The sequence below is a fragment of the Leptidea sinapis genome, chromosome 29 (genome assembly GCF_905404315.1).
Source record: "Leptidea sinapis chromosome 29, ilLepSina1.1, whole genome shotgun sequence".
Taxonomy (NCBI): Eukaryota; Metazoa; Arthropoda; class Insecta; order Lepidoptera; family Pieridae; genus Leptidea; species Leptidea sinapis.
Window position 1 is genome coordinate 8,133,368 of NC_066293.1, and position 106,271 is coordinate 8,239,638.

The following is a 106,271-nucleotide window of genomic DNA, read 5'->3' on the forward strand; positions in this document are numbered from 1 at the left end:
CAATAAAACTAACAAAAAAGAAATAGTGTCACGCCGGGATATTAATAATAATAAAGTGGTCAAATAAGTATTTTATTTTTATTTTTCATGTATATAATAATAGGTAAATTTTATATACCACAATATAAATTAGAAATTGTTCACTAAAATGCTATGCCATACTACGTTTTCATTTAACTTCTTTATTACATTGTAATTCAGTTGTAGACCAGGATTAATTATTTTTTGAATCCAAAAAAAAAAAATAAAAGTAGGATGAAACCCATAGGAAAAAGAAGAGAATATAACTAAAAGGAAAGGAAAAATAAATTACGGGTGATCTGAGGTCGGGAAAGGGGGGTCATGTATATAAGTTATCTTAAAATAATAATAAATAGGCATCTTCGCATATAATTTAAAGAAGATTCTACAATTTTCTCAAAATATTGAAGAGGTCTAATTAAATATTAACTTATTTGGTAGTTAATTATAGAAGTATACTTCGATTTCCAATTTTTTTTTGCTATCGACATGAAACAACATGGAATCTTATGATTTTCGAGTAATAAGCAAAATATCGGATTCGAGTTTTTTTTGCTTCTATACATTTTCTGAGAAAAGCATTACAAATGTAATGTATATTTTACTTAAAAAAAAACTAGAGATTTCAACAAATAAAAAGCCCACCGACCAAAGCTGATATTTTGACGTCAGAATTTTTAGAAATAAAAATTATTATTAATTAAAAAATTACCTTTTTCGATATTTAAGTCAAAATAAGGCGAATGGAAAAAAATGAAAATAAATAGTACAAATCAAAAAAATTACAGTTTATTTATATAATATATCTATATTCATGGATATAAAAAAGAAACTTTCCACCAAATTTGGTGGTTTTTTTTTTTCTGTGAAACACAATCAAAAACTAAATACTTGGTGATTTCAATTTTTCACATAAATTGTGAAGTTGTTTGAAAGGAGTGTAAAGACAAAAGTTGTAGATCTTTTTATTACCTATCCTATTTAAATTTTTTCCATAGGACTTTTAGGTTCGCCGGAAATCGAGACAATCCGTTTCGTTCCCTTAAAAAATACCCTTAAAGTTCACAGCATTCACATAAGACCTAGGATTACTGTGTGAATATTGTTTCGTTAGATTTAAAGTGGACTGAAAGAGAGTTATTAAAAGCTTAAAATCTACTTTATATAATTTATTATATAAATATATTCTGTATCCTATGTACAAATATTTACAACTGCAATATAATATACTTAATTAAATTAGATGAAACATTACCGTTTCAAGTGACAAGAATTATTATTGTTTTAAGTACGTCTAATGGTTTTATTTTTTCTGGCAGCCTATTATTATTATACAAATTATGTAAACAAGAGAACTTATGAATTATTTGAATATCGAATGCTTCCCTAAGTATTCGCAAATAATTTTGTTTGTTTTTATACATCTGACATTATGGTATCAATCATATATTTATATTGTAAATTGTTACTATAAAAAGTGAAGATGAATCGTGGCACAGAATAAATAGTCTGAGCAATATAGCAGTAAAGGAAAAGACATAAAAATGCTTCTAATGGGGAAAATCATAGACATTTAAAGAGATTAGACCAACAAATTACATATTACTATGGAGTCCGCGTCAACGCGTGGGGTATACGGGCGCGGCGTCCATGACGCGATCAAAATAAACCAATCACAACGCTTCCCGCCAAAAACGGTATGACGCGTCATCGTTTCCCTGCACGGTATATATACACGACTAAGTTCAATGATGTGATAGTGTTGTAGCAGTTACTGCCCTGATTTAGTAGCATTATACACAATAAAATACGTTTTAATTTATATATTAATTAAGTAAACTCAGTCAATTGTACTTAGCTGTGATAGGTAATGTTATTGACGTTTACTTTTGGCATTTGTTCGTCTCGCTTGTGTGTCTGAATGCCGACTGAACGCGCATCAAACGTCATTTTGTTAGTAGAGGTCACTTGACCTCTGTGCGGTTCAGGGGGACAGCTTAGCGGTCAAGTTATTATTGGTCTATTTAGTTTTTCTTTAGGGTATATAAAAATAATGATAAATAAACTGTAGGGAAGCATTATTTCGATATTTGTTGAGAAAGAAATTATTTTGAAGTGGTTATGTCAAATATGAAAGAAAGACTTTATCACGCTAGTCGTACTCCACAATAGGTCAGGGTTCTGACTGACGAGGTTATACCAAGAGTCCTAGAATATGGGAACAAGTATGAAATCTATAATAAATAATAATCAATAGCGCCTCACAATGAAACTGGCGGTAAAGTACTTAACATCGCCCTCTGGTGGAAGATATAGGCTAATACTAAATATTATTTCCGCTGAGAATGGCTAATATTTTTGCCTTTACAGAATCATAGGTTACTTAAATTATTCATACCTGATTTGTCTTGCAAACCGGTCATATTTTAATAATATTGACACATCAATTAAAATCAGGGGTCTGATATTCGTAATGATGTCTAAACTCCAAAGAAACATCCAAGCCTTAAATATTGCTTATTTCTTTCATATTCACACGCACTTATCTAAACAAAATAAATGGTGGAAGAAAAACTTAAAATATCGTTTCATTTGAACATACTTTAAATAGTACAAGTATATCCTATTTATCTATTACTTATAGTATAATAAGCAACTAGACTCACAATCTCGCTCAAAAATTATCTGAAACAAAACTCTGCCTACGCGTCTATTACGCTGAGTTTTTGTTCAGATGTGTTTCGACCGCGCTTTGAATACAACGCCTCGGAATGACAAAGGGTTCATTACAACTATCCAAATAACAGCATATATAAAACTTAATAAGGATGTAGTGTTGTATTTCAGGTGTGTGCCCCTTTAAATTAACAAAATTTTGTAACTAACTTGACGTTTTTATTTACTTTGCTAAATAATTATATTTCAATTGCTAACACAAAATGTTCTTGCCTCGTGTTCGCGTCCGAGCTTCTAATGAGCGTATACAATAAACTTTGAACATTACTGCCACGAAATAAGGTGTTAATTTGAACGTCTTAATATTATCTATATACGTATATACAACGCCGCTCAAACATTTTTTATCGACCTTTTAATATGCGATTGGGAGTCTAGTTGTTTATAATAAGCCAATGATGACTAAACAAATAAACATTGATTTGGTGTTGACTTTTGACCACGAAACCAATGAGAAAATAGAATATGTCAAGTTCGACACTTCACTAGAGAAAACATCAGCTATATCTTCTAAAAACAATATCTCTATCTGTTTCTGTTACTTCTGGCTTTTTTTATATTATTATTTTACATTACTTCCAACACTGATAAAAACGGCGGAGTCAAATAAACCGCAAATAGAACCTTGGCATCCGGCAATAAAATGCGGGAAAAGTTAAAACAGTCCTTTACAGAAAATTGTTTTCCCCTTTGAAGATTTATACGTCTAGATAGAGTCTCTTGCTGTTAAAAGCAGGCCAGAAATAATACTTTAGTGTGCGTGACAAGGTAAGTCTTCCACTTCCCATCCAGTTTCTAAAATTTCGGTTAGTTCGACTATTATTTTCTACAAAATAGAAAGAAATAGTTGATACCAAAACATCGATGATATTTAGAGTTCATAAATCTGTACAAGGCCTCATCTAAATATGCTTATCATTAAACAATAAATTATCTGCCATTTAATATTTGGATATTCTCTACGCTTTGTTTCGACTTTCAGTCTGACATCTCAAAATGACAGCTGTCACTCTTGTTTCAAATAAATATCTGACGTTGATTCAATGTACAAATTCGTTAACATTACTACTGTGGTGATGAAACTGTTGAGTATTATCTACAATAACGCTCGTGTAAGCGGCTTCTTGTACAGAAGGGCTTGGCGTCATTTTGCCAAAATTCCCGCCAAAACTGCTGTCCATCGGTCGGCCATTTTGATTCTGCTGGCCGTAGAATGAAATTAAATTAGTGTAGTTAAACTGTTGGTTGACTTCGGAACTTTCTATTGAGCTACATGATGATGAACTAGCGGAGAAGGGACGTTGGTTTTGGGGATACGCGTAATTAGGTACCTCTGGTTCCGTATAGTTTTCGCCGTAGAATATCTCTTGGTAGCCATTTTGGAAGTCTTCTTGTGTTTCGTACGGGGGGATTATTGGGAGTGTGTAATCTGGGTACGCGTACCCCCCACCGGAGTCTGTATTGAAGTCTTCACTGACGATGTGGTTGAGTTTATCCGCGTGTCTTACGTGTGTCATTTGTGGCGATGTGTGCGCGTGTGGTGTCGGCGTCTCGTGGCTATTTAATTTCGGTGGTCCTTGGTCTACGTTTAGTATGAGGTGTTTTTCTTCGATGTCGCTGTAAAAGAAAGATACTATTAATTATCAGTGAGAAGCTGCTGTCTATATTTCGGCAAATATTTCTGCTACCATCTATTCAAGCGAACACTTTATTTGGTGTGATGGGCGCCGTAGCTAGGGACATGAGAACAATGAGACTTATGGGGCGTACTTAGACATTGCTCAGAGTTAAGTACCTCAAACTTAGCTGAGTGTGATAAAACGCGAACTTGACTTTTGCATTGGGCTGTATTATCTTAAGCTAAGCATAATTTCAACTGTCAAATGACTACAAAAAAGAAATCAAAGATTATTTCAAGCTACTACTCAGATGAGTTTTACATAAGTAAAGTCTAAGATCACGCGCTATAGATCTCAGCCTTAATGTTCGCCTCAAAGTGACGAGAGTTCACAAGTTTATGTTTTTCAAGAACGATGAGTGGCTTTGCATTTGGCTGGACGAGTCACTCACCATAACTTAGACTTCTAGCTTATCACCACTACTTATCATGAGAAAAATTTACATGAACCTGCATGATATAGCCATCAATTCAATTCAATCCATGAGGTATTGAGTTGTTTTAAGACATTTTCATTTCAAAATTCTTTATTCATAAATGATTAATACAACAGAAATGTACAGCGATTTTCCTTTGAACATTAAACATGAGAATACTAATGAAGGTTACATAACTTTGAGGCTAGGAAAAAGAAGGAACGCCTTTTAAAGTCTTCAAACATAACAACATAAATCTCGTTAAGACAATATATAGCTGCTACAGTAACTAAAATAATGCGAAGTTTTTTTAATTAAGATTTGGTAAAATATATTAAGGTCTGACTATAGCCACCACACAAGGTAGCTCATTCCACAGCTTTGTAGTACGTGGAAGAAAGTTCATTGAAAACCGCACTGTGGAGGACCGCCACACATATAGATGGTGGGGATGATATCCTAATTTGTGGCGTGTCGTGCGAAGATTTAATTCGGCGGTAAGAACAGGTCAAACAGCCCTTCGGTACACTTCCCTATATATAATCTACACTAATATTATAAAGAGGAAAGATTTGTTTGAAAGGATTGAATAGGCTCCGCAACTACTGAACCGATTTGAATAATTCTTTCACTGTTGGGAAGCTACATTATCCCCGAGTGTTATAGGCTATATAACATTTTCAAAAAATTAGGGATCTGTAGAGACTTTTAGTAGTAAAAGTCCAGTAATGTAACCCAAGGTGTAAAAATACATACGTGAACGACGTCGCGGGGTATCAGCTAGTACCTTATAAAATAAGAGGACCCGCTCGTCCTGCACGTGATTGGTTGATTTTTCTTGTTTACAAACAAAAGAAAGTGACTCATAATGTATGTATGTGTACGGTGGTCTGTACCTATTGTGGTTGCTGAGGAAATGGTTACTATCTGACCCGGAAAACATTGTTTTGCCATATAAATTATTTTTTTAAATTTAGATAAACCATTTCTTGGACATTGCAACATTACTTTATTTTTCTAAAATAAACATTACAGTACCTATATGGAATTGTAATTTTAAATAATTAAATTGGTTTTTTTGTCATTAACTGAAAATTACTTGTAAATTAGTGTACGTTTTAACACCTATTTGAATTATTTCAGTAACTGTGTTGATGTATTTTAATTTTATATCTAATGATCATATAAATTGAACAAATATGTATAAAAAATAAATGGTATATAATAAAAATATATTTTTTTTTTCTATTTAGGGGGAGGTGTAGTGTGTGTAAGACCTTTATACACCTATACACACACTCATATCTCCAACTAGTATATAAGTAGTTACATAGACTAATAAAGGGGCTTATTATCGCACTCAGACTATAATCATTTCAATACCCGAACTTCCAACATCGCAACATTCTTATTAGGTATGTTTTCGTAACTGATTTATTTGTGAATGTCTATATTTTTACTACTGTAATGTTTGTTCCAGATTATACCGTGTGTTTGTAAGACTGTGTTTTAAACGCCCACGACAATGGATAACCACGAGGATCCTGACCATGTGACCAGCCTTCATCCGTCATATAGATTGAGTCAAGTTGTGTTCACGTCACTGGTACGGTTACATACCTGAGTACATAGTTGACAGAGACGATGCAGTGAGGCCGCGAGGACCTTGAGTTGTGTACGATCGTCGCATAGCTCTGCATCCAGACCCAACCGCCCGTCTTGGTGAGGAACCTGTAGTAGCGTGACGTCACTTGGCCCTTCGTCAACACTGAAACAATATACGAGCAAATATAAATCTTCATTTTGTTTTAATGCCGAAGAATCAAGCCATAGGTATTATTGGTATTGGTAAAGGGCTCCTGTTTCCGCAATTAGACCGCTTAGTTGGGTCCATTTTGCGTGCAGTGCTGGCCAGTCATTCCAACCAGCCCAGCTCCTTCCAGAAGTTCAGAACACTTCTGGGGTGTTCGCAGACTTCCTGGAGCGACCTTGTATTTAGTAAGGTTTTTGCCCGTTGGTTGGCCACCCCAGTACATTCCAGCACCTAGGACTGTCCGTAACGCCGATTGTAAATAGGTGCTTGTTCAGTGATGTGTGACCAGTTAGGGTGCCGACCATAATTCGGATGTCGTGTCTGTTTAGGCTAATAAGTCGACGTGTCAGTTTGGGCGATAGTGCAGGAATCGCCTCTTTCGACTGTCTACAGCCTGAGACATTTGTCCATCGGGTGTTGTGTACGTTGTTGGTGAGAGAGCGTATCTATGACCGCATTTGGCTGAAGGACCATAGGTATTCTATTAATATTATTACTTCTAACGACCGACCTTTCCCAACAATTCAATTTGTTCAAAATGGCCATTGTTTTATTAAAAATTGCATCTTCCATTGAATAAACATCATTTTCAATGTAACTGTGTGGTAAATGTTTGAATCTGAATATATTGTGATTTGAATTGATTTAATTTCTTATCATCAAGATCTTTCCAAAGATATACATAGATATAATATGGGTTTGTAACTATTGTGAATGCTGAGGAATAAAATTTACAACACCATCTTTGTGCTTTATATATGCATATAGATATCTTATTATATTAGTCATTATTTTAAGCCTCCTGACCTTTCGTCTCCCCAATCCCCCCCCCCCCCACTCCCATAAAGTGCTATAGGGTAACATTGCAGCTGCTGTAGCCTTTATCCTATGTTAACTACGCAACTCATTTCGATGTTCCTACTCCAGTGTTGCCTCTTTTTAATATATTTTTTTATTATCAGTGGGAGGCTCCTTTGCACAGGATGCCGGCTGGATTGTGGGTACCACAAAAGTGCCTTTTTCTGCCATGAAGCAGTAATGTGTAAGCATTATTGTGTTTTGATCTGAAAGGCGCCGTAGCTAGTGAAATTATTGGGCAAATGAGCCTTAACGTCTTACGTCTCAAGGTGACGAGCGCAATATTGTAGTGCCGTTCAGAATTTTAGGCTTTTCCAAGAATCCTGATCGGCACTGTATTGTAATCGTTAGAGCGTATCAATTACCATCAGTTGAACGTCCTGCTCGTCTCGTCCCTTATGGCCATAAAATTAGGGTAAAACTTACATGTGTGATGGGAGTATCTCATGTGTAGAACATCAGTTCCGTGGATGTAGTGGTACAGGGTCTTCTCTATCAGGTCCTGGGGCTCATAGCCCGTCAGTGACGCCACTCTGTAACGAATAATTTTTATTGAACTGAACATTTATAGGCACTTTAAATATGCAAATATCGCAGGCAAATTTATATATGAACACAAATAAAACTGAAAACAAAGTTTTATGAACGATGCGAGACTCGAACCTGGAGCTCTCGCATTCCGTGCGAGCGCTCTTTCCAACTGAGCCAACCGTTCGAGTGACGTATCGTTATAAAATCTTGTATGCATGCTTTGTTCAACTCTCAGGTTGTGGCTCCATCTACAGGATCTACTTTATAGTTGATAACCTGCTTAACCCCAATATTTGCATATTAGGAAATTGACTTGAGATGTCGCTCTTGCAAATCTAAGAAATCTGTTATGTTGTAAAGTGATAAATTTTATGAAAGATGCGGGACTCGAACCCGCGACCTCTCGCGGTCCGTGCGAGCGATCTTTCCAACTGAGCCAACCGTTCGAGTGACATATCAACTTTGTTCAACTGAAGCCACAACCTGAGAGTTTTTGTTTTCAATTTTGTTTTCAAATTTTATTTGTGTAATTAATCCCAGAAGTGAGGGTTATCACTTTAAAACAACAAATTGTATATATGAACAATTATCATTAAAACAAAATAAGATAAACAAAATTTTATGAACGATGCGGGATTCGTTACCACGACCTCCGGCGTTCCGTGCCGGTGCTCTAACCTACTGAGCTAACCGTTCGAGTACCACCTCGCTATAAAATTCTGTTTGCTTTTTGTTCAACTCTCAGGTTGTGGCTTCATCTACAGGATTTTGATGTTTTTGTGTAGTTTTGTTGCATCACTTTACATATATTATTGTAGTTGAAATGATTTGTTAAACGATGAAGGTGTAAATGTTGATTTAAAAGATTAGCAATGAGGTTCTTGCCACTTCTTCTCATTAAAGTCAACTTTTTACGAAGTAGCGGTAAATGTAAAAGGAAAAGTAATCTTTTGACATTCATTAGTGTCATTTCCGTGACTTACATGAATAAAGTGATTTTGATTTGACTTGACAGGAAATTTATAATTGAATCAAAATTCGCATTTTAGTTACCTACTATTAGCCTAAATGAAGCAAGTACATTTACAATGCTTTATATCTTAGATCATTTATACTTACGTCTAGATTTACTGTGATAGTTATGAAAACGCCAAAAAAAATGCACGTTGATAATTAACCCCTATTTTAAACAATGCACGCACACTAACACAAAGTGACTTACAAATCGCGAGTGTAAGACGTAACTTGTCACACACAAAAGTAATAAGCCTGGCCTGTTTTCATCGGTTGTCTAGCAGCGAGAGGCGTTATCTGGACGTATAAATTATCCAATCTTTCTATGATTTAGGTACTTATTTGGCATCGGGCCACGACCTACGCAATTTAACTACCTCCTAAACGGCTGGAGCGATTTTGTTGATATTTTTGTGTGTTCCAGTGAATTTGAGATTGGTGTGTGTCTTCAGGTGGATTCGAGAATAGTTTAGGTTCACAATTACACTATCTCCTAAACAGCTGGACCGATTTTAATGATTTTTTTGTTTGTTTCAGTGAGATTGGTTTAGATTCTCAATTCCGTTCATATTATATAATTCTCCTGCCCATGTGTATGTTAGTGAACTATTCCTAACGGCTGGACCGATTTTTCAAATTTAAGACGTGTGTACAGGACAACGTCTGTCGGGTCCACTAGTATTAATATAAAACTATTTACGTTAAAGTGGTCTTACAAACGCTTTTAAGCGTCTCACATAAACACATTTCGCGTAATGGATACCCGACATAATTGCAACAAAAAGGTTTTTATAAAAACCAGCATCCCTCCACAGACAATAGACCTCTCCCTCTGTGACATTTGACAGTGGCTCCCTCTACAGTTAATTGCCGGAAGTGATCGGGTTTTTTGTGTCAACACTTTTTATGCTTCAAGTGTCAGGGGGCTGTTTTGCCGCTTAATTTGTATTGTTGTCTATGGTGCGTTAAAAAAGTTAAGCATATTGTTTGTACGCTGGTACAAGTATTAGTTTACTATACGAGTAAAAATTATGATGCATTTATGGATCCGAAATGAAAGCAATTAAAAAAAAGTTTGAGAAAATCATTATCAAAGTAATAAGCCTGTATTTAATTAGTATCTAAGTTGTAATTTTATTTTATAATATATTATCTATATAAATATATACTTTGCCTATATAAATATATAGGATGCCGGCTAGACTATGGGTACCACAACGACGCCTATTTCTGCCGTGAAGCAGTTATGTGTTAGCATTACTGTGTTTCGGTCTGAAGGGCGCCGAAACTAGTGAAATTACTGGGCAAATGAGACTTAACATCTTGTCTCAAGGTGACGAGCGCAGTTGTAGTGCCGCTCATAATTTTTAGGGTGTTTCAAGAATCCTGAGTGGCATTGCATTGTAATGGGCAGGGCGTATCCATTACCATCAGCTGAACGTCTCGTCACTTATTTTAATAAAAAAAATACTTAATGGATTTCCTCCTATATATTGACATATCCCAATATCTCTGGAACCATAAGGCGTAGAGGCTTGAAATTTGGTAGGAATATTACTTTCGCCGAGTAGAGGTCTAAAGGCTTTAAGAAATTCCGACCGCAAGAGTTTTTTTTTATTATGAACAGAACAACGTCTGTCGGGTCAGCTAGTATATTATATGGATTGAACATAAGAAAGAAGACAGAAGAATTCTAAAGGAATGAATTTTAAGAAAATAAATGCGTTTTTATGCCTTTATGCCAAGGAAGCTCATTCCACAGTCTTGTATACACTGGTGTACTCAGACCTGAGAAGAATGGGCGCAAGAAACTCAGCGGGTTTTTTTATATAAAAATCGTACAATAAACATTTAAAATTTAAGAGCCTGAGGGTGTTAAATTGTCGTATTTAATGTAAAAGTCATCTTGTATACGTCTACAGCAGCAATGTAAAACTTTTATTTTAAATCTATATATATAAAAATGAATTGCTGTTCGTTAGTCTCGCTAAAACTCGAGAACGGCTGGACCGATTTGGCTAATTTTGGTCTTGAATTATTTGTGGAAGTCCAGAGAAGGTTTAAAAGGTGAATAAATATGAAAGTGTTCGGAATTAAATAAAACCAACAATTTTGTTTTTCCTTTGATGTGTCCCCGATATTGGTTTTGTATGGACATATTTTCTATGAGAGAATTTATTAACGCACGGTTTGACAGTTCTGCTGTGAAACAATTTCATTAAAACAACAGGGAGCATATTTTACGAAATAATTTTTGATGTTATGATATATTATTGACAAATTCATAAAAAACATTATTTTATTTATTATATACCTACAGAACAAAGTCTGTCGGGTCAACTAGTTTATTATAAAGATTAGATATCAAATAAGAGATTTATTAGACCTATGTATTCACCAGAATACATCCGGAATGAGATGCTTATAATAAGCTGAGATGGTTTGGACATGTCGAGAGAATGAATGAAGAACGATTGACGAAGAAAGTGTATAAGGCCAGTGTGAATGAAAGTGTTGGAAGGGGTACGTTTCAAGATCAAATCTGGGACGTCTTGAAAAAAGGCCAGGTCAAGAGTACCCTAAACCGGAGAGTATGTATGAAAGGAATAATGAAAATGGGCGAAGCGAAACAAGTATGTAAGGATCGTAGCAAGTGGAAAGAAGTGGACTCTGCCTACCCCTACGGGAAAGAGGCGTGATTATATGTATGTATGTACATCCGGAATTAATTATTTATTTAACTTATTCTAGACCACACTCCTTAGATAGAAATTGTATACCTATCACTTACAAGCTCGCTACATGCATAAATAATTAAATCATTGACATTAAGTTTTAAAACAAACATTTTTTTATGTTCGTCATTGTCACATAGGCACGGGGCTTCTGTGAAATACCTAGGTATATTAACATATTTGGAAAATTTTTCAGCAAAATATAAATATGGCATTTTTTACTTATACCCAAATATACATGTATATATATAGGTCCTCTAACGGATTAGATTTTCATAAAAATTTTACTCTTCGTTTCGGTCGCATTTCTTCATAAGTACATTAGACCAAATAGGAGTGTATTTCATTCACTGACCTCCACTATTTACCTCTGGACTGGCGGCTGTCAAATTGAAATTCGCCATTTTGGCGCTGTTGGCCATATAGCGAGAGTCTGCGGTACTAATACTCATGATGACAACCTTCGATAGGAAACTATTTACAAAAAATAAATGTGTACTTTATTACGTTGATACCTGAAGTATAAATAACACGGAAAACGACGAAGTTAATTCAAAATGCAATAATACTTCAGGGTACTAAACGCTTCGCTCGCAGCCATTTGTATTATACGTCAAAATTAGTTCTCTGGACGCTCGCGAGTGGCGCTTCAATTAGGCATAAAAAATTTGCTGTCAAAGATATGGAACAGCCTGTAAAGTGGTATTTATACAGTTCAGTGGTTTCTTTTAATAAGAGACGCAACCGCTATAGGATCATGTGATGGGAAATGTTGAGACAACCGCCCATGGTCATCCGCAACAACAGGTGTCAAGAGATGAGTTGCCGGAGAAGAGTTTATCCATTCTGTTAGATTGCGATTTATTGCGTAGCCACTTTTTTTTTGAGGCTTTGATTTCCTTTCGGTTAGTTCGTCTGTCTACTGTGACATATTTCGCCTTTGTATATATATATATATATATATATATGTATGGATATATACATGTTTATTTATTTATAATCGCTTATAAAATGCTCACAGAATACCTTTATTGATTTATGGTGTATGTGGATGATGCAGCTACTGTACTCAATAACTTTTGTATTAATTTACATTTACTTTTTTGACTTACTCGCGTAAGACATTGACTATTTGACGTTTGAGTGTGTCTGTTGCATCATTTTACATTTTACATATTATATTGTAATTGAAATGATCTGTAAATCTTGATATAAAAGAGTGGCAATGAGTTTCTTGCTACTTCTTCTCATTAGCTCAACCCTTTACGAAGTAGCGGTAGATTCAATAAGAAAAACTTTTAATTTTTTTGATATTCATAAGTGTCATTTCCGTGACCTACGTGAATAAACTGATTTTGATTTGATTTGATTTATTTATTTCAAAATTCGCGCAGACATCGCTGCGAGAGATAGTCTACCGTATAATAAATATTATCCTCAAAAACGGGGAGATTTCAAGCGCGTGGCAATTATTTGCGTCGGCAATTTGCCGCTTTTTGTCCCCTTTGTGCTTGAGTGTTTTTGAGAACACAGAAGTCTGTTGAGACGGTGGCTAAATATCTGAACTTAAAATTATTACCAAACATATTAAGTGCATATAAAATACATTTTATATTTAACTCTTTAACTCAATAAGCTTGCGAGAAATTATTTAACTGAAACCTTTTTCCGTTGATAATTTATAGAAACTTCAAATATATGAATATTATCATATTATTTTATCATTAGCAACTGTCAACGAGTAATCGTAATTAAAAATTTAACTTTTAAATCTCTTTTGCCAATGAATAGTAAGAAAATCAATCTGTCATTTCAAAATTTGACAGCAACCTCTCACTCATGCTATCACGCAATTGTAGCCACAACTTTTTAATAAAATACTAATGCGTGAGTGATTTAGATAGTTATTTACAATATATCTACTTATATTGAAGTATTTTCGAAGCCTCTATGGTAAAAGTAATTTAAAAACAGATTCGAACTCATCGTTACATTTTTAAAATTCGCTATCGCTCACTTCAATCAATTGTTAAAAAAACAAAGTTAAAGTCGACTCCATTCATTTAATAGTGCTGAGGTTGCGGAAGCAATCTGCTCAAACACCACTTTGACACGTTTCGCCGGCAACAATACAAAAGTCACTCTAATCACTGGTAATAAGGTTAATTTTGTATAAGCAAGCGTTTTAGTTGTATTTAATATTTAATTTTTGAGTAAACGAATATGTAATTACTCATATTATATATTAAATGCGGTAATTATTCCTGTTTTGATATCGATGTCACTGGGATTTAAAAAAAAATAGAAAATAGCAATAATATGGTTCAGCTGTACGATTAAATGGATAGTTGGTTTCCTTCCGTCGGTGATACTGCGAAAACTTGTAAATTTTACTTGGTAGATATATTTTTGCAGTAATAATTTTTTTGGGACCAAATCTTAAAGTACTTACAAATATTATGAAGAATAATGTTTGTGAGGTTGTAGGGGGTAACCTGGGTGTTTTTTGAAAATTCTGTTACCGATAGTAAGCCACATTATTTCGAAGTGTAATAGGCTATAGATTAACCCAAAAAATTAAAAGAATTTTTCGTGGTATTCGGATTTGCAAAGTCGGAGAAAAACAATTTCGAATGAAAACGTTTCTTACAACACCTTAAACTTGAAAGATATATAAGACTTTAGAATACCAACTAATTTGTTTACACTTAATACGGACGAAGTAAGAGTAACAGCTAATTTTAGGTGTGATAACTTCTATAGTCGCGTTGGGCACATTTGTCAGGGGAAAATCTTATCACCGAAATGCTTAAAGCAGTATATCTGTAGCTATACAGCTGACGTATTGTGCAACATTAGTGCTGTGTATATTTTATAATTGAAAACGAATGTATTTAGTGACAAGATCAATGTTTACTACTGTGCATTGTTGAAATGATGTTTTTGTTTTTTTAATATATTGAAATTTCAAATTTTAACAGTTCTAAGTTTTCTCTTCTATCAGCAGTGTCTATATCTGACAATTTTTTTTAACCCTTCTGGTCATTAGGTGTGGCCAGTGTTGCTCTATGAATTCTCTAGAAACTGTGACATTCATAATGTTAACACGAGAAACAAACATAAACTTGTTATGCCTACTACTCGGTTGGGTCGAGTTAGTAAGTCTTTTGTTGGGCGATGTATATGCTTCTACAATATGATCCCAGAAAATGTACAAAACAAATGTGTTACGAAATTTAAAAGAATTGTTAAAAAACGTTTGTGAGGGAAAGGTTATTATAGCATAAACGATTTTCTTAATGACACCACGGACTGGGAATAAAGCGAACACCCTCAGGCTCTTTAATTATAAATGTTTATTGTACGATATCACATTGTTAATATTTTATATTAAAAAAAAAGCCCGCTGAGTTTCCTGCGCCCATTCTTCTCAGGTCTGAGCCAGTCTCTTTTGAATGGTGGTAGTTTTTGACGTTCAATAAGTGATTTTAAATCCTATTTTGAATAAAAATATTTGAATTTGAATCTCATGGTTTCCTAGTAACATAAGTGATGTAACTCCGATTGTGTTTCTCGTAGATAGCTTAAAATAGCTGAGCTACTTAAATAGACAACAAAATCATAATAGTAACACCTGAAGTCGTCAGCTGCGTGTAACTTGATCCAGTGTGGATAAACTTTCGCATAGTATGTGTGAGGTCTTTTGATTCGATGAGCAGTAAGTTTTCAATCAATCATTAGAACTATATCGTATCATTATTATAAAGTTACGATTTTTATCTACACTCATGCTTTAAATCCTCTATAAAAGATTCTGAAACAGTTAGCTTATTTACCAACATTAAAACACCCAATGTCGTAATAACAATTACATCATCCAAACGAGTGTTGTAATGTTGTACTGAATTTCATAACAACACTCCTTGGTTTTTTTTTTTCGATCCCTTCATGCACAAAGTGTTTCAACAAATTCACATTCTTATTGCTCGATGCGTGGTATCTGTATGAATTTCAAAAAAAGAACATTTTCGTTTACGCGCGTTCTGCACTACCAGAACATGGCGCGCCGTAAAAAAAAGTAGGTTATTCGAAACCCCGCCATTTTTCTTGAAAAAATGAGCGATTCAAGTTTTGACAGCACACCGCCGGATATTTTAAACGCTACAAAATAACATAATTTTCAAGTGAATTTTAATAATTGCACTATACAAAATGTAAATTAGTACTAAAATAAATAATTCTTTCATTAATACTTAGTTTATTTATATATAATTAGTAAGGGATGATATTAGGTTACTACTAGGGCTGGCTGTTTTAATGTTAGCAGTAAGCTAACTGTTTTAGAATCTTTTAGAGGATTCATAGTCTGGGTGTAGATAAAGTCTTGTATGCAACTGTTGATAATTAGGTATTAAAACACTCATGTGATATTATTATCACTATAAATCCACATTCGTGTTTCAATACCCCTTATTACACAACAGTTGCATAAATAACTATTACGCGTTAGGGCAAAATTATAAGAGTGAATTTATACGATGCGCGCGTACACTGTCACGCAATCTCGACACCCTGATGTTCAGCTACCAAGACTCTTGTAACACATGTCTACTGAACCACAACCAATGGATGAGATTTATATAAATATTAAAATATTATTTCCAATCACTCTTATCAAGGCCTGATGAGAAATTTAATGGTTGCTCAGAGGGCAATGGAGAGGGCTATGCTCGGAGTTTCCCTGCGAGAAGAAATCAGAGATGAGGAGATCCGTAGGAGATTCAAAGTCACCGAAATAGCCCAAACATCGAGCCGACATAGTTCGACGGAGTGATGGCCGGTGGGGCAGAAAAGTCCTCGAATGGCGACCACGTATCGGAAGACGCAGTGTTGGTAGGCCGTACAAGAAGGACCGACGATCTGGTCAAGATCGCCGGAATACGTAGGATGAGGGCATCCCAGGACCGATCGTAGTGGAAATCTTTGGAGGAGGCCTTTGTCCAGCAGTGGACATCTTCCGGGTGATGATGATTCATTTTTCAATTGATATCTTGTATGTCAAAATCAAAATCAAGCATTCACCTTACATTACATTCAAGCTTACTCCTCAAGTCAAGATATGACCGTTCGCGTAACGCTCTGGTATACAAAAAACCGTTCTGTATCGGCTTTTCAAGAAAATTTATAATTTTTATAACAAAATTCTAAAATTAAAAAAGAAATCGATAATAATCGTCATCAAAGTAGATACACAAACAGTAACCGGTTAAATTTTTTCGGTTTCCAAGCCTCCCGACCATCGATAGACCTCGCGGAACCGGTCCGAACAGGTGTTAAGCATTAATGGGTACCAGGGCGTCATAACTTACAGACATTACTTCCATTGTCCGCCTTCGACGAAGCCGGCAACTTTACGCGCACTTGATTGGCGTGAACCAATAAACTTTACTTGCAATGGCGACTTTACGAGCGAATATTTTTATTAAACAAGCCTCGATTTGGCTGGGAAGTATACGCAAGACATCATGTGTTTAAACTTGGGCTCAATCAATGGAATGATTGGAAGGAAACTGCTGTATTTCTTGGCATTACTCTTGATTTGAAATTGCAATGGGGCATATTGAAGGATTGGCGAATAGGCTTAGTTCTGCAGCATATGCGGTTAAAAAATTAGGCGGTTAACTGACATACATACGGCGCGACTAGTATACTTTAGTGTTATGGGGCAGTGCGGCCGATATTAATACCATATTTGTGTTGCAGAAGAGGGCTATTCGCGCGATTTATAACCTAGGCCCTAAAGAATCATTAAGAGAAAAATTTGAAGAAATAAACATTTTGACTGTTGCCTCTCAATATATTTTTTATAATGTTCTGTATGTTCATAAGCACATTGAGGAATTTTCTAGAAAATGTGACATTCATAATGTTAACACGTGGAACAAACATAAACTTGTTATGCCTACTTTTTTTGTTGGGCGATGTATATGCTTCTACAATATGATCCCACAAAATGTACCTACAAAACAAATATGTTACGAAATTTAAAAGATGTGTTAAAAAACATTTGTGTGGGAAAGGTTGCTATAGCATAAACGATTTTCTTAATGACACCACAGACTGGGAATAAAGCGAACATCCGCAGGCTCTTTAATTATAAATGTTTATTGTACGATATCACATGGTAATCCATATTTTTATATAAAAAAAGTCCGCTAAGTTTCTTGCGCCCATTCTTCTCAGGTCTGAGTCAGTTTTTAACGTTCAATAAGTGATTTTGAATAAAAATATTTGAATTTGAATTAAATTATAACAAAAACACAAAGTCAAAGTCAAATAAACTTTATTAAATTAAGCTTAAAGTGAGCGCTCTTGAATCGTCACTATAAATATTTCATTTAAATTACTGAATATTATAAAAGGCATTTATTTTCTTAAAACTGATTCCTTTAGAATTCTTTTTGATGTCACTTCTAATATACTAGATACTACTACCGCTTTGGAAACAAATGGCGCTCTGAGAGAGCAGAAGCGGCGCAAGAAACTCTCCCGGCATTTTTTTTTGCGCTCTTTTAAATAAAAATATACAATATTGTACAGTCATTTCTATCGCTGTAAAATAATCATAATCTGGCCCAGGCTGTCCGATCACTTAGATATTCAGCTGTGGCGTAATAGGATTTACGAAAGAGCCATTTATTTAAAAATCATTTACATTTATTTATAGACCAATGCCTGAACATATATAAGGCCAGAACCCCAACAAATTGTGAACTATCAAGCAATAATATGAATTTTCCAAGTATTCAAAGCTCTCATATTCGTTTTACTTGACAAGAGGCTTAATGGCTTCATTGTTTAATAAAACGGTTCTCAGGAATGCCATATAGAGAGTTATTGACCGATTTCGCGCGCGACATTGCGACTTAGAAAATAACTGGCAGTTTGAAACATAGTTTACTGAATAACTACCTTCTCTGGTTTATAGTTGAAGGTAGAACATAGCTCAATCCAAACAATTTCTTATTTATAAAAAAGAGGGACATCTCACGTCAATTTCCTAATATGCAATAATTGGGGTTGAGCAGGTTATCAACTGTAAAGTAGATACTGTAGATGGAGCCACAACCTGGGAGTTGAACAAGATATACGAAGACTTATGATTACTCGAACGGTTAGCTCAGTGGTAGGATCGCTCGGACGGAACCCGAGAGGTTCGAGTCCCGCATCGTTCATAAATTTTGGTGTCAATTTAATTTAAAAAAACTGAATATTTTCTCGAGTTCTCGATGAAAACGTTGTGGCCCTACCCCTACGGGACTCCAGTGCTAATTAATTGGAGACTATCATAAAAAACATTATACATTAACGTACTATGAACAATTAGACTCACAATAGCTTATTAAAAGGTCGTCACAAAATGTCCGAGCGGCGTTATAATATATACGTATACATTAACTTATACAGATAACATTAAAACATACATTAAAATTACCACCTTATTTCGTGATAGCAAAGTTCAAAGTCTGTCGTATACGCTCACAATACAACGTATACAAGTTCGGACGCGAACACGAGTCAAGAACATTTTGTTTTAGCTAAAATAATTAAAAACGCAAGACAGTTACACAATTTTGTTAATTTAATGGGGCACTTACTTGAAATACGACACTCCATCCTTTTCAAGGTTCGATATATGCTTGGACAGTTTTTCACTGAACACTTTGTCATTGCGTGGCATTGTATTCAAAGCGCGGTCGACACACAACCGAACGAAAACTCTGCCTAATAGACGATGTAACCTTTGAGCGTGATTGTGAGTCCAGTTGTTTATTGTTCGTTAAAGTTTCAAGGGAATGATTATTAACTATTCCAATACAAAAAAATTACACAATTGCCTCATTGTTCCATGTCTCGTAAACGATCCGCGGCCATTTAATACCGTCACGGAATTATCAGCGGCTGGTGGATTTGCTTTAAAATACTCGTGCCACGTGAGTAATAAAAAGCACAAGTTATAAAGGAGATTGATTGATCATACTCAAGACATGCTTGTGTCAGACATTAATAATATATTTAAGCAATTTGATATTGAAAGGTGATGATTAATTGTACAAATTAAATTTGTAACCAAATTTTATGAACGATGCGGTACTCGAACCCGCGACCTCTTGGGTTCCGTCCGAGCGCTCTTACTACTGAACTCGAACGGTTGGCTCATTTCGAATTATAAATTGAATCATAACCGATTATGAGTGGCATTTTGTATTCAATCTAATCCGGTTTCGAATAGGTAGGTGCAAGCATTTATATGATGAATATAGATGTTTGTTTCCGAGTCATGGATGTTTAAATGTATGTTTATATGAATATATGTATGTTTAAGTAAGTATATTGTATTATATATATCATTGTCTTGTAACCCATAACACAGGCTATATATGCTTAACTTGGGGCAAGATAATTTGTGTAAAATGTGTGTCAATATTATTATTATAATCATATTTAAGTGTGACAAGCTACGTCTTACACTCGCGATTTGTTCGTTCACTTTGTGTTATGGTGCGTGCATTGCTCAAAATAGAGGTTAACTGTCAACCTCAATTTATTTCGACGTTTTCACAGCCTATTTAGGCGTAGAAATAATCTTAGCAGAATAATAATATAAAAATAATTGTCGCCTTACAACTGTTTTTGATTAATTTTCGTTACGGTAGAGGTTATGTTTCGGCCATATTTATCTTAATAAGACCTTACCTTTAATTAAGTACATATTCGAAGTAACCAGAGGTAATATTTTATATAATTACAAAAAAACTCTATATATCTATACTCATCTATTTCTATCGTACTATTTTATTCTTCCGTCTCACTCAGACAAGAAAGGTTAATGCCCAAAATTTTCTCCAGAGTTAGTACCATTGTAAAACCAACCTTGCGTCCAAGAAGATAAGCCTCATATCCAAAGAAGCTCGGAACATGAACATGTTTGAATGTAGCTTTAACTCTGTCACTGCTGACGGGGGGAGAGAGTGACCGACCGCGACCAATCCAAGCGGGGCCGAACTCTCTCCAAACCGGCGCGCGCGCAGGTACCCGGAGCAGTGGATCACCTGTAAAAATAACCTTAAGTTAGGTGACTTAATTAAAGCTTTCTGCACACAGATTTTCTAGCTGAAAAATCAACATTTGAAAAATAAAATTTTTGCATGAAAATGATTTTGAAAAACAATAAGGGACGAGACGAACAGGACGTTATCTGATTGTAATTGATATGCTCTGCCCATTACAATGTAGTACCGCTCAGGATTCTTGAAAAACCCCAAAAATTCTGTATGGTACTACAACTGCGCTCGTCACCTTGAGACATAAGATGTTAAGTCTCATTTGCCAAGTAATTTCACTAGTTACGGCGCCCTTCTGACCGAAACTTAGTAATGCTTATACATTACTGCTTCACGGCAGAAATAGGCGCCGTTGTGGTACCCATAATCTATAATCGTTACTAAACTAAAAAACCAATGCTAAAAACAAATTAGAAAAGATAAAAATAATGAATTTACTACTTATCTATATTTAAGCTTTTTAATGACAAGGACACCTGTTTTTTATAAAATTTAAATTAAAAAAATATCAATATTATAATCTAATTTAAATATTTTATTATAGCTTACACATATGAACTCATTTTCAACTGAATGGGAGAGTTTTATCAGTAGCTATTTCTATAAAATTTAATGAATAACTTAGATGAATTAGTAAGAAATTTTCTACACAGCTTTTCCGGCTGAAATTTCAAAATTTGTATAAGTAATAATATAGATTATGACAATTTGTTATTTTTTTAAGTAATAACCCTCACTTCTAGGATTAATTACAAGAATTAAATTTAAAAACAAAATTTATGAACGATACGGGACTCAAACCCGCGACATTCACGTTCCGTGCGATTGTTATTCCACTGAGCCAACCATTCGAGTGACGTATCGTTGATAAAATATCTTGTATATGTCTTGTTTAACTCTCAGTTTGTGGCTTCATCTACAGGATCTACTTTACAGTTGATATCCTGCTCAACCCCAATACTTGCATATGAGGAGATTGACTTGAGATGTCGTCTTGCAAATCTAAATAATTTAAGAAAATTTATTGAAGTAGGCGTTTCTTTACGGAAATCCATAATTATACCAATGATTTAAGTTTTCTTTAGTGTTACTTCCGGCAATATTTTTTTTAAACAACTCGACACGTGTTTCGCCTCTACACGAGACAACACGTCCTGAGGATGCCTCGTGTAGAGGCGAAACACGTGTCAAGTTGTTTAAAAACAAATATTGGCGGAATTAACACTAAAGAAAAATTAAATCATTTGTATCTAAATAATTTGTTAATTTTTTAAGGTGATAATGCTCAGTTCTGGGATTTGATAGATACTGTAAATGAAGCCATAATTATTTACTACAACAGAAGCTACATACATTAGTTAATTAGTTTTTAATTACTAAGGAATCGCGTCTCGAATTTAACATGAAGTCACAGCCAGATGCTCTAAGCAAGATAATAATGATTTAAAAATATAAATTTTAGATTTTTACATCTGTAACCATAAACAAATGCTGCATAGAACATAACACACTGAATAACATTCACACAGAAAGAAATATTTTTACAAGAAAATAAATAATCCAACACAAAACACCTAATAATCCTCTCCATTCAGTATAATTGAACAGTACTCAAACCTAAGCATATGCAACATGCTTACAGCCCCAATAAATACAGCGTGGTTTATCCATCCCGGCGCGCATGCGAGGGGTTAGAACTTAAGTGGGTAGATTGATATTTGTTTAATTTAAGCTTGGATTTGCTGATAATTTTCACAATGGTAACAAAGTTTATGCATGGGACTCAATTGTTAGTTGAACTTGAACTCATAATTAAAAAAAAAAGAGTGGTTGTCCTTATGTATGCACGCAAGAAGTAATTCTTCTTTTGCATAATAAAATGGATATCCTTAAATATTCCTCGTGATACAATGATATATACGCTTGTAGAAAAAAGAATATTGTAATCAAGAAGGTATTAATTACAACCAATGAAAATATTATTATATCGCATAATTTAATTAAATAATATGTAATTAAATATCATTAATATTATTTTATACAGCTTATATAATATTAATTGAAATTTATTTAATTCCCGTTCATTGTTTGTAGTTCGGTAGACATATGTACATTCGGTAGGCTAACTGCTTGTAGCTCAAGCAGTTAGCGAAACTCTAAAAAAAAAAGGGATTCACTGGATTGTATGAAACGTGCAGTCATTGATAGATTGACAGATTACGACTATAATCTTTTAGAAAACGGAGATAACCAAAATACTCTACGTTTTAAGCAACTGTTCGCTAAAAAAAAATATTGAATTAGGCGTTACTTTGCGGAAATCCATAATTATACAAATTATTTAAGTTTTCTCTAGTGTTAATTCCGCCAATATTTGTTTCCAAGTCTCGTGCCAGATTTTGGCGAGACAACACGTCCTGAGGATGCCTCGTGTAGAGGCGAAACACGTGTCGAATTGTTTTAAAAACAAATATTGGCGGAATTAACACTAGAGAAAACTTAAATAATTTGTACAACTGTTCGCTTTCAAACTTAGCCGGATTTTACTTCGTCGCCAATCGCCAAACTGTAATAATTATAATTTACCATTTCAAACTTATGTTAAATGAGTGCACGTTTCATACTAAACTAAATTTAAAGTTCCACTTAGGCAGTCCTGGTTCTTATTACCTAGTATTTACATACTCTTTGGTTACAAGAGGCTTGGTAGCTGAAGTATGATACAATTGGTATAATTGACCAGTCAACGTCAGGGTGTCAAATGTGCGTGACGGTGTGTGTGGATAATTTTTCCCTAACGTACCAAAAGAAGAATAAATTCAAAAAAGATCGCTGGTGCAGTTGGTATAACCGTTGACTCTATCGATAGAGCCCCATATCAAATAAAAGTGTAACAGACTGCTTAAATTAATGTATTTTCTTCGATCATTGATAAGTGTGCAAAGTTTCAATTCAATCCAACATTTTAAGATAGGTGAAAATCATTATCTATATTATATATAGTTTCCGTTAAACGATACTAATCTAATTAAGGCGAAGAGTAAGCAGAAAACACGCAAACATGGTGTTTTTAGACAAGTTTTGTGGTGAAAGTATAGCATTTCGAGCTATGAACACTACTTAATCCTGTTACACATAGGCTTAAGTCTTATTTGTAGGTTGCTAATGCTTGCTGTTGGTTATAGTTAACACTGCCGAGCCTTTTTGAACTACCACTTTTCTTTGAAGTTAAACAAGTTTTTTGGCATGGCGTGACGCATTTTTTTTGGTATTTCCCTCAGAAAAGTTATAGCTTGTACTTTTTTGTGTAGGTTCATTTATTCAGATTAGTAGTGAATAACGAGGATTGTAAGCATATAAACTGTTTTCCACGCAAGAATTTTGAATATATTGGCTTTGTTACATAGATGGCGGGCCGGCAGCCGTGAACTCATATCGCTCAAGGTCGCTGACATTTAGTGCCGCCTTAAAAATTGGCAGTTGTAGAGGCTGCCGGTAGTCTTATAAGATATCACTTACTAATAAGATACAGCACTAATGTTGCACAATACGTCAGCTGTATGGCTACAGATATACTGCTATAAGCATTTCGGTGACGCGAACTCTCGAAATTTCACCAATTCAAAAAGTGTCGAACTGTATTTATTTATTTATATTTATATTTATATTTATATTTATTTTATTATTTATTTATATAGTGCGCCAGTCATGAGCATGTCGGTGACGGTAACCCATAAGATTTTCCCCTACTAAAATTCCCAACGCGACTAAAGGAGTTTTCCGATGTTAGACTACCTCGTACCTTATAACCTGAAGATGTCAATCCAGCATTTCGTTTGGCCAGAACGCATTTCATCCTGATGAAGAAGGCTCGTTCACACTCCACATCAACGCTGGTACTCCAGTTGCCTCCGACTGGATACCTGGTCGAACACAATCGTGTAGGTCTTGCATAAAATTATCATTATAAGTGTAGTGGTGGTCCTCCAAGTGCGGACAAAGCTTTCTTCCACGTACTACAAATCTGTGGAATGAGCTTCCTTGTGCGGTGTTTCCGGAACGATACGACATGGGTACCTTCAAAAAGAGCGCGTACACCTTCCTTAAAGGGCGGCAACGCTCTTGTGATTCCTCTGGTGTTGCAAAAGAATGTGGGCGGCGGTGATCACTTAACACCAGGTGAGCCGTACGCTCGTTTGACGTATAAATGATCTAAGTTCTTAACATTTTGTAAATACTGGTCGTATATAGACTTAGCAGGTGGCATATAGGAGCTGGGTGTAGTACTTTTATTATGTATTTTACTTTTAAAAGCAGACTTTTTTTTGCGTAGGTATGTTTTGTGCGGAAAGTTATTATTTTCCGCACAAGTAATTTTTTTGTTAATTGTTAGTTAGTTAGCTAAATTAAACTATATTGTAAGTTAGTTTAATTGAATTGGTATTTTTTTTATATTGTTTAATAATTTGCTCAAAATTACTACGTATGCTTAGCGTGCGGAAATTTATTCATTTCCGCACTAGTGGTGTTTGTTTAAATAAATTGGTGTTTTTTAACTTTTTGCTCAACAATTGTTCAAATTGTTTTTTTTACTTGTCTAATGAGTAAACTGTTTCCATTCGTGGTTATATTAAAATTTATTGTTTACTGCTTTATTAGAAAGTGATTACCCTTGATTACGTATTTATCATTTATTTCATAGTTGCTAAACATATAAATTTTCTTATTCTATCATTGACTGGCATAAACTTATTGCTTAACTACAAATGAAATAAAAGATACAAACCGATTTTAACCGGTAATAACCATAATTTGAAACCGGTTCAGAAAATACCAAAAAAAGCCGTTTGTTCTTTAAAACTTTTATAATAAATTTTGAATAAAAACAATACTTGTTAGATTTCGGTTAAAGATGGAAAAAACCGAATATTTACTTTAATTTATTTGCCTCGTGTGTTTTTTAAGACAAAAAAGATATTAAAATTTAAATTAAAATACGGCAGGTTATTTAATTAATTAAAAAAAGTATATATATTGCCAAATTAATTCAATAGTAGGCTGTATAGGTCTGGAGCCCAAGCCTAATAACAATGTCGTAAAATTAAAAAAAAAAGACGTGTGGCACTCGGGGACTGCCGCGTTAAAGCTATTGCATGCCATTTTTTATCAACTTATGCAATTATAATTATTTATTTATTTTATTTATGCAGTATTTTTTCTTTTATTAAATAAATGAGTAGTTAATATTGTTCAAAATATTTTTATTATCTTACAATACATGTAGTTTATTAAGAAATTTTTGTCACTGAAACTATAGGTTTATGGTAACTGAAATAAGAAACAAAAGTTTCAGACTTGATACCTTCTAAATATCTGGAAAATACCGCGTCAATGGTGGTCCCATATTTTGTTGTGGATTCTTGTGGATTCATTTTCAAATTCAATGTTTTCGAAAGAAAAATTGTCAACTGCTCTTTTTATCAGCGAAGTTGATGTTGAAATCGCTAGCCAAAATAAGTGGAAAGTTCAATCGCGATCGAAAAGCAGAGTTTATAACTCGTCCACAAAACCTTTTTATCCTCGACATTATCAAAAGTCTCGGATAAAAATGGTTCGTTTTGTGCACTCGTTGTAAAATCTACTATTGTATTAATAAGCTGGCTTACCCAAGGTTAGGGAATTGGTGTCCCAGATAGGAGTGTGGATGTTGAAGACTTAGGACTGCATTCATCTCCTCATGGTCTGCTTGATGGATGTATTCGTAAATGGAGTTGCCGGTCAATTCTACCTGAGGAGACCAGTTGCCAGTTAGATGGCTTCTCAATCCCTTTATTCCTTTGAGAATTATTTTTGAAGTCAATAACATCTCTAAGGATACCACAGATTAGGAATGGAGCGACCGCCCTCAGGCTTAAATTACTGGGCAAATGAGACTTAACATCTTGTGTCTCAAGGTGACGAGCGCAATTGTAGTGCCGCTCATAATATTTGGGTTTTTCAAGAATCCTGAGTGGCACTGCATTGTAATGGGCAAGGCATATCAATTTCCATTAGCTGAACGTCCTGCTCGTCTCGTCCCTTATTTTCATTAAAAAAGGCTATTAAATAATAAGTTTCATTGTAAGATATTACATTGTTACCATATTTTTTGAGAAAAATATATTTGTCTTTAAATATATAACATACAAATAAAATTTGAAAAACAAAATTTTATGAACGATGCGGGATTCGAACCCACGACCTCCAGCGTTCCGTGCCGGTGCTCTGACCAACTGAGCTAACCGTTCGAGTACCGCCTCGTTATAAAATTCTGTTTGCTTTGTTCTACTCTCAGGTTGTGGCTTCATCTACAGGATCTACTTTACAGTTGATTACCTGCTCAACCCCAATATTTGCATATTAGGAAATTGACTTGAGATGTCGCTCTTGTAAATCTAAACAATATGTTATGTTTTTGAATGAAAATGAATCCCGCTTCGTTCATAAAATTTCGTTTTTCAAATTTTATATGTGTATTAATCCTAGAAGTGAGGGTTATCACTTTAAAAACATAACGTATTGAATATATAACTATTTCTCAGGTACACTATTTCAAAGGGGTGGTAGGTTTGACGTTCAATAAGTGAGTTTAAATCCTATTTTGAATAAAAATATTTGAATTAGAATACTCAGAACTTAAAAGCTGTCAACGTATATCCAGACCCCTGGTGTTGCGGTGTCCATGGGCGGTTGCATCATCAGTTCCTATCACGTGAGACCCTTTCTTTACATAAAATTTGAGTATATTGGCAAATCCTGCTTCACAAATCACACCTGACTCAAACCAAGATGAACAGAAGCAGTTTCACTGATGTACATGATCTTCCCGTCTGGAGCCACAACGAAGATGAACCCGTCTAGCGTCTGGAGAAGATGTGAGCCCAGCTCCCGGATGGACAGCTCCCGGGGGGTTGGAGGTGGTGGTGCAGCTCCCCAAGCATCACCTAGTCCTGGAAATACACTGTGTTTAAAAAAAACCTCTACGATAATTAAATAAATAATAATAATACCACTAAAAATAAAATAGAAAATTAAAACTCCTTCTTACATAGTTTCAAAAATCTTGAGATCCAGTTTTGATTTATTTTTATGATAAAAAAATGAGGCGAGACGAGCAGGACGTTCAGTTGATGGTAATTGATACGCCCTGCCCAATACAATGCAGTGCCACTCAGGATTCCTGAAAAACCCCAAGAATTCTGCGCTCGTCACCTTGAGACATAAGATGCTAAGTCTCATTTGCCCAGTAATTTCACCAGCTACGGCGCCCTTCAGACCTAAACACAGTAATGCTTACATATTACTGCTTCACGGCAGAAATAGGCGCTGTTGTGCTACCCATAATCTAGCCGGCATCCTGTGCAAAGGACCCTCCTACTGGTAAATTTGTGCGTTAACTTGTGATTTACTAGTAAATATTCAATAATTAATGTTACCGACTTGTCAATTAAAATGGTTTTCTTTTATTTTACTATAGATTTTATTTCTTTCTTGCACGCTTTGTCCTTCTATGCGTTTAACAGACTAATGAAATGTAAGTAAGCGTAAAAGGATAGATTTGTCTACCTCTAGTAAGTTAAACTAAGGATAGATAGGTTATTGAAAACGGCCGTAAGACAACCGATAAAAATATGCCAGGAATATAAGTTTAGTGAGCGTGACAAGCTACGTCTCACACTCGCGATTTGTATGAAATGCTCAAAATAGTAAGTAGTAGTTTTTTGACGTTTTCACAGCTGTAGTCTATCTAGACGCATAAATTATATAATCAAACAATTCCAAAACTTTCAAAATGTGTACAGGATATTCATTTTTACTCTTTGGTTACATAATTATATTTGGAGTTGGTATTTTATGGTCTCGACTAACAACAATCCAGTAATTAATACAATTACAAAAGTGTTTAATTTCAACCCTATTTCATTGTTACATTCGACATAATTTGACAGGTACAAAATTTTATATTGAAATATTATCCTATTACGTATTTACATTATATCCTCTTTGTATTATCCAATAACGTGGGAACGCTAAAGACAATAAAAGTTTTTTTTTTGTAGGCGGAGTGTCAATGGCAATTGTTTCAGCCGCAAAGACGGACGCACGTGTCTAAAGCCGGTTTAGTTTTTTTTATATCGTAGGCACCTGTTGAGGCATTGTGAAATTAATCAATGATGCGTAATAGATAAGTCATTTGTCGTAGACGTGGGAATTGTTTTTTGTTTTTCATACTGATTAGCTTTTGTGGCGGTGTTGCATGCAATTTAAGCCGTAAGATTTTAAAAGTTCCCAACTTAGCGAAAAAATATTTATAATTGACTTCAGATCAATCAATATTGATAATTTATCAGGACTTTTAAAAGTGTAATTTAAGTCGTAAGAGGCAACTAAAGGCATTTACCAGTGGGATCATATGCAAAGGATGCCGGCTAGATTATGGGTACTACAACAGCGCCTATTTCTGCCGTGAAGCAGTAATGTGTGTCTGAATGTGACCAGCGCAACTGTAGTGCTGTTCAGAATCTTTGGATTTTCAAGAATCCTGAGTGATTGTAATGGGCAGGGCCTATCAATTACTATCAGCTGAACGTCCTGCTCATCTCGTCCCTTATTATCATTTAAAAAAAGTACAATATAGTAGTGGAAATTAAAACTATTAAGATGAATAGACTTCAATTAGAAAAAAGTTTTTTTTAAGGTACCCATTCAGTATCAGAAGCATCGCACAAAGATGCTCATTTCAGTTAGTTATATATTGGGTTTGAAAGATTGACTTATGACTTGTCTGTTCAAAATGCTTACCGTCAGGGAAAACTTGGCGCATCTTCAGATAGCTCGTGGTGAGGCGGATGACGGACGCTTTGTCGAGTTGAGAGGTGATGGCCGACGGTAGTGGAAGAAGTTTTGCCAGCTCCAGAAACTCCGCGTTCTCCTTCTCCCGCCTGGATCTTGCTGCGTTCTTGCTTTTCTCTTTCATGATAGCTGCGTTGAGTGAGAGAAGCCGCAAGTTGCCGGATTTGCGGCAAGCTGGCAAAGGTAAGAGAAATATTTAAATCACTGATTTAATACAATTTCTGTGATGTTATAACATAAAAGGATACAAATCTAATTTGTATCAAAGATGTGGGATGTGGGGTTTGAATCCGCATTTGTGGGGATTATGTTCCCTGGCTGATTTACTGACATAAAAGTATTACTTTTTTTTATGGAATAGGATAGGACAAACGAGCGTACGGAGTCACCTGTTGTTAAGTGATCACCGCCGCCCACAATCTCTTGCAACACCAGAGTAATCACAGGAGCATTGCCGGCCTTTAAGGAAGGTGTACGCGCTTTTTTTGAAGGTACCCATGTCGTATCGTCCCGGAAACACCGCACAAGGAAGCTCATTCCACAGCTTTGTAGTACGAGAGAGCTCCTTGAAAAACGCTCTGTGGAGGACCGCTACACATCCAGATGGTGTGGATGATATCCTAACTTGTGGCGTGTCGTGCGAAAGTGGAATTCCGCGGCAGGAATCAGGTTAATCAGCTCTTCAGAACACTCCCCGTGATAAATGCGGTAGAAGACACACAATGAAACGACGTCTCTACCCAACGCCAAGTTACTTGAGTTGGAATGAACACTACAAATACAGGAAAACATTTACAAAATATAACAGCATATAATAATAATATTGACACACTTTTACACAAATTATCTTGCCCCAAACTAGGCATACTATGGGTACAAGACAACGATATATTTAATACAATATAATTACTTAAACATACATAAATACATATAAACATCCATGACTCGGAAACTAACATAAATATTCATCACATAAATGAATGCACCTACCGGGATTCGAGAACCCGGGACCTCTAGCTTAGTAGTCAGGGTCACTAACCATTCGGCTATATTATAGGTCGCGTCGATATGAACAAAATTTAAGAAACTTATCTAAATATGAATATAATATAGATGCTATGATGAATCTAATTAAAACCAATATAAATCAGGAACGAAAAAAAAACTCAAGTAAGGCTTATTCTAGATCAACATAATAGGTTGTTATTGTATTTAAATAATATAAAACTATTTTTGATTATAAAATCCTGTAGTTCTGAAATATGCATCAGTGCCAGCGAGAACATACATATTAATATCTCGCCAAGACTCTTGAGCGCGCACCTATGCCTCTAGTAAAAAAATAACATTACCATAGACAACATGGCGGGAAAACAACAACATGAATAATGTAACAGTAATGCTGACAAATGAGACGTTACCGGGTGCGATATCTATCTTTATAGATATAAATATGTATCTATAATTTTTTCATTGATCAATTTGTGGGATGTTTTAGGATAAGTACCTACGTATACCAATATACTTGCCCTACAAAATTCTAGCCGGCTAGATTATGGGTGCCACAACGGCGCCTTTTTCTGCCGTGAAGCAGTAAAGTGTAAGCATTACTGTGTTTTGGTCTCAAGGGCGCCGTAGCTAGTGAAATTACTGGGCAAATGAGACTTGCAGTGTCTCAAGGCGACGAGCGCAGTTGTAGTGCCGCTAGAATTTTTGGGTTTTACTATAATCTTGAGCGGCGCTGCATTGTAATGGGCAGGGCGTATCAATTGCCATCAGCTGAACGTCCTGCTCATCCCGTTCCTTATTTTCATACAAAAAATTAGTAACTGCGATGCGATAATCACTAAAATAACAACGCGATAAACAAAATGGCGGACAAAACAACATGAATAATGTAACGGTAATTCTTACAAATGACAACATCGGATCAAAGAAATATTCATTATTCGCCCCAGCATTAGCTGAAACCCGCGACAATAACCACAAAATATGTCAGCCATTACAATTGGCTCGGTAATAAAGTAATCCATCGGGCGCCGTTTAATTTTAATTTCGTAGTTTCTCATAAAGCTGCAAATGGCCGTGCTTCAAGTAGAATAATAACTTTAGTGCGGAATACGAAACTAGTGCTATTAATACTCGTAGTACCATTACAAAAGGATATATTTTTACTCTATTAAGAGGTTAGTCGTTATTATAACTATAATTTCAATGAGATTCATTGTATTTTCTTAAGTAATTGACTTAAACAGAAAATCGGAAAAAATATTTTATATGCATCAGTGCCAAGGAGAACATACATATTAATATCTCGCCGAGACTCTTGAGCGCGCACCTGTGCCTCTCGTAAAAAAAATAACATAACCATAGACAACATGGCGGGAAAACAACAACATGAATAATGTAACAGTAATCCTGACATTTTTTTTTAAATTTTTAAATTAATTCAAGTTTAATTTTAATTTCGTAGTTTCTCATAAAGCTGCAATTGGCCGTGCTTGAAGTAGAATAATAACTTTAGTGCGGAATACGAAACTAGCGCTATTAATACTCGTACAAAAAGATATAATTATTTTTACACCATTAAGGACGCGTTTACGAATCCGACAAAAATAAGATATTTTTCGGTAGAGTTTGTAATGAAATGAAAGTAAATCTAACAAAACTAAAAATTGCCACAAATAGATTACTTCTTTATCTCCAATTAGCGGGAAAGTTTTGCTTTGAAATTTTGATATTTTATGTCGTAACAACGATTATCCGTTACCTCTTCACACAACGACGAAATTGGTCGATTGGACGAGGTTGGTCGTTATTATAAAGGTACTATAATTAGAATGAGATTTGTTGTATTTTCTTAAGTAATTAACTTAAACAGGAAATCGGAAAAAATATTTTAAGTTCCGTAGCTGAAAAGGAAAAAACGAAATCAATACAATCACTTTGTTGTCCGTCAGTTCATCTGTTTGTCTGTCAAGACCCTTTATCTCGGGAACGCACAGAGGTATCGAGTTCAAAATAAAACTATATATGTACTTAAATCTATAGTCTCTTGAACGTGTAAAAAAATCAAACTTCTAAGTTAACGTAAAAAGAAGATACAACCGCTTATGCCGCAAAACACGTATATATCTCGACAATCTCAAGGAATCAAAATTTATAAAGTAAAATGTATGGAACCCGCAGTTGGTGTGAGTCGCACTTGTCTAGTTTTTCCTTAATGCTATGTTCTTTGAAAGTGAAATAGAAAATCAACATAATGCACATTACGTGCACGGATTTTAGATTTGGCATGGTGTAAGTTGATACAGATATAAAAGATATTTATTTATTTAATAATAATAATAATAATATTTACACTTTTACACAAATTATCTTGCCCCAAACTAGGCAAATATATCTTTTACAGAGATATATTTAATACAATATTAAGTATATTAAAGATAAGATACATAAATACATATAAACATTTATGACTCGGAAACAAACATCCATATTCATCATATAAGTGATTCATACCGGGATTCGAACCCGGTACCTCCAGCTTAGTAGTTAGGGTCACTAACCATTCTGCTATATGGGTCGTCATTTATTTATCAAAGACACACCAACAAGCTATTCTAGACTATACCTACAATAATAAGATACAATATAAAAGGAACATTATAAACAGAATAGCTTTCTTACAGATATTTATAAAAAAACCAGCAGGGATACCAATTACCATGGAAACTCAATACCAAGTTCAAACCAATAAATTAATTTTTACGACTTTCGCACACTTGACAGTACTGGATTAATATTATAACAAAGCTCCCCTTACGGATTTTTAAGAAACTAATTGTTTTTGCCCAAATTCGTAATCAATGATATGATTTGACGTAAATGTTACATTGGACCCTATTTTGACTGTTTATTTTGGTTTTTGCATTGGGTTTCGAGTAAATTTAAAACGATAGTGTTGGAGATCCAAAGGGCTTGAGCTATTTAAAGTTATTGTGACTTTAAAAGATAAAGGCTGTTAGAATATAGTTCTAAAAAATAAAAACAAATTGAAAACACAATACATCGATTAAATACATTGTTTTCGCTCGCTAAACCACATTAGTAATGGATTTTCACAGCAATTTTCCGCCCTCGTATTTGAACGTATATACGACGTATTTTCGGCCCAGTTGTCACATTAATTGGAAGGTGTAGTACAACTATTGTCTATCGAGGGTTGAATATAATTTATTATCTACTATAATATATATAATAATTATTTTAACTTGTATTTCAGGTAAGAAATCGTTAATACTAAACACACTACTCATCTACTTTCTGTTAAATTTTTATCCAAATACCTATAGCTAGAAAACTGCATTAAAAAAAAAGTATAGTGAATTTATTTGTTTTAAACAAACCAAATGGGCCTTAACAACATCTTACGTCCGTGCTTAATTATAAAAAATGGCCCATAATAATTATATTGTACTACCGAATTGAAAAAAAACACAACATAAAGTATGTATAGAATAATTATCGTAACAAATAAACTTACTAAAATCCATCTGTTTTGTCGAATCTTTGCTAAAGTCTCTCCTACACGGATATTTCATTTTCAAATATGCGCGCGAAATTCAAATTTCGAACTCATAGACAATAGACTTTTGCACCTCTCGCGCACAGGTTCAAAATCAAACTGACTGTTACCTTCCTTCCTATGTCCGTTTCCGAAAAAAGTACAGGTACATTGTCGATTACGTCAAAGGGCCCGTATTGAGTTTGACAGATCCATTGTTACAATCATAATAATGCTTTGTTTTCTTTTGATAAAGATGTTTGTTGATAAAAGGGCTGTTATCGGGAGACTGATCATTTATTGCTTATATTCTGTTTGTGATTTGGTGAATTACAATATTAACATACCTTGAAATTTGACCTTTCAAGAAAAAAATTACTCTAACAGTAAAACTTCCAATATTTATGAACTAACTGTGCAGTGTTTGTCCTATCCATCATATTGTCTATCTTACATTATCTCTTTATATCCTTACTCTGTGGTTCAGCAGCTACAAAAGAAAGTATAAAAATGAAATTAATTTATCGTCAATTAGGCAATCACGGAAATTGCCACGGAGAGTCATGCTATATTCCGCTCCAACGTGAAGACCGTATTGCTGTATGGGTGTAAGACGTGCAAGGGCACCAAGTCCATCTCTCATCAACTTAAACATTAACCGATGCCTTTGCCATATCCTCGGTATTCACTTTTCCCGACAAAACTTCAAACAATAATTTTTGGCAACGGTCTACCGAGGCAAGCTCTAGAATGGAACCCTCAAGGAAAAAGAAAATGCGGCCGTCCAAAGCAAACCTGGCGGCGGACTGTCATTGACGATGCGAAAGACATCAGAAGTAAGACCTGGAGTAAAATCAAGAAAGATGCTCAGGACCAATTCAAATTCAATTCAAATTCAAATATTTTTATTCAAAATAGGATGTGACATCACTTATTGAAAGTCAAAAAACTACCACCCATTCCAAAATGAATGCCTCAGACCTGAGAAGAATGGGCGCAACAAACTCAGGGACCTTTTTATTTCATCGAATAAATATGTTTACAAAGTAATATTGTACAATTAAACTTATTATTTAATAGCCTGAGGGCGGTCACTCCATTCCCAATCTGTGGTATCATTAAGAAAGTCATTTATGTTATAGTAATCTTTACCACACCAACGTTTTTTAACAATTCTTTTGAATAACGTAATACTTTTGTTTTGAACATTTTCTGGGATCTTGTTGTAAAAGCATATCTTGTTGTATAGCAATAGCGATCTAAATGAACTGTGAGATGAGCCTCTAACTAGAGGTTACAGGAACTTAAATTAAAAATAAATGTTAATAGTATTTTCTTTCATTAACGCGAGTATTACCCATCTAAATAAAACACTTTTAAAAGATTAAAACGCGTATAATTGTAACATGATGAACAAAATATTTGTTTTTTCATCTGCAGTCCCCTTTAAAACGAGATCTGCAAAGGTCTTGAAATGTCGGATTAACAAAAATAAAAATGTAGCTTTTACGCAAAAATCTAACGTTAGAACACAGTAACAATTACACGCGTTTTAATGCTTTAAAACTGTTTTATTTATATATTTACTTGTTGACCCAGCAAACGTTGTATTGCCGATATTGAAATCGCGATACAAAACTAATTGTTGATCGTAGATAGGTGAAAATTTGAAGTTGTATGTATTTTTTTAATGCTGACTCATAATCAAACAAATTTAAAAAAAATTAAAAAAAAATTAAAAAAAAAATCGGATGGACCACTCTTAACATTTAGGGTGATGAAAAATAGATGTAATCCGATTTTCAGACCTACCCAATATGCACTCAAAATTTCATGAGACCGATTCTCAAGGCGTTTCGAAGGAATTTAACTGCAGACACCGCGACATGAGAATTTTATATATTACATTAACACTTTCTGTCATAAACAAAACGCGAAACAATTCATACGAATTATATTAAGCATAATGATGATGATTTGAATAATAATGGTTATTAATAATTATGCACAGTCACATATACACCACGTGTATCGCAGAAATCAATGTAATATTTCCATATTATCTCAGTCCGCCATCTTAGACCATAGATATCGGCGACGTTCGAAATTTGAAACCATTGAAGGAATCACGTGACGCCCGTTATGAATTCGTCTTTAGAAATCGATTAGAATTCTCAAATTATTAAATAAAGTTTGATAAATACAATGGCATACCTTAAGACTGTGTTTAAATACTTACAAGTTGTCACTAAAATAATATAACTTTATTACTTTACTTCTAAATTCAAATTATCTATTAATTTTAGAACAAACATCAAAAAAACCAATTGTGTGGTTTTATGAAACCAAGATGCAAGTGGAACTCTTTTTCACAAAATGATATATTAATAACATCTGAATAATCTAAATAAAAATAAACAAATTTCTTAAAATTATGCTTTATTATTTATAAAATAAAAATATATATAATATATATATATAATATATTTTTATTAATTAATAAAAAATAAACAAAATAGCGTGGAACACTCGCACAAATGAGTAATAGTCCATACACTACATGGTCAGCTGCTGCGAACTATACGCGCCGCCCGACCGTCACGCGACATGCAACACACAGATGAAAAAGTTTAATTTCTGTGTTCAAGCACTATTTAGAAATAAATTTTAAATTATAGGTAAAATTACATAGGTAATATATTTATGCAGCAAAAAAACCTAATTTTCACAAAACAACTACCATGACTTTCCACATATTTAATGAAGACATTAAAATATAGATTGAGTTCAAAGAATTGCTTGTAAAGATACTACATCTAGTAGTTTTTAGAAATGTCATCAAAAACAATTCTAAAGGAATCAATTTTGAGAAAATAAATGCCTTTTATGCTATTTTCAGAAGTGATCGTGTTTATCCCGTCATCCGGACTCTATAAATCCACATTAGCCACTAAACCTAATTTTTTTTATGTAAAAATAGCAATTAATCAGTTGAAAAAAAATTATAACTTGAACAATCACTTCTGAAGATGTGCTTTTTGAAGTTATACTCCTTTAGGCGCGTTATGAAAAAATGATGAGAGTGAAATTTTAAGATGCGCATCACTGTATCACAAAAGTTTGAACAGGTTGAAGTTGGTTCCTAAAATTTTCTGACGTTTGCGTCATTCGTTATTATTATTTTTTGTTTCTTCGTCCATTATTATTACAGGCAAAGGGTTCAAGCCCATACAGCCGTATTCATTATCAATTAATTGTCAAAGCCATCCTTGCAAGATTTTTACAAAATTATTCTTTCTTAAAACGTAGAATAGCACAAGGAATAAACCATTTTAATTATTTTTGCTTCGTCGTGCATACATAAGTAAACACAAACTTTTTAAATCATTCATAATATGTTCTGAAGGGTGCGGTAGACTAGTGAAATTACTGGGCAAATGAGACTTAACATCTTATGTCTCAAAGTGACGAGCGCAATTTTAATGCCGGACAAAATTTGCAGGTTTTTCAAGAATCCTGCGCGGCACTGGATTATTATGGTCACGGCGTATCAATTACCATCGTCGTGCTCGTCTTGTTCTTATTAAAATAATTGTAAGAATGCTGAGAGAGTTTCTTGCGCCGTTCTTCCCTATCAAAGTGCCAGTATGCCAGTTGTTTCCGAATCGGTGGTAGTGTTTTATAGTAGATAGTATGCGACTAGAGACGCCCGCTTTTTTTTTTATTATTTTCCGTCTGGTAGATGCAATGCGTAGTGTGAGGCAGTATTTAGTATAAATTGTTATTATGTAAAATTAATTTCCATTCACTCGGTGATGGATACATATTTGTTCCCTTTGGGGTGGAGACGATGGGTCCTTGGGGTTCATCGGCCCAAAAACTTGTTAAAGAGCTATCCAGGCGTCTAACCGATTTAACAGGTGACCCAAGATCTGGTACGTACCTCTGTCAAAGGATAAGTTTGGCTATACAAAGAGGTAACGTTGCCAGCTTCATGGACACCTGCCGACAGCGTTCTTAATGATATTTTCTATTTGTAATTAATTAATTTTGTTAGATTATTTAAGTTTTATTTTATTATTATTTATATAAATAGCGTTATTAATTTCCATTATAATTTGTATTTTTCTAACAGTATTACACACTCCATTTTGTGTGAGTAATAATTCATTCAGTGCGTATACAGCTTAACACGTAAACAACAAAAACATTGGCACACGTGCTCTAACGGATCTGGGAATCTATAGGGTGGTCTTGTAATCTTATAATACATGTAACATCTTTAGAGTTCCGTAAATTAAATGAAAGAAACGGAACCCTGATTAGAATTAATCGTATAGCTTTCAAATTAAATTTTCATACCACTATGCTTTTATGATAATTTGCTCGGAAGGCATTTGTACTAACGACAACTGACAACTGGGTACAAAGTGTCTCACATTAAAGAATTTGCTAGAAACTGCAACATTCATAATGTAAACACGAAGAATAAATATAAACTTGTTATGCCTACTACTCGGTTAAGTCGAGTTAGTAAATCTTTTATTGGGCGATGTAAATCCCAGAAAATGTACAAAACAAATGTGTTACAAATTTAAAAGTTTTTTTTAAATGTTGGTGTGAGAAAGGTTACTACAAGATAAATGATTTTCATAATGATACCGCGGAGTTGGAATGGAGCCTTCAGGCTATTTAATAATAAAAAAAAGGCATAAATAGGCATTTATTTTCTCAAAATTGATTCCTTTAGAATTCTTTTTGATGTGATTTCTAATAACTACTAGATACTACTGCCGCTTCGGAAACAAATGGCGCTCTGAGAGAGAAGAAGCGGCGCAAGAAACTCTCCCAACATTATTTTTTTGCGCTCTTTTCAATAAAAATATACAATATTGTACAGTCATTTCTATCGCTATAAAATAATCACAATCTAGTCCCAGGCTGTCCGATCATTTAGATATTCAGCAGTGGAGTAATAGGATTTACGACAGAGCCATTTTTTTTATAAAACATTTAAATTTATTTATAGATAATGCCTGAACAGTGGCTGGGACTTTATTATAGAAGTGTATACATTTACCCTTAAAGCTATTATGTATCTTATGAAGCCTACTAGAATAAGTTACAAGCAATCCCTTATTTCTAGTGTTATAATAATGAAAATCACTATCTCTTATTGTAACTGTTATTGTATTGTCTTATTGAACATAAAGTTGTATTGAAAACCATTATTAAGGTTTTTATGGAAAAGGACAAACGATCGTACTGTTATACCTGTAGGTTTTTATTTTTATACTAGCTGACCCAGCAAACGTTGTATTGCCGATATTAAAATCGCGATACAAAAGTAACTGTTGATCGTAGATGGGCGAAAATTTGAAGTTGTTTGTATTTTTAATGCTGACTCATAATCAAACAAATTTAAAAAAAAAAAAAAAAAACAATCGTGTGGACCACCCTTAACATGTAGGGGGATGAAAAATAGATGTTGTCCGATTCTCAGACCTACCCAATATGCACTCAAAATTTCATGAGAATCGGTCAAGCTGTTTCGGAGGAGTTCAATGTTTAACACCATGACACGAGAATTTTATATATTAGATAAGGCACGAGACGAGCAGGACGTTCAGCTGATGGTAATTGATACTCCCAGTCCATTACAATGCAGTGCCGCTCAGGATTATTGAAAAACCAAAAAATTCTGAGCGGCACTTCAACTGCGCCCGTCTCCTGAGACATGAGATGTTAAGTCTCATTTGCCCAGTAATTATGCCTTTCAGACTGAAACAGTAATGCTTACACATTACTGATTCACGACAGAAAAAGGTGCCGTTGTGGTACCTATAATCTAGCCGGCATCCGGTGTAAAGGAGCCTCCCACTGGTAACATCGCTTACAGTGCAGTCCTCTTCCATCTTACTCAGCCTCCTATTTCCTTTATTCGACTCTCATCCTCACATCCTCAACACTCGTTCTAAATTTAATTGAATAAATGCTCCTTAAAAAAAATAAAAGTTTTTTTTTAAAAAAGCTTCTCCAAGGCTCACGTTATAACAGTACGGGTCAAGTGATATTGTTAAGTAATCACCGCTGCCCACTCTCCTGAGAAATACCAGAAGATACAGAAATGGTATACGCGCTTTTTTAAAGGTAACCATGCCGTATCGCCCTGGAAACAACGCACAAGAAAACTCATCCACAGCTTGGTTGTATTTGGAAGTAAGTTACTTGAAAACCGCACTGTGGACGAACGCCACACATCCAGATGGAAGGGAAGATATCCAAATCGATATTTTGCGGCGTTCGTTGGTTCAGATGAAAATATAACTGAATATCCATTTTTAAATCTATTTAATTTTTGTTTAGTTACTGAATTTTTATCCAAATATTTTGAGTTTTCTTTTGTGTTAATTCCACCAAACTATTAACGAGAGTCAATATCTCCTGAGGATGCCTCGTGTAGGCGAAACACGTGTCGAATTGTTTACGTAAGTAACGCGTAGGCGTTGAAGTAGTTCAAGTTTTTTTTATTTACTGAATTTTTTTTTGATCGAAATTGACACAGGCCATTTATACACAAATGTATGCTTGAAATTTTTATTTTCTGCTTCGATAGAAACCTAGATACAATGGGCAAGATACCTATGAGTAATTTTTATAAGATGCTTTAAACGCTATATTCATGTACGAGAGTTTGTATGAAAAATATGTCGGATTTGCCCCTCTTATGTCTGGGGATCGAGCCAATGGCCTTGAGGAATCGAGCGGAGCTAGGTTACGCCTTTCTCACAAGATCGCCATAGTTTTAATTCAGACTTAGAAGCGTTTTATACAGGGTGGCGCAATAGAACGTGCATATTTAAAATATTGATTAAAAAATAAATACAAAAGGTATATCTTAAATAAAACTGAGGTATTATTAAGAAATAACTGAAGTTTATTTGTATGAACGAGAGTTCTCGTAAAATGCGCGCACGCAAAATGCGCGACGCTTCCCGTCGAAGTGACTCATAGTGACTAAAACTCCATGAGCCCGCCTACCCAACGATGCAGACTCCCCCCGCCCGCGCACTTTCTACCCCGCGAAAAAAGATGATGCAATATGCACGTTCTATTGCGCCACCCTGTATAACAAACATAATACAATTTTCTTTACAAAAATAACAAAACTATGTCATGTTAAAAGCTCTGTCCTCCCAAGCATCACACTGCGGCTTTCAGGGGAAGTTTCAAGTACAATGCCACCAAGTGCTGGAATAATTTACCACCGTCGCGACGGGGTTTATATTTAGTCTCGAATTTTAGAAAAAAAATCAAAAAATACATTGCACTGTTTAAATTTCATAGTATTATATAAAACAGCTATTTATTATTAAAGTGAAACTTTTATTACATCGTCTCAAACTTTTTCGTCTGTGTGTTGCATGTCGCTTGACGATCGGGCGGCGCCTATAGTTCGCATATTGGATGCGAAATTGCGTTTGATAAAAATGATAAAGTTTTTTTTATGTGCTGATATTACTGTTATTTTGTGAAAAAAAGTTTCACTTGCATCGTGGTTTCATAAAACCACACAATTGCTTTTTTATTTTATTTTTTTCTTATATATTTACACACATACGTTTATTATTACAAATATTTGTCAAATTATTATATATTATACAAATTATTGTCATTGTTTTTTTTTAATAAAATTTTTTGTAAATCTATTTTTGTATAATATTTATTTTAGTGCCACAATTAATTATATTTTGCTTTCAAAATATGTCAGTTCAGCTCCAAACGTCACACAATGGAGTCACTGAAAATCTGAGTAGACTCCAGTTTTGGAAGACCACTGCCACATTAAGTTTTGCTTTTTTTGTATTAAGTAAGTTAAATATTTAGATTAAGCATAAATTTTGTTCTCATTAGCATTTTTGTGTGAATGTGTCAGTTTTTCTTCCAAAATAAATTCATTTTCATTTCATTTCATTAAATAGTAGTGATTCACAGTTAATATAACTTTTTATACACTTTTATCTAAATTGAATGATTAAAATGGCTGCAACTGCAACAGCTAGGGGTACGTTGGTGATTTTTTTCGTCATGTTTATTAAAGATAAGATTTAAAAATAAGAAATAAGATTTAAAAGAAGATAAGATAAGATTAGAGATAAGAAGAAATGTAAAAAAAAATATTTTTTTTTTTCGCATACTCTATAGATATATATTTTTTTAAAAGCTTTATATAAACTATTAAGAAATGGTTTCAATTATGCGCTATTTTGGCAATTTCTTGGGATAGCGGCCTTAAGCAGATTATTTATTGCCCATTCGCAACAACATGATGTAAGATTTATCTACCTGTGCGGTTTGTAAATTATTATCTGTGTCTTAAGATAAATCTTTTACAGATGTTTTTCTTTTAATGTTACACAAAATATGTAATAGGATAATCTTGGGTTTCATTGTTTAAACTTTTGTGCAATTTTTTGCTTGGGTTTTGTTGGGCCGAGTTTTCATTTTATGATCTTTTTTCCTTTTTTCCAGTAGCATGTTCGATACCCGCCTGTAACAATGTTATAGATGACAAGTCTCTGGATGGTTTGCGTTAAAACCTGTTGGGGTTAGAGCGGCGGAGGCGTTACCTCCTCATAGTCTAAGAGCCCACTGCTCGATTCTCACTAAACGAAAAGACCATCTTTTCTCTTGCGCTCACACTTACCTGGAAGCGAGGAAAGTTTTTTGTAATCATGGCAACCTCTGCTTGGAACCTTAACTGGAAACTTGTTTATCGTAATCAACCTTGTATTATTAAATAGTTAACAATAATATGCCTGATTACACTTGGCAGCACTGTCAACCATTTTTTTTCAATGCATTACATCATTTCCTTTAAAATGACGTTTATTTTAAATAGTTTCAATTTATACCAGCAAATTAATTACAGGTAATTAATTGCTGCAAATGTTTACAGGCAAATTATTGCCAATATAATGCATACGCACTCAACGTTAATTTAAAATTAGTTTTTTCAAAAAAACAGACAGCTGCAGAATACAGCAGTGGGATCCTGTACTATTATTAGATACGGTGTTTGAGGTGATTCCTGTCGCCGATTCAATCATCGCACCACTTGTCGACGACAACGGCCACATTGTCTTAAATAACATACCAACTATTTGGAAGTATAGTGTTGGACACTTTAATAAAAAAACTAATAGGACATTTGGATTTGAACCGGTGTCTTCTGTTTGCCGGATCACCCAATATCTCATCTGAGCTATTATAGTCTTATATACAGGGTGGTTTTTGAGAAAGGCGGTGATGGCCAAGTCGGAAACTACGAGACTTAGAGGAAAGTCGTGAAAGGAGTCATGCTCTCAATTGATAAGAAACCAATAACTGAATATTTAGTTTTTTTTAATTTCTTGAACTTTTGATGGATTTTCCAAAAAAAATTACAGCCTGTATTAACCAATGGACTCTGTCCAAAGTATCGAGTTATCGCCCCCGTTATCCTCTGTATACAAAATTTTATGAAAATCGTTGGAGTCGTTTCCGATATTCAGATTATATCTAATATATAAAATTCTCGTGTCATGGTGTTAAACATTGAACTCCTCCGAAACGGCTTGACCGTTGACAACTTCAAATTTTCACCCATCTACGATCAACAGTTACTTTTGTATCGCGATTTTAATATCGGCAATATAACGTTTGCTGGGTCAGCTAGTATTATATAGAATAGCTAGTTTAAAGATATAAGATAAAAGTTGGTATCTATATTAATAATAATAATAATATTGACACACTTTTTACAAAAATTATCTTGCCCCAAGTTAAGCATATATAGCCTGTGTTATGGGTTACAAGACAATGATATATTTAATACAATATACTTACTTAAACATACATAAATTCATATAAACATACATAACTACATTTAAACATCCATGACTCGGAAACAAACATATATAGAACAAGAAAATAAAAATTTGAAAAACAACACACTTAAATTCTAAAAACACAGTAAGGATAGTAATACAACTTCAATTTTGCAGTTGAAATGAGATTGTAAAAAGCAATTTGTTCGTGGGAACATTTCGCGCCAACAAATGACAAGTCAATAAAAGGTGTAAGTTTTTGTCTCGAAGGACTGTCACCGGCCATTGTTTCTATAGAATGCGCGTGTCTATGACAGGTTTTACTATGGTTTGTTTTTTTTTTACAATATTTAGGCACCTGTAGAGTAATTGTGAAGCCATTCATAAACGCGAGTAATTGTCCTCTAATTTAGGTTTGGTGTGGGAATATTTTTTTGACTATGTTTAATGCAAATCGTCTTTCAACTATTTAAATATTCGTAGGCAATAAAGTTGAGGTATATATTGAATACTTTCTAATAAATTATTTTTTAAGTTAGTGATAGAAGTATATATAAATATAAGATAGTTTGAGCTGAGATGGTTTGGACATGTCGAGAGAATGAATGAAGAACGATTGACGAAGAAAGTGTAGTGAAAGGCCAGTGTGAATGAGTGTTAGAAGGGGTAGACCTAGGCGGACGTTTCAAGATCAAATCAGGGACGTCTTGAAAAAAGGCCAGGTCAAGAGTACCCTAAACCGAAGAGTATGTATGAAAGGAATAATGAAAGTGGACGAAGCGAAACAAGTATGTAAGGATCATAGCAAGTGGAAAGAAGTGGTCTCTGCCTACCCATACGGAAAACAGGCGTGATTTTATGTATGTATGTATGTATGTGATAGAAGTATTACATCTGTACAAAATAAAATAAAGATATAATCCATGTGGCGCGTTTAGGAAGAAATTATGAGAGGGTTTTTTGTTACCATAACTGTAAATGGCTCTGTCGTAAATTCTATTACTCCACTGCCGAATATCAAAATAATCGGACAGCCTGGGACTAGATTGTGATTATTTTATAGCGATAGAAATGACTGTACAATATTGTATATTTTTATTGAAAAGAGCGCAAAATAAAATGCGGGGAGAGTTTCTTGCGCCGCTTCTTCGCTCTCAGAGCGCCATTCGTTTCCGAAGCGGTAGTAGTATCTAGTAGTTATTAGAAATGACATCAAAAAGAATTCTTAAGGAATCAATTTTGAGAAAATAAATGCCTTTTATGCCTTTTTATGCCTCCCCATAGTAGTGTAAAGTGATAACTGATACAGATATTTGTAAAGCAAAACAGGTAGCTATACGTCATAGTACTAAACACAGGTTTAATTTTTTCTTTCGCAATATCATGTTGTAAGACATAAGTAAGAACGAACTACCTGTGCGGTTTGTAAATTATTATCTGTGTCTTAAACTAAATCTTTTACAGATGTTTTTCTTTTAATGTTACACAAAATACGTAATAGGATAATCTTTGGTTTCATAATTTTGTTGAAACTTTTGTGAGATTTTTTGCTTTTAAGGATTTTGTAGGGCTGAGTTTTCATTTTAGGATCCTTTTTATTGAAGTAGGCGTTAGTTTGCGGAAATCCATAATTATACGTATGATTTGAGATTTCTTTAGTGTTAATTCCGTCAATATTTGTCTTCAAACAATTCGACACGTGTTTCGCCTCTGCACGAGGCATCCTCAGGACGTGTTGTCTCGCCAAAATCTGGCACGAGACTTAACTACTCACTAGTCTAGTTTTTGCCCATCGAGTGACCAATAACGTGTTCGATTCCCCGTCACTGGATAGTAAGCGATACAACAAGGTTTTTTGTTTTTTTATGACAGTCAGGGTCGAGACGAGTAGCGCGTTCAGCTGTTGGTTAATCATAAGATCTGCCCATTAGAATACAGTGCCGCTCAGGATTTTTGAAAAATCTAAAAATTCTGAGCGACACCACAAATGCGTTCGTCACCTTGAGGCATAAGATGTTAAGTCTCATTTGCCCAGTAATTTCATTAGCTACGGCGCCCTTCAAACACAATAAAGCATTCACATTACTGTTTCACGGTAGAAAATGACGTATCTATAGCACCGATCTAGCTGTTATTCTTGTACAAAGAAAGGCTGGTGAAAATAATACTGACTTTAGGAAGGAATAAAATTGTATACTGAAGACTTGATGAAGAAGCAAGAGGGCAAGAGGCTTACGTGATGGAAAATGAGGAAACCACCCATGGACATCCGCAATATCAGGGTCAAACGATGCTTTGCCGACCTTTAAGTTGAGAGTATGCTCAAAGTTATGCCGGCTAGATGATGGGTACCACAATGGCGGCTCTTTCTGCCGTGAAGCAGTAATGTCTAAGCATTATTGTGTTTCGGTCTGAAGGGCGCCGTAGCTAGTGAAATTACTGGGCCAATGAGACTTAACATCTTATGTCTCAAGGTGACGAGCGTAAGTGTGGTGCCGCTCAGAATTTTTGGGGATTTTCAAGAATCCTGAGCGGCACTGCATTGTATTATGCAGGATGTATCAACTTCCATCAGCAGAATGTCTTGCTCGTCTCGCCCCTTATTTTCATAAAGAAAATGAAAGGACAACTCATGTAATTATGTCCAAATATCCTATCGCCTAAGTCAAAGTCAAAAACAAAACAGAGAGAAAAACAAGAGTATAATGTAAATATCAATTGTAAAGTAGATCCTGTAGATGGAGCCACAACCTGAGAGTCGAACAAGACATACCAAGATTTACTATCATCATATATCGTAAGAGCGCTCGGACGGAACCCAAAAGGCGTAGTGTTAAGTCCCGCATCGTCCATGAATTTTTGTACAAACTAAATTTGTATAGACTATAGAGTATAAATAATTAAAACCTCCTTTCACCCACATATATATCGAAGTAAGTTTGACATTGACATCTGTCAAGGTGTAAAAACAAAGAGTGATTTAGAGGAAGCGGCAATTTGTCAAATCGAGCGCAGTTAACACCGGTTCCGCTGGGGGTATTAAGGGATTAACGTATTTAGGCATGTTAGAGTTATGGCGATATACCCTCGAACATCTGGCCCGCCAATAGTTTGTTATGGAAAAAATAAAAACTGGCTTAATGTAAGTAAACTCTTATTTTTGGCACCGTAAACCTAGATAATTTATACTTACGTCTAGATAATGCCTCTTGAAACCGATGAAAGCAGGCCAGGTTTATTACTTTAGTGTGCGTGATATGCTACGTCTTACACTCGCGATTCGTTTGTCACTTTGTGTTAGTGTGCGTGCATCGCACAAAATAGAGGTCAACTGTCAATCTCAATTTTTTTTGACGTTTGCACAGCCGTCACAGTCTGTCTAGAATCTAGATGTATAAGTGATCTAAGGTTAATATTCAAATCAAATTAATTTATTGACTTAGGTACCTTAACAATTATCTATACTTTAGAAAAGTTGAGCTTGAAAATGAGAAGAAGTGGCAAGAAACTCATTGCTGCTATTTTAAATCAATATTTTCTGCTCCATCAATATATTAAATAATATATATATATACTATATATATTTATAACAAAATTGCATCACAGTAATTATGGCTTAAACTCTCCTCTACAGCTAATGTTACAATTATATAATTGTATTTTTAATATAGATGAAGACATTGATATCATCTTTTCAAATTTTCTTAATTTTAAAAAACAAATTTATATTGCTCTCCAAAATTTATATAGACTAGCTGACCCAGCAAACGTTGTATTGCCGATATTAAAATATTACAATTTTTAATGCTGACTCATAATCAAACAAATTAAAAAAAAATAAGAAAAATTGGCGTGGACCACCCTTAACATTTAGGGTGATGAAAAATAGATGTTGTCCGATTCTCAGACCTACCCAATATGCACTCAAAATTTCATGAGAATCGGTTAAGCCGTTTTGAAGGAGTTTAACTACAAACACCGCAACATGAGAATTTTTTATATTAGATTTTAAAATATCACATGTATTTCTTATAGTAATGTTGTGCCTATTTAAGTACATTTAAACTATTTTATTATATTTGTTAAATTCTTAGTGCATAGGTAAATAAATTGTATTTAGTTGGTAAGCCTTTATGAATAAATAAATAAATTAATAATTATAGACGACCTGTATAGCCGAGTGGTTAGCGATCCTACCTACTTAGCTAGAGGTCCCGGGTTCGAATCCCCGTAGGTGCAAGCATTTATTTGATGAATATGGATGTTTGTTTCCGAGTCATGGATGTTTAAATCTATTTTTGTATGTATATTATATTAAATATACCGTTGTCTTGTAACCCATAACACAGGCTATATATGCTTAACTTGGGGCAAGATAATATGTGTAAAAAGTGTGTCAATATTATTATTACTATTAATAATACTGATATAACCAAAGTACTTAAAAGCTTCGAAAAACTTGGTTATACAAAAAAGCAAATAATTAGTTCAAAAACCTATAGATTCATTAATTAATATAAACACACTGAAAGCAAATCGAAAAACGTCAAAATAAAAAAAAAATTGAAGTAGGCGTTACTTTGCGGAAATCCATAATTATACAAATGATTTGAGTTTTCTTTAGTGTTAATTCCGCCAATATTTGTCTTTAATCAATTCGACATGTGCTTCGCCTCTACACGAGGCATCCTCAGGACGAGTTGTCTCACCAAAGTCTCACGAGACTTTGGTTACAAATTGTTTAAAGACAAATATTGGCGGAATTAACACTAAAGAAAACTCAAATCATTTGTATAAACGTCAATACTTTAAACTTTACATTCAAAATGACATACTCGGCGTATAGTATTGTAGGGCCATGAATCAGGCGGGATGCAAGACCATTTTGCGAAGCGATTTTGTACGAATCAATACATATATACATACACACTCACGCCTTGTTCCCGTCGGGGTAGGCAGAGACAATAGAATGCCATTTGCTTCTTCCTTACAAACCTCACGCGCTTTCTCTACATTCATTACTCTTTTCATACATGCTCGCCGGTTGCGGGTGCTTCGGACCTCTCCTTTTCACAAAACGTCCCCAATTTGGTCGACGAATGTTCTACGAGGTCTCCCGCGACCGACTTGCTTACACACACTTGCCTTATATATTTGATGCGTCATTGTACGAATTAAATTGTCAATTAAAACGCATACAATAAAAGTCATAGCCCATAACACAGGCAATATATGCTTAACTTGGGGCAACATAATTTGTGTAAAAAGTGTGTCAATATTATTATTATTATTATAAAGGCCGCATACTGTGGTACATAAAAATTGAAGTTTATTTAGCGTAGGAGCTCACGCGGGGAATGTCACGGGCGCGAGCTCGTCAAAAATATATTTGCAAACTTAAAGCTATCTAGATTAGAATTCCGTTGCGTTTAGACGAATGGCACTAGAGAGAGCTCTCTCTGAAGTCTAAATGGGCCCTACAGAATATAAGGGTCTAGAAACCCTAGGCGTAGTAGATACTCCATCTAAAAACAACAATTTACTTTAACTGTGTGTCTACGGAAAGGTTTTCATTTTTTCGTTTAATTGTCATTTTTATATTCGATGTCGACCGACATGTCTTATGATATGTTCTTAATCACTTAAAAGTTAGTATCGCCGGGACCAATTAAGTACATCGTTAGTGGAATCATTATTTAACCTTCGAAATCTGAATAGATACATAATACTAAGGCTGAGGAGTGCAATACGCCATTCACAGATCGTATTAAGAGCGATGGTTTGTTATAATTTATTGATTCATCATCATCATCAGCCGGAAGTCGTCCACTGCTGGACAAACGCCTCCCCCAAAGATCTCCACGGCGATCGGTCCTGCGCTGCCCTTATACAACGTATTCCGGCGATTATTGACCAGATCGTCGGTCCATCTTGTTTGGGCTACAAATATTGCGTCTTCCGGTACGTGGTTGCCATTCGAGAACTTTACTACCCCACCGGCTATCTATCCATCGAACTATGTGCCGTGCCCACTGTTACTTCATTTCGCAATCATTGACTTTGGTACTCCTACGGTTCTCCTCATTTCATATTCGATCTCGCAACTCCGAGCATAGCCCCAATGATTAATAATGTCTATTCCATGCCTTAAGACTCGTTTTCAATGCGTTTGTGTTGCCAGCTATAACATATGAACGAAATAATAATAAGTATACATACTTATCAGTGTCATATATAACATGATACATAATGTACAGCTGTCGTAATGAAGTGTATCAACACTGGAAAGTCTTTGGAAAGCTGTGTTTTTCTGAACCCTTAAAGATTTAAATTGTTTCGCTTCGATCATTGTGCAAAGACTTTTTTGTCTTCTTTTCATCCATCAGGACGAAAAAGGCAAAGGCAAGTACACTATACAGCCAGTAGTTCATAGAATGAAATCAGTTCTAAGAAGGCAAAGGCACAACGGCATACAGCCACGCAGACCATAGATTGGTCTGTCATCGCGCAACAATGTGTAGAAACGTGCTGCTATCGTAAATAGCGGCAAAACCGCGTTGAAGTCACGTACGAGCGCCGATTATTTACGTACGACTTGCTAATTGTTACAAAGTATTTCGCTACTTACACTTGTAATTGTTAGTAATAATATATTGTATTGGCTGAGACTGTTTTACTTTATATTTTGTTGCCCCCAGTTCGATCCTCGGACGAACTCTGCACATACAGTTTTAATGCTACTAAAGAAATAGGTGTGGTGGCAGTATTTCATTAGAAACTGCAGGGACGAACTAGTTGAAAAAACGGTCAAAATGTCGCAATCTGAAGGAAGCATTCACCAAATTGGTTAATGTTATTATATTAGTTACTAGCTGCCCCGACAGACGTTGTTCTGTATATATAAAAAAATAATGTTTTTATATGAATTTGTCAATAATACCTATATCATAACATCAAAAATTACTTCGTAAAATATGCACCCTGCTGTCGTAATGAAATTGTTTCACAGCAGAACTGTCAAACCGTGCGTCAATAAATTCTCTCATAGAAATTATGTATGGACACATGAAAGGAAAAACAAATTTGTTGTTTTTATTTAATTTAGCAGCATTTTCCTATTTATTCACCTTTTAAACCTTCTCTGGACTCCCACAAATAATTCAAGACCAAAATTAACCAAATCGGTCCAGCCGTTCTCGAGTTTTAGCGAGACTAACGAACAGCAACTCATTTTTATATATATACTAGTGGACCCGGCAGACGTTGTCCTGTACACACGTCTTAAATTTGAAAAATCGGTCCAGCCGTTAGGAGGAGTTCACTAACATACACATGAGCAGGAGAATTATATAATATGGACGGAATTGAATCTAAACCAATCTCAAATTCACTGAAACAAACAAAAAATCATCAAAATCGGTCCAACCGTTTAGGGGGTAGTTTAATTGTGAATCTAAACCATTCTCGAATCCACCTGAAGACACACACCAATCTCAAATTCACTGGAACACACAAAAATATCATCAAAATCGGTCCAGCCATTTAGGAGGTAGTTCAATTGTGAATCTAAACCATCCTCGAATCCACCTGAAGACACACAGAAAGTTTCATCAAAATCGGTCTAGCCGTCTAGGAGGAGTTCAGTGACATACACACGCACACAAGAAATATATATATATATTAAGATAGATTATACAATACATAAAAATCCACAGACTGGCACGTTCATACAAAACAGCTTTTCAGCACAATGTAAAAACAAAGTCCACAAAATAGGCAACCCATGTCAATGTAGTATTTACTTATTTGTATAATTTCAAAACGCATATCATTTACAGCAAGCCCTCACCAAATAAAGGACTCTTAATATAATCCGTAAAAGTATCAAACAATTTCCAAAACTTAAAAGAATTCAAAAGAGCAAACAAAGTCTGTAAATATACCATTTAGAAAATAGCATCCCCCGAAATATTTCTAAATAGACACGCACAAAATCAATCAATAAAGATTTCTGGACCAAAACGTGCGTAAACGCAGCATTTCGATGTTCCTTCTAAAGTAAGAATCTAAAACAAAACATAAACAACCTTATAACTGTTACATAGACTGTCTATTCCTCTACTTCTCTATGTCTACTTCTGAAATTGGGCGGCAAATGTCATTTAAACGTCATATTCTGTCACACGCAATTGTCGGCTTTGATGCGTTTCATTTAGGGTCGTTTTCGTTGTGATTTTGTTCTCAGGCTTATCCAAAATGGACGATATTTTTTAATGATAGTTTTATTGCAACAAAATGTATTGGAGTAGTCACGAATTTGCTATTAGAGAGGATTTTTGGTTGTATACTGCTGAGTTTTGTAGCAATTAAATATAAAAAGGCCAAACATAAAAGCGATTAGGGTGCTGCTAGATTAAGTAGTTACTTTTATGGGATACTTATTATAAACTTAATTCTGAAACAAATCATAAATTTGTTTCACACGTTGAGGAGAATTTTATCGAATGTATAGGCTTAAAACCCGTTTTAGCTACTATTTCAACATACTTGCTCGTAAAGTGAGCCTTGTTGCATCGTTATTAGGGCCATAAAACGAACTGTGTATAAAAAAAAATTCTTATTAATAAATTTATATGTATTTTGTCATGCACACTCCAGTAATAAAGCTTGCCTGTTGTCATGCGTAGCCTAACAGCAAGAGGCTATATCTAGACGATAAATGATCAAAGATCAAAGCAGACAATATTTTGCTTTCCATTGTGGCTTTTTTATAATATGAGATTTGCTAATGAATTAAATTTATTTAATAAAAAGAGACAAAAATAAATTCAAATTAAATTATTAATAATTATTAAATTATTTGCCGAAATAATATTTTTGAGTGTAACATGAAAAACAAAATCGAATTGATACTATGTACTTTATAATAAAATCATTTCAATTATTTGTGAATCACTTAGAAAACTGTATTTGGCAAATAAGTAAAAAAAAAAACCGTGTGCGTCTCGGAACGCCCGACAGAAGTGATAACTTAAAACAAATCTAAGTTGAACTATTTAATATTTAATTGTTTAACTTGAGAAAAACTTAGGTTATTACCTTTTTATCTTTTATTGATTATAAAATATATTTATTCTTAGTTACAATTCTTGAATATATACATAAGAATTTTGTGTATGTACATCATTAGTATCATTATTTAGTCTTATAAAAGTAAAAATTGGTTAGAGTGAGAGGGGAGGAGCCTGCCTACCGCTGTCGTATGCGTGTGAGAAAGGGAAGCCAGACAGACTGGCGCCCGTAACGCGTTACGTTACGAAGCGGTTTGCCCTCGCTTAAGAAGCTATCATTTCAATAACAATTAACATCTTTCACGAATGATTATTTGTGTACGTATAAACTAAAATATCCTAAACGAAAATATCCATCAATTTCTTATTGGTATCTACTTTATTCTAACTAGTGGATTGTTAGAGTCAGGCTAACAAAAGTTGCTTTCTTCCACGTACTACAAAGCTGTGGAATGAACTTCCTTGTGCGGTGTTTCCGGGACGATACGACATGGGTACCTTCAAAAAAAGCGCGTACACGTTCCTTAAAGGCCGGCAACGCTCCTGTGATTCCTCTGGTGTTGCAAGAGATTGTGGGCGGCGGTGATCACCTAACAACAGGTGACCCGTATGCTCCTTTGTCCTCCTATTGCATAAAAAAAAAGTTGGCACTGAAATTATTTGCATGCTTTTGACATAGCATCACTGACGTACAATAAACAACTAGTCACAATCACGCTTAAAAAATGTCTGAAGCAAAACTCTGCCTTCGCGTTTATTCATATTCATATTTATTTATTTGCTATCAGCATTGATATAGTGTTTGCTCTGCAAAAGAGAGCTGTTCGTGCTTTATATCAGCTTGGTTATAGACAGTCTCTCAAAGAAAAATTTAAAGAAATAAATATTATGACTGTTTATTGTCAGTACATTTATGAAAATTTAATATATGTTCACAAAAATCGTCACCTTTTTGCTCTTAATAGTGATTTTCATTATTATAACACTAGAAATAAGGGATTGCTTGTAACTAATTCTAGTAGGCTTCATAAGATACATAATAGCTTTAAGGGTAAATGTATACACTTCTACAATAAAGTCCCAGCCACTGTTCAGGCATTATCTATAAATAAATTTAAATGTTTTATAAAAAAAATGGGTCTGTCGTAAATCCTATTTCTCCACTGCTGAATATCTAAATGATCGGACAGCCTGGGACTAGATTGTGATTATTTTATAGCGATTGAAATGACTGTACAATATTGTATATTTTTATGGAAAAGAGCGCAAAAAAGAATGCTGGGAGAGTTCCTTGCGCCGCTTCTTCTCTCTCAGAGTGCCATTTGTTTCTGAAGCGGTCGTAGTATCTAGTAGTTATAAGGTGAATTCAAAAGGAATCAATTTTGAGAAAATAAATACCTTTTATGCCTTTTTATACCTTTTATTAAATAGGGTGGTACAAATTTGGTCTTATAATTAAAGCGAAAATTAGTGATTACCAATAGCATGCAAACTTGGTCATGGGCAAAAATTTTAATACAATATAAATTAATTTATTTTATGTTAACACAAAATTATAATTTGAAAAAATGGTTAAAGTCAAGATAAGAATAATCCACTTATAATGCAATGTCAAAATCCTTTACTCTTTGTGGTCAAAAAACACTTCTATAGAATAAAATGTGTTTTGAAGAAGCCAACTGTGTAAGGATACCTTAAAATTTGAAAAAGGTAACAACTTAAATGAATCAGGGATCTTATTGAAAATTTTCATGCCCACCCAGGAACAATATTCTGAAATAAAATGCTATGCGTAACTACTCTAGTCACTAACCTATTAGCTTTCCTAAGTATTCATATGTAGTCATATGTGTTTGCTGTAAGTATAGCACACCGTGATTTTCCTTCACAAATTTTGCCATCTCGTAAATGTAAAGACCGGGAATTGTCAATAATTTCAGTGACTTGAAAAAGGGCTTACATGAAACGTCAGGCTTAATACCACAGATTGATCTGATGCACTTATATTAGGCAGTTTTCGTTCTCATCTCATCGGGCTCTGACTACAGTTTCGAGCTGGTTTGGCGTACTAAACACGAGCGTTCGGTGCCGATGTTTTTTTTATGGAAGAGGGGGACAAAATAGCAAACGGGTCACCTGATGGTATGTCATCACCGCGACCCTCTCGTAACACCAGAGGAATAAGGTTGCCGACCATATATACTGCGCTATTTATAACCTAGGACCTAAGGAATCATTGAGAGCAAAATTCAAAGAAATTAACAATTTGACTGTTGCTTTTCAATATATTTTTGATAATGTAATGTATGCTCATAGGCACATAAGTGAATTTGCCAGAAACTGTCATAACCATAATGTTAACACCACGAACAGACATAAGCTTATAATGACTGCTACTCGGCTAAGTCGAATTAACAAGTCTTTTGGTGGGGCGATGTATATGCTTTTACAACAGGATCCCAGAGAATGTTCAAAACAAAAGAATTACGTTATTCAAAAGAATTGTTTAATAACGTTTGTGTGGTAAAGGTTACTATAACATAAATGACTTTCTTAATGATACCACAGATTGGGAATGGAGCGACCGCCCTCAGGATATTAATAATAATAAGTTTAATTGTACAATGTTACTTTGTAAATGTTACTTTAATTGTAAAACATATTTTTGATGAAAAAAAAAAGCCCGCTGAGTTTGTTGCGCCCATTCTTCTCAGGCCTGAGGCATTTTGGAATGGGTGGTAGTTTTTTGACTTTCAAAAAGTGATTTCACATCCTATTTTGAATTTGAATTTGAATATAAGGCGTCCAATAAATGTATGTATGTACATATGAATGGAATGTTATGGATGTGCTGGGAAATATTCTCACATTTTAATTTCAATTTATTGCAAATCCATAAATACATTACTTAAATATAACATTGCGAGTTAATAGATTGTACAAGGTAAGTATTATGGATACCCACTTTCGCTGTCGCAATTTGGTCTGTACAGCACATCCATATTTTTATTTGAGTCGTTGAAAATCATTAATGGTATAGTTTTTTTTTTAATATTTCTTTAAATTAATTTTCGTTGTTTACGTTTCGAAATTTGTCTGGTAAATTATTATATATTTTTATCGTTACGTAAGGCCTCGAGGCATGCAATACTAATTTTGATTGCAGGCGGTTTTGTTTATGTCTTTCGTGATTTTTTTTGTGTAATGGTGTAAATTTCTTTTCATAAATTTGCATTTGTCGAAGATATATATGGAGTAGACATGAGTCCTAATTCTTCTATCAGAGTCTGGTAGCGGACAATATTCGATGGTACGTCGCATTGTTCATCACGTACCACGCCAGACCAATTGGTGCGAGGCGTCCACAGGACCGTCCGATGGTTCGGCCGTACCAAATCTGACCATGTGTTTAGGCTACAAGTTGTCACCCTTATTCATATTCCAAGAAAGAAAACGGGCCGCCATTTTGTATTTACTTTACACAAAATGGCTACCGACCTCCGCTGTCATCAAACAATATTACATATCATACTTACATGCGAGTAAATATTACAAGACAGACTCTGTTTTTGATATGTGGTTCAGTATGCAAGATTAGATATTACAAATTGAATTTGTAACCAAAATTTATGAACGATGGAGGACTATATGCCGCGACTTCTCGGCTCGATTCGTACGAGTGCTCTTACCAACTGTGCCAACCGTTCATGGATCGTAAGTTTTGGTATATCTCGTTCAAATCCTAGGGGCTAGGTTGTCATGTCACTCTGTTGACCTACAGAATCTACTTTACAGTTAATAATCTGCTGTGTTGTATGTATGTGTGTGTGTTTAGTTAAAGATCGCACCATGGATATAAAGATAATATCTTTATAAAGATTATATCTTCATATGTTCATGCGAAATTAGTATATGTATAAAAAATACTTCATCATTATCATCATCAGCCGGAAGACGTCCAGTGCTGGACAAAGGCCCAACCAATGATCTATGGTCGGTTCCGCGCTGCCCTCATCCAACGTATTTCGGTGACCTTGACCAGATCGTCGGTCCATTTTGTGAGTGGCCTAGCAACAGTTCGTTTTGTGGTATGTCACTGCCCCCATTGCCACTTCATTTACGCAATCATTTGGGCTATGTCGGTGACATTGGTTCTCCTACGGATCTCCTCATTTCTAATTATAAGATCTCACAGGGAATCTTCGAGCCTAGCTCCCTCCATTTCCTTCTGAGCGACCATTAGCTTTCTCATAAGGCCCATAGTTTGCGACCACGTCTGAGTACCATAAGTCATCATTCAGTTCAGACACACTGGTTGAAAACCTTCGTCTACAGACACTGTGGTATTCGGGACGAGAAGATTTTACGGAGTTTCCCGAACCCTGCCCATCCGAGTTGAATTCGACGAGGGACCTCTTTCGCGAAATCGGACCTGCCCAACTGGATTGTTTGCCCAAGGTAGAAGTACTCGTCAACATTTGACATGATCTTCATCTTGTCCGTGTTCATTTTAAGACCTACTCCTTGGGAAATGCCCATAAAAATCAATTATTGAACATCAAAATTTAAAGACCGAATGATTTGTAATAAATGTTGATTTAAAAAAGTTGCAATCAGTTTCCTGCCACTTTTTAATGTGAAAAGAAACGAATACTTTTGACAATCATAAGTGTATTTTCCTTGACTTTGATTTCAAGTGATTTTGATTTGATTTGGTTTATTATTAGTTAAGTAGTTAGCCGTGAAATATTTTGTATGATACGGAACCCTAATTGTTTGTGTACGTGCGGATAGGCGTTAATTGTAAGAAATGGATCGTAAATATAACAGATAAGTGTGAAAATGTTCTTATAGAGAGCACTCCACATGAAATTGTTCTGTTAATATCGTTGTGGGTGACTTAATTTAAACTCCTTTACCACATATAGTTAAGTACCTGTGCAGTTTTATAATAAAACAACGGTGTGTGCTGAAAAGGCATAAAAGGTATTTAAGGCATCTATGGTTTTTAAGATTGATTCCTTTAGTATTCTTTTTGATGTTAGCTCAAACACAACCATCGCTTCGGAAATAAATGGCGCTCTGAGAGAGATGAAACGGCGCAAGAAACTCTCCCATCATTCTTTTTACGCTCTTACAAAAGTTATTGCAATAAAATAATCATAATCTAGTCTCAGGCTGTCCGATCACTTAGATATTCAGCTGTGGAGTAGTAGGCAGTATTTCCGTTCAGTTTACCGTACGTCATGATGCTGTGAAAATAACTGAAGTACACTAATCAGCGTCGTGCTCAGTACGGTCCGTAATTATAATAATAATTTTGTGCGATGGATAGTTCGACATACCATCGAATATGGTCCTTGCTATGCCTACTACTCGGTTAAGTGGAGTTGGTAAGTCTTTTATTGGGCGTTTTATATGATTTTACAACATCATCCCAGAAAATGTACACTACAAATGTGTTACGAAATTCAAAAGAATTGTTAAATAACGTTTGTTACTAGGTTACTATAACATAAATTACTTTCATAACGACACCACAGATTGAAAACTACACGGTAACTATATTTTTTTTAAAGAATCCCCCCTGAGTTTCTTGCGCCCGTTCTTTTCAGGTCTGAGGCATATTTATTTGAATGGGTGGTAGTTTTTGACTTTTTTTAAATAAAAATGTTAGAATTCATTGCATTAGGAGTTATTTGCGGATATCCATAAAAATCTAAATGATTACTTTTAAGGCGAAGGGTACGCAGAAAACACGCAAACAAGACATTTTTAGACAAGTTAAGTTAGAACACTATTTTATCATATAACATATACCCTTAAGGCTTATTTGTAGGTTTCTAATGTTTGCTGTTGGTTATAAGTTAACACTCCAGAGCTATTTTGAACTACCACTTTTCATTGCAGTTAAACAAGTTTTTTCGCGGCATGACGCATTTGTTTAGTACTATTCTCAGAAAAGGTATTTATATAGCTGGTACTTTTTTTTGTGTAGGTACATCTATTCAGATAGTCAATAATGAGAATTGTAAGCATATAAACTGTTTGCCCCTGTTAAAATATTACGATTTCCACGCAAGATCTTTGAAAATGTTGGCTTTGTAACATAGATCGCGGGCCGGCAAACGTGAACTCATATCGCTCAAGGTCGCTAGCATTTAGTGTCGCCTTAATAACTCGGATTGGTTAAGGCTGGGGACCGAGCCAACGGTCTTGAGGAATCGAGTAGAGACAGGTTACCTCTCTAGCACATGATGTTGCCATATACATTATTTTTAGAGTTAGAACGATTTTTCGACATTGCAACATTACTTAATTTTTTTTTCTGAAATAAACTTCACCTACGTTACTCCTTATTACATCAGCTACCTGCCAATAAAAGTCCCGTCAAAATTGGTCCAGCCATTTCAGAGATTAGCCGGAACAAACAGACAGTCAGATAAAAAATTAAAAAAATGTTATTTCGGTGTATACATGTAGTAAAAAACGGTTATTTCAATATTTCAAACAGATACCGATACAAATTTTATTTATATGTATAGATTAGGAGGATTTTTAATTTATAACAAACATAGTAAACATTAACCCCCTTATTCATAATGGTCCGCTAACTTAAAAGAGCCGCTAAGGAGTGTTTTTTCTCGTTCTGACATAATAAATAAATAATTTTTCATACAATTTTTATCTAAATTGAATGATTAACATGGCCCCAACTGTAAGAGTGGTGATTTTTTTAGCAAATAGTAATAAACTCTATTAAAGATAGAAATGTAAAGAAAAGATTAATTTTCTTCTCATACTCTGTAGATATATAATTATCTTTTGCAAAAATAAAAGCTTTATAAAAATTAAAAACCGTTAAGGTACTATTAGGCGATTTCTTGGGATAGCGGCCTCAAAGACATTAATTGTCTTTAACCAATTCAACACGTGTTTCGCCTCTACACGAGGCATCCTCAGGAGATGTTGACTCGCAATACGATGAAAATTTCAGAGACTTCAATATATAAATACATATATTAAGTATATTATACATTTTATTAAGGTTGCATTACGTCATTTCACTTAAAAACTATGTTGAATCGTCTGTAAGCACCTTAAGCAACTTAATTAAAACAAAGAATGATTAGTCAGATTTTATAAATATGTCAGTGGGACAAGGCCACAATATCTATATAGTCTCAATTTCTTTTGTTAATAACATCATATTTTCATTAAAAAAGGTGAATCATTTATCAGCTGACAATTAAGAATAAGGCTAACTAGATACTACGTCAAAGTAGTTTTAAAGTGAATGACAATGTGCTGTTACGCTCGGATATGTAACGCTTGTTCGAGATCTCCTAGAGTCGACAAAGGAAGCACGGTTAGTGAAGCAATTTTAATTAAAATGAAGCTCGCCGAGTTTCGCCCGTTCTTCTCAGGTCTGATGCATTTCGAACGGGTGGTAGTTTTTGGCGTTTAATAAGTGATTTTAAATCCAATTTTGATTAGTACTTTTTCCCCAATGCACATTAAATTCCACCTCAGTAATTATGGCTTAAACTCTCCTCTACAGCTAATGTTACAATAATTATGTAATTGTATTTTTAATATAGATGAAGACATTGATATCTTCTTTTCAAATTTTCTTAATTTTAAAAAACAAATTTATATTGCTCCCCAAAATTTATATATTTTAGATTTTAAAATATCACATGTATTTCGTATAGTAATGTTGTGCCTATTTAAGTACATTTAAACTATTTTATTCTATTTGTTAAATTCTTAGTGCATAAGTTAATAAATTATATTTAGTTGGTAAGCCTTTATGAATAAATAAAATAAAATAAAGTTTTGTACGTATTGGGTTCTTGTTTGACTTAAACATGGATTTAAACGTAAATTTGTAAACTCGAGGTGATTTTAAACTCAACGCAGGAAGTATTAGGTACAGAACTTAACCAGGGTCTACTTCCAACTATCAAATTATGTATGCATGTGCGTTTTTAAAGCTTTTTTGTTTTTCAAGTGAAAATTTCTTTAGCGGCGTTGAGCACTTTTCTTGATATGGGAATAAAATGTTAAAATTGCACGTTACGTGACCCTGACCGATAATTCGTAAGACAGTCATTGAAATTATGTAAAATGAACATTCTGTGAAAGGTTATAGAGTTCCAATTAGATTGTCAAACTTTAACTTCATATATCAAATATTAATATTATCAACATTTAATATATAAAATTCTCGTGTCACGGAGGGCGGGACCGAACTCCTCCGAAACGGCTTCACCGATTCTCATGAAATTTTGAGTGCATATTGGGTAGGTCTGAGAATCGGACAACATCTATTTTTCATCCCCCTAAATGTTAAGGGTGGTCCACACGAAATTTTTTTTTTAATTATTTTGACATTTTTTTAAATTTGTTTGATTATGAGTCAGCATTTAAAAATACATACAACTTTAAATTTTCACCCATCTACGATCAACAGTTACTATTGTGTCGCGATTTTAATATCGGCAATACAACGTTTGCTGGATCAGCTAGTTGGCTATAAACATGCAGAGACGGAGCTCAGTACCAGTACTCTGGTTATAGTACCTAATTTTTGATGGAGTTAAAACACAATTGACATTCAATTGATATATTTGAAGTGTTAACTTCTTTAGCGGCGTTGAACACTTCTCGGGATGGGTATAAAATGTCAAACTCGCGTCAGAACACGTGGCCTGATCGAAAATTCGTAAGACAGTCTGAAATTACGGATGAAAGTTAATATTTCTGAGAGTTAAACTGTTTAATGTAAAATAATTGTAATATGTTTTGAAGTTTTAAATTTTTAATGTAATACAAAATGTCATTAAAAGGCATAAAAGGCATTTATTTTCTCAATATTGATTCCTTTAGAATTCTTTATGATGTCATTTCTTATACTACTACCGCTTCGGAAACAAATGGCGCTCTGAGAGAGAAGAAGCGGCGCAAGAAACTCTCCCAGCATTCTTTTTTTGCGCTCTTTTCAATAAAATTCTTTCTTTCAAATTCATTCTTGTGTATTATAGGGCATTAAATGTATATTGTTTTAAACCACATAAATCCTGGTACTTTTATGCGATAAATGAAGCAATTCGTGCGAAATTATTTCCTAACCATTCCAAAATATTCATAAATGCACAACGTTAATGTTCTAGTTTTCACTTCTGCCGGCACTTCCGGAGTGCAACCCGTTATTTTTTCTAAGATTTGGTGATTGAAATACACTTAAATCCTAGGATCTATTGTGTCCCCTGCTTATGACACTAGAAATAAGGGATTACTTGTAACTAATAATAGTAGGCTTCATAAGATACATAAAAGCTTTAAGGGTAAATGTATACACTTTTATAATAAAGTCCCAGCCACTATTCAGGCAGTATCTATAAATAAATTTAAATGTTTTATTCTAAAATGGCTCTGTCGTAAATCCTACTACTCCACAGCTGAATATCTAAGTGATCCGACAGCCTGGGACTAGATTTTTTTTTATGGAATAGGAGGACAGACGAGCGTACGGGTCACCTGTTGTTAAGTGATCACCGCCGCCCACAATCTCTTGCAACACCAGAGGAATTACAGGAGCATTGCCGGCCTTTAAGGAAGGTGTACGCGCTTTTTTTTAAGGTACCCATGTCGTATCGTCCCGGAAACACCGCACAAGGAAGTTCATTCCACAGCTTTGTAGTACGTGGAAGAAAGCTCCTTGAAAACCGCACTGTGGAGAACCGCCACACATCTAGATGGTGGGGATGATATCCTAATTGGCTTTGCCTTCCAGATAACCACGTAATTGGCAATCGCTCGAGATTTCGAGACCCAGTATTCCGATACTAGGCGAGGCTGTAAGGGAAGTGTTGTCAAAGAGCGGTGATACGACAAATGGGGTTTTTTTAAGTGGTAAACGCGCAAACTTATTATTATTTTATATTATTATTATTATGACTATTTTATAGCAAAAGCAATACAATATTGTATATTTGAATACTGGGAGAGCTTCTTGCGCCGCTTCTTTTCTCTCAGAGCGCCATTTGTTTCCGAAACGGTAGTATTATCTATAATATTAGAAGTGACATCAAAAAGAATTCTAAAGGAATCAATAATAATAAATGCCTGTTATGCCTTTTTACACTAGTGCAACTGACTTCCAACTCCCTGTATCTAAAAAAGATAATGAGATGTTGAAATCGAGTATAGATACTATCTAGGAAACGTGTCAACGCCCTTACTATGACGAAGTTTATATTCAAAAAAATTCAATTCAAAAATCAAAATTTCTTTATTTGTACACAGTCATTTACAATCACACATGAAACTCTCCTGGTAGATTTAGATGATCTGTGTTAGGAGAGAATCGCTCATTGCAAGTTATACAAAACAATATTAAAAACTAAAAGTAAGGAAGTTATTGATTTGTTTTGTAAGGATATTATACCCTCAAGACCTATTACTTTTAAGAGGCGTTAGGATCCAAGGATTTTTAAAGCTTAAAAAGTATGTAAATGGAATTTTGAGAAACTATAATTGTATTCTTGTCTCCCAGAGGGTTAGGCTGAGTTTTCGGAGTTAAATCTACCATGGTCCTGACAAACTAGCTTTGTTACTCCCACTATAGCCGTTTATCTAAGTCCTCGCCTGCGGGGTACAGGGGCGCGGGGGTATGACGACAAAGGGGACTGAGACAGGTGCGGGCGGCAGGCGAATTTTTGTAATCGCTCATTTCGCTAAGCGCCCCCCGCGCCCCTGTACCCCGCAGGCGAGGACTCAGATAAACGGTCGGCCTATAACGTTAAACCTTTCATATGTTTATTTATGACAATAAGGGACGAGACGTGCAGCACGTTCAGCTGATGGTAATTGATACACCCTGCCCATTACAAAACAGTGGCAAGGGGCAAACTGACAAGCTTCTAGAATTCTGAGCGGCAAACGGCAAACTGATGTAGCTTCATGACGTATTTTTTTTATTTTGTGGCGCGGGATGCAAGTCCATAGGCCAACTTCATGATTATTAAGTGGTGTTGTAATCTATTATCTTATTGTCGCTCCCTATGGTTAATAAATATATTTATGTTTCTTGAATGCGTCAGAAGTAATAACTCTGTAAAACGAATTTTCCCAACAATGATAATGAGATAGATAATTTTTTGACATCTAAAATTCTCATATAGTAATTAAAAGGTATAAAAATTATTATTCATCGGCACAAAAACTAAGACCGGAGTCATCCAGGCGCCTTACTGACATGACCCTAAGACTGGCACGTACCTCTGCCAGAGAATAAGTTTAGCCATACAAAGAGTAGGTTAGGTACCTAACGTTGACAACTTCATGGGCACTTTAACTGCCGAATGCCAATTTCGCGATATATATACTATTTACTATTAATTAATTTTTAAATAAAGAGTGTTATTTATTAAGTCATGTACCTATAAATAAATATCCATAAAAAAAAATATATATGTATATTTTCATAATTCAATTTATAATTATTCCGATAATTTTTGCATTCAATTTAATTCAATACTAATTGTGTTTGTGTCTATGTTTTTGAAATGTGTGTAACATCTATAATTAAATCAACACTTGGAATTTATTGTAATAATAATATTATTATGCTTTTGTTTGTCTTGTTGGTGTTAAATAAATAAATAAAAAAAAATAAGAATATGTTATTACATATCGCTCGAGCATCCTAATATTTATTTAAATAAAGCGTTAAATTATTAATAATTTGTTAATTTAATATTAATTTAGTAAAAACTTACTTGTGATCTTCATTCTCATACTATTTATAACACTAGCACACTAAAACCTTTTCGCACACATTCCAAAAAAAAAAAAATTTGAATTTAGAACCCCCCCAGTCGAATTGTCTGTGCGCGGGAAAGCGCGCGAAACGTGCACTGTGACTGCACCCGCTTAAAGCGTGATTGAGAGCGATTCCTCGCTTCCGCGTTTCTTACAATGTCAAATTTGTGCAAAGATGGCAGTATGGGACGGTTTTGCTGACGATATTGGTGCGACTGGCCTCATTTACTGATTGTAAATTAGTTTTAACTGACGATTATGAACTTGAATATTGCATTGTTATAACTTTGCAACTGTATTGTACAACTGACTTATGGCTGGTAGTAATCATAGACTAAGAATACACTAGACGACCTGACAGTCTGACGCATGACCAATTTTGATTTGTCGGTGTGTGCGTTAGCTAGTGGTTTCATATTCAAAATACTAAGGGGCTAACTACAAGCGTGATTGACTATTTAAGACTTATCAATCTAAATCGGTTACAATATACATTCGCTAACTTGTTCTTCTGACGCTTGGTTTGTCTATATGCTAGTATATTACGAGTCTTTGGTAATTTATTTATTTAATGGTGCTCCAACAACAGATACACAATACACTCTTAAACTTAAATATTGAACAAAAACAGTTCCAGTGTAGGAGTCAATTACAGGTGCACACAATATAAATGAGAATCATTTCTATTGGGCACTTGTATAACACAGAGACTTATACAGTATATAAAAAAATATGATAATAAAAAAAAAATATGGTAATAAAAAAATATGATGTAAGTAATTAAAGAATCACTATACTATAGTTGCAATACCTTACGTTTAAATGCTATGAGGCTATCGCAAAATGGATCAGCCCCGGATGTCTCCAAAATATTATTTAATGAATGACGGACACGATATAGTGGCGCGTTGCTGCCAACGTTAGTTCTTAAGGTGGGTAGATAGAAAAGATTGTGTTTGTAATAAAAATAGTAATGAGCAAATATTGTTTATTTTACATATAGACATTGACAGAGAAAAGAAAGTAAATAATCAGAACAGCGTATTTATCATAGTCTGGTATATCTATCTGCGGTCTTTTTCTCATAGCCGGGATCGTGGTCATCGGCAAATGAGGATGTCGGTGCTGTATATGAACTGTTATGATCTGCCTCGATCCGTGCCCGTCCATTGCATCTCTGACCACTCATAACTTTCGCTCGCTCGATTTGGTCGCTCCATCTGATAGGAGACCGTCCCCGTGCTCTTTTTTTTGACAATAAGTAGACGAGCAGGACGTTCAGCTGATGGTAATTGATAAGTCCTCCCCATCACAATGCAGTGCCGCTCATGATTCTTAAAATACCCATAAATTCTGAGCAGCACTACAATTGTGCTCGTCACCTTGAGACATAAGATGTTAATTCTCATTTGCCCAGTAATTACACTAGCTTACACATTACTGCTTCACGGCAGAAAAGGGCGCCGTTTTGGTACCCGTAATCTAGCCGGCATCCTGTGCAAAGAATCATCCCACTGTTAAAAACTGCAGTGTTCCCAACTACGATCAGTTTTTCAAGGCTAATCTCTCCTCCTCACTCGGGTATATAATAAAACTAGCTGACCAGACAGACGTTGTTCTGTACATAATAAATAAAATACCGTTTTTGATGAATTTGTCAATAATTTTTCATTGTAACATAATAATATGCTCCTTGTTGTTATAATGAAATTGTTTCACAGCAGAACTGTCAAACCGCGCGTCAAAAATACTCTCACAGAAAATATGTCCAAACAAAACAAATATTGGAAATAAAAATAATTATGGGTCCCAAATCGAAATAAAAACTATCCTATCTCTTAAGTTGGACTAAACTGCACTCCATGAAGTAATCCCCATTGAAATCCGTTCATTAGTTTAGGAGTCCATTGAGGACAAACATTGTGACATCACTCGGGTATACAGGGTGTCCCGTAATCAGTGGACCAACGGGATACCCGTGATAGGGGTGGTCATCATCTATCGAAAACACCAAATTTTACTGTTCTAGGGCCAGTAGTTCAAAAGATATGATTTTTTAAGCATTATTTTGAAAATTCTACCCTTATCAACACAAAAGTTGAAAAAAAATATTTTTTATTTTTATTTTGCCCTGTTTCTTAACTTAAGGTGGCTGAGGAAACATGTGTCTTCACAATTAAATCCATTTTTGTGAATAAATATTGCCAAATTAAAAATTAAAAACCAAAACATGCGCAAATATCAAATAACTAAATTTGCAACGTGATGTTTGAAGCAAGCTAGTGCAAAAAAAATGTATGACAGCCTTGCGGACCATTATTTAAAAAACATCTGCAGTTCATACTGATTCCAAAAAGGTATAATTAATCATTATTGTGAAACAATAAAAGACAATAATTATTTTAAATCAACATTAGATAGCAATTTCTTGGCGGAATTTACAATAAAACAAAAGTAAATAGTTAGAATTTTTTTATTTATTTCTTATAATAAATGTTCGAAATGTCTTCCTCTTACTCTAAGGCATAGCCGGCATCTTCTTATAAAATTTCTTTTTAAACTTTTTAACGCCCTTTCATTATTTTTGACTTTTTCACTCACCACATTCAGTTTTTGTCTTAGCTGTCTTTCGTTATCGTTAACGGTTTCATATACGGATTCTTTAAAATATCCCCATAAAAAATAATCCAATGGATTAAGATCAGGTGATCGAGCTGGCCATGGGATTGTACCTCCTCGTCCAATCCACCTACTTGGGTAAGACTCGTTTAAATATTCCCTCACTTGTCTGCAATAATGAGCGGGTGCGCCATCATGCTGTAACCACATCCTCTCACATACCTCCTGTGGTACATTTGCTAATAAATTACTTAAGTCATTTCTTAAAAATTGCAAGTACCGAGCACCATTAAGCCTCGGTGGGAGCTCAAATGGACCAATAAGTTTACCATCTAAGATTCCAGCCCACAAATTGACTCCAAACTGGTGCTGGAATCTATCTTCTCGTACAATACGTGGATTCACAACAGCCCATTCATGTAAATTATGAATGTTAAACACTCCAACTCTTTTAAAACACGATTCATCGCTCCATAATATTGAATTGAAAAATAGTGGATCTTGTCGGCATCGGCGAAGCATCTCTGCACAAAAATCTATCCTCCGTTGATAATCAGCAGGTAATAGTGCCTGCACTCGTTGAATATGATAAGGGTATAAACTGTTTCTTTTTAAAATGCGATGTACTGTTGTTTTTGCTATACCAGTACGTCTTGAAATACGACGAACACTCGTAGAAGGTTCTTCTGTCACTTCGGCCAGTATTTGAAGTTCATCGACTCTTCTAGGTCTTCCCACGTTGTTTGCAGCTCCGGGAATTCTGCCTTCTAAATACGCGTTATTTACACGGAGAAAAATTCGATGATCCGGATAGCGGTCGCGATTAGGATAGCGCTCACGATACGTACGGGCTGCTTGCCGAGCGTTTGCATTACACAGACCGTAAATAAAATACATCTCAGCATATTCACGAGGAGTATAGGTATTAGGCATTTTATAAAATCCGGGCAAACAGTATCCAAATCACAAAGACAAACAAGGTCCAATTCAAGCGTCAGTCACCAAAAAAAAGAGTCGTAATGGTAGCGAAGTAAAAAACACGTGTGCAGCTACGAGCTATGAGCAAGTCTCTGATGAAACTAAGAATAATTTGAAAAATTAGGGTGTGGGGATCATAGGCGTCGGCCAATAGGACCCCGTAAACGAAAAAGGTACCTGAGCGAGAAAGAGATAGCATATTGTGTTATCTCTCTCTCGATAACAAAATAATTCTCAGAATAGATAGCGCTTAAATGTTTCTCGCAATTGGAGTCTAAAATTGGTTATTAAGTTATTTTTTTTGTAAAATGTAATATTGTTATACCTTTTTGGAATCAGTATGAACTGCAGATGTTTTTTAAATAATGGTCCGCAAGGCTGTCATACATTTTTTTTGCACTAGCTTGCTTCAAACATCACGTTGCAAATTTAGTTATTTGATATTTGCGCATGTTTTGGTTTTTAATTTTTAATTTGGCAATATTTATTCACAAAAATGGATTTAATTGTGAAGACACATGTTTCCTCAGCCACCTTAAGTTAAGAAACAGGGCAAAATAAAAATAAAAAATATTTTTTTTCAACTTTTGTGTTGATAAGGGTAGAATTTTCAAAATAATGCTTAAAAAATCATATCTTTTGAACTACTGGCCCTAGAACAGTAAAATTTGGTGTTTTCGATAGATGATGACCACCCCTATCACGGGTATCCCGTTGGTCCACTGATTACGGGACACCCTGTATAATAAAATTTGAATGCCTCCTGCTTGGGTTTATAAGTGCCTTAGGGAGAGGAGTAATATTATGTCGCTGTTTCGGCAATATTGAACGAGCTGTCAGCTATATAACATCGTTGATTTCGAGGGACGGGTCCCCACAAGTGTATACGCGAAAGTGGTAATGTGAGTGCTTATACAGATCCCCGTCAATAAGATCAAAGCCATACTTCAATAAAGCGGCCAGCCACTAATTGCAGAAAACAGGCTGTAAATTTCTGAAGAGCCAGAGTATCGACGAACAAATTAAACGCTGTAAATGGAGATGGATAGGCCACAAACTTCGAAGGGAATCCACCCATATACCGAGGCAAGCCCTAGACTGCAACCTTCAAGGAAAACGCAAACGCGGCCGCCCAAAGAATACCTGGCGGCGGTCTGTCATTGACGAAGCGAAAGACATCGGAAAGACCTGGAATGAAGTCGAAAAGAATCAAAGTAACCGTGGATGCCCTCTGCCCAGCTAGGGTATACAGGAACCTAAGAGATCCACCCGGAACTCATAAGTTCTAAGTGCTTATTAAAGCTGCTCTTTGCAATATCTGCCAGCTGAATCTCCTATTCGTTTGAATAGTTTACCCGAGCCTATACGGCAGACTTTCTAGCCACTCTATCTTCAACTCTTGACGACCGAGAAACCTGTCAAACATCCCTTGTAAATAGAACTATTTGGAAAGTTTCAAGCTTTGTTTTCAAGCTTCGTTTCAAGCTTTGTATCGAACTATTTGACCGCGTGTAACGCAGAGCTGCTTAAATTGTTGAGACCCAGAGACAATTTGGCTAGATCACTTGGTGCTGCGTAGAGACGTCGCTTTGTTGTGTGTATTCTACCGCATTTATCACCGAGTGTTCCGAAGAGCTGTTTCACCTGATTCCTGCCGCCGAATTCCACCTTTGCCCGATACGCGACAAATTAAGATATCATTCCCACCATCTGAATGTGTGCCCTTCGTATACAGTGCGGTTTTCTAGGAACTTTCGTCCACGTACAACCAAGCTGTGGAACCTGGGTACATGGGTACCTTCAAAAAAGCGCGTACACCTATCTCAAATGCCGGTAACGCTCCTGTCATTCCTCTGGTGTTGCAATGAGAATGTGGGCGGCGGTGATCACTTAACATCAGGTGACCCGTACGCTCGTTTGTCCTCCTATTCCCCAAAAAAAAAACTATATTATATTCGCATTTTAATTTAATAATAGTTTGATTTGGTTTTTTTTAATTCCATAATCAGATAATAGTTTATTTTAGGTTTATATTACCGTCTGATTAAGTTAAGTAAGAACAATATATTGTTTTTCTCTTTTTGTCTCAATGAATGATATAAATTTAGGCAAATATATCAAAACGAAAGTTATGTATATCCGAATATAGTGCAATTATCAAATGTATTATCAAAGCAAAGTAAGGGAGTTTCAAAATAATTTCTGATATGATAATTAGCTGTTGCAATACTGTTACAAATTGTATTAAATGTAATATAATTTGTAACAATAATGAATGAAGAAATCTTTTTTTGAAGGGAAACTTCTTTAGAATCGTTGTGATTTCAAACCGGATGCAACAGAAAAAACGACAGGTAAGAGACACAAATACAAAAATGTGTAGGATGAAGTCGGCAAAGAATGAGACAGAAATATGCATACTATTGAAGTGAAAACTTCTTTATCATCGTTGTGATTTGAAAGTCGATGAAACGAAAAAGAGACAGTAAAAAGAGCAGTCACATCAATTCATAATATTTAACTTGGGAGATAATGAGATAGGAAGCATAATACAATGTTTTGGTACCAGGCGATCATAGTAAATGAAGAGATTGTCTTGCGCCATACTGGCGCGAGTATACCTTTATACATTCTGACTCCAAGCGCACGACGTACTCGTATTACTACACACCAGGAGAACATATTATTATATATATTTGTGGTGGTAGGAATGTCTTTCATAGCGGAATTGAAATCATGTGTCATCCTAGCTACACGTACCAGGAATTCATATGCAGTTTAGATGTTCATGCACCATGCAGGTTTCACTTCTGACATGTGTACTTTGTACACACACAATGTTTTTATTTTTTTAATTTCAAAGCATTATTACTTACATCAACAAAACGTTTTGAATTGGTAGGCTTTTTATGTTTGGTGCCTAAGAACTTATTCATTTAAAATTGTTTAGGAAAATTAGTGTTTTATTAACAAAGTTATTCGTAGTAAGAGTTCATATTTTTCGTATTATCAGTCACTACATATTACAAAACAGAGTCCTCCGCCGCGTCTGTGCCCTTTGAGATATAACAAAAAATATATGGTGGAATTGTGTGTGTTATGTGGATCTACAGAAAAAGTCCGCAATGTCTATCTCTTAAGGATAACATTCTATATAAATTTTAATTCTTCAAAAATTGGCAATTATAAAGCGGTCATGTAAAAGCTGTTTACACAAATACGATATTAATCCTTGTAATTTTTAACCGACTTCAAAAAAGGAAGAGGTTCTCAATTCGTCGGTATATTTTTTTTATGTTTGTTACCTCAAAACTTTCGACTGGAAAAACCGATTTTGATAATTCTTTTTTTATTTAAAAGCTGGTGCCTCCCGTGTGGTCCCATTGTAATTTGGTCCAGATAAATCTTAAATTTGCCATACATACGTATAGCAAAGTGGATGATAAATTTACGAACTCAATATCGAGCCTACCGATTTCGATGATTCTTTTTTTATTGGAAAGGATATACTTCAAAGATAGTTTGGCGAGAGTTTGGTTAGGTTCTGATTACGGAATCCATGGCAAAGTAACGGAACTCTTCAATTAAGCGCTTACGTTGATTGCTGCATTGAAAAATTTAGTATCTATATCCACACATATTTAGACAAATTCTTAGTTAGTGTACTTCAAATTCACTAAAAATAAAAAAATAAAATTGGTTTAAAAATACGCAATTATTTTTATACTTTTTAGTTCATATTATATCTATTGTTTTGGAATAGTATTTTTGAGTTCGGTTGTTTTTTTGTAAAATATTTTTTATTTTTTGATTTTTAGTGAATTTGAAGTACCTACACTAACTAACAATTTATCTATATATGTGTAGGTTGAGAGTTGACTAAGAATTGAAGAGTTCCGTTCCTTTGTAATGGATCTGTAATCAGAACCTAACCAAACTATCTCTGAAGTATATCCTTTCCATTAAAAAAAAAAAGAATCATCGAAATCGGTTGGCGCGATATTGAGTTATTCGTAAATTTTGAATTTCAAAAATAGCAATATTCGTAACTAGAATTAGATTTATTAATTAGATTGTATAAAAATACGCAATTATTTTAATACTTTTTAATGCATATTATATCTATTGTTTTGGAATAGTGTTTTTGAAGTCGGTGGTTTTTTTGTTATTTTTTTTTTTTATTATTACTACATAAATTATTATAAAATCACGAAGAAATACGTTTTCATTATATTTTTAACTGATTGACTTTGATATGGTATCTACACCATTCTGATGACTACCTTATTCCCGAATACTTACATCATTTTTTTCTTATGACAGGTCAGCTAGTAGACTATATAAGTAACTATTGTTTGTTGAAACAGTCTTCCACTTTCTAGACATTCCGTTCACTAAATTTGCACATGTTGGTATCAGGTGACAGTACTATATTCTCATGTTATTACCATATACCAGAATGCTTTAAGCTGCAAGAAATGCTGTTTCGAGACTAAAAAAAAACAAAACAAATTCTATTAAACTATAAACTGCTCCAACGGCCATCTGTCCTTTGAGCTATGGGCAGGGCCCACTGCCACTTCAGTTTCCCAATCACCGGGGCTATGTCGGTGACTTTGGTTCTCCTTACTTATAGCTTCATATTGCCGACCCGCCAACGATTCACAAACTCGTTTGTATGTGCATTACTAGATAATGATGCAAAACTTGAAAAGTGAAAAGTAGATTGCGAACCCAGGGTCGAAAGAATCAATTCCCGAGGTATTTAGATTATTCCTACTCGGATTTGATTATTTTACCCGTGTTAAACACTCTACTTTTCATTTTGAATATGAGGCAAATAAAACTAGTTGTTTATCTAAACTATTTATTGATAATATATAATAATATTAGTAGTACCTATTTAAATATGGAACTCACCGCGTAATTGTTGCGGCTTATCGCTCAAAGAAGTTTGCGCTAAGTTCACACTGGCTGTTTAGAAAGTCACATGGCCGCAGATTTTTTTAAATAAGTTTCTTTACATAAATCTCTTCACAGCTGACAGTAGTTCTATTTTCAAAGTTCATTCCGGCCTTTAGGTGGGAAGTAATTTGTATGAGTTTTGCCCTCTCTATGGAGGGAAGCAGCATTTTCCATCCAATAATCAGGTCAAAACAACATTACTTTCCGAGAATGAGAAATGAGATTAATTTTAATTTTGGTGATTTAGATTTACAGAAATGGGAATAAACCAGTTTATGACGGTTTTTTTCATCGCTGAGTCGTTTCTCAGAGTTACGGAATTAACTGTTAATGGGTATAATAAAACTCGCTTAACGTTAGCATTCCCAACTATGTAGTTAAATTTAAAACTGGTTCTAAGACTAGAATAAAATTGATATATTTTTTCACAACAGAGAGTAAAAATAACATAACATATTGCAATAACACTTGGTAAACGTCATGATTCATCACTTTGTAAAGGGGTTTTGACTTCAGGAGTAGAACTGATAACAAACTCCCTTACTTGGCATTAACATAATCTAATATATAAAATTGTCATGTCGCGGTGCTTGTAATTAAACTCCTTCGAAACGGCTTGACCGATTCTCATTAAATTTTGAGTGCATATTGGGTAGGTGTGAGATTCAAATTCAAATATTTTTATTCAAAATAGGATGTGACATCACTTATTGAAAGTCAAAAACTACCACCCATTCCAAAATGAATGCCTCAGACCTGAGAATAATGGGCGCAACAAACTCAGCGGGCTTTCTTTTTTCATCGAATAAATATGTTTACAAAGTAATATTGTACAATTAAACTTATTATTTCATAGCCTGAGGGCGGTCACTCCATTCCCAATCTGTGGTATCATTAATAAAGTCATTTATGTAATAGTAACCTTTACCACATAAACGCTTTTTAACAATTCTTTTGAATAACGTTATACTTTTGTTTTGAACATTTTCTGGGATCTTGTTGTAAAAGCATATACATCGCCCCACAAAAGACTTACTAACTCGACTTAGCCGAGTAGTAGGCATCATAAGTTTATGTCTGTTCCTGGTGTTAACATTGAATCGGACAACATCTATTTTTCATCCCCCTAAATGTTAAAGGTGGTCGACGCCAATTTTTTTTTTTTAAATTTGTTTGATTATGAGTCAGCATTAAAAAATACATACAACTTCAAATTTTCACCCATCTGCGATCAACAGTTACTTTTGTATCGCGATTTTAATATCGGCAATACAACGTTTGCTAAGTCAGCTAGTAAAACAATATAATCTTAAGTGGCCTGCGCCGTACCACTCTAGAACCATGCATACAAAAAAGCAGAAACTGACTGACTGATCGATCAACACAAAGCTGAAACGGCTGGGTCTAGAACCACTAAATTATACAAAAGTATTCCTTCAGTGACGTAGCTTTGCACTAAGAAAGGATTTTTGAAAATTCAACCCCTAATAGGGTGTTAGAGTTGATAAAATGTTGTATTTAACGTTCTTTTCCTTGGACATATTTGCATGAAATATCTTATGAAGTGAGAACGGCAATAATAATGAGTTACGTTTGCAGCGTTTTCCAAAATTTAACCCCTAAGAGGGTAAAATAGGGGACGAAAGCTTAAAGTTAATGCAAAGGCCAAACCTTAAGGCTTGAGACTTAAAAGTTCGCAAGCATTCTTCTTATGACGGAGGCATCCACTAAGGAAGGATTTTTCCATTTTCTAAATTCAAACGCCTAATGTGTAAATATTACTGTTTCGGTCTGAAGGGCACCGTAGCTAGTCAAATTACTGGGCAAATGAGACATCTTATGTCTCAAGGCGACGAGCGCAATTGTAGTGCCGCTCATAAAATTTTTGGGTTTTTCAAGAATCCTGAGCTGCACTGCATTGTAATTGGTAGGGCGTATCAATTACAATCAGCTGAACGTCCTGCTCGTCTCGTCCCTTATTTTCATTAAAAAAAAATTGCTTTAATATGGTAAGTCTACTTTGTCAATGAAGCTTTAATATATTTCTTAAATTTGTGCTCAGTGATTCCTAGTTTATGGTATTTTATTGTAAAATTGAATAATAAGACCTATGACGGATTCCTTAACCCTAGCTAACTTATAACACATACAATTCATTCACTCTTCTTGAATTGAATGGATTCGAACGTGGTCGCTGGCTATGAGCCTGATGAGAAAGCTCATCATGGTCGTTCAGAGGGCAATGAAGAGGGCTATACTCGGAGTGTCCCTGCGAGATTGAATCAGAAATGAGGAGATCTGTAGGAGAACCAAAGTTACCAACATAACCCTAAGTGGCAGTGGGCATGGCACATAGCAGGACGGACAGATGGCCGTTGGGGCAGTAAAGTCCTCGAATGGCGACCACGTTCCGTAAGACACAATGTTCCACCACCGCAATGTGACCAACGATCTGGTCCAGATCGCCGGAATACGTTAGATGAGGGCAGCGCAGGACCGTTCGTCGTGGAGATCTTTTGGGGGAGGCTTTTGTTGAGCAGTGGACATCTTCCGGATGATGATGATGATAAATGAATTCAAATCTAGCCTTGTTATTATGTAACTGGTGGAGATTATCATAAATCTATGTTAATAAGTTGACCCACCTTCGACCAAAACATTAAAATAATTCCAAAGTAAATCGTATTCGCTCTTCGAAAACGCTAAAATATCTTTATTAGTAAACATATAACAAACAATAAATTATACTAATTTGTTCCATCTTAATTTAATGAGTGTAAGTCAATGGAATAACTGTAATCCGATAAATCATAAAGGAGGTAACAATGATTGCCGACCCTTCATACGTGAGCCGGCATAATGTGCTTTGTCTATGGTCGATCGATGGCGATAAACTGTCAAAGTGACACTTGAGTTTGATGTGTGCGGGCTTACAACATGGTTTTTTCATTGAAAAGATGGACAAAGGAACGTATGGTGTTACCTGGTGCTAAGTGATCACCGTCGCCCATATACTCTTGCAACACCAGAGGAATCACAGAAGCGTTGCGGGCCTTTAAGGAAGGTACCCATGTCGTATCGTCCCGGAAACACCGCAGAAGGAATTCCACAGCTGCGTTGTCCAGAAGAAAGTTCCTTGAAAACCGCACTGTGGAGGAATGCCACATGGTGGGGATGATATTCTAAATTTTGATGACGTGTCGTGCTTAGGTGTAATTTGGCGGCAGAAACTGTCAAAGTGACACTTGAGTTTGATGTGTGCGGGCTTACTAATATGTTTTATTTATGGAAAAGAAGCACAAAGCAGCGTATGAATCACCTGGTGTTAAGTGATCACCGTCGCCCATATACTCCTGCAACACCAGAGGAATCACAGAAGCCGGGCTTTTAAGAAGCTAACCATGTCGTATCATCCTGGATACGCCGCACAAAGAGCTCATTCAACAGCTTTGTTGCCCGTGGAAGAAAGTTCCTTGAAAACCGCACTGTGGAGGAACGCCACATGGTGGGGATGATATTCTAAATTTTGATGACGTGTCGTGCATAGGTGTCATTTGGCGGCAGGAATAAGGTCATACAGCACTTCGGAACACAGTTTTTTTAATAACGCTAAATTATGGTACAATTTACAATCTTAGATCCTTTATACGTCTAGATAGATTGTGAACGTCGAAAAAAATTGAGGTTGACAGTTCAACCTCTATTTTGAGAATGCATTGCTCGCCTTAGTGGCGTGTGCAAAAGTAGTAGCACAAAGTGACATACAAATCGCGAGTGTAAGGCGTAACTAATATTCTAAACTAATATTCCTGGCGTGCCAGGGCGTATCAATTACCATCAGCTGAACCTCCTGCCTGTCTCGTCCCTTATATTCATAAAAAATAGCATGATATAGTACAATCTCATTGCAATTCATTACCATGCCGCTCACTTTGACATTTTATTAAAGTGGTTCTTGCAGGGAAACTTCCCTAATTTAACTAAACTATTTTCCATGCGAGATCAAATTAGAAATAAGGAGATCCGTACCAAAGTAATCGACATAGCACAGATGATTGTGAAACTAAAGTGGCAGTGGGCAGGGTACATACCACGACGGACAGACGGCCGTTGGAGCAGTAAAGTCTTCGAATGGTGACCACGTACCAAAAGACGTAATGCTGGTAGACCTACCACAAAATGAACCGATGACTTGATCAAGATCGCCGGAATACGTTGGATGAGGGTAGCACTGGACCAATCGTCGTAGAAATCTTTGGGGAGGGCTTTGTCCAGCAGTTGACGTCTTCCAGCTGATGTTATGATGATAATGATGATGGCAGGTATCGTCATGCTCGCTTAAATGCCTCTGTTTGTGGCGGCGACGTGGGGCGGGTCGTTCCCTTCCCTAAAATATGGTCGAGGGAGGCGATGGCTGGTCCATGCGTCATGCTCGTGAACGGGTGCTACTCGTGGGGGCTGGATGATCTTGTTACCGGGAGGTCTGCTTGATGTGTTTTTTTATTATTATTATTTCCTTTAAAGTTAAAGTTATTATATATTTTATTTTATGAAATGCTCACATAATGCCTCTATTTATTTACGGTAAGTGTGGATTGATGCATCTACTATACTCAATAACTCTTGTGTTAATAAGTATTAATTTACATTTTTTTTCTTTTTTTGACTTACACATGTAAGCCTTTCAGTTTTTGACTTTTGAGTATTTTTGTTGCGTCACTTTGCTTATATTGTAATTGAAATGATTTGTAAAACAACTAAAATGTAAATCTTGACTTAAAAGAGTGGCAATGAGTTTCTTGCTACTTCTTCTCATTAGCTCAACCCTTTACGAAGTAGCGATAAATTCAATAAGAAACAATATTTATATATTTTTTTTGACATTCATAAGTGTCATTTTTGTGACCTACATGAATAAAGTGCTTTTGAATTTTGAATTTGAATTTTTTGAATTTTGATGAAGCGGTTCCATGAAAGATCTAGAAGTATCAGTTATAAACTGAACATGCGTATTGCGACTGACGAACAAACAGATTTGGCAATCTTAGTACCACATTTTCTCGTGCATTACTATTAAAAGAATAACTACGTGTGGGCGTCAATGGAAATTTACATCCGCCCCAATGCACCATTTAATTGTAACACAGACTAATAAATCAGATTTAGGAACAAAAAAGGTCGCATATCGGACGTGACAACGAAAGCGGTGGCTGAATTACGCCGCCGTGTCAATAAAAACTGCCGATTTGTCTATGGTTCGTTTGTTTTGGCGGGAATGCTCAATGGCGGCCTACGTGATTTGCATAATTTGAAGTAGCGCTGTTCTTATTGACGCAGAATATTTTTTTAAGATAAGATTATGCAATGAAATTAGTTTTTTGGCACATGACTGATAATAGAAAAACTTGTATGTAATAGCTAATATATAGCTTGATACTCAATTCAATTAAATTAAAAAGTTACCCTTATCTATACCACGAACGAGTAAAAAAAGAAGGACTCCACGCTGTGATATTTAATTAAGTGTTATGCTAGTGTGTGTGCGGTTACGGGGGATACTAGTTACTAAATTTTTTCTAACTTAAATAATCATATATGGCCACAAATACTTATATAGTATCGTTTTTACACTTTTTCACAACGCACGACGGCATTTTTTAAATAGATATTATATTGAGCGGTTCTTTTTCTGCGGTTTTTTTTTTTTTAATTCTGAGCGGCAATACACTAGCGCTCGTCATCTCGATACACAAAATGCTAAGTCTCATTTGCCCAGGAATTTCACTAGCTACGGTGCCCTTCAGCCCGAAACACAATAATGCTTACACATTACTGCATCACGGCAGTATTACGCGCCGTTGTGGTACCCATAATCTAGCCACAATCCTGTGCAAAGGAGCCTCCTACTGTTAAATTGATGTCATTTTACTAATTAGGTATCGTTCTTTCGATATCAGTTTAAAGTTTTTGATATCGTATACGATTACGGTATAATCGCCTGGTCCATACCCTGTAAATAGTGAGTTTATGCTAAAATCTGATAATATTAATAGTATAGTAATAGTTAAAAGTAGAAATTTATTGTAAATAGGTATTTTTTAGTTATTATGCTCAGTACCTACCTATTATAAATAAGCCGTGCACTAAAATATCACAAATTAAAAAACAAAACTTCCCACATCTATGAATAGCGCCCGTTGCCCATTCATTAAATAAAAACTAAACACCCACGGAGCATAGAGCGGCCGTGAGAATGTGATCATTAGACATTGACACCCACTGTGACAAACTGTCATGCTGATTTCCCGCCCAAATTATTGAATGGTTTTTATGACAAATACTATAATAACGAATTTAATATTTATTTGCTACTTGTAAACAACTACTAAACATATCTTTAAATTATATTTTACCTACTTACTTAGTTATTTTTCCCTCTTTTTTTTTATGAAATTAAGGGACGAGACGAGACGAGAAGAGACGTTCAGCTGATGGTAATTGATACGCTCCGCCCATTACAATGCAGTGCCGCTCAGGATTTTTAAAAAACCCAAAAATTCTGAGCGGTACTACAATTGCGCTCGTCACCATGAGACTTAAGATGATAGGTCTAATTTGCCCAGTAATTTCATTAGCTACGGCGCCATTCACACAGAAACACAATAATGTTTTCCCATTACTGCTTCACGGCAGAAGTAGGCGCCGTTGTGGTGTAGTAGAGTATACGAGTATAGTCTTACGGCCGTTCCCACTATACTATACCTACAGATAGAGATAAATTACTACCTTCTACTGTCAGTAATTAGCTGTCAATAATCTGAGGCTGTCCCAATATACCCGACAAGTCATTCTTATCGCCTTATATTGGGATGCGTGAATTGCGATTTCCATACGAACTTCTATCGCTGGTAAGCTATACGTCCTCCCATTGACAGACAGCGTGTACGGATAAGGTGAGTTACCGTCGATAAGTTTATTGATACAGAAAAGTCAACGACAGTAACGATTTTTTATCTCAAGTAGGCCACAACCGGAGATAGACTGAATATTGGGAATGGCTGTTAGGCAATTTGAAACCATTGGTATTTCGTTTAATAAAATGCTACCCTGTTTATAAAATTATTCACTTCATTGACCCCCTATCAAATAAGTCTGCTACACACAATGATTACAATTATTATAACAGATAGTTACAAAGTTATAGCCATTACAAACTCCCCACGGACAAATTGTTTGAAGTTATCGGGGGGCGTGGCCAGCCCATTCAGGCCACGCCCCCGTCACCTGTCTCGTTCATTCAGAGGATTTTTAGGTGATAACCTTGTAACTAAACGGATTTATCTTAACAAATAAAGTTATTCGTGCATCTAATATACAAAATTCTCATGTCGGGGTGTTTGTAGTTAAACTCCTTCGAAATGGCTTGACTGATTCTCATGTGAGTGCATATTGGGTAGGTCTGAGAATCGGACAACATCTATTTTTCATCCCTAAATGTTAAGGGTGGTCCACACGATTTTTTTTTTGACATTTTTTTTAATTTATTTGATTATGAGTCAGCATTAAAAAATACATACAACTTCAATTTTTCAACCATCTACTATCAACAGTTACTTTTGTATCGCGATTTTAATATCGGCAATACAACGTTTGCTGGGTCAGCTAGTCATTTATAAAATTTTATATATTGACTGCGACAGTTTCAAACAATGAGTAGGTATACTTTGACGAGCTATATAGCTCAATGGTTAGTGACCCTGACTATTAAGCTAGAGGTCCCGGGTTCGAATCCCGGTAGGTGCAAACATTTATATGATGAATATGGAAGTTTGTTTCCGAGTCATGGATGTTTATATCTATTTATGTATGTTTAAGTAAGTATATTGTCCCATACTACACAGGCGATGCCTAGTTTGGGGCAAGATAATTTTTGTAAAAGTTTTTCAATATTATTATTACTCACGAAGATACTAAGGTAACTCACGGCCGTTTACAATAACGAATCTCTAGTTACGGATACATCGCTATCACCGTTTTATGACAAGATCTTATCTATCCATAGTTATGTCTAATATAGTTATTGAAATGGAAGCGAGCGTAAAAGGATAGATTTGTCTACCTCTAGCACCAGGAGCGGATCTACTTAAAGGCTTTTTGGGCTGCAGCCCAGGGCCCCGTGGATACAGGGGGCCCCCCACCGAACTGAAAACAATAGACGATATTGTCAACAATAAAAATTATCTAATATTTAAAAAATCTATTCCTAAGGTTGGCAACACTGCGATCAATTAACCCGTGTGTGCATCTATCAAACGGTGAAACGTGTCGGTGTATTCCGTGTATTGACTTCCCTCCGCTTATAGCTGGACGCAATTTTGTTATTTTTCCGAATTTTTGTTATCGTCGACTATATTAACGAATTGACTTTGTTATTGTTAGAAATGTGTTTAGTGCTTGATTAGTTTACTAAGTGATATATAACTTAAAAGTTATAAGGCCCGGACCTTTCTTTTAATTTATTAAAATTGAAAGTGTTCACCATAAGTAGACTTCCTGCTTTTAGTAGGCGGTAGGTAAGTAAAAAGAATTGTAAAACATGACTTTTTCTTTTCAGTTTATAAAAGTAAATGAATCGAACTCGTTCGATATTTATCTAATCATAATTTGTGAATTGCTACACTCATTACAAAGTAGATATTCAAATTAAAAGTTTTATCAAGTTCTTTGTTTATTTTCAGAAAAATATCCTATTTTACAATATGTCTGCTAGAAAATATAAAAGTGGGGCTGAAAAACGAAAATTACAGTTTGATCGAGAAAAAGAAAGTGGGAAATGCGCAAAAATTTAATCTTTTTTTAAATCAGAACATAAACGCGAATGAAATAGCTACAACATCATAAAAAGAAGTAAAAGGAAGGTATTTTATACGAAGAGAATCTAACCGAATGGCGCAAATAATCGGAAAACCAAGAAAAAAATACAAGTGATGAAAATATGCAAGATTTCGAAAATCAGAAAAAAAAAACTATGAAATGTGCAAGATCTTGACTTCCAGCAACCCTCTGGTTCCTCTGAAAACGACATTGGTGTTCAGAAATAGGAAGGTAATACCGATATCGAGGTGGAAAGAAATTTAGAAAATATTAAGTTTTAAGTTGAGAGTTTGAGAAATATGTTGACGTGGGCTTGTGGCCAGATCAGCTAAATAATGATTTTATTAATGATGTCCTCTCACATGAAATGACTGACTTTCAAAATAAAGATCTGAAAACTATAATTATATCCAGCTTCAATAATGAAATACAAAGAACAAAACAGATCTTTTTCAAATAGGTATTTCACTAGGAAAATGAAAAATGGCCGATTACTAGAAAGATCTGGGTTATGTTATACAAAAAGGGTTGGTACTATTTTTTGTTTGACTTGCAACTTTTTTCTAAAACTCCTTCTCAATACACAACCGGATTTTCTGATTTGAAACACACAGGATTTTGTTTGGAAAATCACGAAAATTCTGATGAACATAAGAATTCAATGTTAGTGTGGTTGATACGAAAAGAAAATAAGTCTGTTTTAGACAAGCAGCCTCAGGAGCAGTTAAATAAGGAAACAGAGTATTATCACAATGTCCTAAAACGCAGTGTTAAAATTTTTGAGTATAAGAGGCTTAGCATTTAGAGGTTTGAAGGAGATATTATAATTATATTATATAAGTATACAGTGCGATGACCAAATAAAAGAATTTACACCACAAAAATGCAGAAAGGTTGCTTTATAATTTATATAATATAGCCATTCATAACCTGTCAATTTATTTTGCAATAAATAATGTTAACAACAACAGTTTTTTGACAAAATGGCAATTGGTTGAGTAATTAGGTAGGGCCCCTAAGCAGAATTAGCCCAGGGCCCCATAAATTACAGATCCGCCCCTGTCTAACACCTAAAACTTACTTATTACTTATTAATGAATAAATTAAATAGACTTTCTTAATTATACCACAGATTGGGAATGGAGCGACCGCCCTCAGACTATTAAATAAGTATAGTTTAATTGTACAATGTTACTTTGTAACTTTGTAAATGTTACTTTAATTGTGAAACATATTTTTGATGAAAAAAAAGCCCGCTGAGTTTGTTGCGCCCATTCTTCTCAGGTCTGAGGCATTCATTTTAGAATGGGTGGTAGTTTTTGACTTACAATAAGTGATGTCACATCCTATTTTGAATAAAAATATTTGAATTTGAATTTGTGCGTGACAAGTTATGTCTTACGCTCGTGATTTGTATGACGCTTTGTTTTAGTGAGCGCGCATACTTCAAAATAGAGGTTAACAGTCAACCTCAATTTTTTTCAACGTTTTCTTATTTAAATAATTGAATATACTTAAATATTTTTAAACAATTAGATATATATTTTATATTTTAAAACTTGTATCCTATATTGAAATTATAGGTTCTCCTCCATTGGTTCAGTAGACATGTTAGTTACAAGAGGCTTGGTAGCTGAAGTATGATACAAATGGTCTAGTTGACCAGCTAACGTCATAGTGTCGAATTTGCGTGACGGTGTGCGCGCTTCGTAAAAATGCACTCTTATAATTTTTTCAATAAAATTGTGTTTTTATGAGCAACACTTACAGTAATATTTTTTTTATGACAATAAGGGAAGAGACGAGCAGGACGTTCAGCTGATGGTAATTGATACGCCCTACCCATTACACTGCAGTGCCGCTCAGGATTCTTGAAAAACCCAAAAATTCTGATTGGCACTACAATTCGTCACCGTGAGACATAAGATGTAAAGTCTCATTTGCCCAGTAATTTCACTAGCTACGGCGGCCTTCAGACCGAAACACATTAATGTTTACACATTACTGCTTCACGGCAGAAATAGGCGCTGTTGTGGTACCCTTAATCTAGCTTAGCTAGCCTCCCACTGGTATTATCCATTATAATCAACCGGAATAGTTTATGATAATTATTAGCTTAGATTTCTTGCGTACCACAAAAAAAATCTAGGACATTATCATAGATAAGCAACAATATGCAATTGAAAATACAAGACTAACAATAATTGTTTTATAATCTTTGTTTGTTTAAGAATTATCACAGAGTAAGTACCCACTAGAAGTGACGCGTGCCGCGGAATAATAAACCATTAATCTGTGGCGCAATCTTTGATAAATAAAAATAAAAATCGGGAATTGAATACTTACAGACAGTTCGTTTGAGTGGCAGTTTGCCAAATCAAATTCAAATATTTTTATTCAAAATAGGATATTACATCACTTATTGTAAGTAAAAATTGAAGAATATGTTATGTTTTTCAAGTGATAACACAAATAAAATTTGAAAAACAAAATTTTATGAACGATGCGGGATTCGAACCCACGACTTCCGGCGTTCCGTGCCGGTACTCTAACCTACTGAGCTAACCGTTCGTGAGTATGAACGGTTAGCGGGTTCGAATCCCGCATCGTTCATAAAATTTTGTTTCTCAAATTTTATTTGTGTAAAAATTGAAGACCCATTCGGAAATTAATGCCCCTTACCTGAGAACCACGGGCACAAGAAACATAGCGGGCTTATTATTTATTTTTTTTAAAAGGTAAAAAAATTCTACAACACACACACCAAGTCACTACACACACACAAACGCACACACCTACACATAACCATCACTCACACCAATTACTTTCTTTACCTAAATAAGTGTTCTTTATTTAATTAAAGTTTGGACATGTCGAGAGAATGAATGAAGAACGATTGACGAAGAAAGTGTATAAGGCCAGTGTGAATGAAAGTGTTGGAAGGGGTAGACCTAGGCGGACGTTTCAAGATCAAATTTTATGAGTGGGTGTTAAATAGAAGTTTGGCAATAAAATAACGGAACCAAATTTAACTTTAATTAAGTTTTACACTAATAATTCTATATTTATTAAGCTATTGCATAGCTTCTATCGCGGGCCTTGAGCATGGAGACCGAATCCAGAAATTCCGTAACGAAAATAACCTAACACTTACTCACTAGATTGCTGTGGAACACCGGTTATCACGTATGCTTTTTGTGCAGAAGGTGCCAGGTTCGAGCCTGGGGTACATCTTGAATTTTTTTTAATTAATTTTATCAAAATAATAATTACTGCATAAATAAAATAAATAAATAATTATAATTGCATAAGTTGAAAAAACATGCTATGCAATAGCTTTACCGCGGCAGTCCCCGAGTGCCACACGTCTTTTTTTAATTTTTTTTAAGGTCATAACGACTAACAAGGTAGGCACTGCTTAATTGCCTATATGGTATGCATTTCTCTGTTGTGGACAGTCTCTTTAATAGTATTTCCCTGTGAACTTTAATCTCCTATATCATCCCCATGTAGGTCAAAGTTTGCTTGATGCTCGAACAAATGTTTTTAAATTATTTCTTATCAAGTTCCTGAATACAAAGTTTCATGGTTTTTAGGTCAAAGTTTGCTTGATGCTCGAACAAATGTTTTTAAATTATTTCTTATCAAGTTCCTGAATACAAAGTTTCATGGTTTTTAGGTCAAAGTTTGCTTGATGCTCGAACAAATGTTTTTAAATTATTTCTTATCAAGTTCCTGAATACAAAGTTTCATGGTTTTTAGGTCAAAGTTTGCTTGATGCTCGAACAAATGTTTTTAAATTATTTCTTATCAAGTTCCTGAATACAAAGTTTCATGGTTTTTAGGTCAAAGTTTGCTTGATGCTCGAACAAATGTTTTTAAATTATTTCTTATCAAGTTCCTGAATACAAAGTTTCATGGTTTTTAGGTCAAAGTTTGCTTGATGCTCGAACAAATGTTTTTAAATTATTTCTTATCAAGTTCCTGAATACAAAGTTTCATGGTTTTTAGGTCAAAGTTTGCTTGATGCTCGAACAAATGTTTTTAAATTATTTCTTATCAAGTTCCTGAATACAAAGTTTCATGGTTTTTAGGTCAAAGTTTGCTTGATGCTCGAACAAATGTTTTTAAATTATTTCTTATCAAGTTCCTGAATACAAAGTTTCATGGTTTTTAGGTCAAAGTTTGCTTGATGCTCAAACAAATGTTTTTAAATTATTTCTTATCAAGTTCCTGAATACAAAGTTTCATGGTTTTATCTTCCATAATGACGAATTTCCATACAAACTGCCATCCCCTATTTCAACTCCATCATTTATTTTTTTGCAATAAAAGGTAGCCTATGCCCTTTTTCAAGCTCTAGTGTATCTCTGTACAAAATTTTATCAAAATCGGTTCAGTGGTATAGGCGTGAAAGCGTAACAAACAAACTTACATTCACATTTATAATATTAGTAGGGATAATATATTTATTCCTTTATATCATTACCATGTGCTTTGGGGGCCCAGTGACTTGTAGTACAGTTATTCGTCACCTATCTCAAGCACCAGTCTCTCACTATTAAAACAATGTTTAAATATAGATTTTAATAAACTGTGTATACTATATAATTAATTGTGTTATAAAATTTGTTTGTTTTATAAAAATTCGATAGACTATGGGAACCACAACGGCGCCTATTTGTGCCGTGAAGCAGTAATGTGTAAGCATTACTGTGTTTCGGTCTGAAGGGCGCCGTAGCTAGTGAAATTACTGGGCAAATGAGACTTAACATCTTATGTCTGAAGGTGACGAGCGCAGTTTTTTTTATGGAATAGGAGGACAAACGAGCGTACGGGTCACCTGTTGTTCTCCAGTTGTAGTGTCGTTCAGGACTTTTGGAGTTTTTCAAGAATCCTGAGCGGCACTGCATTGTAATGGGCAGGGCGTATCCATTACCATCAGCTGAACGTCCTGCTCGTCTTGTCCCTTATTTTCATAAAAGAAAAAGACTCTATATTATAATTTATATATCCTGAGGGCGGTCGCTCCATTCCCATTATTAAGTTGGCCGGACACCCTGCTTTATTGGAGATCAATATTAATAGGTACGACGACAAAAAAATTATGTCAAATCATTCTTTTTCATTATAACCAATTCTTTACCGACACATATAAGGACATATCTTGGTCTGATAGCGGAACGGCAAAAGTGTGCTTAAAGACAATGTAAGCACACATTTCTCCTTAGTCGTGTGTCAACTGTCACTGTCCGAATCAAACCTGAACTGAATTAATCTTTTACATTGCTGTTTATTGACCAAGAATATTTTAAGCAACTGGAGTAAATGCGGCAATGTATTGATATATATAGCAGTCTAAGATTATTATGGTGTGATTTGAATATGGATAGAGTGTATAGAATATCATAAATTATTACGTTAATAAATAAATAAATACAATAAAATAGCCTTTATTGCTGCCTTTCCTTGCAATTAGTTTTTTTTTTTTATGGAAAAGGAGGACAAACGAGCGTACGGGTCACCTGGTGTTAAGTGATCACCGCCGCCCACATTCTCTTGCAACACCAGAGGAATCACAAGAGCGTTGCCGGCCGTTAAGGAAGGTGTACGCGCTTTTTTTTGAAGGTACCCATGTCGTATCGTCCCGGAAACACCGCACAAAGGAGCTCATTCCACAGCTTCGTAGTACGAGGAAGAAAGCTCCTTGAAAACCGCACTGTGGAGGACCGCCACACATCCAGATCGTGGGGATGATATCCTAACTTGTGGCGTGTCGTGCGAAGGTGGAATTCGGCGGCAGGAATCAGGTTAAACAGCTCTTCGAAACACTCCCCGTGATAAATGCGATAAAAGACACACAATGAAGCGACGTCTCTACGCAACGCAAAGTGATCCAGCCATTTGCAGAGCACTGGGGCCCCGACAGTGAGGGTTATCGCTTTAAAAACATAACAAAATTATTATTACTAGCTGACCCTACAAACTTTGTTGTGTTTATAATAAAAAAAAAACTCTTGCGGGTGGAATTTTAAAATTAATAAAATAAGCTGATCTCTACCATCATCCTACTCATCTTGTTAATACCAACCATTTAAAAGAAGACACTTCAGAACCCCACATTCCTCATTCAATTCAAAACTTAAATAAAAAACAAACCAAAAAAAACACTTATTCCACCCTCCAAAACGTATGGAACCCAACACCCTTAAAAAACATCAATTAAATCGACAAACAAGTAAAATGCACCGTCAACACAACCCTAGCACCCTCTAGGGGTGTCGCGGTGATAAGGCACGCAACGAGCGCTGATTGGTCGCCATCAGCCCCCCACCCCTATATCACGACCAATCATAGAACGTTGATCTAATCAAATGGACATTCAACAGGAAAAGGTAAGCTCAGATGTAGCTATTGTAGATTTTTTTTTCAGGAATATTTTTTTATGGTAGGACGAAGGGCTTAAATAATACGATAACATATATATTAATAGGTAAAGCGAACACTTTGTATCCCTTTTTAAATAAATGGGCAAATGAGACTTTTGCCTCAAGGTGACGAGCCTAATTTTCTACCGCGGGTCTTTCACGAATCCTGAGTGGCACTGCTTTCTCATGGGCAGGGCGTATCAATTACTATCAATTGAACGTCCTGCTCGTCTCGTGCCTTATGTCATAAAAAAATGTCGATGACTTAGGTTCTCCTACGGATCTCCTCATTTCTGATTCGATCTCGCAGGGAAACTCTTTAGTATTTGAGAATGTTTACCGAGGATTTTAGTGGGAGTTGCAGCTGTCTTTATCGCACTCAAGTGTGTCTCCCCCGCGTAAGCGAGACAGAAATAATTACATGAAGCTCTTAAATCTGAGATAGGCCTTAAGCAACTGTATTTAATAAAATATTCTCAAATAATTACTCTAGAACGAATGTGAAACAATACGGTCCTTATAATAGAATATCAACAACATTCAATGATATCAACGGTAATGACGTTGACATTTTTCACGACACGTTTAAGTCATCTATACTAATATTATAAAGCTGCAGTGTTTGTTTGTTTGTTTGTTTGTTTGAACACGCTAATCTCTGGTACTACTGGTCCGATTTGAATGATTCCTTCAGTGTTGGGTAGTCCATTTATCGAGGAAGGCTATAGGCTATGTTTTTTTTTTTCAAAATTAGGGATCCGTAATAAAATTGCTATTTTGTAACACAAGGTGTAAAATCGAAAACCTATTTTTGCGTGCGCTGCAAAAACTATTGACAATATAACAAAATGATGTACAGGCTATAATATAGGCAATATTTTATTACTTATAAAACTATCGCGTGAATTATACTTTATATGGCTAAACAACGCCGGGTCAGCTAGTTTAGAAATAAAGTTTTAGAAAAAATAACGACTACGGTAGATAATAGTTTTTATTTGATTATTAATGACTTATTAATTCTTACTTTTTTATTGTGTAATTTCACACTTACCACTTTATAATTATTTACATTGTATAGTTTCTAGAATTATGACGTTAATAAGTTACTTAATTTTTTCATAATTAAAATGTTGAATGTACCTAATTAGAATAACCAACCTAGAATTAGTATGTAAGTGCAAATCAATTATTAATGTTAAGTTGAGTTATTATTGGTACATCTTAAATAAATAAATAAATAAAAAACTGTAGTCTCATTATCCAAAATAATTACTATAAGAACTTGTAGGAATCAATATATTACCCCATATCTTTGTGTTATTATACAACGAGATAATATTACCTTGAAAACACCGTTCAAGTTCATACTCATTTTTATTTTTATCCAAACAAACTATGCAAATCTCTAATATATAAAATTATCGTGTCATAGTGTTAAACATTGAACTCCTCCGAAACGGCTTGACCGATTCTCATGAAATATTGAGTGCATGTTAGGTCTGAGAATCGGACAACATCTATTTTTCATCTCCCTAAATGTTAAGTGTGGTCCACACGACATTTTTTTTTTAAATTTGTTTGATTATGAGTCAGCGTTAAAAAATACATACAACTTCAAATTTTCACCCATCTACGATCAACAGTTACTTTTGTATCGCGATTTTTATATACAAGGCAATACAACGTTTGCTGGGTCAGCTAGTAAATATACATAAAAATGAATTGATGTTCGTTAGTCTCGCTAATACTCGAGAACGGCTGGACCGATTTTAATTGTGTAAGTCCAGAGAAGGTTTAAAAGTTGAATAAATATGAAAATACTCGGAATGAAATAAAAACAACCATTTTGATTTTCCTTTGGTGTGTATGCGACATCATGTGTAATTAATGGATAATAATAATAAAATTTAATTCATTTTAGAGCATTTTTTTTTGTTTTAATAAAAAAAGGATTCCATTTGTTTGTTTTTAGTTTATTTTATACAACAGTTTAGGTCTTTTATTTATCCATTCAGGCAGTACGAAGTCTGCCGGGTCAGCTAGTAAGTAAAAAAAAGGCATAAAAAGCATTTATTTTCTCAAAATTGATTCCTTTAGAATTCTTTTTGATGTCATTTCTAATAACTACTAGATACTACTACCGCTTCGGAAACAAATGACGCTCTGAGAGAGAAGAAGCGGCGCAAGAAACTCTCCCAGCATTCTTTTTTTGCGCTCTTTTCAATAAAAATATACAATATTGTACAGTCATTTCTATCGCTATAAAATAATCACAATCTAGTCCCAGGCTGTCCGATCATTTAGATATTCAGCAGTGGAGTAATAGGCTTTACGACAGAGCCATTTTTTTTATAAAACATTTAAATGTATTTATAGATAATGCCTGAACAGTGGCTGGGACTTTATTATAGAAGTGTATACATTTACCCTTAAAGCTATTATGTATCTTATGAAGCCTACTAGAAATAGTTACAAGCAATCCCTTATTTCTAGTGTGTTTCTAATTTTTTTCTCTGAAATAAAATTGTAAAATTAGAAATATATTTATTTACCATATGGAGTGACAATAACATAACATATTAGGCAACGCATGAAAACAAGGCAGGTTTATTACTTTTGTATGCATGACAGCTACTTACTAGCTTGTTTTTGTGTGCGTGTCTTTTTGAAAATAGAGGTTAACAGTCAACCCCAATTTTTTTCACAGCTGTCACAATCTATCTAGACGTATAAACGATCTAAGGATTCAATATATTATATCCTTATTTTTTGCTATCTGGATCTCATAGATTGCGGTTTAATAATTTGCATGAAAGCGATTAAATTATTTACAATAAGCAGTTGCCCTCTAAAATACTATGACTATATTTGGAAGATGCCGGCTAGGTTATAGATCACTGCCGTGAATCAGTAATGTGTAAGCATTACTGTGTTTCGGTCTGTAGGGCGCCGTAGCTAGTGAAATTACTGGGCAAATAAGACTCGTCTCATCCCTTATTGTCATAAAAAAATATTCATTCGTTTTTGCGTTATGCAGATAACATACAGAAAACTCAACAAAGTCTGAGCAAAGACTAAGTAGGCTCTATAGATCTCAGCCTTAGACTTTGCGAATATAAAAAAAAATTGTTCATCCGATAGCTACCCAACATCAAAAAAATCACACTGACTCATCTGAAGATTTGCCTGAAAATTGTACTAAAGTCCATAAGAAACATATACATACATAATATATTTGTGTATATACACAAATAAAGATTTCAAAAACAACACAATTTTATGAACGATGCGGGATTCGAACGTCTCGTTATAAAATTTTGTATGCTTTGTTCAACTCTTAGATTGTGGCTTCATCATCTCATGTCAATTTCCTAATATGCAAATATTGGGGTTGAGCAGATTATCAACTGTAAAGTAGATCCTGTACATGAAGCCATTTTATAACGAGACGTCAGTTGAACGGTTAGCTCAGTTGGTTAGAGCACCAGCACGGAACGCCGGAGTTCGTGGGTTCGAGTCCCGCATCGTTTATAATTTTTTTTTGTTTTTCAAATTTTATTTGTGTATTAATCCTAGAAGTGAGGGTTATCACTTTAAAAAACATAACAAATTGTTTATATTATATACACTTAATTTTTTTATGCATATTTTATCTGTTGAACCTACAGTACATTGGTGTACCTACAAAGACCTCCATATAAGAAGTATTTATTTTTAAAGCACGACGTAACCTTACACCGCCAGTTATTAACGGTCAGCTTGAACAAAGAACAAAAACAATATTTCAAAAATGGAATCGCGAGGTTCGAAGTTCGAACAAAGGTTTGTTTTTAATTTTACGTTCGCAATTCGATACTGTTTTGACGTTGCATGGCGCATGTTTTACAATCCCGTTTTTCTCATTCCAAATTCAAATGAATATTGCAGAGGTATTCATTTTTTAAATTGATGAGAGTTTTAAGTCGATACTGACCGAAAGAGCAAATGAAAAGGCAATTATTTTGTCAAAATTTATTCCTTTACAATTCTTTTTGATCTCACTTCTATCACAACAACCGCTTCGGAAACAAGGCGATCTGATAGAGAAAACGGCGCAAGAAACTCTCCCAGCTATCTATTTTGCGCTCTTTTTAATAAAATATACAATATTGTACTGCCATTGTTATTGTATAAATAATAAATATATCTTTGACAGGGTGTCTGACTGTTAACGCATGTCAAAACTACCTATGGCGTAGCGTTATGTGATAAGCCCACAATCGCATTGAATTGCGCTCCTTACCCTGATAGCTAGGAAGGATTGACCACACTAATCTAAATAAACAATATTGCGTGCGTACAAAGTACACATGTCAGAATTGAAACCTGCATGGTGCATGAACCTCCAAAATGCATATGAATTCCTGGTACGTGTTGCTAGGATAACACATGATTTCAACCGCTATGAAAGACTTTACTATCACAGCTCACAGCTGACTTACGCGCACAGTGCGCATAACGTCAGTTTATAATATTAAGGTATACTCGCGTCATTCATAATATGACAATCTCTTCTTACACTATGATCGCCTGGTACCTGGTCTGTCTCTTTTTACTGTCGGGCTTTTTCGTTTCATTAACCTTCAAATTACAACGATGAAGAAAAGGATGATGGATAAAGAAGTTTTCACTTCAAAAAGCATTAAGATTAGGAAAATATGCATCACTTGGTGATATGACATACAAATTTGTACACTTAGGGGGGACGATGGGTCCCTGGCGTTCTTCAGGACAAAAACTCAGACCGGAGTTATCCAGGTGCCTTACCGATTTGGCAAGTGACCGAAGGTCTAGCACGTGGGCACCTGTGACATACGTTAGGTTTGGCTGTACAAATTCAAATTCAAATATTTTTATTCAAAATAAGAATCAAAATCACTTATTGATCGTCAAAAACTACCACCCATTAGAAATAGACTGCCTCAAACCTGAGTAGAACGGGCACAAGAAACAAAGCGGTTATTTTTTATAAAAATATGGATATTAAAAAGCCTGACAGTGTTCGCTCCATTCCCAGTCTGTGGTATCATTAAGAAAATAATTTATGTTATAATAGCCTTTACCACACAAATATTTTTTAACAATTCTTTTAAATTTCGTAACACATTTGTTTTGTACATTTTCTGTTGTTGTAAAATCATATACATTGCCCAATTAAAGACTTACTAACTCTACTTAACCGAGTAGTAGGCATAACAAGTTTATATTATTATTCCTCGTGTTCACATTATGATTATCATAGTTTCTAGTTTTCACAAATTCCTTAATGTGCTTATGAACATACAGATCAAGAATATTGAGATGCAACCGTAAAAATGTTAATTTCTTTAAAAATTTTTTATACAATAGGACCTTGGTTATAAATACCGCGAATGGCCCTCTTCTGCAGCACAAATATGGTATTAATAGCTGCTGCACTGCCCCATAACAATATACCGTAGGATATATTACTATGAAAATAGCTAAAGTGTACTATACAAATGATTTGAGTTTTCTTGACGTGTTGTCTCGCCAAAATCTGGCACGAGACTTTTGACATTTTGGCGAGACAACACGTCCTGAGGATGCCTCGTGTAGAGGCGAAACACGTGTCGAATTGTTGAAAGACAAATATTGGCGGAATTTACACTAAAGAAAACTCAAATCATTTGTATAATTATGGATTTCCGCAAAGTAACGCCTACTTCAATAAATTTTCTAAAGTATACAAGTCGCGACGCGGTATCTATGTCAGTTAACCGCCTAATTTTTTAACCGCATATGCTGCAGAACTAAGCCTATTCGTCAATCCTTCAATATGTTTATATACCATACACTTAGAATACTATTGTAATAGACAATTAACACTCTCCTCATTACGGTGAGACTAAATTAAGAATGTTCATATTGTGTGCTAGTTTTACAGATATGTTAGTGAAGTGTGTAGAATTTTGCTTTTGATCAATCCCTATGACAAATATTCATAAACGGCGTCATATTGACGTACACAATATTTTATTTATAATAGAGTGTTAACTGTGTATATTAAATGTAATATTTAGTATTTTATGTTCTATGAAAATAAACATCACATAAGTAGTATCGAAGAATCATTATTTACCTGTGAAATGGTTATATAGTTGGATTGTTGCTATTATATTTTGAATCCATTATATTTTTTAATTAATATCCGTTAAAACAGAAAAATAACGATTAAAACGCGGTCCAATTTTTGACAGGAGACTAATGGACACTAAATTGCTTCAAAATGGTTTCATGGTCTTCATCTATTCCGTCTCTTTCCCACACCTAGGTTTTTATGTAATTATAGTTATTTCACTTTCACACGGGGTTCGTCTATTACGGTAGTAGTTTATGGTATACGTAGATAAGTAACGTTGACATGGGCACTTTACCTGCTGACTGCGGTCTTAAGAGGAAGCATGAAGTCTTTTTCAGATTTAAATTCTATAACAACACACCGTCTCGCTAACGCGGGCGAGACAATCATTAGTGTGATAAAGAAAACTGCAGATCCAACTAAAATCGTTATTAAAGTACTGAATAACCAGGGTATCATAATCATTTCAGCCGGAAGACGTCCACTGCTGGATAAAGACCTACCCCAAAGTTCGCCATGACGATCGGTCCTGCGCTGCCCTAATCAAACCTCGCGATCTTGACCAGTTCATCTTGTGGGGGCATACTAACACTACGCCTTCCGATACGTGGCCCCTATTTTTTTCGACGTGTTCACAGCACAGTCACAGTCTATCTAGACGTTTAAACTATCTAAGAATTATTCTTTAGGCCCGCTGAGCTCTTAAATTCGGGGTATTAAACATAGATTTATAATAAACTAGCGTAGGGACGAACAATGCATGCGAGAGAGAAGAATATCTCGAACGAGATACAGCAAGATAGAAAAGTGAAGCCAATATATTGTTACTGTAACCGAATTTGATTCATCATCAGCTGGAAGACGTCCACTGCTGGACAAAGACCTTGCCCAAAGATCTCCACCACGATCGGTCCTGCGCTGCCCTCATCCAACGTATTCCGTATCAGATCGTCGGTCCATCTTGTGGGGCGCCTACCAACACTGCGTCTTCCGGTACGTGGTCGCCATTAGAAGACTTTACTGACGCAACGGCCATCTGTCTGTCGAACTATGTGCCCTGCCCACTGCCACTTCAGTTTTGCAATCATTTGAGCTATGTCGGTAACATTGGTTCTCCTACCAGGGTATGGTTCTCCGCTATTCTTTACTCTTTTACTAATGGAAGACAAACGAGCGTACGGGTAACCTGTTGTTAATTGATCATCGCCAACCACATTCTCTTGAAACACCAGAGGGATCACTGGAGCTTTGGCGGCCTTTAAGGAAGGTGTGCGCGAAAAACTAAAACTTCGGTTAGGTTATAGTTAGGGGTTTTTTCTGTCGTGTAAGTATGTGTAAGCATTATTGTGTTACGGTCTGAAGGGCGCCGTAGCTAGTGAAGTTGCTAGGCAAATTGGACTTAAGATCTTGTGTATCATTCAAGGTGATCAAATTATTGTGCCGCTCAGAATTATTGGGTTTTGCAAGAATCCTGAGCGGCATTGCATTGGAATGGGCAGGGCGTATTGAAAAACCCAAAAAGTCTGAGCGGCACTACAATTGAGCTCGTGACCTTGAGACAGGAGATGTTAAGTCTCATTTGCCCAGTAACTTCACTATCTCGGGCGCCACAGTAATGCTTACACATTACTTCATCACGGCAGAAATGTGCAAAGGATGCGTGTCCGGTGCAAAGAAGCCTTCCACTGGTAAAAAATAGGCAGGGCGTTTCAATTACCATAAGCTGTCGTGCCTTATTGTTATAAAAAAGAGGCTCTATCTACGTATAAATTACCTAAGGCTTAGAGTTTTCGGGAATTTTACGTGGAAATGTGGAATTAGGTTGGGCACTATCAAAAAAAGCGCGTTAACTTTAAGGTCGGCAACGCTCCTGTGATTCCTCTGATGTTGCAAGAGACTATTGGCTGCGGTGATCACTTAACGGTACGTTCGTTAGTCCTCTTTTCCCAATAAATATAAATATGAAATTATGATATTATACATTTTAGATTTATGCACTTCTTCTCTATGTAAACTTTTACTACTTATGCCAAATTATATTTCTACAAAGATTTAAGTACCTACAAAAAGTACCTAGGACTAGATTATGGTTATTTTATAGCAATAGCAATTACAATACAATCTTAATATATATAAATTACGTGACACGTTGTTTGTCCGCGATGGACTCCTAAACTAATGAACGGATTTTAATTGGGATAACTTCGTGGAGTGCAGTTTAGTCCAACTTGAGAGATAGGATAGTTTTTATTTCGATTTGGTACCCATAATTATTTTTATTTTCAATATTTGTTTTGTACGAACATATTTTCTATGAGAGAATTTAGTGACGCACGGTTTGACAGTTCCGCTGTGAAACAATTTCATTATAACAACAGGGAGAATTTTTTACGAAATAATTCTTGATGTTTTGAAATATTATTGCCAAATTCCTATAAAACAGTATTTTTTTATTATCTACAGAACAACGTCTATTAGGGTCAGCTAGTAGTGAATATTTGATTAAAGAGAGTGCCAAAAAAAGTGATGGGAGAGTTTCTTGCGCCGCTTCTTCTCTCTCAGAGCGCCATTTGTTTCCGAAGCGGTAGTAGTATCTAGTATATTAGAAATGACATCAAAAAGGAAGCAATTTTGAGAAAATAAACGCCTTTTTTAAATTTTCTTCATGTATGTAGGTATTCGTATTAGACTTTTCCTCCACAGCCCGAATTTTTATTATTTCACTTCTCCAACTCAACAATAGCAAAAAAATATCTCAACCTCTGCAATTCGAATATTTACATACAAAACCTGTTTGAGACAAAACTCTACTCCCTATAACAAAACAAAACTATAATCCCTTATATATATATATATATATATATAAGGGATTTCCACGTATTTAGTCACTCATCACGATATCTCTCGAACGATTAGAGCTAAAGACTTTGGTAGGAATATTCTTTTCACCGAGTAGAGGTCAGCTAAGAACGGTTTTCTAAAATTCCATCCGCAAGAGTTTTTTTTTATTATGAACAGAACAACGTCTGTCGGGTCAGCTAGTAATTAATAATAATAATAATTACGACATTTATTTGCTTCAAAAATACTGAAATATTATAACTAATAACAATATTATGGACATTACAGAACCAAAATGGTGTCTAGTCAGCATTATGTCGAAAACTTTAGTTTTCAAGCAAGTTTCCAACGTCTTTTGAAGGTCGTCAAAACGTGGTTTACTGTACTAATTCATTTTAAAAGTTTAAACACACTTTTGCAAAAGTTAAGATATTATTTTTAATAAATTTTCTCTCTGCACTATAAAGCCTTTGTATTTCAAACGGAAGTTCATTGCCCCGTCGGCATTCTAATTCTTATAAATTGTTACCACCCGGATACTACCAGAATTCTAAAATCTTAATTAAAATATCAATAACTACTTAATTTATATGCTGTAAAAAGTTACCTTATGAGAATCCAATTGGTATCATTAATAAAATTCACCGTTCATATATAAAACACAATATCACGCACTTCACGAAAATCATATTGAATAAAGAACATAATATTCCAAATTTGAATTTCACTTTTTAAACATTACAGCACTATAGATAACAAAACCATAGACTACTAATTAATATAATTCGTGCGCTGTCAATTGGCGCTCGATGAAGACTGGTGCGTCTATCCCGCTCCCTCTCATCCAGAGGGATTAGGGAGGAAGAGGGGGGAGTAATCCAGGAGCTTGTAGGTGACTGATAACGGAACGTTTATGTGCAGAGTTTGAAAACATTGTAAAAACATAATAAGTGTAACTTCAATAATTATTGTTCGTGGAAATTTTTTAGAAACGATAAATACGTACCTATTTTATGCATTACCGAATAATAGAAGTATGATACAGGGATTAATAATTTTAAGACATGTTTTTAATATATTTTTTAAGATTATTATAATATTATAATATGCGTTTGCCAGTTAAGAGAAGGTTAGGTTTTAATTTACTCTTAATTTTTCATAAGTACAATTTTTTATGTGAATAGTTTATTCAATTGAAAAAAAAAATCAAATGCTTAATAAGTATTTTATCACCAAATTTTTTGAGGAGTAAGGTGTTCTAGTCTAGTGGTATGTATATCGAGCAACGGATAGCCGGTTCCATTCCCGCTTTTTAACTACATGTGGGTGTTTTATTTAGATTTACTTTATGGCATGAGATGCTAAAATGTGTATTGTAGATGTATATTATAGTATTTTATTTAAATATATTTCTAACTTTTCTAAGACATTACCCACTTTAAATTTAAAATCTTATAACTTACTTAATTTTCATAAGTAGGAAGCTCCTTTGCACAGGATGCCGGCTAGATTATGGGTAACACAACGGCGCCTATTTCTGCCGTGAAGCAGTAATGTGTAAGCATTACTGTGTTTCGGTGTGAAGGGCGCCGTAGCTAGTGAAATTATTGTGCGCATAAGTTACAATCTCAACACTTATGTCTCAAGGTGTGCCCGATTGTGGTGCCGATCAGAATTTTTGGGTTTCTCAAGAATCCTGAGCGGTATAGCATTGTAATGGGGCGTATCAATTACCATCAGCTGAACGTCCTGCTCGTCTCGTCCCTTATTGTCTTATAAAAAAAGTAAATAATACTATATTTTCTTAAGCCAAAAGGAATAATTATATTATTGTGCTATTTCATGAACTAGATTTTTAAATATTTAATTTTAATTATAAGAATAAATAAATACGAATGGTATTGGATATTTATATTTGAAATAAAAATAAGACTTCTTGAATATTTTTGCCCTTGCCAAAATAATAACGATATTAACATTGTTATTAGCAGAGTTTTATTACGATTTCCTCTAAAGCAGTTATTGATACGGGATTAAAGTTATAATAATGGATATTGAAATTAAGGCTGTATGATAAATAACTAAGTATAATGACTGATTAAAAAAAAATATATTTGATTGTATTTATTAGTTGCGACGACTTAATTAAGTTTATTTTCGAAGATTCTTTTGCGAACCGTTCTGTTACCTACTCATTTCTACAAGATTAAGATGTTTTATTGCGAAGTGTTCTCAGGTCTTCCTCGCCATATAATAATATATAACACTACGGTGTCTGTGGATTGATGCATCGATTGAGCTGCTGGAATTGTCGGGGGTCCCCGACAAACGAGTGCTCTGTGACCGGCTAGATAACATAGAGACGTCGCTTTATAAGATTATGTTCATTGAAATAAATCTAATATGTAAGTATATTTACAATACTATGACTACATAAAATTAAAACTATCATTCCGTGGAAGCGTACCTATCAAGAATTATATTATAAATAACTAGCAAACGTTGTATTGCCATATAAAGCAATAAGAAAAAAATGAAGAATTAAAATTTTTGGGGTATAAAAAATAGATGACGACCGATACTCACACCTACCAAATATTAAATCGTACATAAAATGTACCAACTATAGGTAGCTCAAATTAAGTTTGTTTTTATCTTCTGAGAAAGTTAGAAAGATATAAAGATTATAATTACTTATTCATTTTAAACTATTCTTTCAATTTTATTTCTAAACGACGCGGGACACACCAAAGGAAAAACCAAATTGTTGTTTTTATTTAATTCCGAGCATTTTCATATTTATTCACCTTTTAAACCTTCTCTTTACTTCCACAAATAATTAAAGACCAAAATTAGCTAAATCGGTCCAGCCGTTCTCGAGTTTAAGCGAGACTAACGAACAGCAATTCATATAGATATATTTCGTATTTATGAACATCACATTAAATTAAAATGCATAATAAGTATTTTATCACCAAAATTTTTGAGGTGTAAGTTGTAGGCTAGTATTACGTCGCTTTATTGTGTGTCTTCTATCGCATTTATAACGGGGACTGTTCCGTAGAGCTGTTTCACCTGATTCCTGCCGCAGAATCAAGATATCATACTCACCATCTGTATGGATGGGGTTCCTACACAGTGCTGTTTTCAAGGAACTTTCTCACAGGTACAACAATGCTGTGGAATGAACTTCCTTGTGCCGTGTTTCCGGAGATACGGCACGGGTACCTTCAAAAAAGCGCGCATACCTTCCTTAAAGGCCGATAATGCTCAACAGGAGTGATTCCTCTGGTATTGCAAGAGAGTGTGGACGGCGGTTATCACTTATCATCAGGTGACCTGCTGTTATCTCGTGTTTTTTTCTTATCCTAAAATTGTTTAGTTTTTAACTTGTAGGTAGACACGTCTTGTAGAATAACAAATTGAGTATTCTCGTTGTATAACTTTACATAGATTGTAATTAAAATAATTTTTAATACGCTGAACCCAAAATATTGATTTGAAAGAGTGGCAATGAGTTTCTTGCCTAAAATGGATCATTTTTAATATTCATAAGTATTATTTCTTAGACCTACATTTAATCAACTGATTTTGATCTGGTTTTGTAATAAAATTTTATGGCATATAAAGACTTTTAAAAATTTCGACTGCGTATTTCAATTGGAAGGGGTCCAACTGAAGGGGTCCAACTGAAGGGGCTGTGGAACGACGGGACCTTAATAAAAAAATAGTAATTTTTATCAAACATCAAAATAAAACATTCAGATAAATTAAACAAGTTTTAATCGTATAAAACGTATTTAATTTCACGCGTTATTCAAAGAAAACAGTAACTAAATGTGCAATGTTTTGACAGCATAAAAACATTTTTTATTTTTATTGTTCTATAAATATACCGTTTAGTATAAAAACTCTTTCTTCAGATGGCCTAATAAATATTAAACGAGGTCGTAACCATTGATAATCTGAAAATTGCATCACAGAACCGAGCCATTACCTACTTCGTAAGGCCATCGAGAAGGCCATAAATAAACATTAGCGGGAAACCAGTTTAAAAAAATAAACGTCATTTACATCTGACGTCTGCCTTTTCCCGCCTCTGCGTTACCGCGCTATGATTGGTCACGCTCCGGCCAATAGATAACTGGATGCGTAATTATTTAAGGTGGGCTATAGACTATGAATGCTGCCGTGTTTAACAATCGAAATAATTCGTAAGGCGGCTCCACACGCTAATATGTTGAATATTTTATATGAAATCAATGCAGCGTGGTAAAAAAACACAGTTTATCATATTCTCTTGCTAGTTATTGGGTTAAGAGATCGCAAAATGCAATTCTCATATTTTCGCAAACGCGTTATTTTTTTATTTATTACCATTAATGACCTTGTATACGTAGGTAGGTATATTTACGTGACCCCTAAACACTTTCTAAAGAGCTAGGTAGGTACCTATCTCATTAATTCACTCTCATATAATCAAATTTTATGCAGTGATACCAATTTTGATAACATAAGTCACAATAATTATGGCTTGGTAAATATAAAAAGGCGGCTGTTTAAGTACCTATTACGTACCCGGAGAATTTTTGTAATAATTAGGTATGTAGCCCTTCTTAAAACTCGTGATAGTCTTAAGCCCGGTACTGACTATACATGGTGGCTGGATGATCGTGTTACCAGGAGGTCTGCTTAATGTGTTTTTTATTATTATTATTTCCTTTAAAGTTATAATGCCTCTATTTATTTACGGTATGTGTGGATTGATGCATCTACTATACTCAATAACTCTTATGTTTATAAGTATTATTTTATATATTTTTTCTTTTTTTGACTTACTTGTGTAAGCCTTTCAGTTTTTGACATTTGAGCATCTTTGTTGCGTCACTTTGCATATATTGTAATTGAAATGATTTGTAAAACAATTAAAATGTAAATCTTCACTTAAAAGAGTGGCAATGAGTTTCTTGCTACTTCCTCTCATTAGCTCAACCCTTTACGAAGTAGCGGTAAATTCAATATGAAACAATATTTTTATTTTTTTTATATTTTTTTTACATTCATAAGTGTCATTTCCGTGACCTACATGAATAACCTACATGAATAAAGTGTTTTTGAATTTGACTTTGAAAATTTGAACATCCAAACGGACGCGATTAAAATGGGATTATCCAAATGCACGGCATCCAATTGGCTTGGAGCCAGTTCCAACAAGATTGTGAACCTCGCTTGTACCTGAACGGTAATAGGTACCATTATCTGTATTTATTTTTGTGAATTAAAAAAAATTTAAGATTCCGATGAAAATTTGTTATTCCTTGGAACAGTGTTGTGATAGTCCTCATTTGAGACCTGCCATGAGCAGGGACTATTTCGATATAATATATCGATAACAGACAGGACAAAATTGCGGCCTGACATTTTCCACGTTTTGTTACATGTTCGTACGCTTCGCTTAGAATACGTCGTTATCCTGCGGCGGCGCAACGCTGAATGAAATAAAAATGGACCTAGTTTGGACTTTGGAACATTCACGAATCTTTTGAAGTGCGTCCAAATGGCGGAGTGTATGTTTTACGCATTGACTGTCACTCCTAACACGCCACGTTGATAATTCCATAGGACGTGGCGTCTTGGAATTTGAACCATTTGGAAATCCACGGTCGGGATGCCGTTTTAATAGTAGCTTAGGTTTTCAAGATTCATTATTCGCGCGATTTATAACCTAGGTCCTAAAGAATCATTAAGAGAAAAATTTAAAGAAATAAACATTTTGACAGTTGCTTCTCAATACATTTTCGATAATGTTTTGTATGTTCATAAGCACATTGAGGAATATTCTAGAAACTGTGACATTCATAATGTTAACACGAGGAACAAACATAAACTTGTTATGCCTACTACTCGGTTGGGTCGAGTTAGTAAGTCTTTTGTTGGGCGATGTATATGCTTCTACAATATGATCCCTGAAAATGTACAAAACAAATGTGTTACGAAATTTAAAAGAATTGCTAAAAAGCGTTTGTGTGGGAAAGGTTATTATAGCATAAACGATTTTCTTAATGACACATGTTTATTGTACGATATTATATTGTAATCCATATTTTATATTTAAAAAAAAAGCCCGCTGAGTTTCTTGCGCCCATTCTTCTCAGGTCTGAGGCAGTCTCTTTTGAATGGGTGGTAGATTTTGACGTTCAATAAGTGATTTTAAATCCTATTTTGAATAAAAATATTTGAATTTGAATTGGAAGATTTTGGAATGCAACTCCGCCATTTGGACTATTGGAAGGCTCGTCAAAGTGTGCCTTTAAGTTTCCATTCTTCAAAGTCAATTAAACTTTATTCAATTAGGCTTAACTAAGCGATTATGAATCGTCTCTACAAATATTTCTTTTAAATTACTGAATCTACCATATGTTGCTAAAAATTGAGCTCGTGAGAAGAACATACATGAAACTCAACGGCCACTCTTTTCAATCAAATAGAGTATTTTACAATGGCTGTATTATGTATATCAAATAAGTTTGTACTGTAACACAATATGTTGAATCGTGTTTAAATATTATAAATTATTTTATAAATATTAATAAAGAACTTACGAGATTACTGGGCAAATGAGACTTAACATCTTATGTCTCAAGGCGACGAGCGCAATTATTATTGTTGTACCGCTCAGAATTTTTGGGTTCAAGAATCCTGAGCACTACATTGTAATGGGCAGTGAGTATCAATTCAGCTGAACGTCAAGTTCGTGGCGTCCGATTTTCATTAAAAAAAATTATGTATGCCTAAGTATATCGTATTGAATATACTTAGGCTTTACTTACTTGAGTCTTGTACAGGCAATGTCTAGTTTAAGGCAAGAAAATTTGTCTCAAACTGTGTCTATATTATAATAATATCCTGTGCAAAGGAACCTTCTTATGGTGATGGTACAAGTGTGCGAACAGAAATGTTGGCAGTACAGTTGTATTCGACTACACTTTTAACGTGGGCAAATTCATTTCATTCATTCATTCACAGGGGATATGATTCTTTTTTTTAAGATAATAAGGGATGAGACGAGCAGGACGTTCAGCTAATGGCAATTGATACACCCTGCCCATTACAATGCAGTGCCGCTAAGGATTCTCGAAAAACCCAAAAATTCTGTGCGGCACTACAATTTCGCTCGTCACCTTGAGACATAAGATGTTAAGTCTTATTTGCCCAGTAATTTTACTACCCACGGCGCCCTTCACACCGAAACACAGTAATGTTTACACATCACTGCTTCACGGCAGAAATAGGCGCCGTTGTGGTACCCATAATCTAGCCGGCATCCTGTGCAAAGGAGCCTCCCACTGGTAAAATTCTGGCTAGTTATAATTTAGACACAAACTGGGTATGTGTCAAACTAAATCCATTCTAATGAGCTTGTCAAAGAGACTTCAAATAGATATTTACGTGAAATTAATAAAATTATTGATTTCTATTCAGATAATTTATACGTCTAGATCTTAGATCATTTATGTGTCCAGATAGACTGTGACAGCTGTGAAAACGAAAATAGAGGTTGACAGTTAACCTCTATTTTGATCAATTCACGCACACTCACAACAAGTGACATACAAATTGCGGAGTAAGACGTAGCTTCAAGCACACTAAAGTAATAAACCCTGGCCTGTTTTCATTAGTTGTATACCACCAAGGGGGTCTATCTGGATGTATAAACCATCAAAAGTCTAGATAGAGTGTGACAGCTGTGAACACGTCGAATAAAATAGTGGCAAACTGTTATGTCATGCACGCTAAAGGAGTAAACCTGGCCCATGCGCACCATAACATACCCGACAAGGATTGCTACTTTTTATTTTCTAAAATTATAATAATTTGTTTTTGATTCCTCGCATGTATAGTATAAACCACTGTGTATCATTCAAGAAAAATCCGTATGAATTTTTACTGCCTACCCTTAGATAAAATGTTTTATTATCTAGCAATAAATGCGGAAAGTTGGACACTAAATTGAAAATATTTTAAATATAGTTCACAAAGGATAAAAAGTAGTCTCACGTATAAAAAGCACGTAAAAAATATGGAACTATTAAACAATATAGGAGAGAGCACGTGTTGCCACGTGCGGCCATAATGAGCGCGCGTCAAAGACAACTTTAATTGGCTTTGTTTTTCTTTTCATTACGAGGCAACGAGTAACGGCTGTACGGGGTTCACTAATTGATCTATACTCTATGGTTGTTCAGAGACGGGAGTTACTTCTCAATTC

General features: G+C 34.9%; 1 protein-coding gene across 1 annotated transcript; it reads right to left on the reverse strand.

Annotated features, from left to right (window-relative positions):
• Positions 1 to 920: 920 nt before the first annotated feature.
• On the reverse strand, positions 921 to 98,708 carry LOC126973387 (single-minded homolog 1). The gene is made up of 9 exons (XM_050820634.1): positions 98,610 to 98,708; positions 29,769 to 29,993; positions 27,741 to 27,916; positions 26,594 to 26,715; positions 24,730 to 24,850; positions 20,737 to 20,915; positions 7,949 to 8,055; positions 6,472 to 6,619; positions 921 to 4,374 (listed from the first exon to the last, which is right to left on the reverse strand). Exons 2-9 carry the CDS (start codon positions 29,941 to 29,943, stop codon positions 3,798 to 3,800), a joined length of 1,605 nt encoding a protein of 534 aa, XP_050676591.1. The 5' UTR covers positions 29,944 to 29,993; positions 98,610 to 98,708; the 3' UTR covers positions 921 to 3,797.
• Positions 98,709 to 106,271: the final 7,563 nt, after the last annotated feature.

Coding starts and splice junctions, on each gene's coding strand:
- LOC126973387 (XM_050820634.1), bottom strand. CDS start 29,943: ATGAAAGAGAAAAGCAAGAACGCAGCAAGATCCAGGCGGGAGAAGGAG. Junction 20,916..24,729: donor TGACATCTTCAGGTTATAAG/GTACGAGGTAGT, acceptor TTATTTTTACAG/GTGATCCACTGCTCCGGGTA. Junction 8,056..20,736: donor CTTATCTTCTTGGACGCAAG/GTTGGTTTTACA, acceptor TATTCGTTACAG/AGTGGCGTCACTGACGGGCT.